Raw genomic sequence first — 144,179 nt, 5'->3', positions numbered from 1 at the left:
TATAGCCTTTTCTACTCCAAGCCAAAGCACTGCACACATTCCTCTAGTTATGGGAAATGTGTTGTGCAGTCCTGCCCTCTGACTGGCTGATGTCTTGACACTAGAGGAGTATGTGGGAAATGTAGTCAACATAACACTTGGGAAACTTAACATTAATAAATCACTGGGACCAGATGTCTTGCACCCGAGGATACTTACGGAACTCAGTCAAGTAATTGCCAGACCATTGTTCCTAATTTTTACTGACAGTCTACTGACTGGAATGGTACCAGCTGATTGGAGAAAAGCCAATGTAGCACCAATATTTAAAAAGGGCCTAACATCAATAGTATGCAAGCTCTTGGAGGGCATGATAAGGAAAATGTATTCATGAAGAATCGTTCTTGCCAAACCAATCTATTAACCTTCTATGAGGAGGTGAGTTGCCATCTAGATAAAGGAAGGCCTGTAGACGTGGTGTATCTGGATTTTGCAAAAGCATTTGACACAGTTCCCCATAAACGTTTACTGTACAAAATAAGGTCTGCTGGCATGGACCCTAGGGTGAGTACATGGATTTAAAACTGGCTACAAGGGTGAGTTCAGAGGGTGGTGATAAATGGGGAGTACTCGGAATGGTCAGAGGTGGGTAGTGGGGTCCTCCAGTGTTCTGTGCTGGGACCAATCCTGTTTAATTTGTTCATAAACGACCTGGAGGATGGGGTAAACAGTTCAATCTCTGTATTTGCGGACGATACTAAGCTAAGCAGGGCAATAACTTCTCTGCAGGATGTGGAAACCTTGCAAAAAAGATCTGAACAAATTAATGGGGTGGGCAACTACATGGCAAATGAGGTTTAATGTAGAAAAATGTAAAATAATGCATTTGGGTGGCAAAAATATGAATGCAATCTATACACTGGGGGGAGAACTTCTGGGGGAATCTAGGATGGAAAAGGACCTGGGGGTCCTAGTAGATGATAGGCTCAGCAATGGCATGCAATGCCAAGCTGCTGCTAACAAAGCAAACAGAATATTCTCATGCATTAAAAAGGGATCAACTCCAGAGATAAAACAATAATTCTCCCACTTTACAAGACTCTGGTCCTGCCGCACCTAGAGTATGCTGTCCAGTTCTGGGCACCATTCCTCAGGAAGGATGTACTGGAAATGGAGTGAGTACAAAGAAGGGCAACAAAGCTAATAAAGGGTCTGGAGGATATTAGTTATGAGGAAAGGTTGCAAGCACTGAACTTATTCTCTCTGGAGAAGAGACGCTTGAGAGGGGATATGATTTCAATTTACAAATACCGTACTGGTGACCCCACAATATGGATAAAACTTTTTCATGGAAGGGAGTTTAACAAGACACGTGGCCACTCATTAAAATTAGAAGAAAAGAGGTTTAACCTTAAACTATGTAGAGGGTTCTTTACTGTAAGAGCAGCAAGGATGTCGAATTCCCTTCCACATGCGGTGGTATCAGCAGGGAGCATCGATAGTTTCAAAAAATTATTAGATAAGCACCTGAATGACCACAACATACAGGAATATACAATGTAATACTGACATATAATCACACACATAGGTTGGACTTGATAGACTTTTGTCTTTTTTCAACCTCACCTACTATGTAACTATGTAACTATGTGCTACTGCAATGGAAGAGGGCTCAGGAACAGAGAATGTAATAGTATGATGACACTGCAGCAGAACAGTCTGTGTTGCTGTCCTGCGTCTTTGTGCATAACACATTGGGGAAGATTGGGGAAAAACTGGAGCTCTCAGAATCAGATGCAGCTGTGCACAGCAGCCAATCAGCTTCTAAGTTCAGCTTGTTCAATTAAGCTTTGGCAATCAAACCTGGAAGCTGATTGGTTTCTGTGCACAGCTGCACCAGATTTTGCATTCTTCCATTTTAGCAAATAACCTCATAGTAACAAGCATCATTAGATCTGAATAAAGCAGCCTTGGACGTGTATACATTTCTTTCTTTCTTGCAGACCTCAGTGTTTGAATAGCCAATGGCCAGGACAGAACACTATCAAGTGGAGCTATGCCTAACCCTATGCAAATACTGATTTTAGAAAGATTTTTTTTTATTTAGGTTGGACTTTTTGGGTAGCTGAAATGGGTGGTAGTGGAGCAGTTGAAGCAGGTGCATTATGGTACCTGTTACAAAGGCTCAACCAGTGCAGAGTCATTTTAAGACAAGTGATAAACTGGATACAGTGTGTTGCTGTTGGAGTTAATAATTTCTTTATACTTTCAGTGCCCAGAATAATAAATTTAACATTATGAAGATTTTTTTGATAGCCACCATGCAGACTCGGTGCCAACTCTATTGGCTCTATTAGTGCTGGGAACCCACCTTCAAAACACCAGTACTTATCAATAATAGAGAAAACCCAAAGGCTTTATGCATAACTGCTCCCTGCAATATTAATGCATTTCAAAGTCCAAAATGGGAAAAAGCTAACCCAGATTATTAAGTGTCGGCATCTGTGACCTTTCTGCATCATCTCGTATTCAAGCATCATTACAAAAGCCTCTCTCCTATGTTTCACTTTAGCCCTAACAGTTTAATTGGATTGCAAAACAACAGAAAGCATGCTGCATTAAAACATACTGTAAACATATAATATATATATAGCTACTAATAGGAATCGCATATATAATTGATGTGCAAATACCATAGCAGCTGCAGAAAATGACTAATTTCCCATGTATGTACTGTTTTAGCAGCCTTGTGCATTTTGCTATCTGTACCACAATTATTGGTAAATATATCCCTTGGCTTTAAATTCCACCTATATGCAAAAGCCATAAAGATCTATCTGTGCAGTCCTGATGCCTCCCTCTGACCTATCAATCATTTCAAATTGCCTCTCAGTTGTTTTTTCATGCATATCTGAGAGGTACCCACAATGTAACCTAGAAAAAAATGAGCTAATTATCTTTTTCGCTTTCCCAATCCCACCTTGACATCTGTAAATAGTAATGTCTTTCCACTTATCCCAGAAACTTATTATTTTGGTTTAACTCTTAATAAACTATCTCCTTAATTCCTCACCTCCAGGGAATCCTGCTGCTGCCAATTTGGTGACAGTTTCAAAATACCCCCCTTTCCAACCAAGACACCACCAATGTGCATACATAATTCACCCTGACTGCTGCAACAGCCTTGTAACAATACTCTCATTTCTGCATACCATCATAACTACTGCTTCTACCGCCTTTTAGCTGCCTTCCCTTTCTGCCAGTCTCTTCATTATCTTCCAATTAATCTAAAAAGCTACTACTATATTGTACTACATGAAACTGATGCCACACCTGTGTTGCTGCAAGTATCCATTAATCTTCTTCTACTAATCTACTTCTTACTCATAACATCATACAGTATGCAAGTTCCATCTTCAGCATTTCTCTTACTCATATCTGTAATTTAATATTTATAATCATAATCAGCTTTCTTCTTCATAGATTATAAAGTAATCCACAAAGGGAGCTTTTCTCAAATGTCTCGTTTGTAAATGTCTGGAATTTGTAATTACACAATTTAATGCACAATATGATCTGGTTTATTATAATAATAATAATATGAGATTTTTCTTATTTTAATGCTTTGACTTAAAATAAGAAAAAATTCATATTATTTTAAAACTGGTGCACACAGAATCTGGTGCAGCTGTGCATAGTAACTAGTCAACTTCTAGGTTTTATTATAAAGCTTAAAGTGGAGTTCCACCCAAAAATGGAACTTCCACTTTTCAAAATCCCCCCCCCCCCTTCCAGTGTCACATTTGGCACCTTTCAGGGGGGAGGAGGGAGCAGATACCTGTCTAATACAGGCATTTGCTCCCACTTCCTGGCATATATCACTGCGGTGATCGCCGTGACCTACGCCACTTCCGGCACCTACTCTGTCCTCCCCCGCTGTCTTTTGGGAGACACACAGGTCCCAGAACACAGCAGGGACCAGTGAGGCCGCACATCGCGACTCATGCATGCGCAGTAGGGAACCAGGAAGTGAAGCCGCACGGATTCACTTCCTTATTCCCTTACTGAGGATGGCGGCGGCAGCAGCTGAGAGCCGACGGACAGATCGGCTTCGGCTGCCGACATCGCGGGCCCCCTGGACAGGTAAGTGTCCATTTATTAAAAGTCAGCAGCTGCAGTATTTGTAGCTGCTGGCTTTTAATATATATATATATTTTTTTTGGCTGACCTCTGCTTTAATTGATCAAGCTGAAGTTAGAAGCTGATTGGTTACTATGTGCAGTTGCGCCTGATTCTGTGTGCACCAGTTTTAGTAAATCTTTCCTTGTCTGTTCCAACAAAGTGAAGACCGGGCAAAGATGGAAGCATCTGGGACCAGTTATAGTGCTGACACTGCAGCACTGGAGGGCTTCATTTGACAAGTAAGTCTGCCATAATGTACTAATATGTGGTGCATACTAGTACATTATGGCATAAACCCCTTGGGGTCCAAAAAAGTTTAGTGGAGTTTAATTCCACTTTTAAAGCATATCAGTGATTACCTTATCTATTATATAGATAAAATAGTTTTAACTGATGAAGCAAAAGGAAAAGCAAGCACTTTATTAAGAGCTTTTCTGTATTTAATTATTAGACTCAAAGTATTTCTGCTTCTGGAATGCATGAGAACTTTGACTTCTCTTTTGGAACACCACATCTTCTGCTGGTTACACAGATGCACCTGTGCAAGTCACAGTACTGTACCTGAGCTATATATAGGGTGTTCTCATTTTATACAGAATACTGTAATTTACACCACTTTAAAAGAACACGACATGGCAGACTTGCCATTCTATAGACATGACTGGAGGGCTTAAAATAATGATACATGTTGGTGAATTAGGGACCATGAAGTGTACAGAGACACAATGATATTTTCTTTTCTCGTTCATAGAGTTGTACTGTATTTATAGAGATTCATTAAGATTCGGCCATTTGCAGAGATTCACTGAGATCTGACCTGTGGTTTAGACCACAGGTACAGTTTTTCTCACCGCACCCTGACAAGGGTTTTGACCTGTATTGTTGGAGTTTGAAACACAATTTTTACAATTTGTATTTCTTTTTTTTTTATTTGAATTTTTTTTTTTAGGAAATAAATAGGAAAAAAAATATTTACACAGAATTTTAAATAAATCTGTGTCATGAACACAAGTTTGGCAGAAACTGAAAAACTACTGTGTAGACATTTGTGAACAATGACAACATTTTCAAGAATGCAGCCACAACAAGGCTTGCTACTGCCATAGTTTAGAAAGCAACTAAAGTAAATGCTATGTGAGATTAGATGGTATGGGACTATCACTATAGATAATTATTCAAGACAAGCAGGTTGACAATTCACAACATTGAAAAAAAAAAAAAAACAGTGAATATTACATAGGGTGGGTAATATTCTGTTTTAGGATAAAGTACTTTACAGAGATGATGGGGAAAATGAACACTTAGTGAGGACATCAGCAAGCCATTGATCAAGTAAAGTTTGTAATAAAAATGATTAGTTGAGAAAAAAGAAAATGTGAATGATACTGTGTTACTGTAAAGGAGAACATTACAAGGAAATGTGCATAGTGATTATAAGAAAGGGATATAAGGAGAGAAAATAACCGTTTATTGCAGCAATCTATGATGCAGAAACACTGCTAAATATTGTGAAAGGTGAATACAGTAAGTGCATAGACTAAAAGCTTGAGGCTCTTTTTAGTGGCAAATTTCCATTTAATATTGTTGTGGAAAATGTTATTAATGTATGTTGTCAGATGCCCCCCAGTGTCAGTTTTGCTGCAATACTCTCATGTGAGGGTATTCGCACATACAGACGCTGGTGGAAGACCATTGGATGCGGAAACCTTCCCGTGGACACGGCGGATCTGTTTGCTCTTTTAAGGATGTCTGTTTATGCCTCTCCAAGGAACTGGCCACTCCATGGCGACCGCATTTCAACTCCTAAGTAAGCAAGTCTGCGTACTTTGGGAACCATAGCATAACCATACAATATTATGGCCCACTGGGCCATGGTATAGTATGGTTCGCATCACTGGTAGCAGTGGAAGTGTGCACACGGTTGTGTTCAAAACCACATGGTTTTACACACCACCGTCTGCACACGTCACTACTGCATTTCTATTTGATTATATGCATGTGTGTCATTGGTTCTTTTGAATGAATACAAATGTCTGAAGCCACTACCTTCTGAAGCCATTACCTTCTTTTGTTATCCATGTGTTTAGTATAAATAAAAGCAGGCTATTTTGCTCAGGATTTTATACTGTATGGGACCAAGACACATGTCCCCATAAGTGTAAAAATATTTTTAAAGGGTTTGGTTTTAAGTTGAAATGCCTGTCGCATATCCAAGTGCCCATATATTGTTGGGACATCACAATAGGAGCTGTTTACACCCTGTGGGGGTCTCAAACTTCTAGGTAATAGCATGGGGGGAGTTCTGTTGACTTTCTAACTCTCAGAGTCAAATATTGTGTTGTATTTGGGACAAGAGTGTATTGTTTAAGATGTTTTATTTCATGTTTTATGTAACTTTGGCGTTTTTGGATATATTACATAATTGCATGGTTGGTGGGGTTGGGTGGAGACACCAGTCCATCCAGTTCAGCCTGAGTGAGTGTGGGTGTGTGTCTGCGGTTGTCCCTGTCCCTGTGCATTGTGTCTCATTGACACAACAAGTACCCATATAGCACCATCGGTTTGCACAGGGCTCCACACATCGTGCGCCCGCGTCAGTCCCTGCCCTCGGGAAGCTCGCAGACCAGGGTCCCCGGTTTGCATTCATATACTAGGGCCAATTTTGGACGGAGGCCAATTGGCCTACCAGCATGTCTTTGGAGTGTGGGAGGAAACCGGAGTGCACGAAGGAGACCCACGCAGGCACAGGGAGAGCATGCAGGCACCAGGTGGGTGGTATCGTGGTTGGGATTCGAACCGGCGATCCTTTTAGCTGCTGGGCCGGAGTGCTAGCCACTACACCACTGTACTACCCAATATTGTTTAGTTAAATATGCCTATGTTTTAGTATAGGCCCTAATTGACATAGCCTAAAGTGTTTGTCTAGGGATAAGTGTTAATAATGGTGTCTCGATTGTATAGTCAGTTTTTGTAGGGAGAAATCCTGGTTTGTCTTGTCATTTGTTAATGTCAGCCATTTTTCTGTAGTCCGGGTTTCATCCACCATTTTGCCGTGGACCGATTTTCGATTGCTGCAACTGCCTTTTTGTTTCTGCTGATTTTAGTCTCGAGCAAAATATTTCTGGAATTCCATTTCCAGTAGAATCATTTAGGTTTTATTCCAGTTGTTTTTAAGAAGTTTATGTTTCTAGTGAAGAAATCTCGATTTTGGCGGGATCAACAACTAAATTTCATGTGTTAATGGCGCCATTTTGTTGTGGCCTGGCTTTCGTTTGCCATTTTCCATTCTTGTAGTCACCATGTGGCCATGTCTTGGTTTTCGTTTGTCCCGGCTGCCATTTTGTGTCCGCTGTGTTTGGGTGGAATTGCTATTTTGCTTTATAGAGACACCATTTCCTTTTAAGTGAATTCAATCTTTTCAGTTTTTGTACTTTTTAAACGGTGTGTGTTGTTTTTGTTTTTGATTGTTTGTGGCCTGCAGTGGAAGGGAAAGACTTTGGTTGACCTCCTTCAGCCGTCTTTTTGCAGGAGTTTCAGTTTTTGGCTTTTGTTACACTGTTGTGTGGTATTTTGGTCTCAAAACTTGTGGTTTGACTTCCCAGGGGATATGTGAGTCAAGGGGGATTCCCTCCCATTTGCAATATAGGGGTTTATTCCACCCACTCCTGGACAAAAGTTTTTATTTGTTGATGTTAGCCATAGATTTTTCTAATGTCTTGATAGACAAAATATGAAGCTATTCAAGGCTTCCCCTCCCCCTCCCTCTTCCTACTCAGGTGTGCAACAGGAAGTTGATAGGAGGGGCTTGGGCTCTTTTGACTTGTGTTTGGAAGGACAAAATCATTTTTATTTTTAAATTAAATTAAGGTTTATACTGTAATACAGTTTTGGGTAGAGAGCAAACAGGAGGCATCCAAGTTATTGTTGTAATATCTAGGTACAGAGAGAAGCCATAAGATAGTTTTTGTTTTGAAAAGCAGAGGATTTCATGGTGTTTTTGTAGTTGTCGGACGAACACGTTTAGAAGGCTGTATATCGTGAGACTGGTCGGGCCGTGTATAATAGTCGGAATTCCAGTGCGCGATTGTATTAGCATAAACGTGAGGAGTAATACGCTAACAGCCCCGCTCGGGCCCTGTATAATAATCGGAATGCGGGGGTCGATTATGGTGATAAAGGCGCAAACCATAACCGCTCAGAAAAAAAAGCGCAGGGTTCTCTGGAGGCAGAGTTTGCCAAAAAAGCGATTTGAATCGTCATGGGCAATGAATCATCCATGCACCCCAGTCATACAGCTACATAATACATGAAATCTGAGTATGGGGCTAAGGCCATTAAACCCCAGAAAGATTGACATAGGTGGTCCAAGGATACTATTTTGGGTATCCCTCTAGAGTTGATGTAGCGTGACTGTGGCTTCAGAAATCTGTAATGTTAAATGAGTTGATGGATGCGTAGTACACGTTTGTGTGATTAAAAATACACAGGCCTGTTTTTGAACTTTGTGTGGCTGGTCCATGCAAAGATTTCAAAATGCTCTTGTGCTTTTCAAATTGTATTCTTTTTCTATCGCTAAAAGAGTGAAGGCAGCATTCCATCTGGTCATTTTTATTTTTTAATTTTTTGTTTTGGGAACGATTAAATATCTCCCCCACATTTGTATCTAAATGTTTGTCTCATGTTTTAGTCTTCTCAATGTTTGTTTGTAATAACATGTTTGAACCTACCGCGACAGCCCTCTTACATGTCGCGGCTGTTGTATTTTAGTAAAAACGTAAAAAAGTAAGATTTACAGAGGGTTTAGTTATTATCGGTTTTGTGGAATGTCAGTGACAATTTACCAATGTACACAAATGTTGTATTGTTTACCATTCTTTAAAGAATAGAGTAATAACCTTTGTTTATAAGTATCTTTTCAGGTCCAAGGAGTTTATGTACATAGAAAGCAGGTGTATAAGAAGGTAAACATATCATAGGCTGTTTCCCAGTTTTTTTTCTTCTGCACCATTCTAAACCCTGCATGTCTTCCTCCAGTTTGTAATGAGGAGGAAGAAAAGGGGGGATGAGAGTGGTGAGAATGACAAATTTTCAAACCAATAATACTAACCGCTCTAATTCTAGCCAAGTTTGTGACCTAGTGGGAACGACAGGTTCCACAACTTTTTTTTCCTTTGATGGAATTTGAGTTAGCAGTCTGGTGAAGGACGCTCCCATAAGAACCTTTTTTTTTAATGGTTCCAGGTATTACACCCCAGATGGTAAGATGCAGTGACCACAGTCATTAAGTTCCCACATGTCTGGGTTATTGCCATATGAGGTTTGTTTGGAGGTCAACCAAAACCGGTGTTGTACTTTCCTCAGCAGCTGTCAACATTCTCAGCTGATGGGGTGGGTGCAGTCACTGTAACATGACCTTCAAAAGGTCCACCACAGGGTTCATGAGTCCCTCCTGGACCAGTTTACATTCTTTCTAACCAGGTGACTGGGTCGTTGTACAGAAGCTTGAGGGACAAGACCAGGCCAGCCACTGCAAGAAGCTACACCAAAAGGATGAGGAGTATCTTTGTTTATTTATATTTTTAAAGTGTATTTTCCAACTAGCTAAGAAAGCGAACAGGACACATGGTGGGGTCTACTCTGAATCTCCACCGAGCTCTAGTGCCCCAGCGATGGCGGCGGTACATGCTATAAGTGACATTCACATTGGTGTGAGGAGTTTTGACAAACTAGTAAAATCCAATTAAACACTTGTCAATAGAACTTAACGATACATTTCTAGAGGATAAAATTAATTTTAACAATAGCTCTGGTTCTTGCCAGCTTTGGTATCGGGATAACTAGGTAGCCCACAAGTGTGCTTCAACTTTAGTTTGGTATTAATGCAGATCTACAGCTTATAAGGTAATTTCCCTAAGGCAAGAGGTTCATGTGTGCTGGTGAAACTCGTCCCAGCATCTTATGTCGCGGCCGATCGTGAGGATCTGATGGTGAGAGAGAAGGTAAGAATGGTAGGGACAGCTAGAAGGGAATTGCTTGTACACAGTGGGGGCTTGAGCTTATGAAACAATTGAACAATTTCTCATCCATTGAGGATGGGATGTTTCATGTAACTGTTGAAGCTACAAGGAAGTTCCCACAGTCCAAGGGAGGTTTTTGGGAATTCATAACTAAAGATTGTTATACCTGGATTGAGGATACCAATGACAAAGTTCTGACCCATATGGATAAGGTTAGATCCCTGCAAGGCAAAGCCAGAGCTATAACTAGTGAAGATTGGAATTCTTTTAAGGGTTTGGGAAACGTGGGGGATATTTTATTTTCCATCGGATCATGGTTGAAGGAAGTAGGAGTATATATACTCATGTTGTTTTTATTTCTATTCCTTCTATATGTCGAGATGAGGTTTTCCTGTTGCCTGATTGGATGCGTGACCAGAACCCGAGCAGATGACCACATCTTCCTCACTGAGATGAGACTCCCCGAAGCCCAGCCCACGTACAAGACACAGAGGATTCCAGACTGACCAGCGATTACTACAGCTCACCATATTGTGTCCTCGCTATAAGTCATTCCTCCTGAAGAACAGAGTCTACAAGTCAAGCCGTGTTTTCCTTTTTTCTTATGGACTCGTATGGACTGTAAGGACTGATACATTTCCAGGTGTAAGAAGAAGATCAAGATTCATCGAGGGACACATGGGAGGATATGACAAAGAGGAGGAGCTGTTGTGGAAAATTTTATTAATGTATGTTGTCAGATGCCCCCCAGTGTCAGTTTCGCTGCAATACTCTCATGTGAGGGTATTCGCACATACAGACGCTGGTGGAAGACCATTGGATGCGGAAACCTTCCCGTGGACACAGCGGATCTGTTTGCTCTTTTAAGGATGTCTGTTTATGCCTCTCCAAGGAACTGGCCACTCCATGGCAACCGCATTTCAACTCCTAAGTAAGCAAGTCTGCGTACTTTGGGAACCATAGCATAACCATACAAAATTATGTCCCACTGGGCCATGGTATAGTACGGTTCGTATCACTGATAGCAGTGAGAGTGTGCACATGGTTGTGTTCAAAACCATGTGCTTGCCGCATGGTTTTGCACATCACCGTCTGCACACGTCACTACTGCATTTCTATTTGATTATATGCATGTGTGTCATTGGTTCTTTTGAATGAATACAAATGTCTGAAGCCACTACCTTCTGAAGCCACTACCTTCTTTTGTTATCCATGTGTTTAGTATAAATAGAAGCAGCTTGGCTATTTTGCTCAGGATTTTATACTGAGCTTGAGATAACACCAACGTCTGTTTGTGTTTCTTGGAGAGAAAGAAAGGCACGCTTTCCCGACATTATATAAGAGAGCTTTTTGTGCTTTTAAGAGCAAAGAAATTATATGCTTATAGGGAGAAGCTTAGATTTTCCTTGACAATATAAACTTGTAATTTTTGTGTATATTGTTATGATCATCTTTAATAATTTTTGTCAGTTCTAACTATTGTTTACTGTTTGTAGCGCTTTACAATATGAGGGCAGACAGTACAGTTACAATACAATTCAATACAGGAATCAGAGGGCCATGCTCATTAGAGCTTACAATCTAAAAGGGAGTGTCAAGTGATACAAAAGGTAATAACTGTGAGGGGAGAACTGATGGAGAAATTAAAGTACAGTTGTTAGGTTTTCAGGGATTGTATAAAGGTGGACAGAGTAGGAGATAGTAGGTCAGATTGGGGTAGGGAAGGAGGTGACAAGAAGACTAGAGAGCGGGGGCTCTTGGGAGGAACGAAGAAAAGGATGAGGTTGGTATTTTGAGACTAGATTAGTGATGTTGCTGGGGGCAGAGTTGTGGATGGCTTTGTAAGTTATTGTTAGTATTTTAAATTGAATTTATTGGGTGAGTGGCAATCCAATTAAAGGATTGGCAGAGAGGGGTGGCAGATACTGAACCATTGGTAAGGTGGATGAATCTGGTAACAGCATTCATGATGGACTGAAGGGTGATAGTGTATGTAAAGGTTAGCCAATGAGGAGGGAGTTGTAGTAGTCAAAGTGAGAAAAGGGAGTGAATTAGGAGCTTTGCTGCATCATTGGTTAGGAAGGGGAATATTTTGGAGATGTTGCAGGGGTTGAGGCAGCAAGCTTTTGAGAGGCTTTTTTTTATCCATAGCATTGTAGTACTCCATGCTGCCACTTCCGGCACTGACCTTGTGCTTACTACTGTCACTTGTAAACATGGAAGCCGGCAGAGGAGGTTTTCTGCACTGCTCCTCAACCAGCTTCTGTGTTTACAACAACAGTGCACCTCTCCTGACAGCAGAGGAATTGCTATCACCAAACACCCAGGGTACATGCCATGGTCCCTAACACCACAGCCTCAGCCACTGCAGTAGCCAGCATACCCCTGCTTCCCCCCCTCCCCTTGGCTACTTTTCACAGATGAGTACTAGCAACTATTCTCAAAAAGCCCTGGGTAGAAGTTATGATCAAAACAAAAGTTTTAACTAAAATCAGTGGCGACCCGTCCGTTAGGGGCATCCATGCATCCGCCCCCCTAATCTACATGCGGTGCACTGGACGCATTGGATTCCAAAGGTTTTTTTTTTTGAGCACGTGATTAGAGCCTGAGGCTCTAATAGGCTTCAAAAAAGGGTGGGCTCTGGGCGCAGATTGCTGGTGTTCCTGGTGTTTCCCACCTTCATGTCTGTCTCCTGTGGGGGGGGGGATCGTTGGTTTGCCGCCCCCCCAAATTGAACAGTATAGATTGTATACCAAAAAGCAATCTAATTGTGTTGTGTCCTGTAGTCTGGGAAGCTGAGTAGTTATAGTAGTTATTAACTAATTCAGGCACTCATAAAACGTGCAGCCTTTTGAGTATATCATAACAGAAACAAGAACTGGAACCAATTTGTATATAATTCAGAAAGTATTATATGTGTACCAACTGCAATAAGTTTGTAAGAAATCAAAGAAACTGATGAGTGCATTTCAACCCCTAAAAGTATCCATCAAATGGTTAATTTCTTTAAAGAAAACCTGTACTGAAGATATATGAAATCTGTCATTGCTGAATTTTCAATACTTTTAGGAATGGACATGGATCCAAAACAGTGCACAAATCACACATTCTACTGCATACTTGTCCTAGAATCATGACAATATTGAAGACTAGGGATAAGCATGCAGAACAGCGAACATTGTGGGGCGTTCCCGGGAAATTCGAGTGCCGCCGAACGCCCCATAATGCACTGTGAGATCGTAGTGCATTGCTGTATGATGATTGACCAAAGCATGCACCTGACCTGCATGCTTTGGCCAATCACAACACGCTCTGCTGAGAGAGCCATAATTGGCCAAAGGCAGGGTGCCTTTGGCCAATCATGGCTCAGGGGGACTAAGTTCATGCCCTACACTCACTATATAAGGCTGCTTACACGGTGGCCGTGTGTAGTGTTGTTGGTGTGGACAGAGAGATAGCTTAAGTTAGATTAAGCAGGCAGGTTATTCAGTTAGTGGCAGTGTATTTGATATATATATATATATATATATATATATATACACTCTACTATATATTCAGTGTTTACTTTGTATTCAGTCAGTGCAGGCAGTGTATTAATATATATATAGATATATATATATATATATAGATATATATATATATATATAGATATATATATATATATATCTATATATATATATATATAGATATATATATATATATATATATATATATATATATATATATATATATATATATATATATTATCTTTTCATGTGACAACACTGAAGAAATTACACTTTGCTACCATGTAAAGTAGTGAGTGTACAGCTTGTATTACAGTGTGAATTTGCTGTCCCTTCAAAATAACTTAACACACAGCCATTAATGTCTAAACCACTGGCAACAAAAGTGAGTACACTCCTAAGTGAAAATGTCCAAATTGGGCCCAAAGTGTTAATATTCTGTGTGGCCTCCATTATTTTCCAGCACTGCCTTAACCCTCTTGGCAATATTCTTATAGCCTAGGCCATCTTTATGTAGAGCAACAGTTCTTTTTGTGAGTGCTGCACTCACTTTTGTGAGATACTGTGTGTGTGTGTATATATATATATATATATATATATATATATATATATATATATATATATATATATATATATATAGTGCATCCAGTGTAGCCTATAAGCCTACATCTACACATTTTTGTAAATATTTTATTATATCTTTTCATGTGACAACAAATTACACTTTGCTACACTGTAAAGTAGTGAGTGTACAGCTTGTATAACACAAGCTTGTATACAGCTTGTGTAAATTCGCTGTTCCCTCAAAATAACTCAACACACAGCCATTAATGTCTAAACCGCTGGCAACAAAAGTGAAAATGTCCAAATTGGGCCCAATTAGCCATTTTCCCTCCCCAGTGTCATGTGACTCGTTACACGGTCTCAGGTGGGAATGGGGAGCAGGTGTGTTAAATTTGGTGTTATTGCTCTCACTCTCTCATACTGGTCACTGGAAGTTCAACATGGCACCTTATGTCAAAGAACTCTCTGAGGATCTGAAAAAAATAATTGTTGCTCTACATAAAGATGGCCTAGGCAATAAGATTTCCAAGACCCTAAAACTGAGCTGCAGTACAGTGGCCAAGACCATACAGCAGTTTAACAGGACAGATTCAACTCAGAACAGGCCTTGCCATGTTCGACCAAAGAAGTTGAGTGCACATGCTCAGCGTTATATCCAGAGGTTGTCTTTGGGAAATAGACATATGACTGCTGCCAGCATTGCTGCAGAGGTTGAAGAGGTGGGGGGTCAGCCTGTCAGTGCTCAGACTATACACTACACACTGCATCAAAGTGGTCTGCATGACTGTCATCCCAAAAGGAAGCCTCTTCTAAAGATGATGCACAAGAAAGCCCGTAAACAGTTTGCTGAAGACTGGGTTACTGGAACCATGTCCTGTGGTTTGATGAGACCAAGATAAAGGTATTTTATTTAGATGGTATCAAGCGTGTGTGGCGGCAACCAGGTGAGGAGTACAAAGACAAGTGTTTCTTGCCTACAGTCAAGCATGGTGGTGGGTGTGTCATGGTCTGGGGCTGCATGAGTCCTGCCGACACTGGGGAGCTACATTTCATTGAGGGAACAATGAATACCAACATGTATTGTGACATACTGAAGCAGAGCATGATCTCCTCCCTTGGAGACTGGGCTGCAGGGTAGTATTCCAACATGATAATGACCCCAAACACCCCTCCAAAACGATCACTGCCTTGCTAAAGAATCTGAGGGTAAAGGTGATGGACTGGCCAATCATGTCTCCAAACCTAAACCCTATTGAGCATCTGTGGAACATCCTCAAATGGAAGGTGGAGAAGCTCAAGGTCTCTAACATCCACCAGTTCAGTGATGTTGTCATGGAGGAGTGGGAAAGGACTCCAGTGGCAACCTGTGAAGCTCTGGTGAACTCCTTGCCCAAGAGGGTTAAGGCAGTGCTGGAAAATAATGGTGGCCACACAAAATATTGACACATTGGGCACAATTTTGAGATTTTCACTTAGGGGTGTACTCACTTATGTTGCCAGCGGTTTAGACATTAATGGCTGTGTTTTGAGTTTTTTTTGAGGGAACAGCAAATTTATACTGTTATACAAGCTGTACACTCATTACTTTACATTGTAGAAAAGTGTAATTTCTTCACTGTTGTCACATGAAAAGATATCATAAAATATTTACAAAAATGTGAGGGGTGTACTCACTTTTGTGAGATACTGTACGTTTTTCACTTGTTCTGTTTATTTAACGGAACAAAAATAGGGCTTTGATCTGTTTAAAAAAAATGGATGTTGATGGGTGCGGATGTAAACTGATGTAAATGGATGATCATCTGTTAACATCCGTTTCTCCATAGAACTGCATTGATGTCCATTTTTCTTTTTTTTGAAAAACAGACAAACAGTCTGCATGTGTGAAAGGGGTCTTATGCCCGGTACTAGGGATGAGCCGAACACCCCCCTGTTCGGTTCGCACCAGAACATGCGAACAGGAAAAAAGTTCGTTCGAACATGCGAACACCGTTAAAGTCTATGGGACACGAACATGAATAATCAAAAGTGCTAATTTTAAAGGCTTATATGAAAGTTATTGTCATAAAAAGTGTTTGGGGACCTGGGTCCTTCCCCAGGGGACATGGATCAATGCAAAAAAAAGTTTTAAAAACGGCCGTTTTTTCAGGAGCAGTGATTTTAATAATGCTTAAAGTCAAACAATAAAAGTGTAATATCCCTTTAAATTTCGTACCTGGGGGGTGTCTATAGTATGCCTGTAAAGGGGCGCATGTTTCCTGTGTTTAGAACAGTCTGACAGCAAAATGACATTTTGAAGGAAAAAACTCATTTAAAACTACCCGCGGCTATTGCATTGCCGACAATACACATAGAAGTTCATTGATAAAAACGGCATGGGAATTCCCCAAAGGGGAACCCCGAACCAAAATTAAAAAAAAAAAATGACGTGGGAGTCCTCCTAAATTCCATACCAGGCCCTTCAGGTCTGGTATGGATATTAAGGGGAACCCCGGCCAAAATTAAAAAAAAAAAATGACGTGGGGTTCCCCCTAAATTCCATACCAGACCTGATTTTAAGGGGAACCCCGCGCCAAAAAAAAAAAAAAAAAACGGCGTGGGGTCCCCCCAAAAATCCATACCAGACCCTTATCCGAGCACGCAACCTGGCAGGCCGCAGGAAAAGAGGGGGGGACGAGAGTGCGGCCCCCCCTCCCTCCTGAACCGTACCAGGCCACATGCCCTCAACATTGGGAGGGTGCTTTGGGGTAGCCCCCCAAAACACCTTGTCCCCATGTTGATGAGGACAAGGGCCTCATCCCCACAACCCTGGCCGGTGGTTGTGGGGGTCTGCGGGCGGGGGGCTTATCGGAATCTGGAAGCCCCCTTTAACAAGGTGACCCCCAGATCCCGGCCCCCCCCCTGTGTGAAATGGTAAGGGGGTACATAAGTACCCCTACCATTTCACGAAGAAATTGTCAAAAATGTTAAAAATGACAAGAGACAGTTTTTGACAATTCCTTTATTTAAATGCTTCTTCTTTCTTCTATCTTCCTTCATCTTCTGGTTCTTCTGGTTCTTCTGGCTCTTCTGGTTCTTCCTCCGGCGTTCTCGTCCAGCATCTCCTCCGCGGCGTCTTCTGTCTTCTTCTCCTCGGGCCGCTCCGCACCCATGGCATGGGGGGGAGGCTCCCGCTCTTCTCTTCTTCTTTTCTTCTCTTCTTCTCTTCTTCATTTTCTTCTCCGGGCCGCTCCGCAATCCATGCTGGCATGGAGGGAGGCTCCCGCTGTGTGACGGCGCTCCTCGTCTGACAGTTCTTAAATAACGGGGGGGCGGGGCCACCCGGTGACCCCGCCCCCCTCTGACGCACGGTGACTTGACGGGACTTCCCTGTGGCATTCCCCGTGACGTCACAGGGAAGTCCCGTCAAGTCACCGTGCGTCAGAGGGGGGCGGGGTCACCGGGTGGCCCCGCCCCCCTCGTTATTTAAGAACTGTCAGACGAGGAGCGCCGTCACACAGCGGGAGCCTCCCTCCATGCCAGCATGGATTGCGGAGCGGCCCGGAGAAGAAAAGAAGAAGAGAAGAAGAGAAGAAAAGAAGAAGAGAAGAGCGGGAGCCTCCCCCCCATGCCATGGGTGCGGAGCGGCCCGAGGAGAAGAAGATAGAAGACGCCGCGGAGGAGATGCTGGACGAGAACGCCGGAGGAAGAACCAGAAGAGCCAGAAGAACCAGAAGAACCAGAAGATGAAGGAAGATAGAAGAAAGAAGAAGCATTTAAATAAAGGAATTGTCAAAAACTGTCTCTTGTCATTTTTAACATTTTTGACACTTTTTTCGTGAAATGGTAGGGGTACTTATGTACCCCCTTACCATTTCACACAGGGGGGGGGCCGGGATCTGGGGGTCACCTTGTTAAAGGGGGCTTCCAGATTCCGATAAGCCCCCCGCCCGCAGACCCCCACAACCACCGGCCAGGGTTGTGGGGATGAGGCCCTTGTCCTCATCAACATGGGGACAAGGTGTTTTGGGGGGCTACCCCAAAGCACCCTCCCAATGTTGAGGGCATGTGGCCTGGTACGGTTCAGGAGGGAGGGGGGGCCGCACTCTCGTCCCCCCCTCTTTTCCTGCGGCCTGCCAGGTTGCGTGCTCGGATAAGGGTCTGGTATGGATTTTTGGGGGGACCCCACACCGTTTTTTTTTTTTTTTTTGGCGCGGGGTTCCCCTTAAAATCCATACCAGACCTGAAGGGTCTGGTATGGAATTTAGGGGGAACCCCACGTCATTTTTTTTTTTGAATTTTGGCCGGGGTTCCCCTTAATATCCATACCAGACCTGAAGGGCCTGGTATGGAATTTAGGGGGACTCCCACGTCATTTTTTTTTTTAATTTTGGTTCGGGGTTCCCCTTTGGGGAATTCCCATGCCGTTTTTATCAATGAACTTCTATGTGTATTGTCGGCAATGCAATAGCCGCGGGTAGTTTTAAATGAGTTTTTTCCTTCAAAATGTCATTTTGCTGTCAGACTGTTCTAAACACAGGAAACATGCGCCCCTTTACAGGCACACTATAGACACCCCCCAGGTACGAAATTTAAAGGGATATTACACTTTTATTGATTGACTTTAAGCATTATTAAAATCACTGCTCCTGAAAAAACGGCCATTTTTAAAACTTTTTTTTGCATTGATCCATGTCCCCTGGGGCAGGACCCAGGTCCCCAAACACTTTTTATGACAATAACTTGCATATTAGCCTTTAAAATTAGCACTTTTGATTTCTCCCATAGACTTTTAAAGGGTGTTCCGCGGCATTCGAATTTGCCGCGAACACCCCAAATTGTTCGCTGTTCGGTGAACTTGCGAACAGCCAATGTTCGAGTCGAACATGAGTTCGACTCGAACTCGAAGCTCATCCCTACCCGGTACACACAATCAGAAAATCGTGCAGATTTTGGAGCGATCGTACGATAATCTGATCGTTAGTAGAGAGCTTTTGAGAGCTGATCAGGACAGTTCATCCAATATTATTTGATCAAACATGCACAAAACTTTTTTTTCGGATGATGCCAGATTGTAAGATTTTTGTTTAATCAGTACAGCTGTCGTTCGAAAATGCAATACAAATGCATTACAACACATGACATCACTTCCAAATTTTTATTCTGTCATATGCAAATTTTCGTGACTTTAGTAAACTCATCAGATTCGATCTGAGATTAGCAAGCAAAAAAAAAACCAAAAAAACGGACGATCATTCGTCCGATAATCTCATAGTGTGTACCTGGGCATTACTCTATTGCCAGGGACACACTCCAACAGCAGTCAGAAGCAAACAATAACACAGAGCTTAGGGTGAACCTGAGGAAAGAATAACTATTAATCCTGCATAGGCAGACTATAGCCCAGTAGCACTAAATACATAGGGCAGGGTCTTACAATTTAAATAAATAATCAAACAAGCACACACAAATTGTAACAATCTATTTAAAATGAAAACAAAGGTGTCAAGCTAATCTGAAAACACAACCAGGAAACAATAACAGTAGACAACAGATGCTATCTCACTAGGTTTATGTCCACAATTTCCATTGCAATATTTTGTTTCATTATATTGCAATATTTTTATTGTTTTTTTTTTTATGAACAGAGAATGAGAGGACAGTTATTTGCAGTTACTCTGAATTTTAGACACCTTAAATTAACACAATTTAAAATAATGGATCAAATAAATTACTTGCTGCATCCAAAATAAAAACCGTTCTATAACAATTAGATACTGTGGCTTGAAATGTTAGCTTGGTTGCAGTCCCTGTGCAAGTAACTGTCTTCTCATTCTCTGTCCAAAATACAAATATTGTACAAATATTGCATAAGTATGTTTGCATAAAGATGTACAAAAAATTACTTGCTAAAGAAAACTGTATACAGTGACGTATGATGCCAGACTGATTCAAAAACGGCTTTAGGGTTTACATTCACTTTAATCATCATTAGCCTCCTTCTTGCCTGGACCTTGGGTCGTATGGCTCTGATGCCATTATATAAGAAAATAACTAAATTGTAATTGACTCCTCTGTTCCCCTAGGAAAACACTCCTTATAATATTTTTACCTGCATACATATATTTTTTGGCTAAAAAAAGGCAAGAAAAGTTCACAAGGAGTTTTTTTCTCTGTTTTCTAAAAGAGAAAAATAAAAACAAATCCTGCAAAAGAACTGTTTATAACATTTATGTTGCAAAATCTTATCATGAAAAAGAACTTGTCACCAGAGCAGATTTTAAACGTCTTATCTCTGTGTATAGATAACCAGAATAACCTGTTGTTCTTATCACAACATGAATTACATCCTTTATTTAGCAGTTGCACCCTAAGGCCCCTTTCACACTTGTGCGACTTGTCCTGCGACTTGGGACTGCAAAGTCGCATGACAGGTTGTATCCCATGATTTCCAATGAGTACCATTCATAACTGTGCGGTTTCAAGTCGCAGCGACTTCAAAGTAGTCCCTGCACAACTTTGGTCTGACTTTGATGCGACTTGAGGTCCATAGACCTCAAATTACACAGGTATTGCTTCAAGTCGCATCAAAATCTCATCAAAATCATGTCAAAGTCGCAGCAAAATCGTGGCAAAAATCGCTCAACTTTCAGGTCGCACAAGTATGAAAAGGACCTTAGTCAACTGTGAGTCACATCTCAATAATGACAAGCAGACTCCAGCAGATTTACTTGATACATTCCATTTAAATTAACAAAGAATATATTTGTTGGTTAAAAAGAAATACAGTATTTATGAAGTGGATTATCATTAGGCTCCATGCACACTGGGCGTAAAAAAAGTTACTTCTACAGGAGTTTTATGTTCTGCCTGTAGAAGCAGCTCAATGTTATCCTATGTGTCCATGCACATTAGGACAATTACAGGCATATTTTGAGCTCAATGCTTAGAGGAAGGAAAAAAAAACTCTGCTTAACTCTTCTAAATTTTGTACAAAAAATGCTCTACATGAGTGTTTTTTACTGCTTAGAGAATAGACGTTTTTTAAAGAGGTTGTAAACCTCCATTTTCAAGTTGTACCTATAGGTAAGCCTATAATACCTATAAGTGCTGTAAATATCTCCTAAACGTGTGCCGTTTAGGAGATATTTACTTTGCTCTGTGCTGATGATGTCATCGGCGCATACGCTGTGAAGAAACGGCCCTCCATGCCATGACTGCCATTACTGCCAGCTCCTGCACGCATGTGCGGGAGTGACGTCATGTGACTCCGGCCAGTCAAAGAGCCGGAGTCCGTGGCCCCGGAAAGGAAGAGGAGCGAAGATGGGTGTGACCTCCAACGAGGACAGCGCGGGCTTCGTTTTCAGGTAGGTGTCACATAATGTGCTAGTGTGTAATGCATACTAGCACAATATGCTTTTAGTTTGCAGGGAACAAACAGAAGTAAAACCCATCAGGAGTCATTTAGGACATGAAGTTTTTGAAGAACTAATCACCTTTAGGACTTGTTCGCATGTGTGCTGTTCTGTACAAATAGAAGTGGATGGAGGTGCTCTTTTCTAGGTCTATATTATTTTCCAGTGTATTCTGGGATATAGAACCCTCTACTGCTTCTCACCCAGCACCCAGCTAATACTTTATAAATGTTTCACGAGATGGTGTAAATACTATAGCTGTGGTTAAGGTGTGGTTATGGTGCACTACCATAGAAATGCAGTGACCAAATATTGCTCTGTCATTTTAAGTCAATCAAACATGCAGCCACCTATGCTTGCGTTTTTTTCTTCTGTTGTGAAAAAAGGAACATTTTTGTAACAATTTGATTAGAAATTTTTAGAAAATTACTTATGTTTGGTTCATAAACGTGTGTTTTTTTTTTTCAAGCATTAAAAATGTTGGGGGAGTAGTGGTAGTGCTGGTGGCTGGAACCTTTGAAAAACTAAGTGGGAGAAAGATGAGCATAGGAAAAGAGAACTTAAAAGCACAGCTTCTATTATTTGTTATTAATGCACTTAATGCAACAAACTCGTTATAACGAGTGCAGACCCTCACATCCAGGAATTAGTCTGGAAAGAACACAGTGAGGTAAACAGCTTGCTGAAAAAGGTCTGGCGATTCCTGACCACTCCGGAGGGGGAGTTTCACCTAGAGGGCTTCACTTTCTGGTTTGATCAATTCATCTCTAAAGCGCATATCCAGTGATTAGTGCGGGTGCATGGGAGGTCCAGATCCTTCAGATTGGATATTGTAATTGAGCGCATTTGAACACTCTTATTAGGGGCTCACACATCCTCTGGTAAGCACAGTTGCTTTATTTACATTGGTGACACCCATTCTATCTTACCTTCATCACTCACGGCTGGAGGGACTTTTTTTTCATCCTGAGTGCTTTATGCTTGTAATAGCAATTATTGCTTCTTATGGAATTTCACATATAAACGTTGTATATATATATATATATATATATATATATATATATATATATATATATATATATATATATATAAAATCTGTTTTTTTTTGTTTTTTTTTTATATTATATATCAGGTATCTGGACATTGTGCACAGCTGCCATTTTTTAATATCATTCATTCACCATTTGCGCAGATATACAATTGTTGTTTATACCTATGAATGACATATTGCTTTAGCAGAACAAAAAGAGTACATTTCATTTCATTTCAGGTCATTAAAAAATATTTCTCTTTGGCAAGTCATTATTTCAAATAAAATCTGTGTATCTTTGTAACTTTTCCTTTTTGGGTAGTAATAGGAAGTTAGGCAGATGGACGTAGTGGTTACTCATCTGCTTGTGTAACAATCTAATTTTAAGTCTACAATGATGTTAGTTATTTCGAAAAAAGGAGGAAATGTCAATTGAAATGCTTCTGTTTTTTGAGCACTTTCAAAAGTTGTTTGGCATCTAATAATAGAATTCACACTTTACAATATACCTAAAAATATGTTATACATTGTATGTTAATATGCTATGATTATTCATAATTTTGCTTGATTTACTGGATGGCTATTGCTTTGATAATTTTGTTGTAATCAGGATGTCTGCAGAGCCAGGTTGAGGCAAAATGTTTTGATGACTGATGACTGATTCCTGACCATATCTATTGAAAAAAAAAAGACAAAATTCATAGGACACAAGTGTGCATGACTGGTAAAAATAATAAAAGGTTGAGGGATCCAGATAAAAAAATGCAAGTACCTCTGATCTACCTATTTTTAGTTGAGTCGAAATAATATGAGAAGGCGGTTATGAACATTGGATTAATTTTCTAGACCTACTGATAAGCAGTAAACAGTGAGAAATCTCTTCAGTTGCTGGTTTAAATGAAACTCTGCTTTAAGCTGAGGAGCTGTTGGAGAGGTGTTGCTTTATAACACTGAGGCTAAAATAAGATCTGGAAAAGGGAGGTGGATTGATGGTAAATCTGGAGATACCCCAAGGAGACAGTTGAGACCCCATAAAGGAGATAGAGCATTGTGACCTATTTATTTCATAGGTCAAACTCTTAAGGTGAGCAGATCAAAAGAAAGGTGGTGGAACTCACTTGGGAATTATCACGCAGGCACGAGCACAAAGTGGAATTATATTCACTATAAAGTAGACACGGATTTATATGAGGACTTATTAGATTGTATATGATTATTATATCACAGAATATGTGGGTTATGTACATGACATATGTCAATGAGCAGAATTTGTACAGTGTTTGTTTTTTTTCTTGTATATTATTGTATGACACATTTATATATAGGTACATAAAGAAGTAAGGTGTAGTATTTTAGTTAATATTGGGTTGCACTGACAACATAGACACAGGTAAGTTGCTATGCACTTTGTATAGCATTCATTATGACAAGCATTATCATGCTGCTAGAAGGGCCTTGGCAGGGAGGTGGTTCACCCACACTTCCCACTTAATCCGCTCTTCAGCCAAGTCAAAATGTGTGAGGCACACTCTTTGAACATAAAAAGAGGCTCTTCTGTTGGCCCCACACTCCATGGATTCCTCCTGAAGTGTGCTCTGTGCCTGGGTATGTCCCCAGGATCAGCTCTGCCAACACTGTATGTCCCTCATTCTCCTAGCAGGGCAGACTTATACAGATCTGAGGAAGATGAAGCAGAGATGTGGGTCTCAGGGTCTGGCAGAGCTTCCTTCCTAGGTTCTGCAGCTGGCCTTGCTAGCCTTGCTGGCCTTGCTGCCCTTGGTGTGGGTTCCACGCTCTTGGAAGGCCCAGGCAGGTCCCCCACTACTATATACCTTTCAACCATATCTACCAGCTGGCCTGCTGTTTTGGTGTCTCCATAACTCACCCAGCACTGCAGGTCATCTGGCAGGGACATCAGGTATTGTTCCAGCACGCCGCATACCACCATTTAAGGGTCCATGAATGTCTCTGGTTGCAGCCATTTCTTCACCAGCAGTCATGCATCTGGTATCATGGTGGGTGTTCGGGGGTGTATTTCCAGTGGTGTACCCTCTGGACCTGTACCGCGTAGTCACCTCAAGGTGGGCCAGTTTAATCACCTTCAGTCACTCATAATTCTTGATGTCCTCTTTTGGCAGGTCAAAGTAGGTCTTTTGTAGATCACCAGTTAAGAAAGGAGTGATAATGCTAGCCCATTGGTCTCAGGGCTACCTCTCTCTCTGTTCTCTCTTGAAGAAGTCACATAATTACTGATGAAATGTGTCGGACGGAGCCTGTGATGTCATTGCGCACTACCAGGAAGCAGACAGGGTCTCCCCGGGAGGTGAATGCATAGTTTGACTGGTGGAGGGCACTTCAGTTTTTTATTAGAGAAGCACATGAATTTCATGGAAGATTTTTGTTGGATTTATGATCACCTGCACAGCATGTATGGACATGTGCACCAACCTTGCAGACTGCATGTGATGATTGAAATTCGGACAAATTTTTTTTTTTTCGGAAATTCGGATTTATCCGGATTTCAATAGTACCGAATTTAAACAAAATAATGCAAAAAAAATCGGACGAAATTAGAACTTGAATCGTTTCCAAATTTCAAAAGTGAATCAAATAGAATAGAAAAGAAAGGAATAGAAAAAATAATAGAAAAGAAAATAAAAGAATAAAATATAATAGTAAACTATACTGTACTATTGTACTATATAGTATAATATAATAGTAAAACAGAACAAAATAGAATAGAAAATAAAAGAGCAGAATAGACTAGAATATAATATAAACAAACAGAATAGATTAGAATAGAATAACATAGAATATAACCATCTTCTGAAATTTGAATTTCAAATAGAATAAATTTTAATTTGAATACATAAGAATAGAAAAGAATAGAAAAAAAGAATATAATAGAATAGACTAGAATAGAATAGAAAATAAAATAATAAAAAAACGATAGAATAGAATAGATTCAAATTCCATGTGATTCTATTTGAATTTTGGAAAATGGTTATATTATTTCTATTCTATTCTATTCTGTTCTATTCTATTCTATTGTTTTTTAAATTCTATTCTTTTCTATTCAAATTTCAGAAGATGGTTATAATCTTTCTATTTAATTCTATTTTTTTGTATTCTATTCCTTTATATCCTATTCTATTCCATTCTATTATGTTCTTTTATTTTCTATCCCATTTTGTGCTGTTTTATTCTATTATAGTCTATTATTTTATTTTCTGTTCTATTCTTTGCTATTCTATTGATTTTTTTCTATTATATTCCGTTATTTTCTATTCTATTTTATTCCCTTTGGTGTTGGAAAACTTTTCGAATTTGAAAACTATTTGAATTCAAAAACTATTCGAAATTGATTCAAAAACTTTTCGAATCGATCCAAATTGAAATCGATTCGAATACAAATAAACTAAACAAATCCTGAAAACTAATTAAAGGGATTAAACGAATTTAACTAAACAAATTTATGTAAATAACGATTCGAAACGAAACAAATGTTTTCGTTCTGCACATGTCTAGTAGAGATCCTTATTACTATATATAATTGGATAGCTGTTACAGACATTTCATTTGAATATTTGTTTTAGTATAAACTTATGTTTCATCATCCTAATTATGTCACTAAAAAGGGATTCATGTAGTTATAGCTATATTTTTACCTGTTACTTCTCTTGGGGTCATCACTATTATTATCACATTTCTTTTTGTGTGCTAGAACCTAGATATTGCAGGTATCAATACCACTTGGAAATAGTTAATTAAGTTTTTCACTTTGGTTTATATTTATGTTGTTGGGATACCTGGAGAGGTAGCACTTCACTTTTTTTGTATTATTTTAGTCCAGAGCACCTGCTGCCATTTTTCTGCACCCCAGTTCCTATGTTATAGTTGAGTTGCTTAGCCTAGTTTCAATGTCAGATGTATGACTTTTTGGCTGCAATTCTTCCATGAAGACCACTTCTGGCCAGACTTCTTTGGACAGTAGATGGGTCTAGCTGGGTCCCACTGGTTTCTGCCAGTTCTATGCTAATGGCCCTTCTGACGTTGAATGGAAGTAAGTGTCACGGGCATGGCCAGAGCGGAGGCTGTTGGAGAGGACTGTGTGCAAGCCTGTTGCCCACCGATTATGGGCCCTAGCATTTGAGGTGAATGAGAAATCCAGTCTGAACTGTATTAATCGGACTCAGTCATGTATATATTGTATGGGGACTCCTTACTGTATATTTGTGTCCCTGAAGAGGGAGGGGGGATTCCTCCAGCAGCCCCCTGCTGATAAGACTGATTCATTCTGCTGGGACACATCCTGTGAGGAGATGCTGGTGTTATCAACATGTGTTTATGTTAATTGAGAGAGCTGATCACATTAGCCACCAGCCCTGGCTAATAGACGAATGGTCTAGGCTGAGGAGGGGGGAGATTGTTGTTTGTATTGTTAATTGTATTAATGTGTGAAGCTCGGTGCCCACAAGACTGTCATCTGGTCTGGGTACATTCTGTAGTAAATTAGGTCATGTTAATTAGGTTAGCTTTGAGTCATCCCTGCTGTATAAAGGTCTGTGAGATCTCAAAATAAAGGCAGTTCTGATGTACTCCAAGACTGGTGTTGTCTAGTTCTTGGGGTTCCTATAGCCAGATCCATTGGACTCGTGTTCCAGAACTTAGGAAGCGGTATACTGACGGAAGCACTCAAGCGGAGTGTGGGACGTTCCGTGACATTGGTGGCAAGCAGCGGGAAAGCTTCCTGAAGTCTGAAGTCTGGGACATCCAAACCTCCAACTGGATCCAAGATCAGCATAGCAGACTTCAGTCACCCCAGCGGAGATATGGACCTGGCATCAGAATTCCCGGGGCTGCTGCGGATCATCCTTTCAACGTACACCAGGACTGTGTCTGAGGATGAATACCTGGAGCTCAGGCAGCTGATTCGGGTGGAGCTCTGGATTGCAGCCCTCCGTCTCGCTGGTATAAAACAGGGCAAGTGCTTTCCAACCCAAGAGCAACGGGCCAGTGACCAACGGGCATTGCGGATGGCATTCCTGGGAGAGCAGCCCCAGGAGCAATGGGTGACTGAGTTGGACAGGTTGGTCCAGCAGGAGATAGAGCTGGACAATCGATATCGGGCTCTGCAATGGCACGCAGAGGAGGGATATTTAGGGGAGACAACAGAATGCTCTCCGGAGGGATATGACTTTGGCGGCCCTGGATTGCTGTGGGAGAACCTTACAGATCTTTTTATGTTTGGCGATGAAGGGGAACCTGACCTTGAGGACATGAGAGACTATAGAAAGTCTATGCTCGGTCTTGCAGGGGTCTCAGAGCTCAAACCTGATCTGGACCATTTGCTAAGGAAGGAGCAGCATCTGGAAAGGGCATACAGGAAACTGCTAGAACAAGTTCAGCAGCATGCCAGAGAATCGGCAGTGGAAAATCCGGAGATTGCCGTCCCCAAACCTGAAGTGCTGACAACAGGGCAGAGCTCTGCTAACCTCTGTCCAGAAATGATAACATCTTCTGGGTTCCATGGACAGGAGATGGTGAACCCCTATTCCCCGACATCAGTTGCAGAGACATGGGATTTGATAGACTTTTCTGCTGAGGAAGAACAACCTGATGAGCCTCCAGCAGAAGAGCTGCTATCAGGGCCAAAGTTCACTGTGTTCTGCCCAGCACCAACAGTGGCTTCGGCCTTCCTGAGAGAAGAGGTAGTCGGCCTTTCTCCCACAACACTGACAGGGACATGTGATTTTCTGCCAGCAGCATCTATGGAGTTAAAACAAACTGCTCCAGCTGATGATCTGGTAACTGAACAGAGGGTCCAAGACCTCTGTCCCACACTTTTACCACTTCCAGAGACTGGGGATTTAATAGACATTTCTGTAGAGGAGGAACCACCTAGCAAACCCCCAGCAGAAGTGCTGGCAACCGGACAGAGGGTCCAAGACCTCTGCCCCACACCTGCAGCAATTGTGGAGGCTCAGGGTGAGAAGATGGCAATCACTTCCCAGCAGCAGATACAGGGGGAGAAGGGAGAGGAGGTGTGTGTTGTCCCTCCCCAACAGTTGGCCAGGGTGGAGGAAGTGGGCTTTCCTCCCCAGCAAAGATCCGTGTACCTGGGAGACAGTACCATCGACATGTCGTCCCAGCAGCCAGATGAGGGAATGGAAAAGGAAGCAGCCGGCTCACCTCCCCAATGGCAGCTACACAGTTTGGGAGTGGAGGAAGCCAGCTGCCTGCCCCAACAGCATGACAGAGTGACCCCAGTCACCCTGTCTTCTCTCCAGCGGCAGATATGTTCTCTGAGAGAGGCAGAGGATGGCTGGGTGAGTAATGCACTGTTTGGGATAATTTGTTTGGGGTACTGTGTGGGTACAGGCAGTAGAGGACTGGAGCTGTTTACTAACTTCGGAGTCAACCCGTCTGGGGTCTCCTCCTGTGTTAGTCTCCTGCCGAAAGGGGAGAAATGTCACGGGCATGGCCAGAGCGGAGGCTGTTGGAGAGGACTGTGTGCAAGCCTGTTGCCCACCGATTATGGGCCCTAGCATTTGAGGTGAATGAGAAATCCAGTCTGAACTGTATTAATCGGACTCAGTCATGTATATATTGTATGGGGACTCCTTACTGTATATTTGTGTCCCTGAAGAGGGAGGGGGGATTCCTCCAGCAGCCCCCTGCTGATAAGACTGATTCATTCTGCTGGGACACATCCTGTGAGGAGATGCTGGTGTTATCAACATGTGTTTATGTTAATTGAGAGAGCTGATCACATTAGCCACCAGCCCTGGCTAATAGACGAATGGTCTAGGCTGAGGAGGGGGGAGATTGTTGTTTGTATTGTTAATTGTATTAATGTGTGAAGCTCGGTGCCCACAAGACTGTCATCTGGTCTGGGTACATTCTGTAGTAAATTAGGTCATGTTAATTAGGTTAGCTTTGAGTCATCCCTGCTGTATAAAGGTCTGTGAGATCTCAAAATAAAGGCAGTTCTGATGTACTCCAAGACTGGTGTTGTCTAGTTCTTGGGGTTCCTATAGCCAGATCCATTGGACTCGTGTTCCAGAACTTAGGAAGCGGTATACTGACGGAAGCACTCAAGCGGAGTGTGGGATGTTCCGTGACAGTAAGCATGATGTCTTTCATCTGTTGCGTTAAGTTTACTTGGCTGACCACCGTGTCTAGAGTCCTTAACGCCCGCCCCCCCGACGACCAACGGCCAGGGTTGTCGGGAAGAGGCCCTTGTCCTCATCAACATGGGGACAAGGTGCTTTGGGGTGGGGGGCTGCAGGGTGCCCCCCTCCCCCAAAGCACCCACTCCCATGTTGAGGGCATGTGGCCTGGTACGGCTCAGGAGGGGGGGTGCTCGCTCGTCCCCACCCCCTTTCCTGACCGGCCGGGCTGCGTGCTCAGATAAGGGTCGGGTATGGATTTGGGGGAACCCCCACGCCATTCTTTAGGCATAGGGGTTCCCCTTAAAATCCATACCAGACCTAAGGGCCTGGTATGCCCTTGGAGGGGAACCCATGCTGGTTTTTTATTTAAAATTTGGCGTGGAATTCCCCCTCAAGATTCATACCAAACACAGTGCCTGGCATTGGCGGGGATCCAAGGCAGATTTCCGCACCAGTGTGATCCAGGCTCGCAAGGTGTCAATCTCACCGATAAAAGCAGTGAGATTGACACAATATCAGACAACAATACAGAAGTTGACCAAAGGGTGGTGATAAAGAGCTGAAAAACCACGTGATTTGGTGAAAGTTGGCTAGAAAAGTCCTGCTGTCTGTATGCAATACAAACTTATGGCCAACGCCCTTTGTACAAAAATCCACAGGAAAGTTTGTACAAAGTCCTATCGTGTGTATGGGGATTAAGAGCGGCAAGGATGTGGTCTCAGCGGGGAGCATCGATAGTTTAAAAAAATGATTAGATTAGCACCTGAAAGACTGCAACATACAGGGATATACAATGTAATACTTGCATATAATCACACACATAGGTTGGACTTGATGGACTTGTGTCTTTTTTCAAGCTCACCTACTATGTAACTATGTAACTATGATCATTAGCGCCTACTTGGTATAATTGGTTAATCATACACCTGACTCCAATCAAACAAAATCCCTGACTTTTCTCTTTGAATTGATGCTGGTCTGAAGCCAAAGGATAGTCACACCAAATATTGATTCAATTTCGATTTTTCTTCTGTTCTCTCACTTTGCATTTTGTAAATTGATAAAAAATAAACAATTTTAATATGTATATTTTTTTACAGTAAGTATTCTTACTGTACAGCATTTCTTCACACATGCCTAAAACTTTTGCACAGTACTGTATATACATATACAGCATATATCAATTTTATATATAAGAAATTGTTGCTGTGCTACTGTTGCTGCCACTATATATGAGAATAATAGAATACTGAAATCCAAATGATTTTTTGGGAACAAGGCACAATTAAAGTCAGCATACAGCTTGTTTGTAAAAATAAGATTGGTGTGTTTACTTTATTGAAATGACAAATTCATCATGTGCATTGAACAGTTTGAGACTCGGAGTTTAAGGTTTCAGAACTAAACAAAGGTATATGAAGTTTTCTTCCGCAAATAGTGTGCAATCACTCCATGAAAAAAATGTCCTGTCACTCTTAGAATGTTCCTGCTACCTCTCTAACTTGTGACAGCTTGCCCATGGCTTTAGTCAGATTCTTATTGTTACTTTGAATGGAAAGGTCTATGTACCCAGGGGCATAACATGTGGCAATATGTCAATTGCTAAGTAAACAATTGTATTTTAAGAAGCATGGGAAATTAGTATTCTGTAATAAAGTTTTTAAAGTGTTTTTGCTGCAATTTCTTTAATTAAAGTGCACTTGTAACAGACAAATAATAAAATAATAGAAAGCAAATTATGCCAAATACAGGAGAATATTTTTTATGTAAGTTTTGAAAAATGATTAAATAGTTGATCTTTTGTTAAAGGTGACATATATAATAATCAATATTAACAAAAAGTTAAATATGGTTACAAAAACATTCCTGCTTAAAGTGGTTTTAAAGCCTAAATATATTTGACCTTAATGCACTCCTTGCATTCCTGGTCTTACGGGCTATTCATTCCTTTGCTCACAGGCAGTGGTAGCCATTGGCTATTGTCAATCAAATCCAGTGACAAGGGAATAGGGAGCGGAGCCATGCCCCGCTGCCTATGTCTACAGATGCAAAAAGCGAGGCTTGGGAGCGAGCCTGCACAAGTGCCCCCATAGAAAGCAGCTTTCTATGGGGGGCATTCACCAGAGAGGAGAAGCCAAAAGCTCCAGTGGGGGAACCGTGAAGAGGAGGTTTGGGGCTGCTCTGTGCACAGAGTAGGTAAGTATAACCACTTGAGCCCCGGACCATTATGCTGCCTAAGGACCAGAGGTCTTTTTCCAATTTGGCACTGCGTCGCTTTAACTGCTAATTGCGCGGTCATGCAATGCTGTACCCAAACGAAATTTGCGTCCTTTTCTTCCCACAAATAGAGCTTTCTTTTGATGGTATTTGATCACCTCTGCGGTTTTTATTTTTTGCGCTATAAACGGAAAAAGACCGAAAATTTTGAAAAAAAATGATATTTTCTACTTTTTGTTATAAAAAAAATCCAATAAACTAAATCATACATTTAGGCCAAAATGTATTCGGCCACATGTCTTTGGTAAAAAAAATGTCAATAAGCGTATATTTATTGGTTTACGCAAAAGTTATAGCGTCTACAAACTAGGGTACATTTTCTGTAATTTACACAGCTTTTAGTTTATGACTGCCTATGTCATTTCTTGAGGTGCTAAAATGGCAGGGCAGTACAAAACCCCCCCAAGTGACCCCATTTTGGAAAGTAGACACCCCAAGGAAATTGCTGAGAGGCATGTTGAACCCATTGAATATTTATTTTTTTTGTCCCAAGTGATTGAATAATGACAAAAAAAAAAAAAAATATTTACAAAAAGTTGTCACTAAATGATATATTGCTCACACAGGCCATGGGCCTATGTGGAATTGCACCCCAAAATACATTCAGCTGCTTCTCCTGAGTATGGGAATACCACATGTGTGGGACTTTTTGGGAGCCTAGCCGCGTACGGGGCCCCGAAAACCAATCACCACCTTCAGGATTTCTAATGCCGCGTACACACGAGCGGACTTTCTATCCTACTTGGTCCGGCACACTTTCCGACGGACTTTGTCCGCCAGGTGCGCCGGACTTTAAAACGAACGGACTTGCCCACACACGCCGGGATTTCCGACGGACTTTCGCCGGAGTTCCGGCGGACTTTCAGAATGAACGGACTTGCCCACACACGGACAAGTCCGTTCATTTTGAACGTGACTCAGGTGCGACGGGACTAGAGAAGGATGTCACTCTTGCCGCTTTTATCGGCGAGATTGACACCTTGCTAGCCCCGTCGCGGGGCATACCAGGCCCTTAGGTCTGGTATGGATTATAAAGGGGAACCCCGCTACGTCGACCACGCCCCCTAAAACGTCACAGTCCCAGCATGCCCAGGGACTGTGACATCATATGGGGGCGGGGTCTCCGCCTATATAAGTCACAACGCAGCCCTCAGAGACCAGTCCAGCCGGAGAGAGCGTCGTGTCAACATCTGGGGGAAGAGAAGAGAAGAGAAGCCAAGAAGCCAAGAAGCCAAGAAGTCCGGACCTCCGCTCGCAATAGAGCTACATGAAGAGAGCGGAGGGGCCGGCCGAAGACCTGCGACACCGGGAGAAGAGGCCGGAGAGCGGAGAAGAACCAACCGGACGCCGGGAGAAGATGAAGCGGAGGGACCCCCGAAGCCGGAAGAAGACCCCCGAAGCCGGAGGAAGATCCCCCCCCGGAGCTGTTTAATAAAATATTTTAAAAACCTGTGTAGTGTGTTTTATTACTTACACTTTTTTCCTAGGTAAATGGGTAGGGGTACCATGTACCCCATACTCATTTACATAGGGTGGGGGGCCGGGATCTGGGGGCCCCCTTATTAAAGGGGGCTCCCAGATTCCGATAAGCCCCCGCCCGCAGACCCCGACAACCAACGGCCAGGGTTGTCGGGAAGAGGCCCTTGTCCTCATCAACATGGGGACAAGGTGCTTTGGGGGGGGGGGCGCAGGGCGCCCCCCTCCCCCAAAGCACCCACCCCCCCATGTTGAGGGCATGCGGCCTGGTACGGTTCAGGAGGGGGGGGGGCGCTCGCTCGTCCCCACCCCCTTTCCTGACCGGCCAGGCTGCGTGCTCGGATCGGGGTCTGGTATGGATTTTAGGGGGACCCCACGCCGTTTTTTCGGCGTAGCGGGGTTCCCCTTTATAATCCATACCAGACCTAAGGGCCTGGTATGCCCCGCGCTCGCCGCAATAGGAAGATTTGTTTTTCCTATTGCAGCGAGCGCGAGATGCAATACCATCCCCTCGTGTCGTATTTGGTCCGTCGGACCAGCCTACACACGAGCGGGCTTTCCGTCGGACCAGCACACACACGAGCGGACTTTCCGCCCGAAACTGAGTCCGACGGAAAGATTTCAAACATGTTTAAAATCTAGGTCCGGCGGGCTTTTGGGAAGAAGTCCGCCGGAAAAGTCCGCCGCCGCCCACACACGGGCGGATTGTCCGGCACACTCTGGTCCGCCGGACCAAGTATGCCGGAAAGTCCGACCGTGTGTACGCGGCATTAGGGTGTAAATTTTTGATTTTACTCCTCACTACCTATCACAGTTTCGGAGGCCATGGAATGCCCAGGTGGCACAAAACCCCCCAAAATGACCCCATTTTGGAAAGTAGACACCCCAAGCTATTTGCTGAGAGGCATATTGAGTCCATGGAATATTTTATATTTTGACACAAGTTGTGGGAAAGTGACACTTTTTTTTTTTTTGCATAAAGTTGTCACTAAATGATATATTGCTCACACAGGCCATGGGCATATGTGGAATTGCACCCCAAAATACATTTAGCTGCTTCTCCTGAGTATGGGGATACCACATGTGTGGGACTTTTTGGGAGCCTAGCCGCGTACGGGACCCCGAAAACCAATCACCGCCTTCAGGATTTCTAAGGGTGAAAATTTTTGATTTCACTCTTCACTGCCTATCACAGTTTCGGAGGCCATGGAATGCCCAGGTGGCACAAACCCCCCCCAAATGACCCCATTTTGGAAAGTAGACACCCCAAGCTATTTGCTGAGAGGCATGGTGAGTATTTTGCAGCTCTCATTTGTTTTTGAAAATGAAGAAAGACAAGAAAAAACATTTTTTTTTTCTTTTTTCAATTTTCAAAACTTTGTGACAAAAAGTGAGGTCTGCAAAATACTCACTATACCTCTCAGCAAATAGCTTGGGGTGTCTACTTTCCAAAATGGGGTCATTTGGGGGGGGTTTGTGCCACCTGGGCTTTCCATGGCCTCCGAAACTGTGATAGGCAGTGAAGAGTGAAATCAAAAATTCACGCCCTTAGAAAGCCTGAAGGCGGTGCTTGGTTTTTGGGGTCCCGTACGCGGCTAGGCTCCCAAAAAGTCTCACACATGTGGTATCCCCGTACTCAGGAGAAGCAGCAGAATGTATTTTGGGGTGTAATTTTACATATTCCCATGGCATGTTTGAGCAATATAACATTTAGTGACAACTTTGTGCAAAAAAAAAAAAAAAATGTGTCTCTTTCCCGCAACTTGTGTCGCAATATAAAATATTCCATGGACTCGACATGCCTCTCAGCAAATAGCTTGGGGTGTCTACTTTCCAAAATGGGGTCATTTGGGGGGGGTTTTGAACTGTCCTGGCATTTTATGCACAACATTTAGAAGCTTATGTCACACATCACCCACTCTTCTAACCACTTGAAGACAAAGCCCTTTCTGACACTTATTGTTTACATGAAAAAGTTATTTTTTTTTTGCAAAAAAATTACTTTGAACCCCCAAACATTATATATTTTTTTAAAGCAAATGCCCTACAGATTAAAATGGTGGGTGTTTCATTTTTTTTTTTCACACAGTATTTGCGCAGCGATTTTTCAAACGCATTTTTTGGGGAAAAAACACACTTTTTTAAATTTTAATGCACTAAAACACACTATATTGCCCAAATGTTTGATGAAATAAAAAAGATGATCTTAGGCCGAGTACATGGATACCAAACATGACATGCTTTAAAATTGCGCACAAACGTGCAGTGGCAACAAAATAAATACATTTTTAAAAGCCTTTAAAAGCCTTTACAGGTTACCACTTTAGATCTACAGAGGAGGTCTACTGCAAAAATTACTGCCCTCGATCTGACCTTCGCGGTGATACCTCACATGCATGGTGCAATTGCTGTTTACGTTTGACGACAGACCGCCGATTGCGTTCGCCTTAGCGCGAGAGCAGGGGGCGACAGGGGTGCTTTTTTTTTTTTTTTTTTTTTCTTTATTATTTTTCTGCTTTTTTTATCTTATTTTTAAACTGTTCCTTTCATAGGGGAATGTAAATATCCCCTATGATAGCAATAGGTAGTGACAGGTACTCTTTTTTGAAAAAATTGGGGTCTATTAGACCCTAGATCTCTCCTCTGCCCTCAAAGCATCTGACCACACCAAGATCGGTGTGATAAAATGCTTCCCCAATTTCCCAATGGCGCTATTTACATCCGGCGAAATCTAAGTCATAAAATGCTCGTAGCTTCCGGTTTCTTAGGCCATAGAGATGTTTGGAGCCACTCTGGTCTCTGATCAGCTCTATGGTCAGCTGGCTGAATCACCGGCTGCATTCTCAGGTTCCCTGTTGAGACAGGAGAGCCAGAGAAAAACACGGAAGACGGTGGGGGGGGGGGGGCATTCCCTCCCACGGCTTGTAAAAGCAGTCTAGAGGCTAATTAGCCGCTAGGATTGCTTTTACATGAAAGCCGACCGCTGGCTGAAAAGAATGATACCAAGATGATACCTAAACCTGCAGGCATCATTCTGGTATAACCACTCAAAGTCGTGAATGGCGTACCTGAAGACAAAAAAATGGTTAACAATAAAGCACAGTAAACGGTAAAGTATAAAAAATTGCATACCTGAAAAAGCAAACATGATAAAACATAATAACAATAAAACATTGCAGAATAGAATACAGTAAAAAAGAGCAGAACAATAGAGAGAGAATAGAGAGAGAGAGAACAATAAAACGACAACAATTTTTTTTTATTTTATATATATATTTTTTTTTTTACACTTTTTTTGTAACTAACTTTTGTAACTGTAACCGGTTCCAGGTTCGGGTCTCTCAAAATGCGATGGCATCTTGGGAGACCCTGTGAAAGTGTGTCCTAGTCTGTGCAATGCTGTACCCTACGCTAATACTCAACTAGTGAATGGTAGCGTTCAAAACATTCACCAATGCAAAGACCAGGATTGTCAGGACAGGAGGGACAATAATAGCGGGTGTCATGCCTATATCCGCGCTTCCTGCAGACACAACATCTTTTTTGGGGGGGTTCGTTGGGTAGGGGTACTCGGGAGGACATAAAGAAAATGCCTCTCATGCAGCCGACTGCATTTGATTGGGGATGTGAATGGGGGAAGTACGGGCGCTGCAGAAGTGGTGGGTTCCCAATTAGAATTGGCGAATGCAGCAGGAAGGGCACTATGGGCACGACGGGCCTGTGTTTGTCTTCTTGGTGGCAGCGGGACACTACTTGTGCTTGCCACCTCATCAGCTTGAACTGCACTTATGGGACTCGCCACGTCACCAAGTGTTGCTGCAGTGCTGGTTTGACTACGACCGGGGTGTACTAGGCCGCTGGTGCTTGCCAGTTCACCAAAACGCTACCAAAAAAACTGTTAGCGATCGCAGGGATCAAGGCCTGACTCTGCGAACGCTGCAGTTATGTGTTTAGTGTTTTGTAAGTGTCAGTGATCGATCGATACTGCACTTGGGTGGGCTGGGCTGGGCCGGGCGGAGGGGCAAAACGCAGGTGCTAGCAGGTATCTGGGCTGATCCCGCTAACACTGCGTTTTTGGGAACCCTAAACTGCTGGGGACGCTAGTATAGATCTGATCGGATCAGATATTGATCCGTTCAGATACTATACCACTAAGGGAGGTGTATGCTGCGTGCGTGGGTGTTAGCGGTACTGGCGCTAACCTGACGCTGCCTGGGGCTGGTGCTTGCCAGTTCACCAAAACGCTACCAAAAAAACTGTTAGCGATCGCAGGGATCAGGCCTGACTCTGCGAACGCTGCAGTTATGCGTTTAGTGTTTTGTAAGGGACAGTGATCGATCGATACTGCACTTGGGTGGGCCGGGCCGGGCGGAGGGGCAAAACGCAGGTGCTAGCAGGTATCTGGGCTGATCCCGCTAACACTGCGTTTGTGGGAACCCTAAACTGCTGGGGACGCTAGTATAGATCTGATCGGATCAGATATTGATCCGATCAGATACTATACCACTAAGGGAGGTGTACGGTGCGTGCGTGGGTGTTAGCGCTACTGGCGCTAACCTGACGCTGCCTGGTGCTTGCTTGCCAGTTCACCAAAATGCTACCAAAAAAACTGTTAGCGATCGCAGGGATCAGGCCTGACTCTGCGAACGCTGCAGTTATGCGTTTAGTGTTTTGTAAGTGACAGCGATCGATCGATACTGCACTTGGGTGGGCCGGGCGGAGGGGCAAAACGCAGGTGCTAGCGGGTATCTGGGCTGATCCCGCTAACACTGCGTTTTTGGGAACCCTAAACTGCTGGGGACGCTAGTATAGATCTGATCGGATCAGATATTGATCCGATCAGATACTATACCACTAAGGGAGGCGTATGCTGCGTGCGTGGGTGTTAGCGGTACTGGCGCTAATCTGACGCTGCCTGGGGCGACGCATATCACCGCCGGGCGATCAGGGGGCTAAACCTTTATTCGGTAATAAACGGCGGGTGCCCTGACACTATAAAAAATAAACGAACTAACCAGCGTCAACCGTAACGTTTATACGGTGATCAGTGGTGAAAGGGTTAACTAGGGGGCAATCAAGGGGTTAAAACATTTATTAGATAGTATATGGGGGTCCCTGACACTATAAAACGCTGACGGCGAACCTAAATATTTACGTCCCTAACTAGCGTCACCAGTGACACTAATACAGCGATCAGAAAAATGATCGCTTAGCAACACTGGTGACAGGGGGTGATCAAGGGGTTAAAACTTTATTAGGGGGGGTTAGGGGGGTACCCTAGACCTAAAGGGGGGTAATACTAACTGTCCCAACACTGTAACTGTCACAAACTGACACTATGCAGTAATCAGAAAAAAAAAAAAAAAAAAAAACCTGCTGGTGTCAGTTTGTGACAGGGGGGGGGTGATTGGGGGGGATCGGGGGGCGATCGGGGGGGGGGATCGGGGTGTTTTGTATGCCTGGCATGTTCTACTGTGTGTGTAGTGTGTTGTGCACTTACATTGATGTCTTCTCCCCTCGGCGCTGGAACGGAATACCGAGCTGAGGGGAAATGACATCATTTCCTTTGCTGCTGTTTAGCATACAGCAGCAAAGGAATGTTCCCATTGGCCGGCGGCGATCGCGAGGGGGGGGCCACGAACGGATGGCCTCCCCCTCATCTCGGATCGCCGGGGAACAGAACGGGACCGCCTCGGGCGGCGGGGGGGGGTCCGATCGGACCCCCCACCCGCGGAAGGCAAATCACGTACATGTACGTGATTTTGCCTGCCCGTGCCGCTTTGCCGACGTAAATCGGCGTTAGGCGGTCCTTAAGTGGATAAACCACTTTGTTATTTAAAAAAAAAAATTACGTTTACAATCATTTTAAATAAAGGTAGGGAATACAAATAAGGCAATGGAAATAGTAAAAAAGGTAATATTATACAATACAAGGAAGAGCCCCAGTAATGTTCATTAAGAACAGGAGAAGTAGAGCCAAAGCTTGTTTGGTTGTACTTCTGTGCAGGGCTTTTTTTCTCTGAAAATAGGTACAGGAACTCAATCATGACCCCCACCCCCCACACACGTCCTCCAAACCGCATCAAATAGTGGGTGGCGTCAAATTTCACTGACAGTGGGAGGATATTAACAGGGCCATTAAATACCAGAAGTGCATTATGTACAGAGTGCAGAGTTCAGGGAGGGGGTTACACACAGACTGCAGAGTTCGGGGTGTGCTATATAAATAGTGCGCTGCATACAGAGTTTAGGGGTGTGCTACACACAGAGTGCAGGTTTCAGCCTTCTTCCGCAGCTACTTATCTCTGCATCCCCCATCCACATCTCACTTTCACCCCTCTTCAGCTCTTACCTCTGCATGTAACCCCCCTCGACTGCCCCATCTTCTCCTTAAAAGCCCATTCTACACTCCTGTGAACCGTTCTTATCAGACAGAGGGCTGAAGTCCGCTGTTGGCTGATGTCACAGAGCCGATCCAGGTTTGGGCAAGATCATGACCATATGGTTGGAATCCGCCCACATGCCTGGACCGCCACCTGGCTCAGCCTCTCAGCAAGGCGCTGAGAGCCTGAGCCGGTTGCTCCCACCCCTCCACAGCTCAGCTCTCCAGTGATGGGGCAGAGGAGAGAGTGGTGACTGACAGTCACCAGCTCTCTGCTGAGGGAGTTCTGAGAACCGAGAGATCGGTGGTGTTTGGTCACTCGGTTTTCAGTGTTAGAGCCGGTGGGGGACAGATGCAACTTTGGAGCGATGCTGTATCCACCAAGGTAAGTATGATTCTTAAGAAAAATAAAACCCATACTTCTCTTTTAACATTATATGTGTTATCATGAACAGTTTTCACAGTAAGTCATTGGACACTATTATTCAACTTTACATGAGAAGTGAGATTATAACTGTTCAGCAAATCAGAGGGTATTTTAAGTGGCTGGGAAAGTTCCTCTCCTTTAGTAAAATAGAAGAAATCCTCAAATGCCTCATCATTAATGAAAAACCATCACCAGTGTATCTATACACAAAACATAAATGTAATATATTGTGACATACCAGTCCTTAGATGTGGTGGCTGCATTCATTTTTCTTTTTTAAGCTTGTTTTGCCTTTATTTTCACCTGGTATTCTATTGAATAAGATCCTTCTTGTCCCTTTATTTCTACACTAATTTCTCCACTGTATCTATAGTGGAAACCATGGTTGTCACATATCCTGGGCTTGAATCATTTCTGCCTTTGTTTATCTCCATTACAAGGTGGATTGATGAGACTAGTAGTTAACACATGATAGTGTAGCACTAACTCACGGTGGAGCTGCTGGTTTAAGCGGGTCTGTTACCTTCACTTTGCTTCCCTCTGTTTCACCGGCACCGGGTCTAGGGGTTCCGTTGAGTTTACTGCTGGACGACACACGCACCAACACTGGAGTACATTTTCAATGCTTTATTGAACGGTCAAACTCTAGGAAGTAGGAGGAAAGAGACGGAAAAGTAAACCTTCAGGAGAAACGCAAATATCTTCTTACAAGATCTTAGTGGCAAATGTCCCGGTAGAAATCAGATAATTAGGTGGAATGCGTTCCCCTCATGGGACGCACTCTTTGCTCGTCTGGATAGGCCTCTCTCACCGGTCTAGCAGCCAGTACACAGCCCGAATCTAAAGTCTCTGCCACAGACTCATTTGGGGGGGTAAATCTGCACGATCCTCTGCCACAGGATGTATCAGATCTTCTGCAGTGAACAGTCAGTCACAGTGCCTGAACCTTTAAGCCGAACTGGTGACACTATGCTGTATGGTTACTTCTTTTGGATACGTCCTCCAGCCGAGTCACCAGACCCCTCTATAGACCAGCACGCTGTGTGATCTCTCCAAGACGGGTCCTCCCCTGGGATCTCCTCGGCTGTCCAGCTTCATCACACAGGACCGACAGCTCAGGACCATTCCTCGGCCGTGGTGGTAGGCCCCAGACAAGCCTCTGGACCCACCCCTGCGCCGTAGCATCGTGGGCCTTCTGATCGGAGGACCACGAGGTCACTCCTTAACGCATACCTGTCGGCCAGGAGGGCCAGCAGGTGGCTGCAAAAAAAACCCTTAGAACATGGCGTCTGTCCCATAAATACCCCCTTCCCAGAATGCAACTCGGAGGACCACCTCCATCGAGCTTGTCTCCGAGACAGAGGAGCATCTATACACTTCGACACGTTGCCCTTCCAACACTGACTAATGGTAACAGCGACACCCACTGGTCAGCACAGAAGCACACACAACGTCAGCCAAGCTGGAACAGAGGCGAACTTTAACCTTCCTAACACACAATTTACTAAATTTACCTAATCTGCGGTAGATTGTAAATCTACCAGCGCTACAATAGATAAGGTTCTTTTTAGTTTCTTTTCTACTTACAGGAAGTAACAAAGACACTACAGTTCTGGCAAGATCAAAAGATATTCTTTGTCTGAAAAATAAAAAATTTATGTAATCATTACATCAAAAGATTGGTTAGCTAAAATATATGAAATTTTTGTTTTTAGGTTTGGATATACCTTAAAGGGGTTGTAAACCTTTGTGTTTTTTCACCTTAATGCCTCTTATGCATTAAGGTGAAAAAACACCTAGCAGTGACCGCCCCCCAGTCCCCCCGTTTTACATACCTGAGCCCTGGAACTTGACCTGGCAGGAACGCGCTGTCTCTCTGCCCAGGGTTCTTGATTGGATAGAGTGATAGCAGCGCAGCCATTGGCTCCTGCTGCTGTCAATCAAATCCAGTGACGCAGGCGCCGGGGGGCAGGGCCGAGTCATACATTCGGCGGCTATGGACGCTGAACACTGGACTCGGGAGTGCGCCCAGAAGGTAACCCCCTCGGGAGAGCGCTTTTTCTGGGGGTTAGCTGATGTCGGGAGGAGCCGTGAGAGCCACAGGGGGGACCCCAGAAGACGAGGTTCGGGCCACTCGAACTATGCAAAACGAGCTGCACAGTGGAGATAGGTATGATATGTTTGTTATTAAAAAAACCAAAAAAAAAAACGAACCCTTACAATCACTTTAATTGACACTTTATCTTGCAGTAAATTATAAAGGGTGCTGATACCTGGGGCTTTTTGTTTGTGTATTTGAACACAATGAGAACTCATAGGTCTAAGGTTGCAAGTAGGGAGATCTGCTGACATTATCAGATATTTAGCAATTTTCAACCTTCCTGTAAATCAAAATTAGGACAGAATATACATTTCCATTAGTGATGAGTGATTTAACTAAAAGATACTGGGAAAATTGTTAAAAACTGGAATAGACAGAAAATGGATTAGCTTCCCAGAAGCTAAATTAGCTTCTCTCCTTAACTTGTTCAAGTAAGCATTGTAAATGAAAGATAGAAGATGATTGGCTGCCATGCACAACTGCTCCAGAATCCTGGCTGCTCCAGTTTTTATAAATTCCCGCTGAGTATAGAAAATTGTATTTTTAAGCAACTCTGTCATTAAAGCAATGTTCCACCCCTCTACATACTGTAGCTGCTTACTTTTAATATTAGAACACTTACCTGTCCTGGAATCCAGCAATGTCGGCACCCCAGATGATGTTTTCATCAGCTCTGGGGTGCTACCGCCGCCATTTGTGGTGAGGGAAACTGGCAACGAAGCCTTTTGGCTTCACAGCCGGTTACCTACCGCACGTGCGTGAAGCACTCTGCGCTTTCTGAATGGCCCGGCGGCAGGGGAAGGAGGAGGTGGCCATTGGCTCCCGCTGCTGTCAATCAAATTCAGTCACATGGGAGCCAGGGGGCGGGGCCGTGTCCTGCTGTCTGTGTCAATGGCCGCAGAAGCAGGACTCGGGAGCGGGCCCGCGCGAGTGCCCCCTTGAAAAGTGGCTCTCCGGGGGGGCACTCGAGAAGAGGAGGAGCCAGGAGCTCCGGGGGGAACTTAGAAAAGGAGGATCTAGCCCACTCTGTGCAAAACCCTTGCACATAGGAGGTAAGTATAACATATTTGTTGTTTAAAAAAAAAAAAAAAAACTGAACCTTTACAATCACTTTAAGTAAAATATAAATGCAATTTCAGGTATAAAGTGGAAGAACCTAGAGGTGTTTGTACTTCTTGTTAATGTGCCAGAGTTTACATTCCCCTTAAAGGAATATTCCTAAACATTGCACACTTTCCTTTTTACCCATTAATCTGATAGGCTACCTCACTGGCCACTCAGAAGGTGGAAGTAGCAGGTAGGAGCAGGCAAGCTTCAACACTATCAAGAAGTGCTGGAACTGGAGACTTTTATGCTGCAATTATCAGACATTAGATGTGGTGGCTGCATTGGTTTTGTTTATTTTAGCCTTCTTTTTTCTTTATTTTCACCTGATGATTCAGCCAGTAAGTCTGTTATTTTTCAACTACTTTTCCTTTAAATAGACTGACTTTTCCAGCAAAAGTGGCAGTTGAAGGGTTTTTCTGGCAAAATGTGGTCTGACTTTGTTCTGCCACCTCTGACATCAGCTCTCTGCTCAGCATCTTGTTCATTGTAACACAGAAGTCAGTACTCAATTCCTTTTCAGGCTGTGTTTACAATGACAGCACACATCTCTGGTGGCTTTAATGCATATATTCCCTGTCACAAAAAGCACAAACGAGGAGGTCAGCTGCACTAGTCTTATTATAGCAGCTCCTCCTCCAGCAGCCTTGCCTCCAGCCAAAGCTTCCCCTTGTAAGTACTTGCTGCTCACAGTCTCTGTTCCTCTGTATTTGGAAGAGGAAAGAAGCTCTGTACTGATTGCAGCTATACTGATAGCAGCTCCTCCTCCAGCAGCCTTGCCTCCAGCCAAAGCTTCCCCTTGTAAGTACTTGCTGCTCACAGTCTCTGTTCCTCTGTATTTGGAAGAGGAAAGAAGCTCTGTACTGATTGGGTATTGGAGAGAGAGAGGGAGGGAGGGTCTCTCACTAGATCCACTGCCACTGAATCCCTTGAGCTCCTCCAATCTCGTATTTTCCTCAAGCGTCATCCCCACTTCTCTGCTGGGTCCTCAGCTTGGCACTCCCAATACTTCTGAAGCTTCACCCCACTGGCCTGCCTTGACACACAAGGCTGCTCTGCAAGCGTCACCTCCGCTGGCTGGGTCCCTGACTTGATCACATTGTGAAGTTTCCCAATTCTCCACCGTGCCCGTTCAGTGAGAATGTGACTCAGGTACTTGCTTCAGTTACTCACTGTGGTCCCTGTTAATAAGGTAGATGGTCCCTTTGTGGCGACAGCTTCCCCTCTACCACTGACCTCTGACAGGTTCTCCAGCCGGCAGAGCTGGCACTTCTGGTTGGACTGCAAGCTGCAATCCCAATCCTGCATTGCTCTCTTGCTTCTGGATAGTCCCTTAGACAGCCTAGCAGCCAGATGCCCCCAGAATAGGCCAAATCTCTGGCCTAGCAGCCCAGGGCAACACGACACACATCCGCCCAGACAGCCATCTGGGTGGCACAGAACATAGATCACCTGACTCCACCTGAATATATAGGTTCTCCCAGTAGGGCAAGGAATCCAAGAAAACCCCTGCCCATTGGCTGAGATACCCCATATACCTATAACCTGACCTTGAGTTGCCCTTCTCATATCTAGTACCCCCAAGTACCCGGCCAAGTAGTGGTAGAAGGGAAAAGTGCAATAATGCCAAACTTAGGGAGAAATCAATCGATCTCTAACAATCAACCAGGTGGACTACTCCTGGCATGTAAATTTGTGAGGGGCATTCCTGCCTAAACCCCAGGGTGCTACATTGATTATTATGAGACCTGTACTCTGGGCGATACACAATCCTAAGTCCTCCACTCTGTGCCTTATATATTCCTGAGTATTGTATACTGTAAATATATACAAACACACCTTGTTTTAGACTGGACTGATCATACAATGACAATTATGAGAACAATAACTACTCAGTCTAAACCCTATCTAACTTTTGCTTTAAAAATACACATAATTATGTAACAAAAATAATCCCTGCCTGAATACCTATCCTCAACAATACACATTATTTAGCTTGGACACAGAAGCAGAAAGCAAGTAAATAACACTAAAAACTGGTGTAAAAACAGACAGAATTTAAACGCCTGGTATAAACACCTGCATAAAATTAGTCAATCTATAGATATGCTTTTCACCTTTTTAAAAAATCTAATTTTGCTAGTGGAGCAATTGAAATGTTTCATCTAGATGAGGCTTTGTCATAAAAAATAGTTTATACATTTTCTAGGAATGTTTCCCTAGGCCAAGACCCCAATGCATTTAATGGTAGAATAGGAGGCTGTCAGAGGCGTTGTGTTCTAGCTTGCTCGTGTCACATTATTTCCTTTCGCAGAATTCGGGACTATTGTGTTTATTCTAACCCCGACAGGGAATTTTGCTGACATCATTTAGTGGTACGACAAGGTAAATCCTAAATATTTACCTGAAAGTCAGTAGTACCAATAATATGTCAAATTTAAAAATGAGAATAAAGACTTTGTGATTGAGTAACTTTCATGTAAGTGAACCTGTATTAAAATCTAAAACTCAGTCATATACGAGGGGGAAAGGAATATAATTTTTTTTTTTGGATGTTTGAAGTGAACACAGTTTAAATTTAGCAAGGGTAGGACTTACTTTTTTAGTGAATCAAACCCATGGCATGACAATTCCAACACAGCCCCAATACTGTATGTTTACCAATATCACTATGATAAATAAAAATGTCCAAGCACCAGCAGACTGGTAGGCTCAACTATCTGCCCTTTCCTTTGCATCAGCAGGTTCCTTGTTAGCACATGTGCATACATCACACCTAATTAGCTCCCAATACTGTCCTTCCACCTTCCAGTAAAGAATTCTACTATACAGGGGATTGCTACAGGCAGATACCAATCCAAATCCAGGTACAGATAAAAGAAAATACGTATAGATATTTATGATGATATTGATATTAACAACATCCCCAAAGATAAACACACTACTATTTTGAGTAATTTTATAGCCAACAGTGCTTATAATGCTGTTAACTGAAATAATAGTAATAATGATACAGCTACCATGTATGACTCATGTGTGAATGACAAACCTGAAACTTGTTACTGTTTCTGTACATTTGTCTCAGTGAGAAGGTCAAAACATAATATAGAGACTTGTCAGAAAGGATAAACTTGCATTGCAATAGTTACATATTCTTTTTCTTGGCTTTATGCCATAAACATACTAGTGTTTTCTTTGGGCTTGTCTAAAAATAAAGAAGAAGCTGTATGATAATCACGTAATATTTTACTTTCGTTCGTTTAAAAGAGGAAGAAGAAAATTCCTGAGAACAGTCACAAAATTCCAGCTCAGTAAGCAGCTGAAATTGTGTAAATGACTCATGTTGGCTAAGTATTCCATTTACTGATAAAGTGCGTATAATAACAACATATTCATACAACAACCTCTTGCATTCTGAGTATGACATCTTGTCAATCATGTAAAATGTTGAATCAATTGAGCAAGATGAAGGCTGATTACAAGCTGTGATTTTTTTTTTTGTTGCACAATTAGTAACATGATGGAAAAAACAATGGGAAATGAAACTTTTTACAAAAAAAAAAATAGAATTTTTGTTTTTGATTTTTTAAAAGTAAAGTGTTACTGAAATTTTCCAAGTTCTTACATACCCAGTTGATATAGAGTTGACATGAAAGACTCACAGAATGGCATACTGAGACATTTTAGCAATAGGACAAAGTTATACAAAGAGCAATACCATATTTTTCACATATATCAAGCTTGAGGAGTTCTTCACAGGCATTTTACATATAGAGGTATAAAGCTTTGTAGAGAAGCCTACAATACTATGTCATACAAAGAGAAGGGGCAATGTTAGAAATTCATGGGAAACTATTCAGCAGGTTGCATGTCAGACAGCCAGACAATTTTTTTTTAGGACAATTGAGGCTAAGGTAGGCTCATTTATACAAAGGAATAAAAAAAGGATTAAGGAATAACAAAGCAATAATAAATTGACTTCCATTGTGAGAAAGTAGGAGGTTGCCCTTCATTTTTTTTTTTTATCTCCAGACATCTATAAGACTATAAATGTTGGCTCTGGGAGTTATGCCGCATACACACGACTGGTTTTACCATCGGAATAAACTCTGAAGGTTTCTCCAACGGAACTCCGATGGAATTCCGCTCAAGCGGTCTTGCCTACACACGGTCAAACCAAAGTCCGACCGTCCAGAATGCGGTGACATACAGCACGTACAACGGGACTAGAAAAAGGAAGTGTAATAGCGATCGCACCACCCTTTGGGCTCCTTCTGCTAATCTCGTGTTTATCTCATGTTAGTAGAAGTTTGGTGAGAGACGATTCACACTTTTTGGCTTTCGTGCTTTTCTGTCCGTTACTCCTCTTCAGTTTGTGCTTGTGGGTTTGTATCTGCTTTTCAGAGCATGTAGACATTTCGTATCTGTTTTTTCAGTGTGTTCTTGTCCGCTCATACAAGAACATATTTGGGGGGGCACACCATACAATGCGTTTAAATTCAAGATGGTGCTGCTATAAGAACTACAAACAGTACAAAATATTTTACAGCGCACACATACAAGAATTACATTTCCTGCAGGGCTAGTTAAAAACACCTGAACATATTCAAAAAATAAGGGGGTTTGGTCACACTATATGGTCATATAGTGCTAAGCCCACTTACTGTGACAAAGTACCCCGAATTAGTGGGAAAACTCTAGTAATAGAATGGAAGATCCTTTGTCTCAACCATGGGAGCTGAACTCCTCTATGTGGGAGAACTGAAGGGGATACATCCTAACACTGGTGGCCACTAATTAAGAGGTAATGAGGAGGGGGAGGGGTGCTCCAGCCCAAAAGACCTGGTCAGGGCCTATTACAATATACAAGAACATATTTGGGGGGCAAACCATACAATGCGTTTAAATTCAAGATGGTGCTGCTATAAGACCTACAAACAGTACAAAATATTTTACAGCGCACACATACAATTATGACATTTCCTGCAGGGCTAGTTAAAAACACCTGAACATATTCAAAAAATACGGGGGTTTGGTCACACTATATGGTCATATAGTGCTAAGCCCACTTACTGCGACAAAGTACCCCGAATTAGTGGGAAAACTCTAGTAATAGAATGGAAGATCCTTTGTCTCAACCATGGGAGCTGAACTCCTCTATGTGGGAGAACTGAAGGGGATAAATCCTAAAACTGGTGGCCACTAATTAAGAGGTAATGAGGAGGGGAAGGGGTGCTCCAGCCCAAAAGACCTGGTCAGGGCCTATTACAATATACAAATAACACAAGGGTTGGTGCTGGGTTGGTCTAAGGGTATGTGGACCCACATCCCAAGGTAAAACTTGCTTTGTGGAAAATTGATCCTCTATGGGGACTTTTAGAGGGAACACCTACTTATAGGTCATAAGAAGTATGGAGAGTATAGGGATTGTATGAAAAAATATTTAATAAACATATAGATCTTACAGTACATCTAAAGTACAGGGGGTAAATGTGCAGCAAACGTGATACATACAGAAATTGGCAATACAAAACATATATGGATTAATTCACAATCCTAGAACTCCAATACATATACAGTACATATGCGGGGAGTACCCGACGCGTTTCGAGCATATGCTCTTCCTCAGGGGTATCAGATTGGAATCAGCAGACAGACAGATGTGTCTATAAATTAAAAACAGTAATAATAGTAATAAGCCAGTTATAGGGGAAATGTAATTGTTCTACATATATCATAAAAAGTAAAAAGATACGAATATACAATATCTGTAAGGAGACACAATAAATACTGACCATGTAGTATTGCTAAGGAGGCATGTATCTAATGCTGCATCCATAAAAAAGGAGAGAGGGGGGGGGGAACGTGACACCATCGGACGTAGGTCCTGCTCCTGGTCCACAAAACCGCGAGGCCTGTATACCCACCCGAGGCACGTAAGCCCGGGAATGCAATCCCCAACAAAGGGCGTCACAAACACCACCAAAGTAGAAAGGTCCTGGAAAGGCTCCAGTCTGTGAGGAGCAAAAAATAATAAATGAAGGGGCAAGAGGTGGTAATGGAGGGGGGCAATATTAGGGGTTCAGTGAAGGCCCCTGGGGGGGGGGAAAGGGAGGGAGAGAGTGTCCCACTAGTGGGAGGGAGAGACAGCCAGACGGAGTAGGGGTAACATACCTAGGGTGGGCCCAAGTCCTGGTGAATGTACTGTCCCAAAGGTTAGGGTGTTGTCTGCCGGGGGTATTAGTATGGTACTAGGCCCGCAAATGTATAAGGTATGAGAACCGGCCCAGAAAGGCCGGCAGGGTCCAGTCTAGAAAAAATAGTAAAGGAACGGTAAGTAAGTAACTGCACGGGGGGCCCCCACTAGGTAAGTCAGCCATACCTTGGACGCACACCACCTTGGGCCATTTTCTCCTTCTTACTTACCGTTCCTTTACTATCCCCCCCAGCATGCTTTACTCCCCAGCATGCTATCCTGGGCCCATATACACCTATAGCCGAGTGGCAGAGGCTTTTTTGGGGGGCCAAACTCATCTCGAACTCTACCCCCCCCCCAAATTTTTACAATGGGCCATCAGAGGGGGGGATTAATCTGATAAGTGGCCCTTATATTTTTGTCTTTAAATACTCCTTAAAATAAATGTTATACTGATGTTGGCCAAGAATGTTTGATGTTTGTGTCTAATCTACTTGCAATGTTATGTGCAAAAGTACTAATATTATTTTTTCTGTTTTGACTCCACAGTTTCCTTCAATGCCACAGGAATGGCTTCCCATTTTTCCAACCGTTGGGACTTTCCCAACTGTGGAGGGGCTATAGATGGGAACCATGTCCACATCGTGCCACCACCCCATTCTGGATCATACTATTTTAACTATAAGGGGTTTCATAGTATTGTGTTAATGGCGGTGGTGTCGGCACAATATGAGTTCCTCTATGTGGACGTGCGGAAGAATGGCCGGATGTCGGATGGAGGAGTCTTCGCCCAGATGGAGTTTTACCAACAGCTCCAGAGTGGTGACCTGGGATTGCCACCTGATGCAGACAGCGTTGATGGACTCTGTTCGTCTTTCTTGCTGATGAAGCGTTTGGTCTGGGCGAGCACCTGATGATGCAATTCCCCCAGAAGACCCTCCAGAGCCAGAAGAGTCATGGAGAATGCCTCCGGGATAATGGCCAGCCGGTTCCGCCGGCTTCCGGTTCTGTTTCTGACAGCCATACACATGGCGGAGTATAAACTCAACCACATAATCTTATGCTGCTGCATATTGCACAACTTTTTACGTAAAAATTTACACAATTATCTTGCCTCAGTTGGGCCTGAGGCAGGACTTAATTCCAAGCCTCTTACGGGCTTGGATACTGGCCGTCTTGGCTTGCCACCCCACATTCACATGTGCGTTTTTTAGAATAATATTTTTTTTCTCAATATTTTTTTAGAAACAGGCATGTTTTAAAACATAATATACATTACTCTGGAACATACAAAGTTCAATGTATAAAAACTGAAGGCGATATCAGACATTATAGTGTCAAAAATGTCTTGATATTGCGTTCATCAGAGGGGGTGATGGTACCCCTGTAAAAGACAAATTTTGAAGAGACACACAAATTGGGAGTCCAAATGAGTATTTCCCTTCTGATCCCATACTTAATGTCAACATGTGCTATCTCCCATCATGGGGGATCAATGGACGTGTTATGGGGGTGCAACCCCTTCCTCTCACTTACTAGCATTATGAGGAATGGGTTGCACCCACAAAATGTGTACATTGAGAACCCCTGATGGCAGATAGCACATGTTGACACACTGTGTGCATCTTCAAAATTTGGCTTTTAAAATGTACAAACAAAAACTGGGTTTAGTCCAACAAATGGGTAAATGGATGGGATTTGAAAGCAATTTATATTCTCCCCAACACATTGATTATGTTCTTCGTTTGTTGTTCAATGACATTCAGTTTCTTCCTTATAATGTCTATTTCGCCATTCCACAGCATGATGTCGTGGATGAGCCTTTGGGCGCTGTCACTTGTTAAAGGTTCAGCTTGCTCTTCAACAACCAGCACATCACCTAAAAATTGGTTAAAAAATATGTATTATAGAGGGGGCAGGAGGCGGAGCCTAGCGGAGCAGACATGCATTGTTAGAGCTCCACACCGCTGAGGAGTAGGGATGAGCTTCGAGTTCGAGTCGAACTCATGTTCTACTCGAACATTGGCTGTTCGCAAGTTCGCCGAACAGCGAACAATTTGGGGTGTTCGCGGCAAATTCGAATGCCGCGGAACACCCTTTAAAAGTCTATGGGAGAAATCAAAAGTGCTAATTTTAAAGGCTTATATGCAAGTTATTGTCATAAAAAGTGTTTGGGGACCCGGGTCCTGCCCCAGGGGACATGGATCAATGCAAAAAAAAGTTTTAAAAACGGACGTTTTTTCAGGAACAGTGATTTTATTAATGCTTAAAGTCAAACAATAAAAGTGTAATATCCCTTTAAATTTCGTACCTGGGGGGTGTCTATAGTATGCCTGTAACGGGGCGCATGTTTCCTGTGTTTAGAACAGTCTGACAGCAAAATGACATTTGGAAGGAAAAAACTCATTTAAAACTACCCGCGGCTATTGCATTGCCGACAATACACATAGAAGTTCATTGATAAAAACGGCATGGGAATTCCCCACAGGGCAACCCCGAACCAAAATAAAAAAAAAAAAAATGATGTGGGGGTCCCCCTAAATTCCATACAAGGCCCTTCAGGTCTGGTATGGATATTAAGGGGAACCCCAGCCAAAATTTAAAAAAAAAATTGACGTGGGGTTCCCCCTAAATTCCATACCAGACCCTTCAGGTCTGGTATGGATTTTAAGGGGAACCCCGCGCCAAAAAAAAAAAAAAAAAACGGCGTGGGGTCCCCCTAAAAATCCATACCAGACCCTTATCCGAGCACGCAACCTGGCAGGCCGCAGGAAAAGAGGGGGGGACGAGAGTGCGGCCCCCCCCCTCCTGAACCGTACCAGGCCACATGCCCTCAACATTGGGAGGGTGCTTTGGGGTAGCCCCCCAAAACACCTTGTCCCCATGTTGATGAAGACAAGGGCCTCATCCCCACAACCCTGGCCGGTGGTTGTGGGGGTCTGCGGGCGGGGGGCTTATCGGAATCTGGAAGCCCCCTTTAACAAGGGGACCCCCAGATCCCGGCCCCCCCCCTGTGTGAAATGGTAAGGGGGTACTTACCCCTACCATTTCACTAAAAAACTGTCAAAAATGTTAAAAATGACAAGAGACAGTTTTTGACAATTCCTTTATTTAAATGCTTCTTCTTTCTTCCTTCATCTTCTTCTTCTTCTGGTTCTTCTGGCTCTTCTGGTTCTTCCTCCGGCGTTCTCGTCCAGCATCTTCTCCGCGGCGTCTTCTATCTTCTTCTCCTCGGGCCGCTCCGCACCCATGGCATGGGGGGGGGAGGCTCCCGCTCTTCTCTTCTTCTTTTCTTCTCTTCTTCATCTTCTTCTTCATCTTCTTCTTCTCTTCTTCCTTCTTTTCTTCATGTCTTCTCCGGGCCGCTCCGCAGCCATGCTGTGGCATGGAGGGAGGCTCCCGCTGTGTGACGGCGTCTCTTCGTCTGACGGTTCTTAAATAACGGGGGGCGGGGCCATCCGGTGACCCCGCCCCCCTCTGACGCACGGTGACTTGAGGGACTTCCCTGTGACGTCACGGGGAATGCCACAGGGAAGTCCCGTCATGTCACCGTGCGTCAGAGGGGGGCGGGGTCACCGGGTGGCCCCGCCCCCCGTTATTTAAGAACCGTCAGACGAAGAGACGCCGTCACACATCGGGAGCCTCCCTCCATGCCACAGCATGGCTGCGGAGCGGCCCGGAGAAGACATGAAGAAGAGGAGAAGGAAGAAGAGAAGAAGAAGATGAAGAAGAAGATGAAGAAGAGAAGAAGATGAAGAGAAGAGCGGGAGCCTCCCCCCTCATGCCATGGGTGCGGAGCGGCCCGAGGAGAAGAAGATAGAAGACGCCGCGGAGAAGATGCTGGACGAGAACGCCGGAGGAAGAACCAGAAGAGCCAGAAGAACCAGAAGAAGAAGAAGATGAAGGAAGAAAGAAGAAGCATTTAAATAAAGGAATTGTCAAAAACTGTCTCTTGTCATTTTTAACATTTTTGACAGTTTTTTAGTGAAATGGTAGGGGTAAGTACCCCCTTACCATTTCACACAGGGGGGGGCCGGGATCTGGGGGTCCCCTTGTTAAAGGGGGCTTCCAGATTCCGATAAGCCCCCCGCCCGCAGACCCCCACAACCACCGGCCAGGGTTGTGGGGATGAGGCCCTTGTCTTCATCAACATGGGGACAAGGTGTTTTGGGGGGCTACCCCAAAGCACCCTCCCAATGTTGAGGGCATGTGGCCTGGTACGGTTCAGGAGGGAGGGGGGCCGCACTCTCGTCCCCCCCTCTTTTCCTGCGGCCTGCCAGGTTGTGTGCTCGGATAAGGGTCTGGTATGGATTTTTAGGGGGACCCCACGCCGTTTTTTTTTTTTTTTTTTGGCGCGGGGTTCCCCTTAAAATCCATACCAGACCTGAAGGGTCTGGTATGGAATTTAGGGGGAACCCCACGTCAATTTTTTTTTTTTAATTTTGGCTGGGGTTCCCCTTAATATCCATACCAGACCTGAAGGGCCTTGTATGGAATTTAGGAGGACTCCCACATCATTTTTTTTTTTAATTTTGGTTCGGGGTTGCCCTGTGGGGAATTCCCATGCCGTTTTTATCAATGAACTTCTATGTGTATTGTCGGCAATGCAATAGCCGCGGTAGTTTTAAATGTGTTTTTTCCTTCAAAATGTCACTTTGCTGTCAGACTGTTCTAAACACGGGAAACATGCGCCCCTTTACAGGCATACTATAGACACCCCCCAGGCATGAAATTTAAAGGGATATTACACTTTTATTGTTTGACTTTAAGCATTATTAAAATCACTGCTCCTGAAAAAACGTCCGTTTTTAAAACTTTTTTTTGCATTGATTCATGTCCCCTGGGGCAGGACCCAGGTCCCCAAACACTTTTATTGACAATAACTTGCATATTAGCCTTTAAAATTAGCACTTTTGATTATTCATGTTCGTGTCCCATAGACTTTAACGGCGTTCGCGTGTTCGAACGAATTTTTTTCCTGTTCGCATGTTCTGGTGCGAACCGAACAGGGGGGTGTTCGGCTCATCCCTACTGAGGAGAGAAGAGAAGGACAAAGCGGAGCCTGCAGGCTCAAAAGGTATCCATTTGAACCTTTTTGCCCCAGGGAACAAACTGTGAAAGTTTGGGCAGGAAATATGGTACTGGGAGGAAACCGTGGCAGAAATAAAAATCACCTCACAAAGAGCTCACAGGCACTCACTGCAGCTGAAGCAGCTCCAGTCACCTCACAAGATACAGCATCAGGGCGCTCTCACAGACAGAAAATGTCACAGCAAGACTCTCCATTTGAGTCAGATACAGAACAAATCCTCTCACAAACTTCTCCACAAGCCTCCTCAGTATCCCCAGTAATATTATTACAATTTGAAAAGATGCTTCATAAGGCTTTAAAACAAACCTCAGACCAAATAACAAAAAGCCTAACCAACGAAATAAGAGAGCTGGGAAACCGCACCGCAGCCTTAGAAATAAAAATGGATGAAATTAAAATTACAACCCAAGAAAATATAACAGAATTGGAACAATTAAAAAAAGAGAATTTAATACTTCAAACTAAGCTCGAAGATTACGAAAATAGAGCCAGACGTTCAAACTTGCGCATAAGGGGAATACCTGAAACTGTGACAGACCTGCAATCTACTATTACTGCTCTATTACAAGAACTAAAGCCAGATATCCCTATTGAACGTTTAGAACTGGACAGAGTACACAGAGCCCTCACAGCCAAAAAGAAAGATGGACCCCCACGTGATATAATCACAAAATTTAATTATTACAGAACGAAAGAACAAATACTAATTGCTGCAAGAGAAAAAAAAGAACTTAATTTTCAAGGACACAATTATCAAATTTTTGCTGACCTATCCCAACTTACTATTACTAAAAGACGATCCATGAAACCCCAACTAATGGAACTGCAACGCCACAACATTATGTATCAATGGGGCTTCCCCTTTTCAGTCAGATTTAACTACCAAGGTACAATTTACAGAAGCAGATCAGCAGATGAACTACAACAAACCCTTTTAAAATTAAATCTGACAGAACCCACAAGCAGCAACACTCCCACACGCAGAAGAATGGCATCATCTTCACCTTCAGGCAGCACCCAGAAAATTTCAGAACAAAATGGGAATCATCATTCTCACAAAAGAGGCCGTTATGCCACATCATCCATGGACCAAGAAGATTCAATGGACTGACATCCTAATTCCTGATATCTCTTCATTTATTATACTAAGAGATGGTTCTCTATAAAAAACCTATATTTATAACTGAATGTAACTGCATTCTGATAGTCACACACTGTGTGGGATCATGTTACATTCCAGTTATATTTCTTATTACTTCTGATTCATATAGCCTTAGAATATATAAGTGAAATAAGGAAATTCTTGTTCAGTTATATATTATCAGGTAATAACAATAGATTTATTACTTTTTAGGACAAATATGTTCAATAATCCAGAAGTAATGGAAGCTTTTTCTTTCTTTTCTTAAAACAAATATATTATTACCTAACTAGTTCCTAGAACTATGTTTTTGTTTATTCTAATCTGAAGCAATACAACCTCAATTTTATGAGTTAACATATCTAAACAGTTACATATGAATAAAATATGTAATTGTTTACTCTAAAAGGGTTAAAATCCCAAAATAATTCAAACTATCTTCATCAATACCAAAGTTATTAACAGTACCTTTCTAACTGAATTATTTAGCCTAGGGCAAGACTAACCATATACAACCACCCTGGAATAAATAATTTCAACAAAAACTATATTCTGCACTCCAATTAATGAAACATCATTTTGATGTCTTTTGACATAGCACTTCTCTCCTGTAAGCGGAAGATCCGTGTACCCCCATTAGCCCTCCTCATTCTCCCAACCATATTATGTGGGAGTGTGATGAAGGCACTTATTCCCCTGAGAGAGATATTTATTCTCTTTCACGGGTAAATTGTGATTACTTGCAAAAAATAATTTATACAATGTATCATCTAATCTCATATGTTTTTTGTTTACTCTTTACTCCAGAATTCACTGGTTTCTTTTCTATCTATTCATCTCTTCAGTCCACACAGGTTGATCTGCGCAGTCAGCTCTGCATAACAAAAAGTAAGTCAAAACTATTTGATCTATTGCCATGGCACCACTGAATATACTTTCCCTGAATGTTCAGGGAATAAATGTCCCTCTAAAAAGGACCAAAGCCTTCCGTACTTTCCATAACAAGAAGGCTCACATAGTATGCCTCCAAGAAACACACTTCACCAAAGATTCTACTCCAAAATATATTTCTCCTTTTTATCAACAAATTTACACGGCTTCTGCCTGTACCAAGCAAAGGGGAACTCTAATTGCATTTCACTGATCCACACCATTCACCTTATCATCAGAAATTAAAGACCCAGAAGGTAGATACCTGATACTCATGGGTTATATAATGGATACAGCAATCACGGTGATTTCCTACTATGCTCCTAACAAACAACCTACACCATTCCTCTCACATATATTACAAGTGATTAATACACACCAAATAGGAACAGTGATAATGTGTGGGGATTCGAACCAGGTCCTCCTCCCATTTCTAGATAAATCACCTTTTACACCATCCAAAATAACCTCTAGATTACCTTTTTCTCAACTTCTTTCCAAATACAATCTGGTATTCATGGAGAGAAAGTAACCCAATGAAAAAGAAATTCACTTATTTCTCGCACCCTCATGAAACCTTCACCAGAATAGATCATATTTTTCTAACAATAGGAATGATATCAGAAATTATTGCATCAGATATAATTCCGATTCCGTGGTCTGACCATAATGCAGTATACACTACTATAGCCTCAGCCATACCAAAAGCGCATGACCCAACGTGGTACTTACCGGACATAATGCTTAAACACCCACTACATCAGATGGCCATTGAACAAGCTTTAAAGGAATACATATCAATTAATAATACAACAGACATCTCCCCAATAACACTGTGGGAAGCTCATAAGCCTGTCTTGCGTGGTACAATACAAAGACAAATGGCACTATTTAAACGGGAACGCAAAAATCTAGCAAAAAAACTAGAACTCAATTTTAATGCAGCCTACATATCATTTCAAGATAATCCATCTCAGAGTAAAAAATCTCATCTGGAAAAATCTAGATTGGAATACGATCTATTTCTCACTGAGTCAGTTGATAAATCCCTCAAACGCTCCAAACACAATTTCTACATGAATACAAACAAACCAGGTACATATTTGGCTCGGGCATTAAATTCAACTAACAAATCTTTCAAACCAATACGTTTGAAATTATCAAAAAATGTTTACACTTGTAATCCAGTTAAAATAGTCCATAAATTTCACTCACATCTCGCAACTTTATACAAGACAAACAATGAATTTAATCCTACAGAAGCTGAATCCTTCTTCTCAAAAATAACCTTACCTGAGTTATCTCAGAATCAAAAAAGCAGTTTGGATGAGCCTATAACTATAGATGAAGTTGCTAACGCCATAAAAGACCTAAAACTTAACAAAAGACCAGGCCCAGACGGCTACTCGGCTTTATACTATAAAACATTCTCAGAAATACTCTCTCCCATTCTCACTGAAACTTTTAACAAACTTCTAGATGGACATTCTTTTCGGCAAGAAACACTAATGGCAATTGTTTGTATGATCCCAAAACCCCTTTCTGATGATACTTCCTGTGTGAATTATCGGCCTATCTCTCTGTTAAACCTCGATATTAAATTATTAGCAAAAATAATAGCAAAACGCCTCAATAGCATTATAGGAAAATTAATACATAGAGATCAAGTAGGCTTCATGCCAAATAGACAGGCAGGCGATAATATACGCAGGGCAGTGTTATTGGCACATATTGCTAAAAAACGGAAAATCCCTTTATGTTTTCTATCTCTCGATATTAAGAGGGCATTTGACACAGTATCCTGGCAATATATGCAATATTCATTACAAAAATGGGGTTTTGGACCCCACTTTTTAACATGGATCAAAGCATTATATAATAAACCCAAAGCCTATATAAAATATGCTGGATACAAATCTGAAGCCTTTAATATCGAAAGAGGTACCCGACAGGGTTGCCCATTATCTCCCTTATTATTTGCCCTTATACTCGAACCCATGGCCCAATACATCAGAACAAACCAAACTATAACTGGCATTGAAGTAGGAGGTATTACACACAAATTATGTATATTTGCAGACGATATATTACTTTTTCTATCATCACCACAGGTCTCTGGTCCTAACTTAATACCAGCTCTTGATGGATTTGCAGCCCTATCCGGCCTTATGATTAATCCTAAGAAATGCCTAGTGCTTAATATTTCACTCACAAACATGGAATTGATCCCGGCTAGGGCTGCACTCCCATTCACATGGGCAGAAAAATCAATCCCATATCTTGGAATTCATTTAACAGCATCTCATTCTGACTTATTCTCAACCAATTATCCTCCTGTATTAAGACAGATCACAAATCCAATAAAACAATGGTCGCAACTTCCTTTATCCTGGATAGGGAAGATTAATGCAATCAAAATGACTATTCTACCCAAATTGCTTTATCTATTCAGAGTCCTCCCTATTCCAATTCCTTCCTATTTTTTGAGAATAGTACAAAAAAGAGCAACTTCGTTTATATGGGGCTCTTCTAAACCACGTATACCTATACACACACTACATCTTCCCAAAAATAAAGGAGGCCTGGGATACCCTAATTTTACTAACTACTACAGAGCAGCACATTTGGCCAGTCTGTCCAAATACCATGCAAAACAGGAAATCCCATTATGGGTATTTATAGAGGCTTCAGAAAATGACCCTCTATTAATATCAAATTTATTATGGCTTGATCCTAAAGACCGCTTTAAAATTCATAATCCCATAACTAAACACTTCTTATCTCTCTGGGATAAACTAAAAACCAAATATCAGTTACAATCTCCACACAACCCTCTCCTTTCTTTTATCAGAAATCCGTCCTTTTATCCGGCATGGATCTACCCAAATTCTTTTAAAGCTTGGACAACATCAGGCATTCAGACACTAAATGACTTCATAGCATCTAAATCATTCCTTTCATTCCCATCGCTTAGAGAAAAATATGATCTACCAAATTCTGAGATATTTAGATATCTCCAAATCAAAAATTTCTATACACCATTCCTAAAGGGGGATACACCATTATCCCAATTATCCATTTTTGAATCAATCTGTACAAAAGATCCATTTGCTAAAGGTACAATTTCATCACTTTATAATCAATTATATGGAGTAGCAAATCTTAATAGACCCTCTTACATTCAGAGGTGGGAGGAGGACCTGGGACGAACTTTAGAAGACACGGACTGGTCTAACATATGGCTCACATCTAAGTCATATTCACCCAACATCTTAGCACTGGAGACAAATTATAAAGTCCTAACTCGCTGGTACCTTGTACCCGCTAGAGTGGCAAAATATTCACCTAATACCTCAACTCTTATTTTCGAAGATGCCCAGAAATAGGCACATATTTACACATATGGTGGACGTGCCCAGTAATCCAAACCTTCTGGAAGGAAGTCTTCGTGATTGCATCTAAAATATTTAAAAAAATAATACAACCAGATCCATATTTAACTTTACTTAATCTAAAACCGGAATTGTTAACACTCTCTCAATTCAAACTTATGACCCAACTAATAACGGCTGCAAAACAAACAGTGGCCAAGGCATGGAAATCTCCTACATTGGTACTAGCAGAAACAATTCACAGAATGAATAATACAATGTCCCATGCTAAGATGGTAGCCATCGATCAAAATCAAATTCCAAAATTTGAAAAACTTTGGCATCCTTGGATAAAACAACAGTTCCTGTCAAACTTCAATGACTCTGTCCTGTTGCCATGGTAACAGATTAAATGACTTACAGAGACACCCATTCTAAGGCTTCAAAGAGAACTAAAAAGAATAATAAACTGACGAGCGGGACAACCTTGTGGACCATACCTCTACCTTTCAACCCTTTTTCTTCTTTCTCTTTCCTTTTCTCCACCTTACGATTAAAGCTCATTATCAGAATTTATTTGACCTATATACACTCTACTTGTAAACAATATGTATAGTAGGTATAAATCATTTAAATACCTACAAAAGTAACTAAGGAAATGATATATATCTTTAATTTAGGTTTACGTGAACCCAGCGTTTAATATTTGAAATTTCATGATATTTACCTATATAAACCCTACTGTAAAACAATGAGCTTACTTTATAGATCCTTGTAAACTTACTTTATGTATCTTTATAACATTGTATACTCAATAAACTTCTTTTGACAAGGAAAAAATATGTATTATAAATATGCAGGCATACATAGATTACCTGAAGCTGGGGTGTCAGACACTTACCTATTTGGGTGACAATCGTCCACTTCCTCCATCTCTCCTTCCTCCAGATCCTGGGGGGGTCTGATTTCCCCTTCTTGGTGATGTGGGAGGTCCCTGGTGTCCTCTGAGTGGTGTCCTCCGAGTCTTTTCTCCCCTATGAGAATGAAAAAAAAGGTATACTTGGCACACAGATATATGAGTCCAGAAATAGGAATATGAAACATTGCTGGGAAGTGGGGTACAATTGTCTGTTTTGGGCAGAGTTCCAAGCTGAAGACATGATTTTTTACCTTATCAAAGCTGGAATACTCACCTTTTTGTGATGATTTTCACACATAGAGACACCCCAAAAGTATCCATTGGAGCACCTGTGTGGGACACCTTAATAATGTTGTTCTTGTGTCCCACACTAGTGCTCCTGAGTCCAGATGTGTAAACAGCTGCCGAGTGTCCTCTCCTTACATTACACTGAATCAAGCTTGCATTTCATTCTAGTTACAAACACATCTAGACAGCAATGTACAAAACTTAATTTTATACAAATAGGCATGACCAAATGTATTTAACCTGTATCTGCCCAAAACATCGTATTTAATAAGCGAACAATGTTTCCTATGACCAATTACTGTGCCCACGAACATGAAATTCGCCATTTTAAAATGTACAACAGTAAAGAAAAGCACATGGCGCAGTATGCAAGTAATAATAATGATAGGAACACACGACAAGTACTTACTTTTTAAAAGCACTCTCTTTATTCTTCTATACTGATCCGTTTCCCTCAGTTTCAGGTCAGACCAGCGTTTCCTTATTTGCTCCTTGGAGCGTCATACCCCAAAATTCTGCCGCAGACTCTTCACAACTTTCGTCATGATCTTGGCCTTTCGCAAAAAAGGGTTTAGGTACGGTCCATACTTCCCATCATAGTCGTTCCTCCGCAAGATGTACACCATCTCCACCATCTCTTCAAAGGCCATATTGGAGGTGTCAGAGTCCTGGATATGAGGCCGGATTGCAGAGAGGCGCCCCTTGCGGCTAAGTGCAGCGTAACCCTGGGAGTGAGACAGGGAGTACGGTGCCCAAAGGTGCACGGGTTGCCAGAGCGCTGTTGCTGAGTAGCAGATAGCAGGGAGCTGCTGGGGTGCGCTGGTAAGGTTGAAGGGCAACCGTGCAAGGAGGGATTCCAGGTATGGAGCCGTGGAGCAACCAGGAGCGGAGTCAGAGCCAGGCCAATGGTCATTCAGCACAGGAATCAGTCCAAGGTGAGGTACAGCAGGATAATCAGGAACAGAGAAAGTAGCCGAGACAGGGGTCAAACACAGGAGGACGATCAAGGTACAGATGCGGAGCCGAAGAATAGTCAGGTCCAAGCCGGGGTCAAAGTAGGCGGAATACTGGAGCAGTCAGGCAAGCCGAGTAGTAACAGGAAGCAGGTATCACAACAGGAACAAGGAACACAGGAAGCTGATGATAATCCAGCAACCAGCATGCACCAGCAGCAGGCTTAAATAAGCAGAAGGGCGCCACCATGAGGAATACTGGCAGAATTACCCATCCTACGGTTATCACCCTGACAGTGCCCTCCCCCTAGGGGCAGCCTCCGGATGCCCAATCTGGCCCATTTTTCAGGGTATCGGGCTTGAAACCTCTGCAACAGTCTAGGGGCATGAATGTTATCTACTGGTTCCCAAGAATTATCTTCTACAGAGTAACCTTTCCATTTAACAAGAAATTAAACAGTCCTACCTCTCCGACGGCAGTCCAGAATGGCTTCTGCTTCATATTCTGTTTCATTGTCCACCAAGATTGGAGGCGGCGGAGCGTCTTCTCTCCCTGGAAAAGGACTGGAGACAACAGATTTTAATAAAGAAACATGGAATACTGGGTGGATTTTATAGGAATTTGGTAAAGACAATTCAAATGCCACTGGGTTAATTTCCTTCTTAATTGTAAATGGACCGATAAACCTTCGTCCTAACTTCCGGGAGGGGCAAGGAAGCTTAAGATTTGTTGAGGAAAGCCACACTCTATCTCCAACTTTAAAGACGGGATCTCTCCTCCCTTTTTTATAATTCTCTTGGGCCTTCTGTTTTTTATGTTTTTTATAATTCTCTTGGGCCTTCTGCATAGTTGCCTGGAGAGTTAGGTAATTAGCCTGAATGGCATATATCCTGTCCTGGACTGCGGGGACTGAGGTCTCTGGTATAACATTAGGCAAGAATGAGGGATGGAAACCGTAGGTGGCCCAGAAAGGTGATGATCGTGGTGGAAGCATGGATTGAGTTGTTGTATGCAAACTCCGCACACGGGAGTAGCAAGGACCAGTCGTCCTGGGAGAAGGAGCAGAAGCAACGTAAGTACTGTTCTAAAGTTTGATTAGTTCTTTCGGTTTGACCGTTGCTTTGAGGATGGTAAGCTGAAGATAGGCACACTTTAATGGAAAGCATTTTGCAGAGCTCCTTCCAGAACTTAGAGGTGAATTGCACCCCTCTGTCGGACACAATGTTGCTTGGTAGGCTGTGAAGTCTGACTATCTCCTTTATGAAGATCTTCGCCGTGCCAGCAGCAGATGGTGTACCCATCATGGGCAAGAAACGCGCCATCTTGGACAGGCGGTCAACGACTACCAAGATGGTTGTAAATTTCTCAGAGGGTGGTAACTCTACTATGAAATCCATAGATATTTCTTTCCATGGTTGCTCTGGCACAGGCAATGGGCGTAGTAGACCCCAAGATCTGATGTTAGACCCCTTGTTACATTGACAAATGGTGCAGGAACTGACATATTCCCTGCAGTCAGGCTTCAGAGTGGGCCACCAAAATGATCGCCGAACAAGCTCCAAAGTCTTTCGTACCCCGAAGTGACCAGCAAGTTGGTGGTCATGTAAAATCTTTAGGACCTGGGCTCTGGCGGAACAAAAATTTTGTTCTGATACCAAAGAAAACCTTCCTGGTTTCTTAAAGACAGTGCTTCTGGTTCAGAGCATTGGGAAGAAGCTTGTTTCAGTGAGGAACTCAGGTCGGTTTGAATCATGAGAAAATTCTGTGGAGACAATATAGTGCTAGGAGTAATTTCTTTGGGAGTGTCAGGAAACATCCGGGACAAGGCATCGGCCTTCCCGTTCTTAGACCCCGGGCGGAAGGAGATATGAAAATTGAATCTGGCAAAAAACAAGGCCCATCGAGCTTGTCGGGGTCTCAAGTGTTTAGCAGTGCGAAGATACTCCAGGTTTCTGTGATCCGTGAATATCATGATGGGATGCTGAGCACCTTCAAGGAGGTACCGCCATTCCTCCAGGGCAGTTTTAATAGCCAAGAGCTCTCGATCTCCCACATCATAATTCCTTTCAGACGGACTCATCTTCCGCGAGGAGAAGGCCATGGGATGGAGTAACGACTTAGGACCCTGACGTTGGGATAAGACTGCCCCTGTGGCAACTTCAGAGGCGTCAACCTCTAAGATGTAAGGGAGGACCGGATCAGGATGTTGCAGGATAGGTGCGGAGGTAAAGAGGGATTTGAGCTTATCAAAAGCTGATTGGGCTTCTGAAGACCACAGGAACCGAGTATGTAAACAGGTAACTTGGGTGATTGGTGAGATGATGGAGGAAAAGTTCTTTATAAACCTCCTATAAAAGTTTGCAAACCCCACAAATCTTTGTACTCCCTTTTTATCCTATGGAGTTGGCCAGTCCAAGATTGCCTGTACCTTTTGCGGGTCCATGGCAACACCACCAGTGGAGATAATTAGCCCCAGGAATTGTATTGACTCCTTTTCGAAATCACACTTCTCTGCTTTTACATAGAGTTTGTGCTTACGTAGAGTGTGCAGAACTGTCCTTACATGTGTATGATGGAGCTCCAGGGTGGTTGAAAATATCAGGATATCATCCAGGTAGATGATGACGAAGTAATCCAGAAATTCTCGAAAGATATAGTTTACGAAATGTTGGAATGTGGCCGGGGCGTTGCACAATCCAAATGGCATCACTAAGTACTCAAAATGTCCAAAGCGAGTTCTAAATGCTGTCTTCCATTCGTCACCCTCTCGGATGCGAACGAGATTGTAGGCTCCTCGAAGGTCAAGCTTAGTAAATATTCGGGCAGTACGGAGTCTCTGGAAAAGTTCCGGAACTAGAGGAAGAGGGTAACGTTTTTTTTATAGTGATTTTATTGAGCTCCCTGTAATCCACACATGGTCTTAGGGATTTGACCCTTTTTTCGACAAAAAAGATTCCGGCTCCAGCAGGAGAAGAGGAGGAATGGATGAAGCCTTTCTCCAGGTTTTCATCAATGTATTGTCGCAATGTTCCTAGTTCCATCTCCGAGAGGGGGAATATGCGACCGAATGGGATTTCGGCTCCTGGGAGTAATTCAATTGGACAATCGTATGACTGGTGTGGTGGCAGGACATCAGCCTTTTTCTTGTCAAAGATGTCTGAAAACTCCTGGTAGGCCGGTGGAATACTCTGGTTGTTGACAGGTACAGGTTGAACTGACAGGCAACTGGATACATTACTGGTTTCAGGGGCAAGACAGTGCTGTTGGCAATAAGGTGAAGTGAATGAAATTTCTTTCCTGATCCAGTTGATCTGGGGGTTGTGGGCTTAGAGCCATGTGGTACCCAAGATGACGGGGAACATAGGTGAGCGAATGTCGAAACGTATGAATTCCTGATGACCATCAGGAGTAGTAACCAAAAGAGGAATGGTCTCTTGTGTCACAGGACCGGAACTAGGCAGGGTGCCATCAGCCAGGAGAACTTCCAATCTACGGTTCTTGGGAAGTAGGGCCAGACCGAGCTTTACTGCTAAGTCCAAGTCCCAGAAACAACTGCATGCCCCGGAGTCGACTATGGCCTGAAGCTGAACGCCCTTGTCGGCCAACTGTAGCGTGATGGAAAGGATAAGGTGAGAAGTGGAAGTTCCGGACATCTGGAAGTACACTGCAGAGTTCTTGGGTACCTTGCTGGGCTTTATGGGGCAGTTGCTCAGGAAATGTCCCTTTCGGCCACAATAGAGACAGAGATTGGCTTGACGCCGACGCTGTTTTTCCTCAGGAGTCAGTGCGGATCACACCAAACCAACGGGCATAGCGCCGATCTCTGGTACCAGCACTTTGGGAGTCTGAGAACGTTCAGCCTGGCGCTCCCGAAGGCGTCTATCCAACTGGATGGATAGTTGAATGAGCCCCTCGAGGGTAGCAGGGATGCCGACCCTGGCCAACTCGTTCTTAAGGGATTCAGAAAGCCCCAGGCGAAACTGGTATTTCAATGCAGCCTCATTCCAGTCTGTATCGGCAGACCACCGGCGGAAGTCCACAGTATAGTCTTCCACCGGGCGCCGTTTCTGTTGAAGAGAATGCAGAGCGGCCTCAGCGGTGGCTGTACGCTGGGGTTCTTCATACAATTGCGACAAGGCCGTAAAGAACGTTTCCACTGAACTAGTAGCTGGGTCCTTCTGTTCCCATAACCTGTGGGCCCATGCCTAGGGTTCATTGGTCAGCAGGGAGATAAGAAAGCCAACTTTGACAGTCTCAGTGGAAAAGGTACGGGGTTGCAGAGCCAAATATAACAGGCAGGCATTCTTGAAGGATCTGAATTTCTGCCGGTCTCCAGAGAAAAGTTCAGGGGTAGGTACCCGCGGTTCTGGGGGCAAAGTCAGTACTGAAGAGGCCGTAGCAGGGAGATTGGTGGAGGAAGAACCAGGATCCAAAAAGGCAGATGGTAGCATAAAATGTTGGAGTTTTCCTTCTAATTGAAGGTATCCTTCCTGAAGAACTTGGACCACTCGTGTAAGGGTAGAGGCCTGTTGGCTTAAAGTCTCTGTTGGGGACGCACCTCCGCCGGCCTCAGTCATGGCTGGATTATACTGTCAGAGCCCTGGATGTGAGGCCGGATTGCAGAGGGGGCGCCCCTTGCGGCTAAGTGCAGCGTAACCCTGGGAGTGAGACAGGGAGTACGGTGCCCAAAGATGCACGGGTTGCCAGAGCGCTGTTGCTGAGTAGCAGATAGCAGGGAGCTGCTGGGGTGCGCTGGTAAGGTTGAAGGGCAACCGTGCAAGGAGGGATTCCAGGTATGGAGCCGTGGAGCAACCAGGAGCGGAGTCAGAGCCAGGCCAATGGTCATTCAGCACAGGAATCAGTCCAAGGTGAGGTACAACAGGATAATCAGGAACAGAGAAGGTAGCCGAGCCAGGGGTCAAACACAGGAGGACGATCAAGGTACAGATGCGGAGCCGAAGAATAGTCAGGTCTAAGCCGGGGTCAAAGCAGGCAGTATACTGGAGCAGTCAGGCAAGCCGAGTAGTAACAGGAAGCAGGTATCACAACAGGAACAAGGAACACAGGAAGCTGATAATAATCCAGCAACCAGCATACACCAGCAGCAGGCTTAAATAGGCAGAAGGGCACCACCATGAGGAATACTGGCAGAATTACCCATCCTACAGTTATCACCCTGACAGGAGGCCTTAAATCTCCTCCTCCGGGATCGGGTCATTTCGGGCTCCGGGCTTTCCTCCTCATTATTGGAATTACCACACACCTGCTCTTTATCCATCATGTTGCTCCTACTGCGCGCCGAAGAGAGAAGGGGCGGGGAATCTTCGAGAAAGAACATCAGGGGCGGGCGACGCGGGCGGAGTTTCACGCATGCGCAGTCTATATCAAGCTAACATGCATGTGTCGTACGTACGATCTGTGTGTGGAGGAAGGACAAATGGAAGTGGCGAGAGTCCCAAACGAAGGTAAAATTTGAACTTGGCCCATCACAGTGGCCTATACTGCTTCAAGATTGAGGCCTATATTGGGATATGATATTGAGAGTTTAGGCTGACATTAGTGTTTTTGTCTTGTGTGTTGTCTTACAGCAAAGATGAATCACTTTAAGGACCCAGAATTCATGGCCAGTTTCATAGACAGATACAGGAAGATGAGGAATTTGTGGGAGGTGAAACACAGCTTATATTATAATAAACAAGCTAGGAGGTCATCACTGGAGAAACTTCTGGAATTTGTGAAGACTCGGGTCCCCGATGCAAACATGAAGTTTTTGGACAATAAAATTGGGATCTTGAGGAACATGTATAAGAAGCATAATAAAATTCAGAAATCACTCAGATCAGGAGAAGCAGCAGCACAAGTGCATGCACCCAGGCTGTGGTACTTCAACAAACTGCGGTTTTTGGACAACCAGACTGAAGCCAGGGAATCACTTTCTACCCTTCCCTGCAGCCTTCCCTCCACCCTTCCCTCAACCCCAGCAGCGACAGATGAGGAACAACCTGGGCCTTCCATCCTGGAAGAAGTGGATGCGCCCAGCTGGAGGCCAGGTATATTATTTGTAGACATGTTTATTGTCCTAATATTAATGATGTTAATTAGATGTTATAATTGATAACTAATTAATGATCTTAAACAAAGTGATTTACATATGAATAGACAGTAGTGGCCAAAATGTTTGGGACAAGAAATAAAAATGCTGGGGTCAGAATGATAGTCTTTTCTATTTATTAACATTCAATTTGCAAGTCATAAGCTAAAAATTGTGTATGATTGATGAAGCAAAAACTAAAACTATGTCTCTTTTTTATACACAGGATGAGCTCAGCCAGGAGGAGGGTCTGGAAGGTGGCAGGCAGGAGGAGGCTGTGTCCAGTGACAGCCAGGAGGAGGCCGTGCCCAGTGACAGCCAGGAGGTGGCCATGGCCAGTGACAGCCAGGAGGTGGTCGTGCCCAGTGACAGCCAGGAGGTGGGTGGGCCCAGTGTCAGCCAGGAGGTGGCTGGCCCCAGTAGGAGCCTCACCCATTCCCAGGTGCCTCCCCTCTGCCTTCAAACAAAAAGGCCCAGGAAGGGGACGAGGAGGCAGCACTGGGCCTCATTAGGGAAGCGAGTGATGTGCTCAGAGGCCTCCCCGACCATGAAGAGGCCTATGGCTGCTATATAGCCACAAGATTGTTGAAATTGGAGGAGGGCCAACGCTTACTCTGTGAGCTAATTATTTTTGATGGCCTTCAGAAGGGGTTGAGGGGCCAGCTGACAGAGAACAGCCACATATATGATCTCATCCATCCTCCTCCTCCTCCTGCCACAAGTCCACCACCAGAGCCACAGCCTCCAAGGAAGGCTGCAGGGAAGGCTGCAAGGAAGGCTGCAGGGAAGCGTGGAGGGAAGGTTGCAGCAAAGAGAAGAAAGTGATGGCCTGGGTTCAGTCTGGTCTGACAGAAGACGCAGGCTGATGTAGTACCACAGCCTGGGGACATAGATATAATCTGCTGCTGGTCCTGATCTTGGGGAGTCCTGGACCAGATTGGGCTCAAAATTATATGGACTCCTCAAGATAAAATTTTTTGTTTACACAGACTTGATGTGTGCCCTGGGGCCAAAAGGCTTTGCAAATGCCCAAAGTTTCTCCAGCCTTGCCTTATTTTGTTAACCAGAATAAATGGATATTTTATTTTGAGAAAATACTTGCCTATGTGTTTTTATTTAAATAGGACAGATTGTTTGTGAGTAGGCAGGTACATTTCAAAAAGACAATGTCAAATTAACAAGGGACACCAACCAACCTCAAAAATACAAGATAATAATGTTATTGTGGTAACATGATGCACCAAAAAAATATATATATATTATGGAGATCACTAGAAAATAATTTTGCAATAATCCAAAAAAAAGGAGATCTTGATGAAATCAAAAATTAAAAAAAAATGACTATAAAAAATATTTCAAAACATTATTCTGGAGATCTGGCTTTAAAATAATAAAAGATTATTCATGAGATCACGAGAAATAATAAAGAAATACGTTTGTGAGAACTCTGTGAATATCAGCAGCAAAACAAGTTCATTCTTCTAGCATTATAAAGCACACAAGAATGTGCTGCATTAAAAGATCCCAGAACTTGCAACGTGAGGAATATGCTAGCTCCATTACGAATGCTAGTTTTACCAGACCGAGCGCTTCCGTCTCACACTTGCTTCTGAGCATGCGTCGTTTTTGGTAAGTTGGAACAGCATACAGACGAGCGGTTTTATCGATAGTAATTAGTACATTTAGAACATGTTCACTATCTAAGTCCGTCAGAATTTTTGACGGAAAAAGTCCGATGGGGCATACACACGGTTGGAAAATACAATGAAAAGCTCCCATCGGACTTTTTCTGATGGACATTCCGCTCGTGTTTACACGGCATTTGTCTATCCCACTGAGGGCAGGGGACCAGGTTAAAATCTCTGAGAAATAAGCTGTGGGATAGTGAGTCACTAGGTTCACCAACTTGTGGAGTAATTGGGTATTGGCAAGCATGGGCAGATAGAGACCCACAACAAGAAGTATAACACGCTGTATCTTAACATGCATCATGATATATTTCCCATCTGAGTCCAGCCTAAAATCCATTAGCTAAAAAGACAGTGACACCCCTTTCTTAATTGGAAAAGAGGGCATTGTAGTAATGGCCCACTCTTGCTCTTTTTTAGGCTCAAGATTGTGCTATCAGTAAGGTGAGTTTCATGCAACATGCACATGTGTGGTGTGAAAAGATATCAGCTGCACTCCAAACTTAACTCCTCTTGCTGTACTGTTTATTGATTGTCAGGGAAATGACTGCATACAACAGTGTCACCACCCAAAAACAAACGTTCTGTGGTGCATTTCACCACTCCTGGCTTGCTCACAAGGATAGGGGTAGTCCAGATGTGTGGGTTACACTTGAATAGCTATTCAAGTACTAGTACCCACTTTATTTTTGCATTCAAGTGTAGCGCCCCCTTGTGTACATAGTTGGGATAAGTTAGGCAAATTTGGTTGGATTTCACTTTTTTCTGTGAAGTCAGTTTAATTGGGGTCAAGTGAAGCTCAGTGTAGTTTAGGTGGCAGGTTCTGCAGGCTCAGTCTCTGTTGCCTGGCTTCTGGAAACTTCTAGCAAATTTCAGAACTTAGTGGATGGGGGTATGGAGATGAGAGCATGAATATTCAAGAAATCTCTGTCAATCCCTGGGTAAGGATGGACCAGAAGGCCAGCCTATAGGGGAAGGCAACCAGGTGCAATACCAAGCTAGCCATTCAGGAGGGACAGCTTTGGCCCGTGTTGTCATTCCCATGCAGTACAAAATGTCTTCCTTTTTTGTAATAGTATCAAGCAAATCAAGCAAATTGCGTCCCGATTTCAATTAGTAATGAGACACGTCTAATAGGAACAAGTAGGGGTGCCAACTATGGACGCCCTTTCTGTCCCTCTCCTCCGTTCGTAGAAGCTGCACTATAGTTTTAAGCAATGCAAAGTGCTCTATGAATGGAGGATGAGGGGGTGAATAAATTATATCCAGAAAAAAAAGATTACAGAGCACACATACAAAAATGACATTTAACTCCCGCAAGGCTATTTAAAAACACCTGAGCATATTCAGAAAATATGTTGATTTAGTTACACCATATGGCCATATAGTGCTAAGCCCACTACTATGTCAAAGTACCCCAACATCAGTGGGTCCTACGCTATTTGTAGAATGGAAGATCCTGCTTCTCTGAACCATGGGTGAAATACACTCCTCTATTAGGGAGAACTCAAAGGACTCCTCCTATAACACAGGTGGACACTAATAAGAGGCAATGATGGGGGGTGGGGTGCTCCAAATATTTGTATGTGTGCACTGTAATCTTTTTTTTTGTCTGTATGGTCTTATGGCTGCACCATCTTTAATGCATTTTTTAGGGTGTGCCCCCCAAGTCTTTGTCTAGTGTATGAATTCTGACCAAATCCCTTTTTGCTGGAGCAACCCCCCCCATCATTGCTTCTTATTAGTGTCCACCTGTGGTATAGGAGGAGTCCTTTTAGTGAGCGGAGGAGAGGGGCGGAAAGGGCAGGCATAGTTGGCACTCCTTACTTGTTCACTGTTAGACGTGTTTCATTACAAAATTGAAATCGGGACGCAAGTTGCTTGATTCAGAGATTCGGATGTAACTGAATCTCCGAATTACAATAATAACAAATTGCAACGAATCCGAAATAAATGATAACAAAAACAATGAATTCATTTGTATTCATTCATATGACATATGGCAGCGAACAAATATAGCAGGACTTTATGGACTCCTGGTGACAATCCGCTGAGATCTGTAATTGGTCAGCAGCTGCATATGGGCAAGAATGATGGGACTAGGTCCCTTAAGATATTGTTTCGCAAATTGGAGCATGTCATGGACAAACAAATGAGAGCCTACTGGGATAAACATGCTTTGACAGAGTATGTATCCACCAACAGGATCCCTAGAGGGCTACGGATTAAGAAGAGGTCAGTGACGTACAGCATCGGGGCTGTTTAACAGCTCGATACTAGCGGGGTGAGGACTCACCGCGCCCCAAGTGGCTGATTGTTTTCTATCCAGGCTATAATTATCCAGGCTCATGTGAGTGTATTCAGTGAAGTCTTTCTAGTTTAAAGCAATTCAAACTTTGTTCATTGCGCAATGATGTCTCTTCTTTTTTATTTCATATATCCTTGGTAATTGAGAACGTTCATCCGTGTGCCCTTTACTTTATACAGCAGTATAAGGGAACTTTGTGAACAGACTTAATTTTGGCATATATGGGATTTTGTTCAATAGCATATATCAGTGCAGCGTATAATCTTCTGCAATTAAGAACGGCTATCAACATATAGCTTCAAGCTATAATAATATTATAAGAGGAGTTTTCTGAATGGACTAGATATTGGACGATATATATAGCAGTCATTTATTTTTTACAGGTGGGAACCTGCGGTTTATTCATTTTGTGGAACATGTGATCATGATTTAGTGGCTATATGTTTTCTGACCACACCATATTTATTTATTTTTATATTTTTATTGACACTTAGAGGTATTGATTTATTAACCAATTTTGCACTGGATTTAGTATTGATTGGAAGGTTAATATTAGCACAACACATTATTTCACTTGTTACTCCCTTATGATATTGGTTAAAAAAGGGGGAGTCGGGACTTTGAATGAGGCATTGGCTGACAACCAGGTAGAATAAATGTTTGTTTCGCAAATTGGAGCATGTCATGGACACACAAATGAGAGCCTACTGGGATAAACATGCTTTGACAGAGTATGTATCCAACAACAAGATCCCCAGAGGGCTACGGATTAAGAAGTAGGTGACATTTGAATTTTTGGATGAAAGTTTAAAGAAAAGATGGCTTGACACCTTAACCACTTGTTCCTTGGAACTAATGGAGATCATTATTGGGGCCAAAACCCAAAAAGCTTGAGAAGTTACAGCAAGAGATAACAAATATTCAGAATGAAAGAACACCAGTACAGCATTTACCTGTATTTGGGGACTTGGACATTAATTTGAACAACAAATTGGACAAAAAATAGAGACATTATTGCTAAAAGGACAAATAATGCAGGATAAGAAGGACTATAAAGAGGCCCCCCGCCCGCAGACCCCCACAACCACTGGGCAAGGTTTGTGGGGATGAGGCCCTTATCCCCATCAACATGGGGACAAGGTGCTTTGGGGGGGCTACCTCAAAGCACACTCCTAATGCTGAGGGTATGTGGCCTGGTACGGTTCAGGAGGGGAGGGGGCGCTCTCTCGTCCCCCCTCTTTTCATGCGGCCTGCCAGGTTGCGTGCTCAGATAAGGGTCTGGTATGGATTTTGGGGGGGACCCCTATGCCATTTTTTAAAAATTTTGGCACAGGGTTCCCTTTAAAATCCATACCAGACCTGAAGGGTATATTCATACCAGACCCAAAGGACCTGGTAATGGCACGGGGGGATCCCATGCTCTTTTTTCAATGAGTTTTATCTATATTGCTGAGACCCGACAATTCATTACAGCCGCAAACAGTTTTAAATGACAATTTTTCCTTTAGAAATGTCCTTTTGCTGTGGTACTGTTCTAAACATGGGAAAAATGCGCCACTTTACAGGCATACTATAGACACCCCCCAGACACGATATTTAAAGGAATATTTCATTTTTATTGTTTCACTTTAAGCATTAAAAAAAATCACTGCTCCCGAAAAACGGCCGTTTTTTAAAAATTTTTTTGCATTGATACATATCCACTGGGGCAGGACCCGGGTCCCCAAACACTTTTTATGACAATAACTTGCATATAAGGCTTTAAAATGTGCACTTTTGGTTTTTCATGTTAGTGTCCCATAGACTTTAACGGTGTTCCGGCGGCTTTCGAATTTGCCCCGAACACCGCAAATTGTTCGGTGGTTGGACACTTTTCAATGGGAGGATGGTTTCATTTGGGTCACATGTGACGTGTCCAGTCTCTACTCGTGCATACGACACGGGTTAGGCTTGGATGCAGTTCAGTTTTATTTTGACAGGTATAGTGGTCTCTCATGTGTCCAAAGTGAATTCATTTTGGACTCCTTAGGTTATCTTCTTGCACACAATTTCTTTTCTTTTGATGGGATTTACTATTGTCAACGGTGTGGTGCTTCTATGGGCGCCAGATTTTCACCCTCTCTTGCAAACTTATGTATGGCTTGGAGGGAGAGGGTTCACATTTATGGCGAGGGTAACTGTCAGGAGAATGTTGCTTCCAGGTGCTTCAGCCGTGTCCCTGCTCACATGCGCGGTGGAACGGCGCTCCGGCGCATGCGCATTTGCGGGCTGGCAATCCGGCGCATGCACATGCGCACTAGCGCACACCCTACGTGACCCTTGGGGTGGCCTATAAAAAGGACTCTGGCGCACAGACCAATTGCTGGTTTGTCTTCAGCTTCCTGTGAATCTCTCTTTCCTATTGTTTGATACCTGATTACCTGCTGTGACCCGGATTGACCTCGACTCTTCTGCTTTTTCCTGGACCTGACCCTTGGCTTGTTATACGGATTCTGCTCCTCTCCAGTGTTTGACCCTCTGCCTGTGACCCGGATCTGCCTACTATCTCCTTGCCCTTGAACCTCTGCTTGTAACCTGGACTTTCCTTGTGTCTTCCTGACACACTACCTCAGCTTGTTTGGAAATATTAATCCTGTGTGTGTTTGACCCTCAGCCTGGTTCTGGACTCTCTTGTACCTGCTCCGGCATTCAACCATCTGCCAGTCTCTGCACAGCTACTCCTCCCTGCAAGGACTACACGCAAGTGACCTGCTTCCTGGGTAGCCTGTGCCTCTTTGTGCATCCAATCCCTGTCTCACCTCCAGGTGGCGGACTGCGCTTAGTCGCAAGGGTGAACCACTCTGGGCATCCTAAGAATCGCAGGACAACAAAATAATCATACTATACCATTTTTGGATGTGGCACCATCATATAGTGGGGGCAAAGTGAGAACCAATCTGTACAGGAAACCCTTGTCAGGCAATACCATTCTCAGAGCTGACTCTGGACACCCCAGGCATACAATCAGGGGTATTCCAGTGGGTCAGATGCTGAGGATTCGCCGCATTTGCTCTGGGGAAGTGGATTACTAGTATGAGTCTGAACAAATGTGTCAGCACTTCACGCAGCGTGGTTATTCTACTGCTCATTTGAGCAAAGCGCTGGACCTCCTGAGGGGTAAGAGAAAAAGGGCTACTAACTGTAGTGCACCAGTATTTTCCACAGATTATAGCATGGAATTTTACAAAGTGAGGAAAATTGTAGAGCGTATATTTCAGTGCTATATCAGAATGAAGTCTACACCAAAGTTCTTAAAAATGGGATTAAAGTGGTGTCAAGACGAGCCCTACTTTGGGACAGTCTTTATCCCCTTGTTATTTTTCATTGAAGAGACCTGGTAACACACATTGGTTAAGCTTCAGAGGCAACTTCAAATGTGGTGCAAATGATTGTTCATGTTGCCTGAGAATTATTGAGGGGATACATTTAGATCTAACACAAGTGGAAGAGAGTATTGTATAAAGTCTTTCATTAATTGCAATACAAAAAATGTAATATACCTCATCACTTGTGCTACAGTCAGGTCCATAAATATTGGGACATCGACACAATTCTAATCTTTTTGGCTCTATACACCACCACAATGGATTTGAAATGAAACGAACAAGATGTGCTTTAACTGCAGACTTTCAGCTTTAATTTGATATTTACATCCAAATCAGGTGAACGGTGTAGGAATTACAACAGTTTGTATATGTGCCTCCCACTTTTTAAGGGACCAAAAGTAATGGGACAGATTAACAATCATCCGTCAAACTTTCACTTTTTAATACTTGGTTGCAAATCCTTTGCAGTCAATTACAGCCTGAAGTCTGGAACGCATAGACATCACTAGATGCTGGGTTTCATCCCTGGTGATGCTCTGCCAGGCCTCGACTGCAACTGTCTTCAGTTCCTGCTTGTTCTTCATTTTCCCTTCAGTTTTGTCTTCAGCAAGTGAAATGCATGCTCAATTGGATTCAGGTCAGGTGATTGACTTGGCCATTGCATAACATTCCACTTCTTTCCCTTAAAAAATTCTTTGGGTGCTTTCGCAGTATGCTTCAGGTCATTGTCCATCTGCACTGTGACGCGCCGTCTAATGAGTACTGAAGCATTTTGCTGAATATGAGCAGATAATATTGCCCGAAACACTTCAGAATTCATCCTGCTGCTTTTGTCAGCAGTCACATCATCAATAAATACAAGAGAACCAGTTCCATTGGCAGCCATACATGCCCACGCCATGACACTACCACCACCATGCTTCACTGATGAGGTGGTATGCTTTGGATCATGAGCAGTTCCTTTCCTTCGCCATACTCTTCTCTTCCCATCACTTTGGTACAAGTTGATCTTGGTCTCATATGTCCATAGGATGTTGTTTCAGAACTGTGAAGGCTTTTGTAGATGTTGTTTGGCATACTCTAATCTGGCCTTCCTGTTTTTCAGGCTCACCAATGGTTTACATCTTGTGGTGAACCCTCTGTACTCACTCTGGTGAAGTCTTCTCTTGATTGTTGACTTTGACACACATACACCTACCTCCTGGAGAGTGTTCTTGATCTGGCCAACTGTTGTGAAGGGTGTTTTCTTCACCAGGGAAAGAATTCTTCGGTCATCCACCACAGTTGTTTTCGTGGTCTTCCGGGTATTTTGGTGTTGCTGAGCTCACCGGTGCGTTCTTTCTTTTTAAGGATGTTCCAAACAGTTGATTTGGCCACACCTAATGTTTATGCTATCTCTCTGATGGGTTTGTTTTGTTTTTTCAGCCTAATGATGGCTTGCTTCTATGATAGTCACAGCTCTTTGGATCTCATATTGCAAATAGCACACTTGAAATGAACTCTGGACCTTTTATCTGCTCCTTGTAAATGGGATAATGAGGGAATAACACACACCTGGCCATGGAACAGCTGAGCAGCTAATTGTCCCATTACTTTTGGTCCCTTAAAAAGTGGGAGGCACATATACAAACTGTTGTAATTCCTACACCGTTCACCTGATTTGGATGTAAATACCCTCAAATTAAAGCTGAAAGTCTGCAGTTAAAGCACATCTTGTTTGTTTCATTTCAAATCTATTGTGGTGGTGTATAGAGCCAAAAAGATTAGAATTGTGTCGATGTCCCAATATTTATGGACCTAACTGTATATGTAATGTCCAAAATGTTGGAAGAAAGACCAGGTGGTTATGTGACCGCCTGAGAGACCATGTATATGATACTTTCAAACATAAGGATAAAAGTGTGGCACGTCACTTCAATGAACATCATATGGGGAACACAATGGGCATCCGTGTATAGGCTGTAGAGAAGGTGGATACTCCCAGAAGTGATGGTGACAGCTTTAGGTCTCTCTGTAAACGCGAGGTCTATTGGATCTTTAATTTGCGTACTAGAGTTCCAGAAGGGTTAAATTATGAGTGGCACCTTACAATTTTCTTTGAATAAACAAGGGAGCTGTTAGCAACATCTGGATGGTGTGTTGATCTGTATCCTTGCATGGTGGTGTGATGTGTATATACAGTATATATGAACACAGTGGCATTTTAGTTTGAATAATTTTATGAACACCCATTATGGTACTGACGTTCATTTATATCACACCACATTTAGCAGGTTATATGGAGTCAGTAAGTAGGTCTGGTATTATATCTGTGTTTGGTCCATTCAGGGATTATTCCTTCTTCGTCCAACTGTACCGTTCCTTTTGCCCAATTGCACCTTTTTTGTATAGGGTTCCCAGGGGTCCATTTTTTGTTGGATTATTTTGATCTTTTTTATTTTTTATCTTTTTTTTGATCTTTCATTCTAATGCCCCGTACACACGGTCGGACATTGATCGGACATTCCGACAACAAAATCCTAGGATTTTTTCAGACGGATGTTGGCTCAAACTTGTCTTGCATACACACAAAGTTGTCGGAAAATCCGATCGTTCTGAACGCGGTGACGTATTACACATATGTCGGGACTCTAAACGGGGCAGTAGCCAATAGCTTTCATCTCTTTATTTATTCTGAGCATGCGTGGCACTTTGTGCGTCGGATTTGTGTACACACGATCGGAAATTCCGACAACGGATTTTGTTGTCGGAAAATTTTATAGCCTGCTCTCAAACTTTGTGTGTCGGAAAATCCGATGGAAAATGTGTGATGGAGCCTACACATGGTCGGAATTTCCGACAACAAGGTCCTATCACACATTTTCCGTCGGAAAATCCAACCATGTGTACGGGGCATTACATTGTTTTCAAGGATTTTTTGTTCGTTTTTGAATTTTCAGACATTATCTCACCTAGCATATTTTGACATTTTCCAAACCGTTGTATTAGTAGTTATAGGTCACCATGGGCTGTCTGGCATACTGTGAATGGCTTGTTAGCCACATAGCCTGTCAGAGGAGGAAATGACATTATGTGTATCTCTCATATTGTGACGTTATGTGCACTTAGTTTGTGAGGGTTTCCTGCTGTACTTGGCTGACTGTCTGCTTCCCTGTGCTCTCCCATACGGTTATCCAGCAGTTGCTGCTGGATCTGTGTTGGTGGGTGACAGGTTGGAGGAGATTCATGTGCTTGTTTTGTTTGTAATTTTTATTTTTTTGATCTATATGTTATATGACATGTTAGTATGGGAAGACAAGGAGCATAGGATCTCAGTGTAGTGGGAGTGCATTTATTGGTTGATTGTTCAATTGCTTAATTGCCACACCATGCTCACTTGTATTATGCATATATATATTTAATGTAATGAATGTGTATATGAGGTTTAAGTAAGTGCTGACTTTAGCGCGAAACGCATTACCTTTCTTGTTCCTGTCATACCTGTGATGTGATTTTAACGCTTCAATAAAGATACCAAGGATTGCAGCAATATTTTGGATTTTGCAATAGGTTGTGTTTGTTAATGTTTGAAGCATCTGAAATAATGCAACAACATACTGAATAATCTGAATTGATTTGGATCTATTCATTTTTAATCTAACAAGCATAGACCGTATCATAAATATTCTAATATGATTTTTTTTTTGTATTGGGGTTGAACTTAAGAGAACATTCATTTGTGTGCAGCTCAACAAAGTCAGTTGGGAATAGGGAAATTAATTTAACTTAAAGAGTAACTGCACTTTTGTTGAGAAAAAACATTCCCCCCTGTGTGTTCAATGTACATTGCATGCATTTGCATTGCATGACCCCAGAAGAGCAGGTTCGGGGCCACTCTGCAAAACGAGCTGCACAGTGGAGGTATGTATGACATGTTTGTTATTTAAAAAAAAGAAAAAGGCCTTTACAGTCACTTTAAGGACTCAAGCTCAAATATAATGAATATAACATCAGTCCCCCCTTTCAATCAAAAGGGTGACAATACCACATAATGTACCTTGCGAAGGGAGGGGGGGTGGGGAGCTTGTAGAGCGGACATTGCCCAACTGGCAAATTGCCCAGAGCGGAGCCTCTTTATATAATGAGCTCCACTAGTTCTATAACTTTCCAATATACCATGTGACCTAAAAGAATTTTCCAGTTGGACACATAGAACCCGCCATTCCCGCCTAAACTCTATTTAAAATCTTAAAGGGACAGTAACCTATATCCTGAGGTAATTCATTTTTTTTTTATTTAAATTAAAGGAAGGGACGGCCGCATGCCCATGCAGTCATGGCCAAAATGTTTGGGCCCTCCTAATCATGGGAATGCAGGCTGCACCTTTGTTCCCTCTTCCAAATACCAACTTATCTAATAAATACATAGACACATACAATTCTGTTGGCAAAATAACTGCCTGCGGCACGTTTATTGGTGTAATATCAATAACTAAATAATAACCACATACTGATGAATAATTTATTAATAAATAAAGGTACACAATTTTGTAACTGCAAAGAAAAATAGCTCATTCAATAAAATGATTGTAAAATGATTGTAAAGGCTTGTTTTATTTTTTTTTTTAATAACAAATATGTTATACTTACCTCCTCTATGCAGAGAAGCCCAGATCCTCCTCTTCTCGGCTCCCTCTTTGCTGCCCCTGGCCCCTCCTATCGAATGCCCCCACAGTCAGCATCTTCCTATGAAGCCACTGGAGCCAAGTCACAGCTTCATGTGTCCATTCAGGCATAGAGCCCCGCCCCAGCCCCAGCCCCAGCCCCATCCCCGCCCCCTCTCTCCCCTGATAGCCTGACTGACTTTGATTGACAGCCACGGGAGCCAATGGTGCCACTGCTTTGTCTCAGCCAATCAGGAGGAGTGTCCAGGATGGCTTAGACATTCGTGGACATCGCTGGAGAGAGATGACGCTCAGGTAAGTAATTAGGGGGGCTGCTACACACAAGGTTTTTTATCTTGATGAATAGAAATCATTAAGATAAAAAAAAACCTTCTGCCTTTACAACTGAATATAACATCAGTCCCCCAACCGCCAGACTTGACCTCTCAAGTCCGGCCTACCCCAAGACCACAGCCCTCTCAATACTAGTTTACAACCCCAAGTTGAAAATGCTGTATCTAACCCCACTTCTGACATTGAAACCTCCCTCTAAATCTATGTGTTTATAGGACAGTGATGGTGAACCCGTGGCACACGTGCCACAGCCAGCATGCATAGCCCTCTCTGTGGGCACGCCAGGAAGAAAAGCATACACTGACACTGACCGGCCATCCATACAAGCTGATTCGTTCACACTGCACCCCCCCATTGAACTACATCTCCCACAAGTCTCTAGGGCCAGCAGTGACATGTCCGAGGTGGGTGTGAATGGCTCTGGGGTCAGGGGTGACGTGCGTGTGGGAATCCATTCAAACAAGCTGTCTTGTCCACACCACACCCCCCATCAAACTACATCTCCCACAAGTCTATGGGGCCAATGGTGACGTGTCTGGGGTGGGCGTGACTCAGAGTACATGGCTCCCATGTGGCTGGGATCAGGGGTGACGTGCCGGCAGGAATGAGCTGCCGGATTGGGAGACACACAGACACTGGAGACAGGTGAAATGTTTAATGTGGACATTAAATGTAGATAAAAAAATCAGTTCTGTCTGTGGTGTCCTTCTTCTTAGCTTTACTGTATATCCTGCTGACCGGAGCCATACAATACCTGCACCACCAGCTGGTGGGTACCTTCCCCTTCAACTCCTTCTTGTCCGGTTTCACCTTCTTCATCCTGGCCCTGTGTCTAGGATCCAGATTAACCCCCAAAATAAAGGAGATTTCCTGAGAATCTCTCCAGAAAGTGCCTTTGCAGATGTTCTCTTGCAAATACAATTCTTCACTTGCTTGTCATAAACTTTGTTGAATGAAATTGTCATTTTTCTTCTTTGAAAAAAAAAAAGTACTTTTTAAACAGCAGTCCTGGGAATTTTGCCCCATCATTGGTGTCATTGGGCCTCATTATTGGTATCATTGAGAAACATTGTGCCCCATCATTGGTATCATTGGGCCTCATTATTGGTGTATTTGGGAAACATTGTGCCCCATCATTGGTGTCATCGGGGGGGATAGAGCCCCATCTTTGGTGTAATTTGCAAATGCATCCTTACCAATGCCCAACAAATGCATCCTTATCCAAAAATACATACACATGTAAAGTTGATGTTTTTTTTCAATAAAAAACTGTATAATTGAAATCTCTGTTATTGTGTTTTTCCTTTAAGACAAAAGCTGTTAACTAGTTTGGACAACTGTACGAGTTGTTTTTTCTAAACTAAAACCTCAATATTTAGGTCTAATTGCAATGTTGGCAGTTTGAATTAAATAAGTTGGTTTTGTGTTGCAGTTTGGGCACTCGGGTACAAAAAGGTTTATCATCACTGCTATAGGAAAAGCCGCCTATAAGAGGCATGAACTTTTCCATTTTTTTTTTTTAACACGACGTCTCATTTTTTAAATTCTGAATTACACAACAAGTCTAGGAACAATTTCAGAAAATATCCTTTTATTATTCGGGGAAGATAACTTGAAGCTGTGTAAGTCACGCTTCATACTGAACATTAACTCCAAACTGGACAATGAGAATATCAGGTGTAGGCCATACGTCACATAATCTGGAAAAATTAATACAAATATTAGACCAAGAAGTTGAAACTTATCAGGATCCCCAGATAAATTGGAGGTGTCGCATTGATACATGGCTCTCTTATTAGCTTGGTGTATAAAAGAGTGACCCAGGATCCATATATTTCTTCTAGGACCTAAAATTTTAACGGAGAGATTAGGTCTAACATAGTTCTTAAAACACTGAGATTCCAACCTCCCCAATCTTCTAATGATAGAATCATCAAGTCCCATTTTTGCAGCTTCGGTAGCCGCACCTATTGTGAAAGAATGTAACGTGACTCTGACGTGTTGACGATTTAACTTCTTCATGCAACCTTTAACCACTGTAAGACCGGGCCTCTTTTTTTGATGTGGTGTTTACGAGTTAAAAACATTTTTTTTTGCTAGAAAATTACTTAGAACCCCCAAACATTATACATTTTTTTCTAACCCCCTAGAGAACAAAATGGTGGTCGTTGCAATACTTTCTGTAACACTGTATTTGCGCAGTGGTCTTTGAAGCACACTTTTTTCTAAAAAAATACACTTTTTTGATTTAAAAAGTAAGACAACAGTAAAGTTAGCCCAATTTTTTTATATTGTGAAAGATAATGTTACGCTGAATAAATTCAAACCCAACTTGTCATGCTTCAAAATTGCGCCCGCTCGTGGAATGGCGACAAACTTTTACCCTTAAAAATCTCCATACATTAAAAAAATTCTACAGGTTGCATATTTTGCATTACAGAGGTTACAGAGGAGGTCTAGGGCTAGAATTTTTGCTCTCGCTCTACCGTTCGCGGTGATACCTCACATGTGTGGTTTGAACACTGTTTTCATATGCGGGCGCTACTCACGTATGTGTTCACTTCTGCACATGAGCTCGGCGGGACAGAGCGCGTTAAAATTTTTTTTTTTCTTATTTATTTTACCTTTTATATTTTATTTTTACACTGTTTAAAAAAAAAAAATGTGTCACTTTTATTCCTATTATAAGGCATGTATACATCCCTTGTAATAGAAAAATAGCATGACAGGACCTCTTAAATATGAGATCTGGGGTCAAAAAGACCTCAGATCTCATATTTACACTAAAATGCAATAAAAAAAAAAAAAGTTAATAAAAAAATGAAAAAAAAAAAGGCCCTTTAAGAGCTATGGGAGGAAGCGACGTTTTGACGTCGCTTCTGCACTTCAGTGTCATGGAGACGGGTGGGGGCCATCTTCCACCTCACTCATCTCCATGCACAGCCACAGGAAGGTTCCGATCACCTCCGGTAAGTGGCGGAGGGCACTTTTATCGGTGGCCCTCTCCCGCCACCGATAAAAGTGATCTCGCGGCAAATCCACCGCAGAGACCACTTTTATCTTGTACCGGACCGCCGGCCGCACACGGGGATACCGGGGTTATGGCAGCTAGCTGCTGCCATAACAATGATATCCGTCCTCAAATAAGGACGTACATCGGTGTGCAGCGGTCCGGAAGTGGTTAAGGTCAAACTTATATTCATACCTTCTAAGGAGGGAAGAATCGGCGGGGATAAGAAAATGACCATTACAGGGTGGGCTAATAGCCAAATATTTTTTAACTTTTACTAAAGGGCAAATATCCTCATCTCCACAAATGAACAGAGAAACCCACTTACTCTTAAAAGTCTGATCTGTTTTTGAATAAGGAATAAATATTTGCAACCTTATTTCAGAAATTACTATATGCTGAAACAAAATCCCAGCAGGAGATTTCTTTATTACGAGGTAACAATTCAGATATGTGCATTGCACCAAAGAAAGCTCAGATTGCTGGTGCCATGCAGGTCTCCTCCAGATCTGCCAGATCTGTCAGTGTCAATCCTTTACAGGCTCCAAAAAGAATAAAAAAAATATATATTTTTTTACCTGCAAAAAAAATATGTGGATTTATTATTTTTTTATAAAAAGTGAAAGTATCCTTTAATAATATAACACATGAATATGTTTTAATTCAGATTAATTTCTTTTATTCGGATAATAGTGGTGCAGTAGTCTTTGACTCTTGGATAATCAACCAATTCTTTTTACATTAACATTTTTCATTATATAAAAAATCTACTACATATTAAATGGAAACACATTGCAATAAATACAGTAAGGTATAAAAGTGAAATATGGTGATTCCTGTTTATTGCATTTGGGTTGGATGGGGTTGATCCATCAGAATCTCCGAATCATAACATAGCGAATTAATCCAAAATTAATTTCATACCATTTGGTTACTTTCGGATGCACGCAACTCCAATTGATATTGTCTGATCAGCTCGTTCCATTACTCTTTGTGGATTGCAATAGCAGGGATAACTACATAAGTAATCTCCTGAAATAATGAACACATTAAAATGAATATACCCAATCTTCCAAAATAAAAAAAGAATAATAGAAACTTCCGAAAGTATGAATCGATTCGGAACAATGAATATATACTCTCCCGAAGTCACAAAAACTTTCTGAAAACAAATCATTCTAACATAATGGTTATGATGAAATGAAATGATTTACTTAACGAATTAAACTGAAATGAAACCAAACAAATTTTTTAGTTGCGCACATCTCTAGTTCCTATGTCAAAGCTCATATTACCCACTGCGCAGCATCAAAAGATTACTGCTGCAAAGGGTATGGTGGGGCAGAACGTGGAATATTTCAACTAAGAGAGCTGCCACCAGTGCAAGGGTAATTCAGTGTAAGTACCACCCCTTGTGCTGATTTTGAAAATGTTTATATTAACTAAACTTAGGTTTTACATTTTCAGGGATAGTGTTGTTACAATTCTAACCCTTGTTTTTTTTTTTGTTCTTATTTTTTTTATTAGCTGCATGCTAGCCACGATTTTAAAAATTATAAAATATCAAGTACTGTACTTTAAAAAAAAGGTTTTGCAATTTCCTCCATATAGTCTTTTTTCTGTGCTATTAATGCATGTTTCTTTCAAAGACATTAAAACTTTAAGCACCCTATGGTGTTATACAGAATAATACTAAACAAAAATGTAATAGCTAGTAAAATGTGGAACACATTCGATATTTCTATTTCTATTGCAGGCAACACAAAACTGCTGATTGCAAATTATCTGTAACTATTTTCATTTCAACAAGGAAGAAAGAATTACTAAAGTATGTACACTGAAATTGTGCAATATTATGTCTTACAATGCATGCCTAAATTACATATCTTTCATGCTTTTATTTGCATTTAACTTCTGCTCAGGTGTCCAAAGTAGAACACCTGTTTTATGAATATACATTGAAATAAATTAACATATACATTTTTCCTAATGCTGTTTGTCACATCTTTTAATATAAAACAAAAAAGTTGCTGACATTTCCATATTACAGGTAGCTTGGCTTAAAGCAGAGCTACAGACAAAATAAAAATTGCCTTACCTGGCATTAGGCTATATGCTTGTTCTGTTTCTTTTTTAAAATTTTGAGTATCTGTATTTGCACAAAAGAAGCACTTTTCTGCATAAAGTCCTGGAGATTGAAATTTTAGATGGTCTCCCATTGCATGCAATTTGTCCAGTATCTAGAAGTAGGATGATGTTGGAAACAGTTCGGCTCCAGCCTAAACTTTTTATTTTGATTTGGTTAGGGCCTCTGTTGTCCCTATCCATTCAGGGGAGATTTACCTTCACCTCCTGTCAGGACAGGAAGTGGCAGAAAAATGCCCCCAAAAGTGGCAAATATAAAAACACATTTCTGGTATAGTGAAAAAATGTTAGTACTTCTGACAGTGGTTTTTTTTTTATCTGTTCCTTTCCACAGGGACAGAATGTGAGGCAAAAATCGCTCAATGGAATCACAGACAAAACAAAAAACTGATTGCAATTTTCATTCAGTAGTGTTTATTGAGTTTTCAAGGAAATAATCATAATACACAGGGTATATGTTATAACAATACAGTTATTGGCATATTCATCACAGTTGGAAGGAATGGGAACATAGACGGGTGTATGCTTGATGATGTCATGGAAACATGACAGTTGCAATTGGAAAAGTGACACAATAGCAAATTATTTATATGTGTAGAGGACACTGGAAAATGGATGGTAGAAAAAGATCAAAGAAGAAAAGGGAAGGAGTGAGCACCTTGGGTGCAACACAAAACCAAAATAGGGGGGACCCGCCCTCTAGACACAGGTGTAGCAAACAATGGTCAAAATCTGGCAGAAGAAAATGCGGAACACATGGGTCCAAGTTTTTTGACATTTAGCCATTGAGTCTGAAAGCCTCACCATCAGTCCACCGTAGCCTAGTCTTGATTTTTGCCTGGGAGAGGGAATACGTCAGCCAGGTTTTAGCTATGCTTTGTTTGGTTGCCCTAAGGATGTGTGACATCAGTTTAAATTGGCATTTAGTAAGTCTGTCTGATTTGAGGTAAAGACCAGGCATTGGAGGGATGGTGAAGCCTAACAATGTGACCGGCATACAAAAAGGAATGAATGGCTGCACACCGAGGTAATGGAAAGTCTCTTTATTGTTTCACACAGTGACGCTGCGCTTATTCATTAGTAGTGAATAAGCACAGCGTCGCTGTGTGAAACGCGTCTACCTGTACTTGCTGTCTCGTCTTGTGGTGTCATTCATGTTTATAGCTTTTTACACTAAAGAGACTTTTCATTACCTCGGTGTGCAGCCGTCCATTCCTTCTTGTATCCATTGTACGGCCAGCGAGTCAAGGCTACCACCCCTGGGAGGAGTCCATTCCCCAGCTCACCTGTTTCCATCACTCACCTGGAGCGGCATTTCTTTTTCCTAATGTGACCAGCATGTTGTAAACAAGAGTCCAGAGTTGTTGGACAATTGAACATGTTAACCAAGTGTGCATGTAAGTTCCTGGCTCCTGACAGCCTTGTAAACATAGACCCATATCTTTTGGAGTGTAGTGTGCAATTCTGGTCGGTACAAATTTGGGATTTGGTAATATCCCAAATCTGAAGCCACTGTTCTGGTTCTATTGCAATATTGAAGTCTGTTGTCCATTTAGCGATATAATCATAGGGGATATGGAGCTTTTTTAAGTAAATTATACACCATGGAGATCAAGCCCTGGGAGTGTGGCTCATCCCGTCATTTATGTTCAATATTAAGAGGGTTGTTCTGTCATCAGGGGAGTGGATCAGAGATGCAACATGTTTAATTTTGAGAAAACAGAATAGTTTTGTTCCAGGTAACTTACACTATATTCATTCTGCAATAAATGAAATGTGTTAAGGCCATCTCTCACTATTAACTTATATAGGCAAGTGATATTTCTGTGGGACCAATGATAGCATGTGGGGCTCTGCACAGCCTAGGTAGAAGTCAGGGTTCCTTAAAAATAGAGTAAAGGGAGATTTGGGGATAGCAGTCCCCCAGAATGTTTAGGTTCATCCCAGATTTTCAATATAAGCATTGTGATAAGGTTCTGTATAAATGCTATATCATATGGAAGGAGCCACATCAATCTATGGTTAAGGGGTCACAGTCTACTGCTTCTAGAGATACCGAAATGTGAACTTCAGGGAGGGATGCTAACTGAGCAGCTTGGTAGTATTTCTGCAAATGGGGAACACCTTATCCGCCTTGGGATCTGCTATGAAGGAGAGTAGTTATAAAGGTTAAGCAAGTGAAAATGGGAGTTTAAAGTTGAAGAATTAATTAACTTTGAAACAATATCAATTTCATAATTGTATTAAACAAATATATATGATACATTTAAATAAAAACAGCACATAAAAATCATGCAGTCTCAGTACAAAAGTTTGTTTCCTGTTCTTCAGGGGTCTTCAGGGGTCTCAAACTGCTGGCCCTCCAGCTGTTGCGGAACTACAAGTCCCATCATGCCTCTGACTGAGGGAGTCATGCTTGTAACGGTCAGCCTTGCAATGCCTCATGGGTCTTGTAGTTTCGCAACAGCTGGAGGGCCGTCAGTTTGAGACCCCTGCTCTACATGTTTCACCATAAACATGGCTTCTTCTGGAGCTCTTGTAAGACCTTATATACAATACCACCCAAATGTAGGACTCAGAGGACTCTCCGCCCCCCCAGGTGGTCCTGCAGAATATCAGTGCCAAACCTAAGCACCCCCTGAAGGAGTGCGATTCCTCTAGCGGGACTTTTTTCACGGGGTTACCTCTAATAAAGTAGAAAGTAGTAGAAGTTTATAGTTTTTGTATAAAAGTATTGTAGTTTATTAATTTAGCATCTAAAAATCATTACACATGACCTAACCATATAGACAATAAAATGGATGCATGTAAATGGGAAAAAATAATTCTACAAATAAATGACCAAATGCAATGATACAGGTAGTAAAGAACCAATGATCATAGAACCCGACGTTTCGAGGTAAGCAAAAGGGGTTGACCTCTTCTTCAGGGGTAACGACAATTGGTCAAAATGGATATTTCATCTAGAAAAATTAACAAAAAGCAGAGCAAACATAAATGGATGAATATCTCAGGCATTCACAGCAGGAGGCAGTAGAGAGCATCTAGTTTACATTATAAAGGTCAATAGACATTAACATATGTTACATCTTTAGTAAGTTCCAGGCATATACATGCAGAGATTTCATACTGACCCCTTAAGATTCATATAAACACTCCCAGGGACATTATCAGCATCCAATGCGAATCAAGAATTTGCCGCCCATCAAGGCCACACAGGGATCACAGAACCGAGGCTCAAGAAGATCGGGAAGATACCAGGTGAATCACAGGAAAAAGAACCAGGGTGGACTGAGGTTGCTTCACAAAGGATATCCCCAATATAAGAACAGACACAGTCCTCCCCTCACTGCGAAGGCTTGAGACAGCCTGTTTGATGGAGTTAGAGGGTGGGGGGTACAATCCTGCTGCAATGAAAATATTTCAATGAGAGTCTTAAAAAGAGAGCCTAGTATAAATACAATACTATTCTCAGAGTTGTAAGGAGTATTGGGGTTAGCAGATTCACCCGAGATTGTCAATATAGAACATATATAACACGTACCTAAAAACTGAGGATAAAAGGAACCAGATCATGGGTCCCAATTTCAGCAGCAGGAAGTATTTGAATAATACCCCAGAATCAAAATGGGCAGGAGTCCAAGGAAATATGCAGGTTCCCTGGTTGGGTGTGAGTACGCATAAGTCTGCAGATTATAAAACACATCAGGGAAATATTATAGGTAAGTAAACGGTTAACCGTCTGTAAAATTTCCAAACATCCCAACCAGAGGGGGTCCATGCATTTACCTGCCTGTCTCAGCTTCCTCCAAGCACGTCTGTGTGGTGTCAGTAGCAGCTGATTAATGCAGTGCTGGAGGAGTTTAAATGTGTGTTTAATTGCAGTGGGTGGGGATGTCCAATCAGCAGCCTGATTGGCTGAACCATGAGTATGGGGCGGTCACAAGTTTTTTTTTTTCTCTTTTAGGGAGGACGTGAGATGTCTGTCTAGGATATCCCCCGGGCAGAGCGACGCATAGCGTCATCCCCACGAAACACTCCCTGGAGTGAAAGCATCCACAGCAGGGAGGGGATGGACATGTATAACAGCGCTGTGCTCGGCGGGGGGCGGAGCCAGCACGACGTGAAGGATTCCCCCATGCGTCTAGAAGTCCCGCAGCGCAGAGCTGGCGTGCCTGTTGTCGTGGAGATCCATGACACAGACTGCCAGAGAGAGGGGGGGGTCCGGGAGTGCTCTGAAGGGAGCGCTCCTCGGTCTCCCCCGGGTGCGCTGAGTGAGCTAACAACACAGCCCAGGCCTGGATGGATGGAAGGGAAATGAGTGAAAGTGATTGGATAAATGGTAAGAATGCGACTATGCCACCTGGCCTCAATGCAACCACCTCCTTCAGACCCTTCCTGGAGGGTTTCTCCTCAGGAGGATCTGAATGGGAACCTCCACAATAGGATCGCCCCCCCCCCCCCCTTTTATTTAAATTGAGGTAGTCCTTTGCCTACCTGGACTATCTGTATTCCTTGTTTATTGATTATTATTTTTTACCCACTATAGTAATCTCGTACTCTCACGTGACTGGATAAATACATACACTCTGGGAATATGCCCCTGGCCAGGGATGGTCTTTGGAATTGATAGGACACATAAACTAATAAGATTATAGATATATTCATAGTTTGAACATGTTATTCCTGTTTAGCCTGTGATATAATATACTGTTTAAAATATATAATGGAACAACTCCTTCCTGTCATTTCAGGACTTTTTCTGATCCAGTGGGACCGTCCCTCCCGACCACACGGAGATCCATCAAGTATCGGTGTTCTTATATTCATTCTCTTTTTACCTCCTCCTTCTTTGCTTTTCTCCTCCTCCCTTTCCTAGGAGGATTCTCCCTCCTTCTCCTCCTATATGACTGCATTTTCTCTTCTTTCCTCCCCTGTTTACTTTCTGCTGTCACTTCTCCATTCACTGTTACTTCCTTCTTTACACCCTTTTCTGCATGTCTGTGTCCCCTATTTCTGTTTTTTTTTTTTTTTGTTTTGTTTTTTCTTACCATTTATCCAATCACTTTCACTCATTTCCCTTCCATCCATCCAGGCCTGGGCTGTGTTGTTAGCTCACTCAGCGCACCCGGGGGAGACCGAGGAGCGCTCCCTTCAGAGCACTCCCGGACCCCCCCCTCTCTCTGGCAGTCTGTGTCATGGATCTCCACGACAACAGGCACGCCAGCTCTGCGCTGCGGGACTTCTAGACGCATGGGGGATTCCTTCACGTCGTGTTGGCTCCGCCCCCCGCCGAGCACAGCGCTGTTATACATGTCCATCCCCTCCCTGCTGTGGATGCTTTCACTCCAGGGAGTGTTTCGTGGGGATGACGCTATGCGTCGCTCTGCCCGGGGGATACCCTAGACAGACATCTCACGTCCTCCCTAAAAGAGAAAAAAAAAAAAAAAACTTGTGACCGCCCCATACTCATGGTTCAGCCAATCAGGCTGCTGATTGGACATCCCCACCCACTGCAATTAAACACACATTTAAACTCCTCCAGCACTGCATTAATCAGCTGCTACTGACACCACACAGACGTGCTTGGAGGAAGCTGAGACAGGCAGGTAAATGCATGGACCCCCTCTGGTTGGGATGTTTGGAAATTTTACAGACGGTTAACCGTTTACTTACCTATAATATTTCCCTGATGTGTTTTATAATCTGCAGACTTATGCGTACTCACACCCAACCAGGGAACCTGCATATTTCCTTGGACTCCTGCCCATTTTGATTCTGGGGTATTATTCAAATACTTCCTGCTGCTGAAATTGGGACCCATGATCTGGTTCCTTTTATCCTCAGTTTTTAGGTACGTGTTATATATGTTCTATATTGACAATCTCGGGTGAATCTGCTAACCCCAATACTCCTTACAACTCTGAGAATAGTATTGTATTTATACTAGGCTCTCTTTTTAAGACTCTCATTGAAATATTTTCATTGCAGCAGGATTGTACCCCCCACCCTCTAACTCCATCAAACAGGCTGTCTCAAGCCTTCGCAGTGAGGGGAGGACTGTGTCTGTTCTTATATTGGGGATATCCTTTGTGAAGCAACCTCAGTCCACCCTGGTTCTTTTTCCTGTGATTCACCTGGTATCTTCCCTATCTTCTTGAGCCTCGGTTCTGTGATCCCTGTGTGGCCTTGATGGGCGGCAAATTCTTGATTCGCATTGGATGCTGATAATGTCCCTGGGAGTGTTTATATGAATCTTAAGGGGTCAGTATGAAATCTCTGCATGTATATGCCTGGAACTTACTAAAGATGTAACATATGTTAATGTCTATTGACCTTTATAATGTAAACTAGATGCTCTCTACTGCCTCCTGCTGTGAATGCCTGAGATATTCATCCATTTATGTTTGCTCTGCTTTTTGTTAATTTTTCTAGATGAAATATCCATTTTGACCAATTGTCGTTACCCCTGAAGAAGAGGTCAACCCCTTTTGCTTACCTCGAAACGTCGGGTTCTATGATCATTGGTTCTTTACTACCTGTATCATTGCATTTGGTCATTTATTTGTAGAATTATTTTTTCCCATTTACATGCATCCATTTTATTGTCTATATGGTTAGGTCATGTGTAATGATTTTTAGATGCTAAATTAATAAACTACAATACTTTTATACAAAAACTATAAACTTCTACTACTTTCTACTTTATTAGAGGTAACCCCGTGAAAAAAGTCCCGCTAGAGGAATCGCACTCCTTCAGGGGGTGCTTAGGTTTGGCAAAAATTGGGATGGGGGCTTACCTCTAGAAAAATATACAGTGCCTACTGGGATGACACCTCCCTCCTTGCAGAATATCAGTGTGCCACAGAAGGGATAAACCCCTACAATCAAAACCCTGTTTTTATTAGGAGGTCAGGAAAATCAGGAAGCTACTGCTGATGGGTACTTTAAATTCCTTCATCAGAAATGAACAAACTCATTTTTTCTACCTCACGTTGATACCAATATGATAGGGAAGGTCCAAGTAGATAATCATTCCCACGGGAATAACCCTTTCATCCATAGACTGAACTCCAACAGGCATAGGCGTCGCCAGGGGGTGGCTATCGAGGCTGGAGCCCTGAATGTGGAACGCATAGCCCCGAGTCTCAGCAGGTGTGGAGGAGAGACAAGCGGGCGGGTCGCGGCTGCGGCGGGCGGCATTGGAGGTGGAGGAGAGATGAGCAGGCATGTACTGGCACTGAGCCAACGGACTGCCACCCCCCTCCGCTCCTCTGACTCCCCGCCCCCAAGCGCTCTTCTCCCTGCTTAGTTATGCAGTGTGGCTACATACAGACATGATCCTTAGGAGTGGATACTGAGAAGCTCATCGTACGATCCAGATAAACTTCCTCAGCACTCGTTCTCTTGTTCTTTCCTTCTCCCGGGGGGAGGAAAGAACAAGAAAACGAGTGCAGAGGAGGTTTATGTCACAGCTGTGTGCGGCTGCATGTTTTCTGGATCGTACGATGAGCTTCTCAGTATCCACTCCTAAGGATCATGTCTGTAGGCCTGTCTGTGTACTATCATGTCTGCATGCCGCGCTGCATATCTAAGCAGGGAGAGGAGGTGAGCGCTGAGGGGGATAGAGGAGCACAGGGACCAGAGCAGGAGGGGACCATCAGAGCACATGTGGGGGATCAGCGAGGCATGCAGGGGACCAGTGCAGCACACAGCACATGGGGGACCAGAGCAGCATACGGGGGACCAGCACAGCACATAGGGGACCAGCACAGCACATGGGGGACCAGCGCAGCACATGGGGGGACCAGCGCAGCACGCGGGGGACCAGCGCAGCACGCGGGGGACCAGCGCAGCACGCGGGGGACCAGAGCAGCACGTGGGGGACCAGAGCAGCACATGGGGGACCAGAGAAGCACATGGGAGATCAGCGCAGCACGCGGAGGACCAGAGCAGCATGCGGGGGACCAGAGCAGCAGGCGGGGGACCAGAGCAGCATGGTGGGACTAGAGCTGTACATGGGGGACCAGAGCAGCACGGGGGGACCAGAGCTGTACATGGGGGACCAGCGCAGCATGCGGGGGACCAGAGCAGCATACGGGGACCAGAGCAGCACGCGGTAGACCAGCGCAGCGCATGGGGGACCAGCGCAGCACATGGGGGACCAGCGTAGCATGTGGGAGACCAGAGGAGCACAGGGGGACCAGAGTAGCAAGGGGGACCAGAGGAGCAAGGGGGACCAGAAGATCAGGAGAGGAATGCAGAAGCATGTGGAGGAACACAGAAGCACACGCACACGGGGGACCAGAGGAGCACAGGGGGACCAGAGGAGCACAGGGGGACCACCAGAGCAGCACATGGGGGACCAGAGCAGCATACAGGGACCAGCGCAGCACATTGAGGACCAGCGCAGCATGCAGGGGACCAGGGCAGCACGCAGGGGACCAGAGGAGCATAGGGGGACCAGAGGAGCACATGGGGGACCAGAGGAGCACAGGGGGACCACAGGAGCAAGGGGGACCAGATAATCAGGAGAGGAATGCAGAAGTATGTGGGAGAACAGAGAAGCAGGGGGGGACCAGAGGGTACAGAGGAGCATGGGGGAATCAGATGAGCATGGGGGGAACAGAGGAGCACATGGGAGACCAGTGCAGCACACAGGCAGCACGCGGGGGACCAGCACAGCACGTGGGGGACCAGTGCAGCACATGGGGGACCAGTGCAGTACGTGGGGGACCAGTGCAGTACGTGGGGGACCAGCGCAGCATGCGGGGGACCAGCGCAGCACATGGGGACCAGAGCAGCACGCAGGGGACTAGGGTAGCACGCAGGGGACCAGAGGAGCATAGGGGGACCAGAGGAGCACATGGGGGACCAGAGGAGCACAGGGGGACCACAGGAGCAAGGGGGACCAGAAGATCAGGAGAGGAATGCAGAAGCATGTGGGGGAACAGAGAAGCAGGGGGGACCAGAGAAACACGAGGGTACAGAGGAGCATGGGGGAATCAGATGAGCATGGGGGGAACAGAAGAGCAGGAGAGGAACGCATAAGCATGTGGGGGAACAGAAAAGCAGGGGGAGGACCAGAGGAGCATGGGGGGGACAGAGGAGCATGGGAGGGACCAGAAGGAGCACGGGGGAGGGGACAGACAGCTGACTCAACAGCTATGGCCTGGGAGTTCCCACTTCTGCCTAGACTTCTTGTCCCATTACGGGGAGGGCACCGAACTGATTCTTTGCCCCGGGTGAAATAATATCTAGTTTCCCCACTGGTACTGCCTATAAAAGTACCAGTACCAGCCGTACCAGCCGTTCTACGCTAATAAAGTAGAATGGCTAATGAATGGGGGGCTTGGGTGGCCATCGGGGTTGGCCGGCCGTGGGGGGGCGGGTTTGGCCGGCATGGGTGAGACCTGTCAAAGTTGGCCAGTCTGGATGAAGTCCAAGGCCAAATTTTTGTCCCAGTTCAGCCCTGGAGACGAGCGGCGGACGAGCAGAGATTACATCATCTCTCTCCGCCTGCCCGTCACCACTCTTCCGCTCTCACTGCTGGGACTTCAACGTGGGAGCGATGTGCGGCAGGGAGCAGAGAGGTGATGTCATCTCTCACTGCCTGCCACACATCAGCTCTCTTCTGCCCTCACAGCGTGGATCTTTTAAATGTGGGAGGTGCGGCGGGGAGCAGAGAGATTACATCATCTCTCACTGCCCGCCCCACATCTCCGCTCTCCTGCCCTCACTAAATGGGCCAGTGCTGCCAGCCTGCCACCAATGCAGCAAGAATGTACATTTGGTGGTACTGGCTGGCATGGCAAGTGACAATCTGCAAATGGTGGCAAGTGACAATCTGCTAATGGTGGCAAGTGACGTGGCAAGTGACAATTTGCAAATGGTGGCAAGTGACGTGGCAAGTGACAATCTGCAAATGGTGGCAGGTGACATGGCAAGTGACAATCTGCAAATGGTGGCAAGTGATGTGGCAAGTGACAATCTGCTAATGGTGGCAAGTGACAATCTGCAAATGGTGGCAAGTGATGTGGCAAGTGACAATCTGCTAATGGTGGCAAGTGACAATCTGCAAATGGTGGCAGGTGACGTGGCAAGTGACAATCTGCTAATGGTATATAACAAAAATGAAGAGGGGCGATTTTGGGACTTTAAATGAGGCATGCAGCCGGGAAGGTAACACAACAAAGTAGTAGTGGTGAGAAAATGAATACACCATGCATGCGACCACATCGTATTGCATAAAGACAAGTTATAAACAGTAGATTAAAATAAATCATGGAGACTTTATTTCATAGTGATATACATAGAACAAATATCATAACACAGCATAATAGCATAGCAGCATGTTATAGTCATAGAGGTACCATAATAAAAAATCACCAGACACTTTATTGCATGTGACTGCATCATAGTAACAATAGTGTCTGGTGATTGGACCACATCAATGACCAAATAGCCCGCGTATAATAACATATATACAGAATAGTATAATAAAGCATATGAGTAAAAGTTCCATAAATCTGATCATAATAACATAGTAACATAGCAAAATAGCAGCACGATGTGAATCGCAATGGTGAAATAAAAAACTCAAACTTATAGTTGTGTGTCTTCACTGTAACATAGTAACCGTGGGTGGGATCCAAACGGCATAATTCAGTAGAAATATACATAGGTTATTGGTGTGAATAGCATCTAAAAGCTCGACGCGTTTCATGGATCTTTCCAATCTTCAGGAGCAGATGCGAAATAGCTATCTATAAAAATGTATAAGGAGATTTTAGGGACTGACCCCAGGACATGCATGAAAAATTATAATTAGATCTTAAAGTAGTAATGGTAACTAAAGGCCATAATGTAATACTTACAATGAACCTATGTGGATTGGTGGAGGGCACCGAGGGTGTATACCCGCCAGGGATATAAGTCAACAATCCCGGCTGCATGCCTCATTTAAAGTCCCAAAATCGCCCCTCTTCATTTTTGTTATATACAAATTAGGGATGGAGGTACATTTTTTCAAATGTCCTCATCTAAAGTCCCACATAGTTAGGTTTCTCTTTTTCACAATCTGCTAATGGTGGCAAGTGAAGTGGCATGTGACAATCTGCAAATGGTGGTGTGACAATCTGCTAATGATGGCAGGTGACATGGCAAGTGACAATCTGCAAATGGTGGCAGGTGATGTGGCAAGTGACAATGTGCAAATGGTGGCAGGTGACAATCTGCAAATGGTGGCAAGTGACGTGGCAAGTGACAATCTGCTAATGGTGGCAAGTGACATGGCAAGTGACAATCTGCAAATGGTGGCAAGTGACAATCTGCAAATGGTGGCAGGTGACGTGGCAAGTGACACGGCCAGGGCTCCCACTGATTCTGCATTATGGTGAGTTGAACCACTTCATTATATATTACAATATAACAATAGAAACAATGCGCTTTGATCACCCTGACACCTTATCAACCATGGTGCCATGATGATTGAAACACCAACACCAGCCTTCCTTTGCCCACAAAAACTTGCTTACCACCGGCGTGCCCCCCCCAGGTTGGTGATCGCTGCTATGGGCTCTAGCCCCAGATCTTTTGCAGACCTAGCAATGCCCCTGCCCACAGGTAACAGACAGGGTGAGCGACCTCACATCTGTATCATTTCTGATGAAGGAATTGTTTGGATGGCTTAGTCACCTTCAACACCCCCTGTTCGGTTTGCACCAGAACATGCAAACAGGCAAAAAATTAGTTTGAAAACGCGCACATAGTTGCAGTCTATGGGACTCGAACATGAATAATCAAAAGTGATCATTTTAAAGGCTTATATGCAAGTTATTGTCATAAAAAGTGTTTGGGGATCTGGGTCCTGCCCCAGGGGACATGGATCAATGCAAAAAAAGTTTTAAAAACGGCCATTTTTTCAGGAGCAGTGATTTTAATAATGCTTAAAATGAAACAATAAAAGTGTAATATTCCTTTAAATTTTGTACCTGGGGGGTGTCTATAGTATGCCTGTAAAGGGGCGCATGTTTCCCGAGTTTAGAACAGTCTGACAGCAAAATTACATTTCAAAGGAAAAAAAGTCATTTAAAACTACTTGCGGATATTAATGAATTGTCGGTCCAACAATACACATAAAAGTTAATTGATAAAAACGGCATGGGATTTCCCCACAGGGGAACTCCGAACCAAAATAAAAAAAAAATGGTGTGGGGGTCCCCCTAAATTCCATACCAGGCCCTTCAGGTCTGGTATGGATATTAAGGGAAACCCCTCGCCAAATTTTTTTTATAAATGGCGTGGGGGTCCCCCTAAAAATCCATACCAGACCCTTCAGGTCTGGTATGGATTTTAAGGGGAACCCCACGTCAAAATTAAAAAAAAATGGCGTGGGGTCCCCCCAAAAATCCATACCAGACCCTTATCCGAGCACGCAACCTGGCAGGCCACAGGAAAAAAGGGGGAAAGAGAGAGCGCCCCCCTCCTGAACCGTACCAGGCCACATGTCCTCAACATTGGGAGGGTGCTTTGAGGTAGCCCCCCCAAAGCACCTTGTCCCCATGTTGATGAGGACAAGGGCCTCATCCCCACAACCCTTAGCCGGTGGTTGTGGGTGTCTGCAGGCAGAGGGCTTATCAGAATCTGGAAGCCCCCTTTAACAAGGGGACCCCCAGATCCAGCCCCCAGAGACAGTTTTTGACAATTTCTTTATTTAAAGTCTTCTTCTATCCATCTTCTTCGGGTCTTCTTCCTTCTTCCTTTCCTCTTCCTTCAGTTTCTTCCTCCATCTTCTTCTTCCTCCGATCCTCTGCTTCTTGCTCCGGTATTCTCGTCTGGCATCTTCCTCCACGGCGTTTTCTTCCCCACTTAGTTTTTGGGCCGCTCCGCATCCATGGGAGGCTCCTGCTGTGTGACGCTTGTCTTCTTCTGACACTTTCCTAAATAATGGAGGGCGGGGCCACCCGGTGACCCTGCCCCCCTCTGACACACGGGGACTTGATGAGGACTTTCCCTATGGCTTTCCCCGTGACGTAAGAGGGGGCGGGGTCACATGTTATGTAACCGGGTGACTCCACCCCTCTGATGTCCCAGGGCAAGCCATAGGGGAAGTCCCCATCAAGTCCCCATGCGTCAGAGGGGGACGGGGTCACCGGGTGGCCCCACCCTCCATTATTTAAAAAGTGTCAGAAGAAGAGAAGTGTCACACAGCGGGAGCCACCCATGGATGCGGAGCGGCCCAAGAACGAAGCGGGGAAGAAGACGCCACGGAAGAAGATGCCGGACAAGCAAGAAGCAGAGGTTCGGAGGAAGAAGAAGATGGAGGAAGAAACCGAAGGAAGGAAGAAGACCCGAAGAAGATGGAAAGAAGAAGACTTTAAATAAAGGAATTGTCAAAAACTGTCTCTTGTTATTATTAACATTTTTGACACTTTTTTTGTGAAATGGTAGGGGTACTTTTGTACCCCATTACCATTTCACAAAGGGGGGGGCAGGATCTGGGGGTCCCCTTGTTAAAGGGGGCTTCCAGAGTCCGATAAGCCCCCCGCCCGCAGACCTCCACAACCACCGGCCAAGGGTTGTGGGGATGAGGCCCTTGTCCTCATCAACATGGGGACAAGGTGCTTTGGGGGGGCTACCTCAAAGCACCCTCCCAATGCTGAGGGCATGTGGCCTGGTACGGTTCAGGAGGGGGGTGCTCTCTCATCCCCCCTCTTTTCCTGCGGCCTGCCAGGTTGCGTGCTTGGATAAGGGTCTGGTACGGATTTTTGAGGGGACCCCATGCCATTTAAAAAAATTTTTTTGTGCGGGGTTCCCCTTAAAATCCATACCAGACCTGAAGGACCTGGTATGGAATTTAGGGGGACCCCCACGCCATTTTTTAAAAAAAAATTTGGTTCAGGGTTCCCCTGTGGGGAAATCACATGCTGTTTTTATCAATGAACTTTTATGTGTATTGTCGGACCGACAATTCATTAATAGCAGCGAGTAGTTTTAAATGACTTTTTTCCTTTGAAATGTCATTTTGCTGTCAGACTGTTCTAAACTCGGGAAACATGCGCCCCTTTACAGGCATACTATAGACAACCCCCAGGTACGAAATTTAAAGGAATATTACACTTTTATTGTTTCACTTTAAACATTATTAAAATCACTTCTTTTTGCATTGATACATGTCCCCTGGGGCAGGACCCAGGTCTCCAAACACTTTTTATGACAATACTATGCATATAAGCCTTCAAAATTAGCACTTTTGATTTCTCTAAATAGACTTTTAAAGGGTGTTCCGCGGCTTTCGAATTTGCCGCAAACACCCCAAATTGTTCGCTGTTCAGCGAACAGCCAATGTTCGAGTCGAACATGAGTTGTATCCTTATATAGGATACAAGTAATTTGATAGTTAGTGCAATCAAATCCTAGTGTCTTTATTAGGAAAGCAAGGAGTACTTCAAAAGTGTAACTATAACCACAGTGGAATAGGGATGGGAAATGGGTTCATTGCTACCATAGGTTTCAGGCAAATCCTCCATATTCAAGATTTGTGATTCTGGTGATTTGTTGTGCAGATTCACCCAAGAGAAATTTTTAAAGCCATAATGCACTACTATTGCCATCAGGTTTAGCAGGGCCAAAAATAAGGCTTTTGAATATGTCAGCTACACAATATAAAAGGGAGGGCATAATGCACACAAAGTATAAGTGAATTGATAGATTTTTCAGGGAAGCATATGGAAAGCTGGAAAACTGCATAAGAAACTGTACTTTAAGAACTAAAGAAACTACTGTTCAATTTCCATCTACCAGTCATAGCGTTTTTTTTAATATATAATGAAAAGCTTGTGCCGCAGCTAAAGATACTTTTTTCAAACTGAAATAAATCAATTTAGTTAACTTCTAGTGTTGTCCTATGTTGTCCTATGTTGTCACTAATACTATCGGTCAAAATCATATAGGATTTTTTGTATTTTTATTATTGCCCTTGGAGTCACATGAAAAGCTCCTCTTCTGGTAATTGTTTTGGACATGTTCCCTATGGCAGTCCCCCAACTCCCTAGTCTTTTTGGTAGTAGTTTGCCTATTAATCCTAAAAATAGCCAGAATAAAATTTCACAAAATTTGCCACAATAGACTTCAATGGCATTCACCTCTAAGTTCCATGAACTTTGAGCAAGATATGCTGAACCCTTGGTGATTGGAACCCAGGCATCACTATAGTATCTAGCAGCACAGAGTACAATAATCATTACCCTGTGACCCTGTCACCATGGTCTGTGTCTTAAAACACCACCACTACTCCCCCACTGCATGTATTAAATCCTTCTGGATGGGTAAAATATCTGCTCCCCTTGCTGCATGCTGTGTTTTCACCCATGAGCTCATAGGTCCAGTAGTCATGTAAAATTCAGCAGGATGAACCACTGCATGTGGCAGCAGGAGTGTTCAGTAGGGGTGCTGTGCCACTATTTTGGCCTTTTAGAAGGAAAGGCTGGCTGTATAGTGCCCCTGCTGGTATGATGGGAGCTTTGAAGACAAGTACGAGCTGGAAAAGAAACTATGGCACAGACAGGAATGGGGGCACAGGAATAATTCCCTCATGAAGACTGAAGGGGCCCAGAGCCTCCTGATTTGAATGCATCTACCTTGTCTGGCCATGGGTTGGGAAGACAGAGAATTTGAGGTGTCTGTGCCCCCTGGGATTTGGTCACCTCAGGGTTTATCTTAGTGACACTTGGGTTTGTGAACCTCTCTATGTGAAAAGGCACATGACCACATCACTAGTTTTTTTTCTGCACTGTGCCTCCATGGGCTAGGCCTTTTGGCTAAGTCTGTGGCAATTTGTGTTACCATTTCTCTCACGTTTTGTCATTTTGCACTTTTGTTTGTGTTTCCTTTTCTCACTGGATGGAGGGTGTGAGTCCTGGGGCCTACCCTGAAGTCTAGGGGGAGGATGTGTGGCCATCAGGTTTCAGGGGGTCTTGGGGTCTTATTTTTCAAGAGAGCCTCTCATCTAGTATTCGTTGGTCAGTTTCAGCTGACCATGAGGAGAGGGGTCCGCCAGGCCTTTTGGTTAGGTGGATCAAGTTGAGCCTTGTGCCCCAGGGTGTAAGGTCCTACTCCTTTAGGGGGTGGAAAAGAGACACACCCTTAAGTGCACATTTTTGTGTGTGTTTTTCACATGCACTTTTTTCATACACCACTACAGATTTAAAAACAAAAAATAGGAATATACCTAAAGTATTTTAAGCAAGAAGCCTACTTTGTTTTTTATGTACAGTAAGCAAAAACAGTTTAAAATACTTATTATAAATTCTCTCTTGTATTCTACAAACCATAATAATAATGATATTGGTTTAGAAAAACTAACTGTAAGGGCTAATTTAAATGCTTCTTTTTTCATTTTTTTAAGTGGACATAGGTCCTTAGTATTCATTTTCACTTTTAAAACAGTAGCTAAATGATATCTAAAGCCTAAAAACATTTTTTTAGTTTTGGGTAGCGTTTGCTGTCTCCTTTTCACTGGAGTGATTTCCATTAAGGCCTTATATTATCAGAACACAAAGACGATTAAAGTGGTATTAAAACCAAAAATGCAATATATTGCAGCTTACCAATCATTATATGTGATGGCTGCATTCATTTTCTTTTTTGAGATCAATTTTTTGGAGAGGGGGGGTGCAGCTTCTGACCAAGATGGCCACACACTGAGTTAGCAAAGCCACAAGGAATCATGCACGTGTATAGCTAAACGGCTGAGCAGCTAACTTGAACAGCCCCTTGAATGGCAGATTAAATAGTACTTAAGCATTGGCCTGGAGCAGCCTCTACCTGATCAGTGTGGGAACCCCATTGTGTACTTCTCTGGAATCCTGTAGCCCCAAGTGAGGAGCCGTGTCGTGTCCGCGCTGGAGTCAGCTGGAGCAGGAGAGAGTGAGAAGCCTCAGTGTGGTCTGCTGCCAAAGCTCCATCATAACTGTGAACCTCTGGCTCATTTTGTGACTTCGGGACTGAAGACGTAGGAGGAGACTGGTGGTGACAGTTTCATTCGTCTGGCAGTCTCAGAGGCTCTCAGCTTCTCTCGGCTCCTTTCGGCTGCCTTCGGCCACCTCTGCTGGGGGCTCAGAGTTGTCAGCGAAATTTGGTTGTACGCAAACACACAGCCAAATCTCCTGTTTCTAATCATAATAACAATTTCGTCTAATGACATAAATGCATCTCACCTTTTGATTGTATCCATCCTCTGGTGTGTGCCCCATCCAGACAACTAGACAAAACACATGTTTACGGTTCCACTTCCAAGATCACACTTCAGCCAGCCTCCCTCAGCTGTCTGAGTGAGCCACTTTATTAGCATATCAATAGGAAGTCCCGAAGTTCGAGGGTTCGGCCTCCAACAGCCAATAACACCTCTTACAAAGCTTGTGACCTCACAGGATATGACCTCACAGGATATCAATGACCATATAAGGATTTAACAACACAGGAAAATGCAACAACCAATGAACAATAGGAGTCTTATGGCTGTGTCTGAGCAGAGACAGGGTGCATGTATGTTTTTAGAAGCCACATGGCTTTCAAACATTAACCCTGTCTCCAGCCAGAACAACCCAAAAGACTCCCGTGTTTGCGTTGATAGAAATCCCTATTATACATTGTTCCAGAGAACAATGTATACCTGGATTATTCTACTGTCTTCGTGGACAAGAGATTATCGGCAGGTGTACACTCATTGGGTTACAAATGTGTTGATCAGGCACACAGGGGCAACTCGAGAGCACACTCGTTAAACCGATAATGTCTTTGCAGAGCGAACACACCCCCACCAGACGATCGTTCTGTGCATCGTACAGGGGCCCTTAGCTGGCGGACATGTCCCCACTCCACAAACATTTCTCTACATCCCCAAAGAGCTTTTCACTACCAAACGGATCTCAACCAGCGTTGGTCTGCCCCAGTCAGCTCTTTAGAGTAGGCTACGATTGAACACACACTGGGAGACTTATGACAATACATTAATATAAAATTTTCCACAACAAAGTACATCACCCTGGATCGGCAAGGGCCGGTAAACATCGGCAGTGATCGGTAATTTACGGAAAGAGTCGTAAGACCAGGAGAACCCGGAGAAACCTGATAAGCAATTGGAGAGTATCGCAGGGATAACCGGTTGATGGAGACATCCACTGGAGACCCACTGGAGACCCTGGAGAATAGGTAACAAACCCTTGGCTTTGGATTGGACTGGGGGACCTGCAGGGGGCACTGCACAGAGATACCTCTATCAGTGGAGAACAGGCTAAGATAAAAGTGAAAAAAAAAACAGTGCAGAACATGGAGTGGAGCAATCATATCACCTTGAGACAAGGGGAAGGTAACGGCGTAACCAAATTTAATCCAGAAAGAGAAGAGAAAATACATCGCAGATATCTATGTATCTATATATACTCTGAATATTCTGAAGAAGAAAGATCCTGAATCCAGAAGAGTGTGTGAGTGGAAGAAAAACCCTATAGTGTTAATTGGTCTTGTTATTTTTATCATTAACTGTTTGATTGTGAGGGGACTGTGATTGAATATGGTTTACTCTCTGGCTTTTTGGCTTTTTGATTTTCTTATTCTTCTCTTACTCTTTTGAATATGGCACCGAAAAAAACAAAAACCCCTCAATCTCAAATGAAGAAAAAAGATAAGAAAAGAACAATTAATGGAGCAAATAAAAACACTGCAGAGGCACAATCAACCCAAACAACTGATATAAAGGAATTTTTCCAGCAATTACAACCAACACAAGGACTAATACAATAAAGTCATCTACCACCTCAGGAACAACGGAGGAAGAAATGGGTCAATTTAGGAATAGTTCACCAATCAATATAATATGATCGATAGCGGAAACAAATGAAATGGAGAAAGGGAATTGGGATATGAAAGCATCTATTTTCTCCCTTCCCACAAGGGAAGATATGGATCGATACCTATATATGTTGGAAACCTCATATAAAACAGAATTGCAGGATCTCAAGATATCTTTACAAAACACTCAGAAGAAAATAGATACAATAGAAACTAGATTGGTGACTATGGAAAAAAAATTTCACAAGCGGAGGTTAAAATACAGGAACAGGAGTATTGCTTAAAACACGCTATAAACACTATAAATGATTTAGAAAACAGAAATAAAAGAAACAACATAAGAGTCAGAGGCCTGCCCGAAAGTGTGAGTCCAGAGGATCTAACACCAACATTACGGAGTATATTTAACACACTATTGCAACCCCCCCACAACAGACATAATATTTGATCAAGCTCATAGATCAGCAGGCCCAGGAAAACGGATCCCAGAAGACCAAGAGATGTAATCTGTAGGATCCATTACTTTCAAATAAAAGAAAAGATTATGCCAGCTGCCCAACAAGTGAAAAACATAGAATTTGTGGGGGCACAATTAACATTATTTCAAGATCTCTCTAGACATACCTTAACTCTTAGAAGAGCATTGAAACCTCTCCTGGAGTTTTTCAAAAAAGAGACATCCACTATAGATGGAGATATCCATTCCAGCTTCAGGCGCAACACAAAGGCTCAATAGCAATTTATCGAGATATAGAAGATTTACCTGGATTTCTGAAAGTTCTTCAACTCCCCGAGATAGAACTACCACAATGGCCTAAAACACATTTTGAACCAATGACTAAGCTCATGAGAAAAGATTAAAAAGCCTTTCAATAACTAGAAGAAGTATATTGAGAAGACCATAGACAATAACAGCTGGGATTGAAGAGTATAATGGGGGACTGGGGAATGCAGGGGGATGGTGGAGAGGGAAGGGGATTGGAGGATAAAGGGTAGTGGTTAAATGGTAAACACATATGATAGGAGGCAGACAACACATAAATAGAGGTGTTACACAGATATATAATCACTTATTTTGAGCCATTTATGGCTCACTCAAAAATCACAAATAATATAGGCATATAATTGGTTTACAACAACACAAAGTTAATACACAATTCACACTAGAAGCATGAGGAGGGATGGGGTAAAGGGAAGTGGGGGGAGGGAGGCGGGACCAATCGTGAGGGTTAGAAGTAAACAGGAGTCAATGGGGTATTTTATTTTTATTTATTTTTTTACACACCAATAATAGGTAATGTAATTATTCACGTCACCAATGGTGTTGGGAATGGGAATATGGGAATGGGAAGCATCCCACCACTAACCCCCATCCTTTTTTTTTATCGCCCCCTTTTGGTGGTCCCCTCTAAGAAATGAGCTGGAAATTTTTGTATCTGCATAGAAAAACAAAAATTATTTTATTATTATTTTTTTTTTTTTTTTCCATGCAGATTTTAATCCCATTGAGCTGGGATTCCGAAAAGGCTCAGGAGGTAATTTAAATTGAGATATATGGGTGGTAGTTTTTTGTATTTCCTCTAATTGAGTGATCCCATTCTCAATTTTACATTTTTTCTTTTCTTTTCTTTTTTTTTTTTGAGATTGGACCCCTGGGATAGCTCAATTATGAATGAGAAACATGAAGAAAGGTTTTGCTTATGGTTTAAATATATGTTGTGATAAGGTGGCATGCTTGACAGTGATGCGCTGCAGACCTGTTGACAGTGGCCCCTAACCCCCCCAATAGGGACCTTACTGAAGTAAGATAGACTTAAAACAAGTCAGATAGTCTGAAATAAACGTATACGATTTGGACGTATTTTGTATTGTGTAGTCTTGTGGGTTTCTATTTTCTTTTTTGGGGTTTTTATTTTTCTTTGTTTTGGTGTGTATGGGTACAGTAAAATTCTGCTCCTTTAATGCCAGAGGCCTTAACTTTCCCTCTTAAATAACACAAATTTTAAATTAATTCCATAAACAGATGATTGGCATCATATTGATCCAGGAAACACATTTTTGTTCAGATCATATTTCCAATATTCAGAACAAAAATTATCCAACATGATTCCATGATGCATTTCCATACTCTAAATCGTGAGGAGTTTCCATTGCAATCCATAAAACCTTACCCTCAAATCTTGCAAAATTGGAAATGTAGAAAAGGAAGATCCCTAATTTTAAGGATCCTACTATATGGGAAAACTTTCACAATCATTAATTTTTATTTGCCAAATTATGAGCAAATTAAGAGGGGAATGCAGTTTTTTTTCGGAGGAAGTGGAAAAAATAGAGGGAATGTCAATTATCGGAGGAAACTTTAATTTTGTAATGAATCCAAAAATGGATACAACATCTATTCAACCACATAGGAAAATATCAAATGGTGGAAAGAGATGAAAAGAGATAAAGAACGTAAAATATTGCAACTATTGAGAGAAATTTCTACAAACTATATTGAGTGAACAAACCTTGTGAATAAGGGATAAAAATAGAACCCGGTTCTATCAATGTGGTAATAAACCAAGACAGTTATTAGTGAGAACTCTTAAACAATAACAACCCTTGACTCCTATAATTAAAATTCAAAACACTTCTGGGGAAACAACATATGACCCTGTGGAAATCTCCAAAACATTCCATACATATTACTCAAAGCTCTATAATATACCGATACAACAAGGAAGTAAAGGAAAGGAAGATAGTCTAGAGGAAATACGCCAATAAATTAGAGAAACAGCATTGCCTACTCTACCTAAAAAAACAAAGGAAAAACTGGAAAAAGACATCTCAGTTGAGGAAATACAACAAGCTATATCCGCACTGGCCCTGGGCAAAAGCCCAGGCCCGGACGGAGATATACTTCAAGATTTTATAAGACATTTCAAGAGATACTTACTCCCTTTCTGAGAAAGACATTTATTTCCATATCTGCTTTCTAACTACTTACACCACAAAGTATGGAAGCTCATATTGCTCTAATCCCAAAACCAGAAAAGGACCACACGTTATGTGGTAATTATTGACCAATCTCCCTTTCAAATATAGACATACGCCTATACTTTAAGATTATCGTGAATAGACTGACACCCATTTTACCTGCACATATTCATTTAGATCAGACTGGTTTTACAATGGGCAGGGAGGCAAATATTATGTACTTGCCACCCTGATTATGTAAAGATATCAAATGGTACTCAACAAGGTTGTCCCTTGTCCCCCTGTTTATATGTGATAGTTATGGAACACCTGACTACAGCTATCTGAAATAATGGGGATATTCAAGGGATAACGGTTATGGGAAAAGAATATAAAATGTCAATATATGCAGATGATTTATTAATATATGTTACTAATCCAATAATGACAATACCAAATCTTATACAGGAATTTAAAAGGTTTGATAAATTAAGTAACTTCAAAGTTAACTATGACAAGTCAGAGATGTTGAATATATCACTATCAAATAAGGATCAGGAACTGTTTCAGAAGAATTTAGCTTTCAAATGGCAAAAAGTGGCAATTAAATATCTAGGGATATATATCCCAACAGATATGACCAAATTGCAGGAATTGAACAATTCCCCAATGATACGTAAGGTTATAAAATTACATGGATGGGGAGAATTAATACAGTAAAAATGAATATATTACAAAAATTACTATATGTATTTCAAACTATACCCTTGATTCCTCCAATCAATGTAATTGCACAGCTACGTAAAGCTACGGGAAGCTTTATTTGGGCCCATAAAACATCACAAATAAAAAGAGATATTCTAATTAGAACAAAAAAGAACAGAGGCCTTGCTCTCCCTGACTGGACAAAATATCTAATATAATCCTATAGTTAGGATCATAAATCCTATAATTAGAATCATAGACTGATACCAGAATGCAAAATATAAACAATGGGTAACTTTGGATGCTACTATGAATGCTTAAAACAGTTCTTTATAATACAAAAACCAGCCATGCAGTGTCATCTATCTTAGGACGCTGCCTGGAATATCTAATCTACAATCAAACTGTCGGATGGGGGAGGGTGCAGGGAAAGGAATAAAGGGGTGAGGGATGGATTGGGGGGGGGGGAGGAAGGGGGGGGACTCAGCAGTAATAGTCCAATAGCATTTTAGTTAATTATACATTAAGTTGTATAGGGTTGTCAGAATCACTTTCGTTAATAGTTTATATCTCTCTTTATCTCCACGTTACATATATATGGGGCCCAATCCTCATACAGAAATTTTGTTGAGGAGGAGGTCTGACGAAGAACGGTGAAGCCATAGGTACCATAGTTGTGTGTGCTTATCCCATGTGTCTCCCAGTTTTGCCTGTAGCTCCTCCATGAGCATAGTGTCATTAGAGGTGTCTAACCCTCTGGTAATAGGGGGGGGTGGTTTCGGTTTTTCAATACTGCGATATGTCATGTCGGACTGTGGACAAGAAGAACCTAAGAAGGCTCTTCTTGTGAGAGCTGATTGGCCCTGGTAGGATGGACAGTAGAGCCACTTTCGGGAAGACACCAGGAAGACATTGTATAAATCATTATAAATACCAAATACCTTGTCCCAAAAAGGGCAAACTCGGTCGCATTCTCACCACACGTGGATATAGGAGCCCTTTCCTCCGTGACAGCGCCAACGCATATCCGAAGTACCCGGGTACATCTTGTTTACCGTGACTAGATCCCTGTACCACCATGATAGTAGTTTGCAGTTTTTCTGTTGTGAGAACCTGGATATGGAAGATTTGTGTGTGAGTGTGAATGAGGTGTTCCATTGTTCAAGGGATATCTCCATGCCCAGGTCTATAGACCATTTTTGCGTGAAATTAGGAAGTGAATCATATGTATAGGCCTGTATGTCTCTGTAAATCAGAGATAGAGGGTGTTTGGGGGTCTGAGGGAAACTACATATATCCTCGAATGTCATGAGTGGTCTATGGACCTGTCCTGAAAGATGGAGCGTCTTGCAATGTTGTGATAGGGATAGCATGGAAAGCCAGTCGATCGGGGTGGGGGATTGGGTGTCTGATCGCGGATGGAATTGGCCTGTGGAGGCTTAAACGAACTGTCTGGCTGTAGGCCATTGCTTTCTTGTATATTAACCACATCGTCCCTAGTGTTGTATATTGGGAGTGCTGGGTTGTCAAATAAGGAAGAAAGAGGACTAGGGTCTGTGAAAAGGGCAAAGGTGGTATGTTTGCTGTACCTTGCTGTACCATGTGGTAAGTCAGGGGGGATATTCCGTCCATAGTGAAATTTAGCGTTGTAACCCACAGAAGAGGTCTGAAGTCTACTTGTGCCATGTCTTGCTCAGTGACCGTGGATGGTTTGGTTAGGAGTCGTGGGAACCACTCAAGAAGTCTCGAGACTATAGACGATGCGTGATATAATTGAAAGTCCAGGAGACCAATGCCTCCTCGAATTTTGGGGGCACTGAGTACTTTATGTTTAAGCCTAGAAGGATGGTGTTGCCAGATAAACTTGACCGCTAGGGAGCGAAGCGTAAGAAAGAAAGCTTTGGTGAGAAGTATGGGTAGTGTTTGAAATAAATAAAGTAATTTAGGGAGAATGTCCATTTTGAGGACATTCATTCATCCCCACCATGAAAGCTTGAGGTGATGCCAAGATTCTAAGGAACATTGAATTTTTGTCAACAAAGGACTGTAATTCAGGGTGTATGTGTCATGCAGGTCTCTATGTATCTCTGTCCCCAAATATTTAATCGAGCGTGATTGCCAATGAAATGGAAATTGTCTACAAAGTAGGGACTCCGTGATCAGGTTGAGGGAGATATTCAGGGCCTTTGTTTTTGCAATATTTGATTTGAAGTTGCTGTACGCTCCGAAGCGGTCAAGCTCTTGAAGAAACGCGGGGATGTTAACCTGCGGCTGAGTGACATAAAGAAGCAAGTCATCTGCGTAAAGTGATAACTTTTGGTGATCCTGTGTATGGTGTCATTACTTCAGATAGCCTGGGCTAAGTGTTTGACAGTGAGTGCAAACAATAATGGTGACAATGGGCACCCTTGTCTTGTACTGTTTCTAATGTTGAAAGCCTCCAAGGATTCCCCTTTGACCGCCACCTTAGCTGATGGATTTGAGTAGAGTGACATGATTTTGTTTAATAATTTCAGGCCCAGGCCTATCTGAAACAGTGATACATGTAGAAAGGGCCAGCTTACCCTATTGAATGCCTTCTCGGCGTCACACGCTAGCAGGCATGTGGGGATATTGTGGCGTTGGACATATGATATGAGATGTAGGGTTTTTGTAGTGTTGTCGATTCGGTATGAAACCTACGGTATGAAAAGCTACTTGGTCGCTATGAACTAAGGAAGGCAGTAGGGGGTCTAAGCTGGTAGGTATGATTTTAGAAAATAGTTTCAGGTCGACATTTAATAGGGATATGGGCCTGTAATTGCTGCAATGTGAGTGGTCTTTTCCAGGTTTGGGTAATACTACTATTTGAGCCTAAAGGAGCTGTGGAGGTAAAGGGTGTGTCTCATCTACCTCCTCAAATGCTCGAGCCATTATAGGGGTTAATTGTTGAGCAAACGTTTTATAAAATTAGGGGGTATATCCATCTGGGCCTGGGCTCTTACCAGTCTTAAGTCCTTTGATCGCGGTCAGAAAGTCTGAAGTAGTAATGGGTTGTTCGAGAATGTCAGCTTCTGCTGGAGAGATCTTGAGTAGGGCCGTGTCTTGTATACATTGGTGCAAGTCTGAAGTGGTCTTGGTGGGTAGTGTACTCTGTGACTTGAGTGGGGGGAGGTTGTAGAGAGAGAGAAATAATAGTCCCTGAATTTGGAGACTATCTCAGTTTTTGTGTTTTTTTTTTTGTTTGGCTTGGGAAATAATGTAAGGTATGTTTTGTCTCTGTTGTCTGGGGTGCATAACCCTGGCCAAGAGTTTCCGGCATTTATTTGCTTGGGAATAATGGATATGACGATGTTTATTGCGGGAGGTTAGTGATCTGTCTGTAAAGAGTTGCAACATGTCTCGTCGAGCGTTGGACAGTTCCACTAACGTCTTGGGGTCTAATATGCGTTTGTGTGTGGATACAAGAGCGGAGTGAATAAGCGTTTTATGTCATCCATGCAAGCTCTTTTTAGTCTAGAACCATGTTGGATAAAAATCCCTCTAAGCACGCATTTCAGGGTCTCCCATTTGTTCATGGCGGAGGTCTCATCCCTAGCTTGGAGTTGGACAAAGTCTGTGATGGCTTTAGACACTGCTGCAGTATAAGCAGTCAGTAAGTTATCATTCAATCGCCAGGTAGATCGACATCCACATTGTGGCAATCTGCCGAGGGTTACGTGTATGGGTGCATGGTCTGACCACAATTTCAGACCGATCCCACTCCCAGAATCAAGGTCCAGTAGTGTTTGTGAGAGAAAAATGTAATCTATCCTACTATAGGATTTGTGAGCAGGGGAGTAATATGTGTAGTCTCTCTCAACAGGGTGTAAAAGTCGCCATGTGTCAACTAAGGAAAATTCAGCTAGGATGGCACGTATTTTGGCTAAAGAGGAAGGGGTGATGTGTGACTTACCGGTGGAGGAATCCAGTCTCAGGATGAGGGGAACTTGAAGTCTCCTCCTAGGATAAAGTTGGGAGTCCCAAAGGTCTTCAGGTGGGCTGTCACAGAGGAAAGGAAGTGATGCTGCTCCTGGTTTGGGAGATAAGTATTAACAATTGTAAAAACCGTCTGTTGATATAGTAATTTCAAGAACAAAAAATGTCCCTTAGGGTCTATGTCTGATTCGAGTACTTTGGGGGTGAAAGAGCTATGGAAAGCTATTGAAACTCCTTTTGTTTTGTGAAGTGTTTGTTAGGTATCAATGGAATGGTATCTGAGCGGAAGTGGGTTTCCTGTAGTAACAATATCTGTGTTTTGGATTTGTGGAAGTGGTGTAATATCTGTCTGCACTTTTCCGGTGTATTGAATCCTCTATAATTTAGCGAGGATATCTAGGGCTCTAAAGTGGACGCCATGGTGTGGGGATCCAGAGGTGATATGCTAAGCTATTGAGAGTCATAGTGTGAAAAGGCTTAGTTGTGGAGTGCTGAGCTGAGACAAAAGGAGGGTAGGAGAGGAGGTAGGAAAAAAGAGGGTAAAGGGAATGGAGAGGGTGTATGCACTGGAGTGGTAGTAAACAAAAGCAAATTATGTGCATTGTTAGTGCAAGGTGTCTTTGGGGAGGGTGTCGTAGAGAGCAGTGTAGGAATTTATTGGATTGTGTACGTCTGAACGTACAACTGTAACCTGCAAGGGGGAAGCTCCCTCTAGTGTCCAGATTGGGGTATAAAATATGGACACTACCTAGAAAAACTAAAATGAACATCAAATAAAGAGGCAGTAAAGACTCTGCCAACCCTATTGGGGGGAACGTGGCTAGTCTGACTTGGGGCACTCCGCCCCCCTCCAAGTCTTAACTAAAACTATAACAACATGAAAAAAGTTAACGCAGCACCATGTGCAAACTAAAATATACATTCAAATAGGTTGGGCGATTTTCAGGGATAACAAAAAATGCTACTATAATAATGCATTGAACATCTGATATTTAAGGCAGATAATTTGTGCAAACATCAAACTTATCCCTGAGGACAGCCAAAAAAAAAGAAAAGGCCGTCAAGTCTTTCTTGTTCCCATTTACCGGGGGGGATGACCGATCTTGGGGGTCACTCGCCCCATCCGGGAATCTGGATCAAGGGGGAAAAATTAAAAAACCAAGGTGAGTTGATAGTACAAAATCCCCACCGGCCAGTGGGGGGGATGGAGTCTCATCCAGTTGGAGATTTGGAGGCTCGCGAGTGGGAACATTTCTTTTTGGAGTATGTTTCCCATCCAGAAGAGAGAGGTCGCTGATCGGAGGGGCCAATCCGGTACCTGGATTTGCGGGAGCTCAAAAGTCCCTAGGAAGTTAGCCAGGTCCCCCAGGGTGCGGAAGACAGCCGATTTGCTATTCTGAGATGCATAGAGTTGGAACGGGAATCCCCATCGGTATTTGATCTGCTTGGTTTGTAAAGCATCTGTTACTGGTTTCAGGGCTTTCTGCATGAGTAGAGTCTGTCTCGATAGGTCAGTTAGCAGCATAACAGGGGTATCATTGAACATGATGGATTCTTGGGAACGAGCTGCTTGCATGATGTCAGTTTTCACATTGAAGAAATGTATGCAGCAAATGACATCCCTGGGGTAGGTAGGGTTTGGGTTGCGGGGCACCAGTGATCTGTGAATTTGATCTATTTTGATCGGAGTGTCTTTGGGTTTGTTTAGCAGCTGATTTAACATAGTGGCGGCTGCCATTGCTAGATCTTTGTTTTCCACTATTTCTGGCAGTCCGCGTATGCGGATGTTGTTGCGACGGCTTCTGTTCTCCTGGTTGTCCAGGCCATAGAACAATTGTTGAATTTGATTGGTGTGCTCTTGCAATATGGTCTCATGTTCAGAGATTCTGGAGGCAGATTCCTCTACAGTATTCTCAATGTCTTCTAATCTGTGGCCTATGTCTTTGTGGACGTCTCTGATTTCCCTTCTGTAAGACCTCTCTAGCATGCTGATGTAGGATTCTATGTCCTGCTTAGTGGGGAGGGCTTTGAAGTAGGCCTCCATGTCCCAGTTTTCCCCCTCACTGTGGTGGGAAGGAGAGGGGCTTCTGGAGTGAGGGGGGCTCCTTGGAGGCTCGGGCTCTGGGTCTGAGGAACGGGGGGGAGTGCACGGTTTGTACCTTAGTTGCTGCGTGTGCAGCTTGTGCTGCTGCCGAGCGGGTCACCGCCATCTTGGGAGTATGGCTTTGTTCTCCAGGCCCCTTGCGGGGAAATAACTGCCGATTTCCCCAGATTTTGGGTTCCCCGAGGTGCGGGGGGTGTTGCTACACCCTCTCCAGCTCATATGGTAAGTCGAGGGTCTCTGTCTATGGTGCTGCGTTCGTGAGAGCGGACGGGAGCGGGAGCTGATCTCTTAGGTGTCTTTCCTCTCCATGCGCCAGGCCACGCCCCCTGGTTTGCAACTTAAATCTCTTCTGTGGATTAAATCCCAGCTTCGACCAGATAGAAAAGATTTAACGCTCTTTGCGTTATTGACCCTGAGGATATGGGATAAAATGTTGAAAAGGGGACGTCTTCCCACATTGATGGGACCAATGACACCCTTATTTTCGAACCCTGAATTTCCATCAGCACGAGGTTATAAACTTTCTTAAATGGAAAAGGATTGAAAATGTAAGGATAGTTGAGACCCTAGTGGATGGCAAGTTTCCTCGACTGCCCGAACTGGGGCCTGAAAATGAACACAAATGGATGCAATATCAGCAATTAAACACATATATTAGGTCTAATATACAACTTTCCCTAATTGGAAGACAACCAACTAGTTTTGAACAATTTAAATATAGAAGAGGGGTATTGAGGCCATTGTATGGTCCTCAGGGACTTTTTACGGTGCTTGAGTCGAATGATATATCCAACATATCATAAAATCATATTTTATTAAACAATCTTACAAAAGAAAACAGACATGATAAAAGACAATATACAAAAAAGAAAAAGGGGAGGGAGGATAACCCTTTGATACACAAATTATACAAATTAATACCACTTTCTCAACATGTTTCGCTTGCATAAGCTTCTTCAGGAGATATATTTGTGATATTAAGGTCAACTATAAAAAATAGAAAGAATATCTGTAAATAATACATATACATGTCTGTTAATATCTCATACAGTCATGATATTAGAAAGTAAACCATATACAAAATGAATCTAGTAATTAAATCTGCATATATAAGCATAAAAAAAAAAAAAAAAAAAAATTTTGGCGTCTCCTACAGAATCGAGACTGGTACAGGAAAGTCTCAGAGACGCATGTCACCAACATGATTCTCTGTTATAAAAAGTTGATCGGCTCTGCATACAATAAGGCCCTAATTACCAAATCTACATGGGAGTTCCTCAATGTGCCTTGCCCTCGGATCCCCACACTGTATGCCCTCCCCAAAGTCCACAAGGATTTAAACAACCCCCCCGGCAGACCGATCGTGTCCGGAAACGGATCCCTTACGGAAAATGCCAGTCAACTAATAGATGAATTTCTTAGACCACATGTGGAGGGATTGACATCCTATTTACAAGATACCAGTGAATTATTGAGGGTTCTAGACGGGCTGACCATCCCGGAAGGAGCGTGGCTTGTGGCCCTGGACGTGGAGGCCCTCTACAACTCCATTCCCCATGATTTGGGGGTGGCAGTTGTAGAGGGCTTCATTTCTCGTGATAGAGACGTACCTAGGGCATACAGTTGCTTTATTTTGGATCTTCTGAAGTTTATTCTCATGAACAATATTTTCTTGTTTGCTCGCTCCCACTACCTTCAGGTGCAGGGAGTCGCTATGGGGACCAGATGTGCCCCCACCTACGCGAACCTGTACCTGGGGGAGTGGGAGCAGAACCTTCTCTTTAGGGAGGATTTGGAAAATTTGACGAAAAACATATCAATATGGAAACGATATATTGATGATGTTTTCCTAATCTGGACAGGAAGTAGAGAGGAGCTTTCATCTTTCTTTGAGAGCTTAAAGATCAATCCTTATAATTTAACTTCTACTATGGAAGCAAGTCAAACGACCTTAACATTCTTGGATGTTACTCTTTTCATTAATCCAGACAGATCAATTGGAACCACTCTTTTCCGTAAGGCATCAGCAGGAAATTCACTCCTGCATGCTGCCAGCTCCCATCCGCAACCACTTATTGATAATGTCCCCTACGGACAGTATTTAAGACTAAGGAGAAATTGCAGCGAAAACATTCATTTTGAGTCCGAGGCCAGGGCATTGAGGGAACGTCTTAGAGCAAGGGGCTATAGCAACAAATGTTTAAAAAGAGCCTATCTCAGAGCGAAAAGAAACCAACGTAATCAACTAATCTACAGGCCCACAAAATCTAAATCGACCTCAGACCTGAGAATGATCACTACTTTCTCTGGTCAGCATCGACAAATGTGGGAGTTGCTGCAAAAACACTGGTATTTATTGATGGGAGACCCTAAGGTGTCCAAACACCTTAAAGAGTACCCTGAGATCACTTTTCGCAGATCCCGGTCAATTAAAGACCATCTAGTTCACAGTCACAATGTCCCACCATCTATAATGCAGATCAAAAACAAAGGCACCAGACCCTGCCATAAATGTGATTTTTGCAGATATATCTATTCATCTCGCAATATTACTCTTCCTAATGGTCAGTTATACAATCCTAAGTTCCTAGCTACATGCCAGTCCATAGGCGTAGTCTATATAATGACATGCGAATGTAACGCATACTATGTGGGCAAAACCAAACGCCCCTTTTTCCATAGGATCAGAGACCATGTATCTTTAGTGTGTAAAAAGAGGATGGAGACCCCGATAAGTCGACATATGGGCCTCCATCATCAATTTAATGATCAGTTGATGCACTTTTATGCTTTGGAACACGTCCCCCCAAATGAAAGAGGGGGTGATTATGACAAAATCCTGTTACAACGTGAAACCAAATGGATTGTTACCCTCAATGCTCTAAAACATCCAGGCCTAAATGATACTCTGAGTTACAAACCTTTTTTATAATTTATTTCTTTCTGATAATGTAAAAAATATTAGTTTTTTTTTTTTTTTTTGCATTATATATCATTAAATCAACTGACGGTTTAATCAACCTTATTATTAATTTTATTGACCTAAAAGGTGGTATGAGCTCTTGCTTCTTCTTCTTCCTTGATTTTCTCCCTCTACACTATTTGGCATGTACGGACAGCCCGGGCACCTGGACAATCATTTCTTAATCAATGTTTTGGTTGCTCGGTTGCCCGTTTTTTAGACCCCTTGCGCGGCGGCGCCTTCCCCCCCCCCCCTCCTTTCAGTCTCTGATTTTTTCGTGCATACGGTATTTATTATTTTATTAGATCAACGTTAGTTTATTAGTGGGCTTTTTCAATTCCGGACCATTTCTGAACAATCCTCAATTATGGCTACTTTTTATTCTAGTGATTTTTGAGCTTAATTAATTTCATCGCATTTACCTAGTACAATTCAACTTTATTGTTGCTTCTCTCTTTTGAGCCTTGTGAGCCTCCTTACTACCATTCGTAGGACGTAGGATTTTTAAAGATGGCCGCGAGCCCAATTGCCAGTACCTGACGTCATTCACGCTGTCCGATGTACGGGAGTCAGAGGTGTGCGCATGCGCGGGCGTCTTCTTTGTGTCCGCAGCGTGACGATGAGTCGGACGTCGTCACGCTGGAGGGTTTTAAAAGCAGGGCTTTATCCCCCGCCGATTTTCTGTCAGTTCCTGTTTGACACCTGGGGCAGAGAGATCTCCCGGACGGGCCATTCTAAATAAGAACTTTGATTATCATAGTAAGTCTATGCTTTTTTGCCGTCTACATTAATTATGCACTCCTAATATTGATGATACTCAGAGACATTTCTCTAATATGTCTTTATTTATCTTTTAGGTTTTTTGTGGTTAGTTTGCAGCAATACCTTCGGGTCCAGCTTAGCCATCAGCTGTGTATGGACGCATACTGCCCCCCTTTGGTTTTGCTACTCCACTGCAATATTAGAACCATCTTTTATATCTGTTAGCAATTTTGCAATCTACCATCTCCTGGATGTAGCCTTCTTTTTATCTTGAATTGATTCTATTGAGGTATTTCTGGATTTATATATATACATAATTATCATTGATAATTATTCTAACTACCTAGACTTACTTTTTTCCATTCTCTTTCTTTTCTAAGAAGAGTTTATGCCTAAAGATTTTTATCTCTCTCTGCATGCCTCTCAAGTGAGGTGAGAATCGAGGAGGAAGCATTTTGCCATTACGTTAATCTTCATGTGAATTGTAGACTTTTCTCTACAGGTAAGCTCTTTTGAGCTGAATGATGACAATGCAAAAAACCCCCCTCTCCCCTTTTTTTTTTTTTTTTTTTTTTTTTATGCTTATATATATGCAGATTTAATTACTAGATTCATTTTGTATATGGTTTACTTTCTAATATCATGACTGTATGAGATATTAACAGACATGTATATGTATTATTTACAGATATTCTTTCTATTTTTTATAGTTGACCTTAATATCACAAATATATCTCCTGAAGAAGCTTATGCAAGCGAAACATGTTGAGAAAGTGGTATTAATTTGTATAATTTGTGTATCAAAGGGTTATCCTCCCTCCCCTTTTTCTTTTTTGTATATTGTCTTTTATCATGTCTGTTTTCTTTTGTAAGATTGTTTAATAAAATATGATTTTATGATATGTTGGATATATCATTCGACTCAAGCACCGTAAAAAGTCCCTGAGGACCATACAATGGCCTCAATGCCCCTCTTCTATATTTAAATTGAATATTTGGGATGTAGGTGCTATTGAATTTTTCCTCTCTTTCCGTAATCTTTCTTTAGTTTTGAACAACTTTTAATAAAGGAACAAAGACCGATCCATAATTTTTTAACCACATATAAGCTCTTACTTCCTTCAGAACCCCTTAATGAGTTAATATGTATGAGAAAGTGGGAAAACGAAATAGGGAGCTTGATCTCTTTGGAAGAATGGGATAAGGCATTCTTCTTGATACATAAAATGTCAATAACGGTTAAAAATCAAGAAAGAAACTATAAAATTATGATGAGATGGTATTGGAGTCCAGTAGACTTACATAAAATAAATAATGATAACTCGGAAACAAGTTGGAGATGCCTTTAGAATAGAGGGACTACGGCACACATATGGTATAATTGTCCAAAGGTGAAGGATTTCTGGTATAAGATATTCAATATTTATCGGAGGATATCGGGTTCTGAGATACAATCAAGTATTTACATCTCAATATTAACTATTATTCCAGGATCCAGAAGAACCATTAAGAAAGACATCCTTCACCATATGATAACAGCTGCTAGGACAACAATAGCTCGAAATTAGCAAAAAGCAGAAAGTCCCACAATAATTGAATGAGTGTGTGAGATGAGTGAAATACAACAAATGGAGGAAATGATAAGGGTTAAAGAGAAAATGTGTAACCAAAATTCAAAAGTATGGCAACAATGGTAAGAGTTTAAGTCCTCTGCAATTTTTTCACAATATCTATGAAAAGGAACGTACCAACTCAATCAACGGGGGGGGGGGGGGTTATCCTTTTTTCCCATAGGGTTATGGTTTGGATTTTTGTGATGAATGGAAGAGAGACAGTGCAATGGATTCTATGTATGATAAAATAATAATGTACTGATATATAGTTAGAATATAGAATTCACTCCTATCAGTGCTCTTTGTTAAAGACAGGGGGCACTACTTTATAAAGCAAGGAACGTATATATGTATTTGCATTAAATGTTTTTTGAGAAATATTAAAAAGAGATTGAAAATATTTTCTTTTTTAAGGCTTTCCCCCTCTGTCTGTCTCCCCAGTAATACGCAATCTATACTCAGACAAAATAATTTACAAAAAAAGTCATACTTGATGCACCACTTGGTCTTTTTTAATGCCATCGCTTTCTAGGTTTCTATATTTCCTGTATTCGAGTGCCTATACTCTGGATGAAGGAGCACAGGGGGCACCTTTGGACAAATTAAAGCCAAACTCCAGCTAATACTTTATAGGCATTTACAGAAAACTGATTTTTTTTTTCCTTTTGGAGTAAGGGTTTTCCGTAAATAAATAAAAACGGATCATTGTAAGCACCCCTGTCAGTGGTAAATGGTTTGTCTCATCCCTGTAAATGCAAGAGTGCTTGTTCTTTTGAAAAACAACAGACTTACTGGCCAGATCACTATATGAAATTAAAGAATGAAAGCTTAACCACTTACGGACCGCCCACCGCAGTTTTACGTCGGCTGTTTGAAGGAGGCTATCGTTGTTATGGCAGCAGCTAACTGCCATAACCCTGGTATCCTCTTCTTCAGCGGGCGGTCCACTTCAAGATAAAAGTGGTCTCTGCAGCGGATTCGCCGCGAGATCAGTTTTATCGGCGGCGGGAGAGGGGCCCCCCTCCCGGCGCGATCCGGTGCCCTCCGCCGCTTACCGGAGCCATCGGCAGCGGCAGAGGTGATCGCGTCCTGTCTCCTGTTAGGTATGGAGATGAGTGAGGGGAAGATGGCCCCCACCCATCTCCATAACAATGCAGGGCGGAAGCGATGTCAAAATGCCTCTTCTGCTCACAGCTCTTAAAGGGCCATTTTTTAAATGACAATTTATTTTTATTGCATTTTAGTGTAAATATGAGATCTGAGGTCTTTTTGACCCCAGATCTCATATTTAAGAGGTCCTGTCATGCTTTTTTTCTATTACAAGGGAAGTTTACATTCCTTTTTTAAAAAAAAAACAGTGTAAAAATAAAAAATATAAGGTAAAATAAATAAGAAAAAAAAATGTTTTAACTGCGTCCTGTCCCGACGAGCTGGCGTGCAGAAGCGAACGTATACGCGAGTAGCGCCCGCATATGAAAACGGTGTTCAAACCACACATGTGAGGTAACGCCAAGATTGGTAGAGCAGGAGCAATAGTTTTAGCCCAAAACTCAAAACATGCAACCTGTAGAATTTTTTAATTGTCGCCTATGGAGATTTTTAAGGGTAAAATGTTGTCGCCATTCCACGAGCGGGTCCAAATTTGAAGAGTGACATGTTGGGTATCAATTTACTCTGCGTAAAATTATCTTTCACAATATAAAAAAAAAATTGGGCTAACTTTACTTTTGTATTTTTTCCAAAAAAAGTGCGATTGTAAGACTGCTGCGCAAATACGGTGTTACAGAAAGTATTGCAATGACCGCCATTTTATTCTCTAGGGTGTTAGAAAAAAAAATGTATAATGTTTGGGGGTTCTAAGTAATTTTCCTTGTCAAAAGAAGTTTATTGAGTATACAATGTTATAAAGATACATAAAGATACATAAAGTAAGTTTACAAGGATCTATAAAGTAAGCTCATTGTTTTACAGTAGGGTTTATATAGGTAAATATCATGAAATTTCAAATATTAAACATTGGGTTCACGTAAACCTAAATTAAAGATATATATCATTTCCTTAGTTACTTTTGTAGGTATTTAAATGATTTATACCTACTATTCATATTGTTTACAAGTAGAGTGTATATAGGTCAAATAAATTCTGATAATGAGCTTTAATCGTAAGGTGGAGAAAAGGAAAGAAAAAAAAAGAAAAAGGGTTGAAAGGTAGAGGTATGGTCCACAAGGTTGTCCCGCTCGTCAGTTTATTATTCTTTTTAGTTCTCTTTGAAGCCTTAGAATGGGTGTCTCTGTAAGTCATTTAATCTGTTACCATGGCAACAGGACAGAGTCATTGAAATTTGACAGGAACTGTTGTTTTATCCAAGGATGCCAAAGTTTTTCAAATTTTGGAATTTGATTTTGATCGATGGCTACCATCTTAGCATGGGACATTGTATTATTCATTCTGTGAATTGTTTCTGCTAGTACCAATGTAGGAGATTTCCATGCCTTGGCCACTGTTTGTTTTGCAGCCGTTATTAGTTGGATCATAAGTTTGAATTGAGAGAGTGTTAACCATTCTGGTTTTAGATTAAGTAAAGTTAAATATGGATCTGGTTGTATTATTTTTTTAAATATTTTAGATGCAATCACGAAGACTTCCTTCCAGAAGGTTTGGATTACTGGGCACGTCCACCATATGTGTAAATATGTGCCTATTTCTGGGCATCCTTGAAAACAAAGAGTTGAGGTATTAGGTGAATATTTTGCCACTCTAGCGGGTACAAGGTACCAGCGAGTTAGGACTTCATAATTTGTCTCCAGTGCCAAGATGTTGGGTGAAGATGACTTAGATGTGAGCCATATATTAGACCAGTCCATGTCTTCTAAAGTTCGTCCCAGGTCCTCCTCCCAGGTCCTCCTCCCACCTCTGAACGTAAGAGGGTTTATTAAGTTTTGCTACTCCATATAATTGATTATAAAGTGATGAAATTGTACCTTTAGCAAATGGATCTTTTGTACAGATTGATTCAAAAATGGATAATTGGGATAATGGTGTATCCCCTTTAGGAATGGTGTATAGAAATTTTTGATTTGGAGATATCTAAATATCTCAGAGTTTGGTAGATCATACTTTTCTCTAAGCGATGGGAATGAAAGGAATGATTTAGATGCTATGAAGTCATTTAGTGTCTGAATGCCTGATGTTGTCCAAGCTTTAAAAGAATTTGGGTAGATCCATGCCAGATAAAAGGCCGGATTTCTGATAAAAGAAAGGAGAGGATTGTGTGGAGATTGTAACTGATATTTGGTTTTTAGTTTATCCCAGAGAGATAAGAAGTGTTTAGTTATGGGATTATGAATTTTAAAGCGGTCTTTAGGATCAAGCCATAATAAATTTGATATTAATAGAGGGTCATTTTCTGAAGCCTCTATAAATACCCATAATGGGATTTCCTGTTTTGCATGGTATTTGGACAGACTGGCCAAATGTGCTGCTCTGTAGTAGTTAGTAAAATTAGGGTATCCCAGGCCTCCTTTATTTTTGGGAAGATGTAGTGTGTGTATAGGTATACGTGGTTTAGAAGAGCCCCATATAAACGAAGTTGCTCTTTTTTGTACTATTCTCAAAAAATAGGAAGGAATTGGAATAGGGAGGACTCTGAATAGATAAAGCAATTTGGGTAGAATAGTCATTTTGATTGCATTAATCTTCCCTATCCAGGATAAAGGAAGTTGCGACCATTGTTTTATTAGATTTGTGATCTGTCTTAATACAGGAGGATAATTGGTTGAGAATAAGTCAGAATGAGATGCTGTTAAATGAATTCCAAGATATGGGATTGATTTTTCTGCCCATGTGAATGGGAGTGCAGCCCTAGCCGGGATCAATTCCATGTTTGTGAGTGAAATATTAAGCACTAGGCATTTCTTAGGATTAATCATAAGGCCGGATAGGGCTGCAAATCCATCAAGAGCTGGTATTAAGTTAGGACCAGAGACCTGTGGTGATGATAGAAAAAGTAATATATCGTCTGCAAATATACATAATTTGTGTGTAATACCTCCTACTTCAATGCCAGTTATAGTTTGGTTTGTTCTGATGTATTGGGCCATGGGTTCGAGTATAAGGGCAAATAATAAGGGAGATAATGGGCAACCCTGTCGGGTACCTCTTTCGATATTAAAGGCTTCAGATTTGTATCCAGCATATTTTATATAGGCTTTGGGTTTATTATATAATGCTTTGATCCATGTTAAAAAGTGGGGTCCAAAACCCCATTTTTGTAATGAATATTGCATATATTGCCAGGATACTGTGTCAAATGCCCTCTTAATATCGAGAGATAGAAAACATAAAGGGATTTTCCGTTTTTTAGCAATATGTGCCAATAACACTGCCCTGCGTATATTATCGCCTGCCTGTCTATTTGGCATGAAGCCTACTTGATCTCTATGTATTAATTTTCCTATAATGCTATTGAGGCGTTTTGCTATTATTTTTGCTAATAATTTAATATCGAGGTTTAACAGAGAGATAGGCCGATAATTCACACAGGAAGTATCATCAGAAAGGGGTTTTGGGATCATACAAACAATTGCCATTAGTGTTTCTTGCCGAAAAGAATGTCCATCTAGAAGTTTGTTAAAAGTTTCAGTGAGAATGGGAGAGAGTATTTCTGAGAATGTTTTATAGTATAAAGCCGAGTAGCCGTCTGGGCCTGGTCTTTTGTTAAGTTTTAGGTCTTTTATGGTGTTAGCAACTTCATCTATAGTTATAGGCTCATCCAAACTGCTTTTTTGATTCTGAGATAACTCAGGTAAGGTTATTTTTGAGAAGAAGGATTCAGCTTCTGTAGGATTAAATTCATTGTTTGTCTTGTATAAAGTTGCGAGATGTGAGTGAAATTTATGGACTATTTTAACTGGATTACAAGTGTAAACATTTTTTGATAATTTCAAACGTATTGGTTTGAAAGATTTGTTAGTTGAATTTAATGCCCGAGCCAAATATGTACCTGGTTTGTTTGTATTCATGTAGAAATTGTGTTTGGAGCGTTTGAGGGATTTATCAACTGACTCAGTGAGAAATAGATCGTATTCCAATCTAGATTTTTCCAGATGAGATTTTGTACTCTGAGATGGATTATCTTGAAATGATATGTAGGCTGCATTAAAATTGAGTTCTAGTTTTTTTGCTAGATTTTTGCGTTCCCGTTTAAATAGTGCCATTTGTCTTTGTATTGTACCACGCAAGACAGGCTTATGAGCTTCCCACAGTGTTATTGGGGAGATGTCTGTTGTATTATTAATTGATATGTATTCCTTTAAAGCTTGTTCAATGGCATCTGATGTAGTGGGTGTTTGAGCATTATGTCCGGTAAGTACCACGTTGGGTCATGCGCTTTTGGTATGGCTGAGGCTATAGTAGTGTATACTGCATTATGGTCAGACCACGGAATCGGAATTATATCTGATGCAATAATTTCTGGTATCATTCCTATTGTTAGAAAAATATGAACTATTCTGGTGAAGGTTTCATGAGGGTGCGAGAAATAAGTGAATTTCTTTTTCATTGGGTTACTTTCTCTCCATGAATCTACCAGATTGTATTTGGAAAGAAGTTGAGAAAAAGGTAATCTAGAGGTTATTTTGGATGGTGTAAAAGGTGATTTATCTAGAAATGGGAGGAGGACCTGGTTCGAATCCCCACACATTATCACTGTTCCTATTTTGTGTGTATTAATCACTTGTAATATATGTGAGAGGAATGGTGTAGGTTGTTTGTTAGGAGCGTAGTAGGAAATCACCGTGATTGCTGTATCCATTATATAACCCATGAGTATCAGGTATCTACCTTCTGGGTCTTTAATTTCTGATGATAAGGTGAATGGTGTGGATCGGTGAAATGCAATTAGAGTTCCCCTTTGCTTGGTACAGGCAGAAGCCGTGTAAATTTGTTGATAAAAAGGAGAAATATATTTTGGAGTAGAATCTTTGGTGAAGTGTGTTTCTTGGAGGCATACTATGTGAGCCTTCTTGTTATGGAAAGTACGGAAGGCTTTGGTCCTTTTTTGAGGGACATTTATTTCCTGAACATTCAGGGAAAGTATATTCAGTGGTGCCATGGCAATAGATCAAATAGTTTTGACTTACTTTTTGTTATGCAGAGCTGACTGCGCAGATCAACCTGTGTGGACTGAAGAGATGAATAGATAGAAAAGAAACCAGTGAATTCTGGAGTAAAGAGTAAACAAAAAACATATGAGATTAGATGATACATTGTATAAATTATTTTTTGCAAGTAATCACAATTTACCCGTGAAAGAGAATAAATATCTCTCTCAGGGGAATAAGTGCCTTCGTCACACTCCCACATAATAAGGTTGGGAGAATGAGGAGGGCTAATGGGGGTACACGGATCTTCCGCTTACAGGAGAGAAGTGCTATGTCAAAAGACATCAAAATGATGTTTCATTAATTGGAGTGCAGAATATAGTTTTTGTTGAAATTATTTATTCCAGGGTGGTTGTATATGGTTAGTCTTGCCCTAGGCTAAATAATTCAGTTAGAAAGGTACTGTTAATAACTTTGGTATTGATGAAGATAGTTTGAATTATTTTGGGATTTTAACCCTTTTAGAGTAAACAATTACATATTTTATTCATATGCAACTGTTTAGATATGTTAACTCATAAAATTGAGATTGTATTGCTTCAGATTAGAATAAACAAAAACATAATTCTAGGAACTAGTTAGGTAATAATATATTTGTTTTAAGAAAAGAAAGAAAAAGCTTCCATTACTTCTGGATTATTGAACATATTTGTCCTAAAAAGTAATAAATCTATTGTTATTACCTGATAATATATAACTGAACAAGAATTTCCTTATTTCACTTAAATATTCTAAGGCTATATGAATCAGAAGTAATAAGAAATATAACTGGAATGTAACATGATCCCACACAGTGTGTGACTATCAGAATGCAGTTACATTCAGTTATAAATATAGGTTTTTTATAGAGAACCATCTCTTAGTATAATAAATGAAGAGATATCAGGAATTAGGATGTCAGTCCATTGAATCTTCTTGGTCCATGGATGATGTGGCATAACGGCCTCTTTTGTGAGAATGATGATTCCCATTTTGTTCTGAAATTTTCTGGGTGCTGCCTGAAGGTGAAGATGATGCCATTCTTCTGCGTGTGGGAGTGTTGCTGCTTGTGGGTTCTGTCAGATTTAATTTTAAAAGGGTTTGTTGTAGTTCATCTGCTGATCTGCTTCTGTAAATTGTACCTTGGTAGTTAAATCTGACTGAAAAGGGGAAGCCCCATTGATACATAATGTTGTGGCGTTGCAGTTCCATTAGTTGGGGTTTCATGGATCGTCTTTTAGTAATAGTAAGTTGGGATAGGTCAGCAAAAAATTGATAATTGTGTCCTTGAAAATTAAGTTCCTTTTTTTCTCTTGCAGCAATAGTATTTGTTCTTTCGTTCTGTAATAATGAAATTTTGTGATTATATCACGTGGGGGTCCATCTTTCTTTTTGGCTGTGAGGGCTCTGTGTACTCTGTCCAGTTCTAAATGTTCAATAGGGATATCTGGCTTTAGTTCTTGTAATAGAGCAGTAATAGTAGATTGCAGGTCTGTAACAGTTTCAGGTATTCCCCTTATGCGCAAGTTTGAACGTCTGGCTCTATTTTCGTAATCTTCGAGCTTAGTTTGAAGTATTAAATTCTCTTTTTTTAATTGTTCCAATTCTGTTATATTTTCTTGGGTTGTAATTTCAATTTCATCCATTTTTATTTCTAAGGCTGCGGTGCGGTTTCCCAGCTCTCTTATTTCTTTGGTTAGGCTGTTTGTTATTTGGTCTGAGGTTTGTTTTAAAGCCTTATGAAGCATCTTTTCAAATTGTAATAATATTACTGGGGATACTGAGGAGGTTTGTGGAGAAGTTTGTGAGAGGATTTGTTCTGTATCTGACTCAAATGGAGAGTCTTGCTGTGACATTTTCTGTCTGTGAGAGCGCCCTGATGCTGTATCTTGTGAGGTGACTGGAGCTGCTTCAGCTGCAGTGAGTGCCTGTGAGCTCTTTGTGAGGTGATTTTTATTTCTGCCATGGTTTCCTCCCAGTACCATATTTCCTGCCCAAACTTTCACAGTTTGTTCCCTGGGGCAAAAAGGTTCAAATGGATACCTTTTGAGCCTGCAGGCTCCGCTTTGTCCTTCTCTTCTCTCCTCAGCGGTGTGGAGCTCTAACAATGCATGTCTGCTCTGCTAGGCTCCGCCTCCTGCCCTCCTAAGTAATTTTCTAGCAAAAAAAAAAACAATTTTTAACTCGTAAACACCAAATCTCAGAAAGAGGCTCAGTTAAAAAAGAAAACAAATGCAGCCATCACATCTAAAAATAGCAAACTGCAATGTAATAAATGTTTGCTTTTTGGGTTTAATACTGCTTTAATGCACTGGCTTATATTGTTCCTCAGGTTTGGGGAATAATAAAATTAATCATCAAAATTACACTATAGTATTGGCATTGGGCTTTTAAGGCGAAGAATTAATTTTACTGTTAAAACACATTTTTATTGCTCATATAACAATCTACAATTGTTGTGCAATAAGAATATATATTGGTCTTTTTTTTTTAAGCAAATATGAACAATAGAAATGTGTTTTAACAGTTAAATGAAGGCTGTCCCATGCCAATACTATAGTGTAATTTTGATGACAGTTCTAATTTAGGGATGTGGCAGTCAAATTTCACAAACTTTTGATTGGATTTGGGGAATAATAAGTTGTTGACCAACATTTTCCAAAAGAATAAAACAGAAAATCTGCCTTCAATCTCCATATATACTTTACATTTAGAGATTGTATACAAACTAAATATAATGACAAAGTAACAACATATGGCACTTATAAACAGTTCAATGTGTAAGAACAAATCTTGTATTAATTTTCACAAGCATGCTGTGCTGTATTGTTGCTTCATACACTTGCGCTCCAATACCATAACTGCTGCCATATAGCTGAACAGCACACAAAACCCAGACCCTGCATAGATCAGAATGCATTTAGTATGTAAATTCCCAGGTCATGGAATAAAGCAGAACCAGTACCCACTACACCAGTTCCCAAGACACCAGATGTCAGTTACAAACAACCATTGTATGAAGAATCATCTGATCACAGTGGTAGGTATATGGAGGCACTTATCAGACAGCAAGTATTCAGCACTCTAAAGGAAATAGTATTGTGGAAAAAAGCTCAGCATAATGTAAGTTTCTTTTTTTAGCTTTATTAAAATAAATACATATGATAAAAGAGTACATGCATGGAGAGCTAGTCCCAATGCATGTGTAAACAGATATAACTGAGCGCCCTAACTGTGCACCAAACTCCTAGTTGCCCCGAAGCGTTTTTATCCTAGCAGGCCTCATCATTGGCTAGAGGAAAGGCAGCAATACTTTCAACATATGGAAAATCCCATCCCCCTGCATGAAACACACAACCATATTAACTAAAAGTCTGCTAGTACAATGCAGTATTCATCACTTAAAAAAAAATATTGAACTTCCTGGTGTAATAAAAAAAAAATGTTAAAATACACACAATTACATAAGTGTCACTCTTTAACTATTAAAAATAAGACAGATAGTATTCCACTCCATGTTTAGTTCAGTATGGAATATAGGTCTTTAGTTCTTAAATCCACCCTGTCTCACATTTGATATCCCTTTATTTTCTGTTACAACCATGCCAATTAGGATTCAATTTCTCTGTGGCCAAAAATTTAATTTTAGAGGGGTCTTTATTGTGTTTAGTAGCAATTCCTTGACCTTTCATCTAGGACAATATATTGACCATGTTTTACAGACACCAGTAATGAAAATTGCCTTCCTACTTAAAGGACACTTAACTAGTCATAAATTTTCTCAAGGAAGTGCAGTTTCAAACAGCATTTTCTTGTAACAGCTTATGTTGCATCACTTTATTACCTGTATTTCCAAAATCTGTGGCACAAAGGATGTACAATATTACATAAATAGGATGGAGATGCCTGAAAAACAGAGACAGCCTATCCTAAGGCATTTGGATTTTGCAGGGCATCACAACTACTTTTGGTTTCACAACCAGCTGTATTTACAAAGTAGAGGGGTAGACATGGAGCCCAAATGTGCACTGAGTATGGTAAACTTCTTTATGGGAAAATAGGAAAAGGATGTGGTTTATAGTACCTTTCGACTGCATTTGAGAATGCAGTATCATTAGATTTAATTATGGTTGAACCAAATGACAGTAATAGAATACAAAATTCTCACTCAAGCAGGGAAATGGTTAATTTTTTAGGTTTGATCATTTTTGTAGATGATGAGGGGCTTAATACCAAGATTTATTTTAAGTGAAGACTGCAATAGGTATATTTGCCATCACCCTAATTTAGTGTGGGGTATACCCAAAAGACATTTTAAAAGACTGAGACAGAATTGTGACAGACTCCAATGGATACATACCAAAGACAAACGACCATTACCCTAATTGAGTGCGATGTGTTCTCAAACGCCAATTTATTAGAAAGAACCAAAGTTGTGACAATCTTATTATTAGGAGCACAAGAGATGCTCTTACACTGCCTCTTACTTTCCATGCAATTGAGCCTCAGCCACCTTCTAATCTCCAGCCTGAGTGTTGGTGGTTGCTGGGCAACAGGAGCAGATCTGGACGCCATGCCCCTTTCACACCTATTGGCAGCAATGTCCACTCTACCCCTACTTGCCAGCAGTGAAAATGCTTTTGGAAGGCATCCTTGTTGCTAGGTAGTGGGTCAGCTCAATCTGCATAGCCTCCTCCACCTTTTACTGAACCCTTGATTGTATAATGGATTAGTCTTCCAACTGCCTTTACTATCTGCTACCAGCTCAGACCTCTGCTAGCCTGGAGACCACCAGTCCTGGACACTCTGGCACAAAGCATCTGCCTTAAACTCTACCTTTATTAAGAAACCTGACACAGTATGGTACTCTTTCTAGGTTGCTATGGAGCATCCCAGTTTTGTGAATATAGCATCCAAGTTCTTATAGTTATAATAATACAGTCCCTCCACTCCTAGTGGCTGATGGTAGCACTGCTCTCAGAAGGTATAGAAGGCTAGGCAGCAGGTTGGCTCTGTAAGCCTAGCCTCCCCCACAATGATTGGCCTGGCAGCAACATACCCCCAGCTCTGTTTGTAATGTTCCTCCCGTCTCATTGGTTGCAGAGCTGTGGCACTCTATTCAAGGATCACAAGCCCAGAGCATTCAGTGAGTGTGCCCTTTAGCTTTATAGTGGTGATTGCTTTTTTATTAAACATTATACATTTTTGTTCAACAAAACTGCAGTACAAAGTAGTATTACAGCAGTACAGAGAATAATATACCCACAGTAAAAACATCTTACATGGATATAAATACAGACATCACATCACAATCATATGTGTTCTGTTATGGCATATCAAAGTTGATGCAATGAACCTATCTGAGACAGGAAGGGTTGGTGGTTCAGCGTTAGGTGGTGGTTCACAATAAGATGAATTTGAACCATGTGGGAACAAAGAGTTGGTTTATGGTGAAGAAAGAGTAAAGGAAGAGGGGGAGGGGTTTTAGAATAGAAGGGAGAAAAAGGTGTGGGATAGGATACTTGTCAGTGATATGGAGTGCAGCAACAGTCACATTTGGCAGACATTGAGGGGAATAGGCCACCCTTTTAATACCTGCATAGAAGGATCATAGATAAATTAGATCTGTTGTACAGTCAATCTGTTACTTCCTCCATTTGCATCACTAGGTTCATTTCTGAAATCCACTCCATTATCAGGGTCTGGGTATGACTATTCTGTGAGCTATAAGGAAAAAGCACAAAAGGCCTTTTTTTTACTAAGGATGGAGAACCAGGCAACATTGAAAGAAAGGCTTTCTGAGGGGTCTTTGGGACAGTTACCAAAGTCACTTTGGTATACATTGAAAAAATCTCATCTCAAAAAGATCTCAGGTTGGGCGTTCTCAGCATCCCACCAGATATGGCTCACTGTGCCCTGATGAGTCGGGCAATGCCAGCTGTGGTCTGAGACATTAGGGAAAATCTTGAAAAAAAGATTTGTATAGTGATACCCCCTGTCACGGACCTGGCCGGAGCAGAGGCTGTTGGAGAGGACTGTGTGCAAGCCTGTTGCCCACCGATTATGGGCCCTAGCATTTGAGGTGAATGAGAAATCCAGTCTGAACTGTATTAATCGGACTCAGTCATGTATATATTGTATGGGGACTCCTTACTGTAGATTTGTGTCCCTGAAGAGGGAGGGGGGATTCCTCCAGCAGCCCCCTGCTGATAAGACTGATTCATTCTGCTGGGACACATCCTGTGAGGAGATGCTGGTGTTATCAACATGTGTTTATGTTAATTGAGAGAGCTGATCACATTAGCCACCAGCACTGGCTAATAGACGAATGGTCTAGGCTGAGGAGGGGGGAGATTGTTGTTTGTATTGTTAATTGTATTAATGTGTGAAGCTCGGTGCCCACAAGACTGTCATCTGGTCTGGGTACATTTTGTAGTAAATTAGCTCATGTTAATTAGGTTAGCTTTGAGTCATCCCTGCTGTATAAAGGTCTGTGAGATCTCAAAATAAAAGTAGTTCTGATGTACTCCAAGACTGGTGTTGTCTAGTTCTTGGGGTTCCTATAGCCAGATCCATTGGACTCGTGTTCCAGAACTTAGGAAGCGGTATATGACGGAAGCACTCAAGCGGAGTGTGGGGCGTTCCGTGACATTGGTGGCAAGCAGCGGGAAAGCTTCCTGAAGTCTGGGACATCCAAACTTCCATCTGGATCCAAGGTCCAGATAGCAGAAGAGGAGAGGTACAGATACCAGCCGCCATGGATGAGGAATTCAGAAGGAGGTTGCGAGAGATGCAGATACAGCACAGAGGACCAGTATCGGAGCAGGTCCTGCTGGGATGGTGTGATTCTATTCGCTGCAAACTCTGGAAGGAAGCGCTAGCCCGTGAGCAGCGACACCAGGGAAAAGTTCTCCCCTCCATCGAGGAAAGGTACTGGTCGCAGTATGGACTGCGGGTGCGGTTTTTGGGAGAAAAAACGCACAAGAAGCAGACAGCTGAATTAAGCAGGCTGGTCTGGGCAGAGATGAAGCTGGATGAGAGCTACAGAGCCCTCCGGTGGCATGTATCTCAAGCATGTCCCTGGATAGCGGATGACAGCCCAACGGAAGGCTTAAGCTACGGCGGCTTGGGACTGTTGTTTGTGAAGCTGACAGGGGACCCTAACTTTGGGAGTGATTTGGAGCGGCGGGTGGACGAAATCATGGATTTCAGAGAAGGGCTACTGAACATTTCGGAAGTGCACTGGGCACAGGAAGATTTGGAGTTTCTGGCCGTTCAGGAATGGGAGCTAGAGATCGCCTACAGACGGCTGCTAGACATTGCTCAGTGCCAGGGCTGGGCTCCCTTTGCCTGGGACTATCAGGAAATACCAGCTGACAACCCTGAAATCCTGGCTGAAGAGTCGGCAATGTGGCAGAGCGATAGTGTGCTTTGCCAACCTGCCCCCACAGCTATGGAGGCGGAGGTCTTATGGCGGATGCAGCAAGTGCTGACTGACCTTGATGATCCTGTTTCTGCATGGGATGATCTTGGATGGAGGAATGTGCCTGTCCAGCAGCATGCCAGAGAATCTGCAGTGGAAAATCTGGAGATTGCCATCCCCAAAACTGAAGTGCTGACAACAGGGCAGAGCTCTGCTAACCTCTGCCCAGCACTGATAACATCTTCTGGGTTCCATGGACAGGAGATGGTGAACCTCTATCCACAGACACCAGTTATAGAGGTAGAGGATTTAATAGACTTTTCTGCTGAGGAAGAACAACCTGATGAGCCTCCAGCAGAAGAGCTGCTATCAGGGCCAAAGTTCACTGTGTTCTGCCCAGCACCAACAGTGGCTTCAGCCTTCCTGAGAGAAGAGGTAGTCAGCCTTTCTCCCACAACACTGACAGGGACATGTGATTTTCTGCCAGCAGCATCTATGGAGTTAAAACAAACTTCTCCAGCTGAAGATCTGGTAACTGAACAGAGGGTCCAAGACCTCTGTCCCACACTTTTACCAATTCCAGAGACTGGGGATTTAATAGACGTTTCTGTAGAGGAGGAACCACCTGGCAAACCCCCAGCAGAAGTGCTGGCAACCGGACAGAGGGTCCAAGACCTCTGCCCCACACCTGCAGCAATTGTGGAGGCCCAAGGTGAGGAGGTGGCAGTCTATCACGAGCTGCAGATCAGGATCCAAGGAGATTATGCAGTCATCACCTCACAACTGCAGCTTGATCTGGTGTCGGTTGATGGGGCTTCAGTCCCCACCTGTATACCCCAGGGATGCTGGGCAGTCGGCCCAGATCCCCAACAGCAGGATGGAGTGAGCCCAGTCCCCCTGTCTTCTCTCTAGCGGCAGAAAGGATTCCAGGGAGAAGGGCCAGTCCGGGCCTCTCCCCAGCGGCAGATATGTTCTCTGAGAGAGGCAGAGGATGGCTGGGTGAGTAATGCACTGTTTGGGATGATTTGTTTGGGGTACTGTGTGGGTACAGGCAGTAGAGGACTGGAGCTGTGGACTAACTTCGGAGTCAACCCGTCTGGGGTCTCCTCCTGTGTTAGTCTCCTGCCGAAAGGGGAGAAATGTCACGGACCTGGCCGGAGCAGAGGCTGTTGGAGAGGACTGTGTGCAAGCCTGTTGCCCACCGATTATGGGCCCTAGCATTTGAGGTGAATGAGAAATCCAGTCTGAACTGTATTAATCGGACTCAGTCATGTATATATTGTATGGGGACTCCTTACTGTAGATTTGTGTCCCTGAAGAGGGAGGGGGGATTCCTCCAGCAGCCCCCTGCTGATAAGACTGATTCATTCTGCTGGGACACATCCTGTGAGGAGATGCTGGTGTTATCAACATGTGTTTATGTTAATTGAGAGAGCTGATCACATTAGCCACCAGCACTGGCTAATAGACGAATGGTCTAGGCTGAGGAGGGGGGAGATTGTTGTTTGTATTGTTAATTGTATTAATGTGTGAAGCTCGGTGCCCACAAGACTGTCATCTGGTCTGGGTACATTTTGTAGTAAATTAGCTCATGTTAATTAGGTTAGTTTTGAGTCATCCCTGCTGTATAAAGGTCTGTGAGATCTCAAAATAAAAGTAGTTCTGATGTACTCCAAGACTGGTGTTGTCTAGTTCTTGGGGTTCCTATAGCCAGATCCATTGGACTCGTGTTCCAGAACTTAGGAAGCGGTATATGACGGAAGCACTCAAGCGGAGTGTGGGGCGTTCCGTGACACCCCCTATTAAGTATTTTGTACTTGTGCTCCTGAGTGGTGCTAGCTATGTAGAATTTAAGAGTTAAAGGAGTTGTAAAACCAATTTTTTTGTTTTTTTAAAAAAAAATAACAAACATGTCATACTTACCTCCACTGTGCAGTTCGTTTTGCACAGAGTGGCCCCGAATCTCCTCTTCTGGGATCTCCCAGCAGTGCTGGTGGCTCCTCCTTGCATTGAGTGTCCACGTTGGAGAAGCGCTCTCCTTGGTGGACACCCATGCGGGTACTCTCCCGAGTCCCCCATCTGTGTCCATTCACACAGAATACAGGACTTGGCCCCATCCCCCGGCGCCGCGCCATTGGATTTGATTGAGTACAGTGGGAGCCAATGGCTGCGCTACTTTCAAACTATCCAATCAGGACACGAGACACCAGCTACAGATGGTGTGTTTGTTCCCGGCCAGAGAAAGATCCGTGTCAGGTAAGTAAATTGAGGGGGCTGGGGGGCTGCAGCACTACAGAAGGTTTTTCACCTTAATGAATAGAATGCATTAAGGTGAAAAACAATGAGGGTTTACAACCCCTTTAAGATACATGATTTGGATTTACCCCCCCTGAGTGAAAGCATCCCCATTTCATTCTTCCAATCTGTGAAATAAAAAGGAGCTGTTAAGTAAATGGTAGATAGGAGAAGGTTGTATATCTTAGACACTGTATAAGATGGGGGGTCAGGTTGTAGGCACAGGGATTCAAAGGGAAAGAGGGGAGGGTATGGGTCTCTTATGCCCGTATACACGATATGAAAATCGGACAACAGATCGTCTGACTTTGTTCGTTTGCTAGTCACAAGTACAAATTGAAAGAGTTACTAAGTTACGAAAATTCTTGTACGACAGAATAAAAATTTGGAAGTGATGTAATGTGTTGTAGTAGATTTGTATTGTATTTTCGGACGACAGCTGTACTGATTAAACAAAAATCGTATGATATGGTATCATGCGAGAAAAATGTTCATGTTTGTACGATTGGATAATATCTGATGAACTGTCGTGATCGGCTATCGAAAGCTGTGTACTAATGTTCAGATAATCATACGATCGATTCAAAAGCGATATTTTCATACAATTTTCAGATCATGTGTACGGGCCATTAGATGCTGTAATGGAGAGTAGAGATGAGACTTGAACATTGGGTGTTCGCAGAACAGCGAATTTTATGGGACGTTCGCGGCAAATTTGAGCACCCCATAATGCACTGCAAGACCGCAGTGCATTGCTGTATGATGATTGGCCAAAGCATACACCTGACCTGCATGCTTTGGCCAATCACAGCACGCTCCACAGCGAAAGCCATAACTGACCAATCATGGCTCAGGGAGACTAAGTCCATGCCCCACACTATATAAGGTTGCTTACACAGCGCCCGTATAGGGTGTTATAGTGGACGGATAGAGAGATTGAGCTAGATTAAGCAGGCAGATTAGTTAGTGGCAGTGTATTTGATATATATATATATATATATATATATATATATATATATATATACATATATATATAAAGTCAGACTAGTATATACTGTATTTATTTATATACTCTGCATATATGGGCGTAGCCCATATATACAGTGTAAACTCTATAGTCAGTCAGTACAGGCAGTGTATTTGATATATTCAGTCAGTACAGGCAGTATATTTGATATATGTATACAGTCTACTAATATATACAGTGGGGACGGAAAGTAGGAAAGTATTCAGACCCCCTTAACTGCTTCCCGACCGCCGGCCGTCAATTGACGGCCAGGCGGCGCAGCTCTCGTTGCGGGTGGACGTCATATGACGTCCTCGCTTTCCTAGGCCACCAGGGGGCGCGCGCGCGCCGCCGCCGGCGATCGCGCGCGCCCGCCGTGTCACTAGGCACCCGGTGCGCGTGCCCGGCGGCCGTGATGTCCGCCGGGCACCCGCGATTACCGGTAACACAGCAGGACCATGGATCTGTGTGTGTAAACACACAGATCCACGGTCCTGTCAGAGGAGAGGAGACCGATGATGTGTTCCCAGTACAGCGGAACACCGATCGGTCTCCTCCCCTAGTGAGTCCCCGCCCCCTACAGTTAGAATCACTCCCTAGCAACACAGTTAACCCCTCGATCACCACCTAGTGTTAACCCCTTCACTGCCTGTCACATTTATACAGTAATCAATGCATTTTTATAGCACGGATCGCTGTATAAATGTGAATGGTCCCAAATATGTGTCAAAAGTGTCCGATGTGTCCGCTGCAATATCGCAGTCACGATAAAAATCGCAGATCGCCGCCATTACCAGTAAAAAAATTTTAAAAAAATAAAAATGTTATAAAACTATCCCCTATTTTGTAGACGCTATAACTTTTGCGCAAACCAATCTATATATGCTTATTGCGATTTTTTTTTTACCAAAAATATGTACAAGAATACATATCGGCCTAAACTGAGAAAAAATTTGTTTTAAAGAAAAAAAAATTGGATATTTATTATCGCAAAAGGTCAAAATTATTGTGTTTTTTTTTAAACTTGTCACTCTTCTTTTGTTTATAGCGCAAAAAATAAAAAACGCAGAGGTGATCAAATACCACTAAAAGAAAGCTCTATTTGTGGGGAAAAAAACAATAACAATATCATTTGGGTACAGTGTTGTATGACCGCGCAATTGTCATTCAAAGTGCGACAGCGCTGAAAGCTGAAAAATGGCTTGGGCAGGAAGGGGGCGAAAATGCCCAGTATTGAGGTGGTTAAATGTTTCACTCTTTGTTATATTGCAGCCATTTGCTAAAATCATTTAGGTTCATTTTTTTTCCTCATTAATGTACACACAGCACCCCATATTGACAGAAAAACACAGAATTGTTGACATTTTTGCAGATTTATTAAAAAAGAAAAACTGAAATATCACATGGTCCTAAGTATTCAGACCCTTTGCTGTGACACTCATATATTTAACCCAGGTGTTGTCTATTTCTTCTGATCATCCTTGAGATGGTTCTACACCTTCATTTGAGTCTGTGTTTGATTATACTGAATGGACTTAATTAGGAAAGCCACACACCTGTCTATAAAAGACCTTACAGCTCACAGTGCATGTCAGAGCAAATGATAATCATGAGGTCAAAGGAACTGCCTGAATAGCTCAGAGACAGAATTGTGGCAAGGCACAGATCTGGCCAAGGTTACAAAAAAATTCTGCTGGTTCCTAAGAGCACAGTGTCCTCCATAATCCTTAAATGGAAAACGTTTGGGATGACCAGAACCCTTCCTAGAGCTAGCCGTCCGGCCAAACTGAGCTATCGGAGGAAAAGAGCCTTGGTGAGAGAGGTAAAGAAGAACCCAAAGATCACTGTGGCTGAGCTCCAGAGATGCAGTCGGGAGATGGTAGAAAGTTGTAGAAAGTCAACCATCACTGCAGCCCTCCACCAGTCGGGGCTTTATGGCAGAGTGGCCGGACAGAAGCCTCTCCTCAGTGCTAGACACATGAAAACCGCATGGAGTTTGCTAAAAAACACCTGAAGGACTCCAGGATGGTGAGAAATAAGATTCTCTGGTCTGATGAGACCAAGATAGAACTTTTTGGCCTTAATTCTAAGTGGTATGTGTGGAGAAAACCAGGCACTGCTCATCACCTGTCCAATACAGTCCCAACAGTTAAGCATGATGGTGGCAGCATCATTCTGTGGGGGTGTTTTTCAGCTGCAGGGACAGGACGACTGGTTGCAATCAAGGGAAGGATGAATGCGGCCAAGTACAGGGATATCCCGGACGAAAACCTTCTTCAGAGTGCTCAGGATCTCAGACTGGGCCAAAGGATTACCTTCCAACAAGACAATGACCCTAAGCACACAGCTAAAATAATGAAGGATGGCTTCACAACAACTCTGTGACTGTTCTTGAATGGCCCAGCCAGAGCCCTGACTTAAACCCAATTGAGCATCTCTGGAGAGACCTAAAAATGACTGTCCACTAACGTTTACCATCCAACCTGACAGAACTGGAGAGGATCTGCAACCCCATCTGAACGCAATATCAAACACAGTTTATAAATACTCATGTCTGATATTGCCTTCAATTTCTACAAAAGTTGAACTTTGTAAGTTCCAGATTTGTGTACTTCTTGTTTGTTTGAAACATGCCTGTTTTACCTAAATGGACATTTCATTTTTTATTAATGTGACCGAAAAAATTGTTATACAACAAACATGTTGGTTTGTTTTAAAAACCTTTTAGAAATGCACATGTGATTGTGCTGGTATTAAAAAGATTGATACTCAAGAATGTGTGGATTATTGTTTCAATGCTCCTAAAATTTTGTTGTGGTAAAATTGGTGTTTTCTGTGACAATGGGGGTTATTTCCTAAGGGCAAATCCACTTTGCACTACAAGTGCAGTTTCAGTGCAGGCTCAAGTGCACTTTTAGTGCAAAGTGTATTTTCCTTTAGTAAATAACACCCAACAGTGCATTTTAATGTTACACAATCACAACATTTTCAGGACTCCCGACATTTCTGTCAGGGTCAGCTAAAATAAACACAAGCAGTAAATGTCACCAAAGATTTTAGAAGTTAAAATGATTTTTTTATTTTAAAAATGTATCAGACATTGTCTGGCATATTGATGGCCACCCTACCCGCAAAGTAATCAAGGTATCTAAGACGGAACTCGCGGGCACTCAGGGGGGCAAGCCAGGATGGCCACTTTCAAGCACCATCAGGGTTGGTTCATTTACTTGAATTCCGGCCTCAGGCCCAACTGAGGCAGCATAGTTGGCAGAATTTCGCCTTAAAAAGTTGTGGAGAACACAGCACGCCAGGATGATATGATTCAGTTTATACTCCGCCATTTGTATGGGTGTAAGAAATAGGCGGAACCGGCTGGCCATGATTCCAAACATGTTCTCCACCACTCTTCTGGCTCTGGCCAGCCTGTAATTAAAAACCCTCTGGTCCGGGGTGAGGGTCTTCATAGGAAATGGCCGCATAAGATGGTCTCCCAGCGCAAACGCTTCATCAGCAACGAAGACGAACAGGAGTCCTTCCACATTGTCTTCTGGAGGTGGCAAGTCCAAGCTGCCATTCTGGAGACGCCTGTAGAACGCCGTCTGGGCGATGACTCCACTGGCGGACATCCGGCCATTTTTCCCCACGTCCACATACAGGAACTCATAAGTAGCCGACACCACTGCCAACATCACAATACTATTGAACCCCTTATAATTATAATAGTATAACCCCGAGTTGGGTGGTGGGATGATGTGGATGTGTTTCCCATCAATTGCTCCTCCGCAGTTAGGAAAGTCCCACCGCTGGGCAAAGTGGTAGGCCACAGTCTGCCATTCCTGTGGGTTGGAAGGAAACTGTGGAGTCAAACAAGAAAAAGAAATTAATCATTTTGCACATAAACATGGAAAGCAGATTAGACACAAACATTCTTGGCCAACATCAGTATAACATTTATTTTAGGGAGTATTTAAAGACCAAGGTATAAGGTCCACCTATCAGATTCCCCCCCCCTCATGGGCCATTTGTAAAATTTTATAGGGGGGAAATGTTTTGGACAGGTAACCCTCTCCACTTCATTGAGAAATGAATGCCTAAATAATGTGGATTACTTTGGCCAGCCCCTCTTTACTTTACACTATTGGCAGCCCACTGGACAGGTAAGAAGTGTCATAATACAAAGAGATAAATACACACTGTACACATTTTAGCACATTTTTACATTCTGCTATTACCTATCAATATAATAATAGGATACAAGAACTTCAAACAGTACCATTTAAAAGTATTCAGGCAGCCCCTTGCACTACATGCTTTGGAGAATTCATCCATAAATCTGACCACAAAAGAGGTGGGTATAGTGTGTATGGGTTTGGCAAAGTCAGCAGATAGAGGATTGGTATCAGCTGAGTTAGCAGTTGGGGGGGCGGGAGGGTTTCAAATGATTTTGGGACACCAAAAAAAAGCCTATGCCACTCTACCTGAATTTAAAGCACAAATCACATGTTTACACATTTGAGGGGGTGTTTGGGGTAAAGCACTACTATGGAGCTCACAAAATACATTGTTAAGTGACTACACGAAGTGAATATAGGCCAAGGAGAGCATGCTGGGGAGGTAAGTGAAGGCAAATATGTATGAAGGACAAAACATTTTTAAACAAAATCCAGCATGCGTGAGGACAAAGAGGACATTCACAGCATATTACAATCATGGTAATTAGGGAATGAGGAAAGAAATACAATATATTAACAAACATTATATACAATAAAATGTGATGTTAAAGGATAAAAATCTTACCTTAATATACTCCTTCTGCTTCTCCCTGTCGCCAAGTACCGCAGGGTGGTGACTGACCTCTGCTCTGGAGTGATGGCTTGCCTCATGCAGGTATCCTGCCTGCTGATATAGGGGGTCAGCAAAGCCAACAAATGGTGAAATACGGGGTCCGTCATCCGGAGAAAGTTTCTGAAATCATCAGGATTATTCTCACGGATCTCACGGAGCAAAGGCATATGACAGAACTGGTCACGCTGGAGCAACCAATTCTTGGTCAATGAACTCCTCCCCACTCTGTTCATGGACTAGACTTGTGTCAAGGTAAGGACCCCAACACCAAGCCCCCGCACAGCACGAACTCTACGAGGAGTACGTATACGCAACATGGCTAGAAAACGGTCGGCTGCTCAGAACGAAGTAACAGAACGCACTGAAGAACAGCAAGGCCTGTGAAGAGCGACCTGAAAATCAGTAACGAACGAACACAACGACAAGTCAATTGTACTCGCTGCACACACTGAAGACCAAATACAAACCCACAAGCACAAACTGAACAGCAGAAAACGATCTGAAAGTCTGAAAAAGCGCGAATCGTCTCTCACCAAACTTTTACTAACACGAGATTAGCAAAATGAGCCCAAAGGGTGCCACGCTTGGTTCTGATTTGCCCTTTTATAGTCTCGTCGTACGTGGTGTACGTGACCGCGTTCTTGGCGATCGGAAATTCCGACAAGTTTGAGCCAACATCCATCGGAAAAAATCCATGGATTTTGTTGTCGGAATGTCCGATCAATGTCCGATCATGTGTACGGGGCATAAGAAGACAATGGGGTTGATTTAATAAAGGTTGTTCATTCTTCAAGCATAGTTGCCCTTAGCTTAGTAAATAGGGTGAAGCTCTGACAAATTCCATAATTTAAAAAAGGGTAAAGCAAGGAATGTCTAGCTAAAGACGGTACCAACTAGAGCCAAACAGGAAGGGGGACAGGGGAATATACCAAGGGCACAACAATAAACTGGCTGCTGTGGCACCACCGCCAATCTGACTGATGGAATAAAAAAAACTGCTCATTCAAGTTGTATTACAGTTAGGGATAAGCCAAACACCCCCTGGTGTGGTTTGCAGCAGAACATGCGAACAGGCAAAACTTTGTGCGAACACCATTAAGGTCTATGGGACACGAACGTGAAAAATCAAAAGTGCTAATTTTAAAGGCTTATATGCAAGTTATTGCCATAAAAAAGTGTTTGGGGACCTGTGTCCTGCCCCATGAAATATTCCTTTAAATATCATGCCTGGGGGTCTCCTTAGTTTGCCTGTAAAGTAGCGCATCTTTCCCATGTTCGTAACCGTATCACAGCAAAACATTTCTAAAGGAAAAAATGTAATTTAAAATTGCTTGCGGCTGTAATGTATTGTCAGATCCCAGCAATATAGTTAAAAATTATTTAAAAATGGCATGGGTCCCCCCCAGACCATAACAGCTCTTTGGGTCTGGTTTGAATATTAAGGGGAACCCTACGCCAAAATTAAAAAAAAAAATCCCCCAAATTTCATAACCGGCCCTTCAGGTCTGGTATGGATATTAAAGGGAACCCCGTGCCAAAATTTAAAAAAATGGCGTGGAGGTCCCCCCAAAATCCATACCAGGCCCTTCAGGTATGATATGGATTTTAAGGGGAACCCCACGCCAGGCCACTTGCCATTAACATGGGGAGGGCCCCCAGATCCCGGCCCCCCTCCTATGTGAATGGGTTTAGGATACATTGTACCCCTTACCAATTCACCAAAAAGTGTCAAAAGTAAAAATGACAGCATATACAAATGACAATTCCTTTATAAAAAAAAAAAGTGTGACCCGATGTAAATCCATCTTCAATTACAGCACCAAAGACCAGAAAAAAACAAAACGGAAAAACTCTGCCTCGATGGGAGGCGTCCCCACAACTGCAGCCTTTTCGCGATGACAGCTGTTATTTAGCTAAAGGCGGGGCGACCCGATGACATAACTGGATGACCCCGCCCCTTCTGACATCATGTGACGTCACATGACATCAGAGAGGGGCAGGGTCACCCATTTACATCACCTGGTGACCCCAGCCCTCAGCTATATAACAAGGCTTCAGTCGGCAAAACGCCTCCAATCGAGGCAGAGTGTTTCCATTTTTTTTCCTCGGGTCCATCGACACTGTGATTGAAGATGGATTTACATCGCGGGACACTTTTTTTTTTAATAAAGGAATTATCCAAAACTGTCCCCTGTCATTTTTACTTTTTTACACTTTTTATTGTGAATGGGTAAGGGGTACAATGTACCCGATATCCATTAACATAGGGGGGCCGGGATCTGGGGGTCCCTTGTTGAAGGGGGCTTCCAGACTCTGATAAGCCCCCCGCCTGCAGACCCCCACAACCACCGGGCAAGTGATGTGGGGAAGAAGTCCTTGTCTCCATCAACATGGGGACAAGGTGTTTTGGTGGGGACCCCAAAGCACCCTCCCCATGTTGAGGGCATGT

This window comes from Aquarana catesbeiana, linkage group LG02 (assembly GCF_042186555.1).
Source record: "Aquarana catesbeiana isolate 2022-GZ linkage group LG02, ASM4218655v1, whole genome shotgun sequence".
NCBI classification, from domain to species: domain Eukaryota; kingdom Metazoa; phylum Chordata; class Amphibia; order Anura; family Ranidae; genus Aquarana; species Aquarana catesbeiana.
This window is presented reverse-complemented; position numbering follows the sequence as displayed.